Genomic DNA, 144,179 nt, shown 5'->3' on the forward strand with positions numbered 1-144,179 from the left:
TCCTCTTTTTCAACAGGGATTATGTTGTGTTACGAAGGCTATCCACACAGTACATTACGTTTTGGAATTAAAAATAAATAAAGTATTGGAAATTTTTTTTTATTATATACAGATGACAGCCACACTTAAATACTACTTTTCTACATAGTTGCCATTCAAATTAAGGCACTTGTCGTGGCGATGGACGAGCTCAGAAGTTCCTTCGTCGTAAAATTCGGCCGCCTGCGCCTTCAAACACGTGGTTACCTCTTCTTTTGGGACAGAAAAGGTGTGATTTTTGTGGATTTCCTGGAAAGAGGCACTACAATAAACTCTCGAAGGTATTGCCAAACTCTGCACAACCTCAGAAGAGCAATACAAAACAAGCGCAGTGGAAAGTTGGGCTCAAAGATCTTGCTGATTCACGACAACGCCCGGGTCCACACGGCAAATGCCACTCTTGAAGTTCTCGAATCTTTTAAGTGGGAGTTGTTTCCTCATCCGCCGTACAGTCACGACCTGGCACCGAGCGACTTCCACTTATTCCCAGCAATGAAGAAGTGGTTGGCTGTGCAGCGTTTCGATGACGGCGCACAGCTTCAAGAAGAGGTAACCACATGGTTGAAGGCGCAGGCGGCCGAATTTTACGACGAAGGAATTTCCAAGCTCGTCCTTCGCTACGATAAGTGCCTTAATTTAAATGGCAACTATGTTGAAAAGTATTATTTAAGTGTGGCTTTCATCTGTATATAATAAAAAAATTTCCAATACTTTATTTATTTTTAATTCTAAAACGTAATGTACTTTGTGGATAGCCCTCTTACAAGTATTACTTTGTAGGATTTCATCAATTGTAATATTACGCTGTAATAACAAACCTATTTTTCTATTGCAACATGAGTTATGTTGTGTTATATGTATGATTTTGTCTGTTGCCTTAATGGCCTAACGACAGTAAAATTATTCTATTCTATGAAGTTTGCGGCTCTTCCTGGCCTGGAAAAGTACTGACTAAACCACAGGACTAGGCATTATCCACCTCGAAATTTGCGAACATACACAACACTTCCTATCTTAAACAAGCAACAGTACGACCAATGTAGCTGGAAACATTATGCGACTCGCTTCCTACCTATTACGAACTTCAGACAGCGACAAGAGTCGAGGGTATCGGCAGGCGGTGAGTCGAGCTGACATCTGTTGGCGACGCCAAGCACCATTGGTGCTTTGTGTATCATTTATTTTATTACAGAATAAGGCGTGTAAAAGCAAAATGGTGTTAACAACAACATTTCCTTCGCTACCTCAATAACTTATTTATACTTTGTTAAAAGAATAGCTATAAGCATCCATATTTCTTGATATTTTATAAAGAGAGAACACACAGCGACAAGAGTCGAGGGTATCGCTGGGCGACGAGTCGAGCTGACATCTGTTGGCGGCGCCAACCAACACTGGTGCTTTGGGTATTGTTGATTTTATTACACAACAAGATGTGTAGAAGCAAATTGCTGTTAACAACAATATTTCCTTTACTACCTCAATTACTTAATTCTACTTCGTTAATACAATAGCTATAAGCGTCCATATTTCTTGATCTTTCATGAAGAGAATATTTCATACCCAGTAATTCTTGTGGTATATGTACTGCTTATTCTGAGCACCAGCACAAATAGTAAACGTTTGTTTTAAATGGGTTTTAATAGACTGTAAAATTTTTGTAGGACGTGGATCATGTGATCCACGTCATTTATACAGGTAAACAGGATATTAGCGAGCGCATGTAGCATAATAATACTTTGTGATAATGGTCCTGTAAGTTACGAATTTATTGTCTTGTGTTTTCGAACTTAAGAATGAAGTTCCTTTATCAACGTACTTGCTATCCATTCTCCTACATACATGTAACGACCACATCCAATTCATTTCACGCAAAGCTGTAATTACGCCCACCACTCCAGTTTGCCCCCTGACCCATGTATATTGTCCTGTCCTCCTCAGTAATTTGCAACACGCATGTCCACATAGCTCTCAAACCAACCCTCAGACTTCGAATAGTTCTCTCGCATTGAAACTCACGGGATTGACTCATTGCTAATAGTCCAAACTGCTAATTGCTGTACTTCTAAACATACCGTTCGCACAGATTGGCGGTTTGGTTTTGAAAACATTCATGAGTTTACAGTATAGCATCCCAGTCATCATCTCCAGTTACCATAAATAAAAAAAGCTTTATCCTCTATGACTTCACCCATTTGGCAAATTGTATGTTGCTTTTAATCTTGGTGAACTACATTTCAAGCATACTTTCAAACTTACTACCTTAGGTTCATACCTCGATTTCATACCTCGATTTGTGCTCTCGGTTGCAAACAACAAAGTGGAAAGGAAGGTGCTTGGCATAAAATTATTTCACCGTTTCGTCTCACTGAATGAAACTCGCTGTCAGCCAATGAGCTAATGATGTAAAGTGGTGGTTAAATGAAATGAATTTCTATTTTCACTCCAACTGGTTTGGAGTCAGTCTTCTCTCGCTCCAGTTACGATGACAAGAAGGTAATTTTTATATTATTATTATTATTCACAGACATAGCAGTGCGTCCATTGCATTTAGTAGTGAAGGCCCGGACCCAAAGAACAGCACAGGAGGTGTAATGGTGGGGACACTCTGCGTAGTGAAAAGGAGTGACGCGAGAGGCCAGGAGTTGCTAACAGTGGCGAGCACCATTCCCCCACGTAGTACGGACAGGTGCTGACAGAGGGCAAGCGCGAGGTGCAGAGCAGACTCATCTCCAAGTCCTGCAAGTTCCTGCTAGTCTGGTCCTCCACTGCACAGCACAACATCCCAACGTACCAGGAGAGAAAAGCAAGTGACTGGACAACGAATGAACGCAATGGTTCTTTGTTGTGTTCCCTCCACGACTGCAAGCATTTCACAGAAATCTGACAGGGATTTTATCCCGTTAATAAATAAAACATGTAAAGGTCTGGAACAACAAGGCGACATTTGAGGGTTGGATTCCCTCACTTCCTGATCGAGGACTCACACTGCCTGGGCTACACTCAGGGTGTATCTTCGACGTGGAAGAGCCCTAACCATGCCTGTTGTGTAGTCACCCGTCTGAACACATTCACTGCTGCCCGCCGTCCCCGCCCAGTGCTCGTCACCGCCCCCCGTTTTAGTTCCTTTTCTACTTCGGCGACTCGTGTCGCCCTTGGGCACTGCCTGCAATCATGGACACCCCAACTACCACCATCATCTACACCTCCCGTTCACCTGCCCCCACTGCCACATCATGGAGTGCTTCCTCTGGGATTCACCCGTCTCATCCACCTCCCCTACTCACAGTCTCCTCCCCATCTATCTCCTCCTCATCACTGTATCCCCACCTGTATGTCACTCTTGCTCTTACCCCTGCTCCTGCACCTGCTGCTGCCCCTGCCCCTGCTCCCACCCCCCCCTTCCGCTCCTGTCGCTCGCCGAGACGACTTTCCCCCCCTCCCCCCTGCACACCCACACCCCTACAACTACGCATGCTTCCCTCGCCCGAGTCACTGCCCACCGCGCCACAGTCGCCGCCACAGAGCACCCTACCCTCTCACCCGGTGCTACTGCCTCACAGGAGGGCCCTGCTTCACACCACCTCCCCATCCATCCAATACTTCATCCCTCCTCCCAGGCAACACCCGCAAAAAATCTTCCAAACTGCCCAGTGGCGACCTCTCCTCTACTCCCTTATCCAAAAAGCCACTGCCCGCCCCACCTCCCTCTGACCCCACCATGGATACCACCCCACCTCCCTCCTCTCCAGCCCCCTTCATGTATACCATTGTTCTAGCCAACCCTGATCCAAAATTCCTGGATGCCTGGATGCCCTCACCCTTGAAATCCGGAAGTACATCCCCAGTGCACCCATCACCCAAATTATCCCTCGCAGAGACTCTGTTGTATCAAGTCTCCCTCTCCCTCTTTCCACACTGATCTTCTCTGGCATCTTCCCTGCATCACCTTAGGGCCCCATGCATACCTCACCCCATTCCTTACATCCTCCTCTCCTCGTCAGCCCCAACCCCCTCGTCGTCCGCTGACCATCACCGCCATCATCACAAAACTTGGCCCTGTGGTTTCGGAGGCTGGGGTGTTGGCAGAACTGGATGCCTACCCCGCCCTCGAAGTCCGTTCGGCCCGCTGTATTTACAACTCCTCTGGCCCTACTTTCCTCATGCGTATATTTATAGAGTCCGCCTCCTCCATCGACCACCTCCTCACACAGGGCACCCTGATTTTCAACCGCCGCCACCCTGTTGACCTGTCCCGTTCCCCTCCTCAATCCTACTGCTGCCAGCGCTGTCTCCTGTACAACGACCACCTCACCCAAAACTGCAAGAACCCCCTTCACCTGCCCTGATTGTAAAGCCTCTCACTTCCTTAAACAGTGTCCCAACCTCGCCTCCCCCCTTCCTGCAACACCTGCAACAAACCTCACCCCAGCTATTCCTCCAAATGCAAAGCCAAACCCCCTCCCACCAACCCTGAACTCACTGTCCCCGTTCGCCCCACCAACCCATCCATCCCCCCTAACAATTCCCTCTGCCCTCCCCCTATGGTAGAAGATATCATCCGGTTCCTCACCATCGTCCTGCAGAACATCCACCCCTTCCAGTGCCCCCATACTCCAGCAGATTTCCCTTGCTGCCCACTCTCTTTTCCACTTAAACATTTATGCCACCTATTCCCACAACCAGGCCCACTTTACCTCCACCTGCCTCGACACCCTCGTTTAAGCCCCTCTCTCCCCTTCCCAGTACCTCAACATTCACTGCCTCCCTGCAAACAAATACCTCTTCATGCATACCCTCTCCCAGCACCAGGTTGACTCCTTCATCCTTAACGAAACCTTCCCCCAATCCCACCATGTTGTCCGCACCTCCCCCTATCTCCTTCACCATACTGACAATCCCCTTCCCCTAGCCCGAGGTGGGGTTGCTATAGGCCACCTCAAGCATCTCCTGTCCGGCCACAACCCCTCCTCAATGACCTGACCGAACACCTTCTCCTCAGCTTATTCCTTGTTCCTCTCCCACAGCACACCCATCCTGAAAGTAACTCCACCCCCCATGTTATCCTCGCTTCCCCCAACCTCCTTGGTCGCATTGCCATTGATGTCCTCAATCCCGTTGGTAGTGACCATCTCCCTCTCCTTCTCACCATCTCTTCTACCCGTCCCACCCCTGCAGCCACCCGTCCAGCTGCCCCCCCAAAGTCTGTCCATGACTGCTGCCGTGCCACTTGGGATGCCTACCGGGAATCCATTGCCTTACAGGTCGAAAGCCACCCCCTCACCTTCCACCACCCAGCTGACATCACCCATGCCCCTTCCTTCCTTCAGAAGACCATCACTGACGCTGTGGAGGCTCATGCCCTACCAAACTCATCCACTCTCACTGCCCTATGCTTCCTCCACAGCCTGTCCTTCTTCTGCGTGAATCCCGCAGGCTATACCACTCCTTCCTCCGCACCCGTGACTGCGATACACTCACCTGCCACTGGCAATTACAGCAACACATCTGGAACCTCCTTACAGCAAAGAAACGCCACGACTGGCGCCAGACATGCACATGCCTCAACTCCACCCTCCCTGTCAATTCCCCCAAGTACTGGTCAGCCTTCCACTGCCTTACTGGTAGCCATCCCACCCTGCATTACCCCATCCTCCATGATGATTGACCCTTTCCTGACAACCTCAGTAAGGCTAACTATTTTGCTTCCCACCTATCTGAGGTCTTCTCCATTCCCACATTCCTGACAATCCCCATTTTGATTACTCCCTCATCCCCACTGTTCTTGATCGCACTGACCTGTGTCCCCCCGCTCACCCCTAGCTTCCAGTACTTGGATCGGTTACCCCCCTCAGACATCAACTCTCCCATCACCACACATGACATCACACTCGTCCTCAGCTACAAATGCAACACCACCCCTGGTCATAATGGCGTCACCTACCACCACCTCAACGAATCCCCCCTCCCATCCTTCTTGGCTGTCCTTGCTACCCTGTACAATGTCCTCCTCTCCACTGGCTTTTACCCCAACCTATGGAAGATATCCCATGTCCTACTGTTCCGTAAGCCCAGTAAATACGCTCTGATACCGCTTCCTATCGTCGCATGTGCCTCATCTCCATGTTCAGTAAGGTTTTCGAAACTATCCTCTCCCATCATATTCACCGCCATGTTAAACAGGATCACCTCCTTACCCTTCCCCAGTGTGGCTTCTGGTCTACCTTCTCAGTCAAACGACCAGCTCCTTAACCTTACCAATCTTCTTTCCCTGCAACTTAACTCCCGTCGCTCTGCTATCTTTGTTTCCCTTGACCTCCAGAATGCCTACTATCATGCCTGGCATCCCGGGCTCCTCTTCCAACTCCAGACCTATGGTCTCCCTATCAATTTCGTCCATCTCGTTGCTTCCTTCCTCTCCCGTCATCCCTCCTATGTCACTATCCACAATTCTATCTCCTGTACCTTCTATCCCTCCGCCATCATAACCCGAAGCTCCATTCTTTCCCCTCTCCTCTATCTCCTGTACACTGCTGATATGCCCAAACCTCCCCACATGTTCATCTCCTCCAATTTGCTGATGACACCTCCTTCCTGGTCCTTTATCTTACTCTTCAATGGTCCCAATGTACTCTCTAAACCCACCTTGACCAATTCACAACTTGGTGCAACCAGCGATTCCTCCGTATCAACCCCTCCGAGAACCAGGCAATCATCATAGGTCACATCACCCGCTCGTTCTGTCTCCATGATTTTTACCTCACCATTTATGGCCGTCCTATCCACCTCACTCCTACCTCAAATACCTTAGCCTCACCCGTGACTGCCACCTCATCTGGACTCCCCATCTCCTTACCATCCAACACAAAGCTCACAACAGACTCTGCCTCCTAAAACTCCTGTCCAGCTGGACATGGGGACTGCATTCTTCCACCGTCCTTTACACCTACAAATCCTTGATCTGCCCCATCCTCTGTTATGCCAGTGTCAGTTGGATTTCTGCCCTGCCAGCTTCTACAAAGCCCTCCAAATCCTAGAACGCCATGCACTCCTCCTCACCTTCCGTATCCGCCTTCCGTCCCTCATGCGCATCCTCTATGACCTCATACTCTTCCCCCACCTTCTCCTTTTCTTGATCACATCTGCATCATGTATATTGTCTGCTGACTTGATCTCCCAAAACCCCCTCGTGTCCCACTTCCTCTCCACCCCCAGCCTGTTGCCGCACCTTTACCATTGTGTCCCACCGTCTCTCCATCTCCATCCACCTCCTTTCCCAATGCAACTTCCCACACCTAACCCCCTCGGATGATGCGCTTCACCCTAACATTTACCCCCTACCAACTCTAATCCCACCTTCGTCCTTCCTCCTCCTCAGGGCTTCCTCTACACCCCCCACCCTTCCTCTGAGCAGTTTTCCCCCTCCAACAGCACCTCCCAATCCCGTGCTCCCCTTCTGTGTCTTGCACATCATCCTGCCTTGTCTTCCCTCTTCATCTCCCGCCCTGCCCGTCTCCAACCTCTTGGTGTGCCCCCTGACCACCTTTTCCTCATCCTCCCACCCCCACCCCACTTCCCCTCTTTTTCCCTCCTCTCCGACCTCCAGTCCCTCGGCAGGTCCCTACCAGTTGATTTTATTCTTTGTGAGTGTGCCGAGCAGGATTAGCCGAGCAGTCTAAGGTACTGCAGTCATGGACTGTGCAGCTGGTCCCGGCGGAGGTTCGAGTCCTCCCTCGGGCATGGGCGTGTGTTTGTCCTTAGGATAATTTAGGTTAAGTAGTGTGTAAGCTTAGGGACTGATGACCTTAGCAGTTAAGTCCCATAAGATTTCACACACATTTGAACATTTTTTTTGTGAGTGTTCTGTTGTTCCAGTGGTCTTATTTTTTTTTTAAGTGTCTCACGCTGTGTGATTTTTATACTGTGGACAACTTTTAACTTGTGTTTGACTACTGTGATTGTAAGTGCACAACAAATTGCCAGCTGTGTTCTTTTAACTTTATGTCGACTTTTTAACTGTCCCCCAGTGCATTGCCCCCTATTGGTGTATATTTTAACTCCCATCATGCCCATCTAATGTGTCTTTATGGCCACCTTATATCCCCTTTCTTTGTAAGCGTTCCCCTTTCATGTTTCTTGTAAAACCGTTTGGCTGAAGAGCAGTGGACTGTGCTGCTGCTAGCCCTCTCCTGACTATGGGGCAGAAGGATGTAATTTCAATACAGAAAAAAAAATTGTTATATTTCACAGGCAGACACGAGAAAAAGATAGTAAAGAAAACTCAACCCCTACCCCCATACATCACTCTCTTCTCGGAATCGTGATACAAACGCTCCCACTCATGTTCTCCAGGAATGTGAAACTCTTACCGCACGTAAGAAGCGCACCACTGTAATAAGTGTTTTTTTTCTGTTTCCCTAGCATTTCATTTGATACAATATGTTATGAATTATGGAATTATTAACAGAAATTTCCTAATACTTTTGGTGCTAACGAACGAAGCTTTGTTTTTCGCCACCAATCGAATGCTCCAGTGGCTGCCACTGCGACACAGTTACGTAAAATGAAATAAAACTATTTTACACTAAACATATGCGGCGAAACACCTATACAAACAACGTCCGCCATTCTGTCACACACTCCGTCAAGCAAAATTTCTCGGAAAACACTTCAAACGCTATCTTTGACGAAAACGTCAAATGACTCAGTATACTGTCAAATGTTTGACGTATTTAGTAAAGATTGACAAATTACTTGATCACATTCGGAAGTCTCAAAAGTTAACACACTGCGTACGATCACTGTGGCTGCCAATAGTATGTGACTCGATTTCGGGTAGTGACGAACTAGAGACGGTGATAGGAGACCGGGTTAAGATGATCGCCATGTTTTCCCGGCAGCGTATAGAGCTGACATCTGTCGGCGACGCCGAGCAACAGTGCAGCACGCATCAGCTGTGTGGATCTCGCAAGAAGAAGTTCAGCAGGAAAATACCGAAAGTAAGAGATACATTCTTATCGATATCAATTAATTATTTTTGTTGCTTATCATAATTGGATTAAGTTCCATTATCTGTTAACAGCTTGTGAAGAGAATAATTCACACCCAGCAACGTACTTGCTAATGTGTTCGTTATATAGCGAAAACGAATTGAAGAAGGTTATTCTTGTTACAACTATTGTGCATAGAGAAATTTTTGTAGGACGCAGACTATGTGATCTGCGTCGTAGAAATGGTCAATGTGAAGCGCGTAACTGTACTTTAGGAAACGTAATAGTTAAGTTTTGTAAACTTACAGGCCTTGACATTATATTAGTGATGGGTTAAACTGCGATTTTCCGATATCAGTGATTACTGTGAATGCTACTTTTCAGTAACTGTTATTCTTAACTGTGATTTGTCGCAGTTAAGAGTCGCAGTTAAGGAACCTAGGTCGTGTATCCCTCCGCCACTGCTATTTCCGCGATTTCTGCGACTTCTGCGACTTCTGCTACTTCTGCGATTTCTGTGACTCCTGCGATTTCTGCGACTTACCACCGTATGAAAAAGTTGCATCTGTCCACACAGAAAATTGCATCTCAACAAACCTGTCATTGGTAAGTATGTTTTACGTTTGTTCTTTCGTTGGCTTTAATTTTCTATTGGAGAAGCAACTGTGAGAATATTAATAGTGTAATTAATATGTAAGTAGCCATACAGTAGCATAATAGTTCGTGTTTATAAAATGAATTCTAACATATTGTTACGTTCACAGGTACGCGGACTACATTTTAGTCACTCAGTAAAGTGATAACTCAAAATATCATTGTCAACAGATCTGGACGAATTGCCACTGCGTCTTTAGACCGTTTTCGTCAGACGAGAGGTTAGTTTCTAAGTGTTTCGATGGACTTAATTACTTCAGTGAGATCGTTCTTCCAAATGTGAAATATACCCCATTGAGTAGCTTTCATTACAGCAAATTTTAGCAATCTACTCTGTCAATTATATTACTTGTAATTAGTGACAGCAAAAATTGTTTAATAATCCTTCTGATTTTGCAGACACAGTTCTGACTCTGATTACTGGTTGCTGTACGTATCTATCCACATCAAGGCTGTTAACACAGACTTGTGAAGATTCAAGACAGCTCTTAGAAGATTTTGCAGTTTAAAAGTGACATAATTGTGAAATAAGTGTGCAGATGAGTGATTAAACTGTGTTTTATTGAAGTTGTTGTGCGATTTTAAAGGAATAATAAATGTTAAATACAGTGAGTGAATAATGATAATCTCATTTTCCACATGTTTAACCCGTCCTATACCCGTAATTTTCCGCCGCTTATTTACTGGTAAACACTAGTTGGAGAGTGACATGCCACCCCCCCCCCCCCCTTTCTCCCCAATCTTGGTGTGACACTGACCTGTAACATATCCCAAAGTCTACAATATGCATTTTGAGGCTGTTGATATGAAAGTGGGAAGTACAGATCTTACATTTAAATCAGGAATAGCTTAAGTGCATTACTTGAAAGTAACACAGGAAAAGCTTACTTATGTAGGTGGTAGTAGTGTCGGCAAAAAGTTCTTGTGTGTGAAGTTGCCACGTAGAATACCAGGTGTAAAACTTTTATCCCGAGTCTTGAACTGTGTCGGAACAAAAGTGAGGCATTCATATGACCCAATAATACTGTTTTCATTTCACTACACTTATACAGATGTCTGAGTTCCTCTGTGTTAACATTGCAAAGTCCTGTAGGTATGTGGAGTATTAAGCAAAACTGTCATATTGGAAGCAGAATCAAACACATTTGTTACGTTACTTGATATTTTCAGGAGAAAAAGGCAATGTTGCTTCTTATTAATATAATACTTTCAGAGTCACAGCTGTGTTTGACCAACCATAACTGATGCTGAATGTGCATGTCATCATATAATGTGAAGGGCTTATTTCAATAGTGGTACAAGTCCATTACCTCCACTTTTCTGTCTATAATGCTTTTGAAATTAATGATCCAAACAAACGTAAATAAAGGTTCATCTCTAGCAAGAAGCCATATTTCTGGTATCTCAACTGCAGATTTTTCAGCGCTCATTTAACTTTACGACTCTGTATCTCAAAATGAACAAAAATGGACTTGTACCACTAATGAAATAAGTCCTTCACATGCACACACCGCACACCGATCTCATGAGGCACAAGGCTCTCATAACTAAGTACGTACGTCGGTCAACAGATGGCACTAGTAAAAGAATGTTAACTGCGCTCTTTAGTTGCTACTTGCGACTCTTAGTTGTGATTTGTCACAGAAATCGCAGTTTCTCGGTAGCGAATAGCGCAGTATGAACTTTGCTCAACAGATGGCACTGCTAACTGCGCTTTTTGGTTGCTACTTGCGACTCTTAGTTGCGACTTGTCACAGAAATCGCAGTTCGACTCGATATCGTATCGCAGAGATGGACGTAGTACGAACTTTCGCCAACAGATGGCACTGTTAATTGCGCTTTTTAGTTGCTACTTGCGTCTCTTAGTTGCGACTTGTCACGGAAATCGCAGTTGGACTCTATAGCGTACCGTAGAGATGGACGTAGGACGAACTTTGGCCAACAGATCGCACTGTTAACTGCGCTTTTTAGTTGCTACTTGCGACTTTTAGTCGCTACTTGTCACGGAAATCGCAGTTGGACTCGACTGCGAATCGCAGAGACGAGCGCAGTACAAACTATGGCCAACAGATGCCACTGTTAACTGCGCTTTTTAGTTGCTACTTGCGACTCTTAGTTGCGACTTGTCACTGAAATCGCAGAAAGCGGTGCTAAATTCGACCAATAGATGGCTCACGTCTTTGAATGTGAAATACTACTTGCGACTGCTAACTGTGACTGAAATCGCAGTTAGATTCTGTAAAGTTGTTATTGTGATATCTGCGACTTCTCAGTCACTGTGATTTCTAACAGATACGCGATTTCCTGCCCACCACTACATTATATCATCTTGAGTGTATGTTGCATAAATATGGTCATAAAAACACAATGAGGTGGGAGAGCATCGCTCATATTGCAGAAAGCATGAAACTTTCACTTAGGCGTCTTGGCAGTTACGTATTGCAGCAAATGCACTGCTTTCGTGTCATGACTTAGATACTTTCCAATTGGCTGAGGACACACTTTTGTATGTTCGACGTAACAGATTTTGGCAAACTCGTTTCCCTGTATTCTAGTGCCAAATTTTGATAGGTTTTGTGAGGGATAATTTGTATGTGCTCTAGTAAAGCATATCTTCAGATATAATTTATTGAGATTGCATTCTGGGAATCGAGGTACTGAATTACCATTTATGAGTGTGCATTCTGGGAACTGAGGTACTGAATTACCATTTATGAGTGTGCCACTCACACTTTTCTTACTCGCAGTTAAATTTTCCATTGTTTGTCACACAGAGCAGGATGCAAAGTGACTGATCAAAAATTTACCATAACAGACTGGACCATATAGCACAATGGTCAAGTATGGCAGTTTTTCATCAAACATTCACATACACTTCATAATATGTACACTTGATAGAACTGGAAAACATGTTAAAACATTTCAAGGTAACTGAAATGCAGAGTTCGATATGTTTCCTTGAAGTATAAAATCCATACTGAAATGTAAAACAATTCATACAGTGTAATGCCTTTGTGGTACTCATATCATGGCAGACTACGCGACTAACCGATCTTGCCAATGAAGTTTGTATGAGGTACAGGCATATGGAGTTCCCTCAAGCACGCACAGGAAGCATATATATTATCATTTTATTATAAACTTCCCCAGGAAATCAGAGATGAAGTTAAGTTGCTGTTGAAATGCAATTTTTATCACAGCATATGAACACCAAAACCAAAAGTATCAAATTATATTGTAGATTTGCCTGAGAATTATTTATGATACACAAGTATTTAGATGCCTATAGTGTAATAAACAAACATAGCACCTGTACACAATTAAACACATAAACATATACATACATAAATCGGATAATTGTTCTCTAACACACAAATAAATAACATGCTCAAAAAAATTATACTCACTGAATGCTGAGCAAAAACGTTAAGTGTTTTCTGTGTACAAAAAATTTGAGAAAAATGTTCTTGTAAGATTTTGTGGACTAAACAAAATACAGTCAAATACAAATTCAGTGCACATTGTCCAGAAGAGAACAACATCAACTGAAATTATACCGTTTCATTTCTGAGTAGGTCTACTGTATCTATTCTGAGTTGTAGTTTAGAAATATCATTTTCGGTACGGGATTGTCGGACTGTTATTGTTTGCCCCTGCTTCGAAAATATGCGCTTACTTGAAACAGAGGTGGCCATAATACAAAGACGTTGTTTCATTATTTCAAACAATGTAGGAAACAACACAAGATTTTCTTTCCACCACAACAATAGATCTTTTGATCTGTGTATCAGTGGCATTTTCGTATACTTATAAAGAGCGACCATACTTGCAGCAAGTGGGTTGTCCACAAGTTGGATCAAGCCTCCTACAGCTTGGTCCAAATCTTGCCAAATGTTGCCACTGCTAGAGCTGAATGTGCTCACCACAATTGGTTTGGCTGGTGGTGGATTGTCTGTAGGACACCGAGTGGGTTTCTATTGTGTTGCACCGCACTTGTTATTTATAGCCTCTTTTTTTATCGATGCTCGATTTTGGAAATATTGTCTCCCTGAAACGAGAATCCAATAATGTTGCTTCACAAGCAATTGCTTTATCTGCAAACTTTTGCATGAGGCGGGCACAGATACCATCCTCAAGTTTAGCAATTAATGTATTAAGGGCTTCATTGCTGTAATCTGAGTTTTTCAGTCCCAGACAATGACTTTGCAAACTTTTACTCAATAAGACAAGTTTACATTCCTTTTGCTGCTAGTTTCTGCTGTGACTTACTCGAAAGGAGATAGTATTTCACAAGATTTTTCAATAACTGGCCAGTCTTCCTTGGACAGTTTTGTTCGTGAATCGACACCGAGGATGGCGAGGGTGCTTTGCAAAGGCTCTTTGATTTTCAAAAGCCTGTCAAACATTTCATATGTGGAATTCTATCTTGTAGGGCAATCTTGTTTCGGTGTTAAAATAGGGAAGCGCATTTGCTTCTGAATATTGTGTAATTCAGGACTTCTGAAAAATTCCACTGTTGACTTCACTTTTGCCCTTGTGTCTGTAATTGGTTGAAGGATTGCTTGCACCATTAAATTTAGTGTATGTGCAAAACAAAATACATACTACCATTTGCACATCATCACTGCCTACACCATATTAGGTGCATTATCTGTAGTGTAAGCTACAATTTTATTGGTAATACCCCGAGTTGAAGTCGTATTTTGTAAGTCACTGGAAATGTTGTCATGGAATTTAAGACTAGATAACAAATATGGCATCAGATTGCAGTTTTCATCTATGAAGTGATCAGTCACAGTGGTAATGCAGACGTAGGACGCAGCTTGCACTGCAGATCTTACTCGCACTGGTGTGTTGTCCAACACCTGAGAGGGTAAACTGTTGGAGAGTGTTTTTCTATTGGGAGGTACATAGTTTTCGTTTAATAAATAAGTAATTTTTCTAAACTCTACACTCTCAACTACATTAAATGGAAAATATTCTTTAAAAACAAATCTTAAAATCTGTTAGTCTATTTTGGCTCGTTTGGATGAAGTCTTGATGCAAATCCAGTAATCTTTGTTTCTCTGCCACACCTACCCAGAACTGAATCTTGCACAGATTGTTCATCTTGACGAGCAGGCACTGAAATGGCAGATTTCTGAACAGTTTCTGTGGTAACTGAACTGTATTGTATTGTATTGTATTTATTGTATTTTTTTTTTGCATGGAGACACCAACTGGTATCTTTTGCAAACGTCATAGCATTTTTTTACAAGTTTAGTACAATATATACATATATATATATATATATATATATATATATATATATATATATATATATATATATATATATATATACAATAATTTATTTTAGTTTAATATTAATATTCACTTAAAGAGTATAAACACATGTCAATCAAGAAATGTTTCAGTTTCACTTTGAATAAGTTCCCTTTGTGGCACCTTATAGAGCTCGGTAATCTGTTGTACCATATTTGATCACTAATGCATGGACTATGGTCTGTTGTTTTTAATTTTGTTCTTTGTCTGTAGTAGCAGTCTTTATTTCTTGTATTTTAGGCATGCATATCAGAGCACTTTGTTTCTTTGTTTTGATGTGTCACAAAAAATATAATTAATTTGTAAAGATACAGTGAGTAGACTGTGAGGTATTTATGATGAACAAAGATTTCCCTGCATGAATCTCTATACCCTAATCCATGGATAATTCTGATTGCTCTTTTCTGTAGGGTTAATATTCTGTTCATATGTATGTTGGCAGCACAACCCCATATCTCTATCCCATAATTAATCTGTGGAAAAATGGTTCCATAATAAATTGTTTTTAATGTCTGATGTGGAACTACTTTTGATAACTGGCTGATTAGATGTAATGAACTGCTGATTTTATTGCATAAAAATTTGATATGGTTTACCCATCTTAGATTTTCATCTAGGTGAATACCTAGAAATCTGCAGCCTTCTGTGTCCACTACTTCAATTCCACCTATGTTACTGGCTTCGTCACTGCCCAGATTCATAAAAACTGATTTCGAACGAGTGTCACTTAAATTAACTGTTTGCTCCTTATGTCGCAAATGTCTGTTTAAGCAACTTTTAAACGACAACTCTGCCGAGCATAAGTTACATTTAACTTTCTCAGGACTCATCTTCATAAAACAATCCCACACTGGGCTTCGTAATGCCATAGCCGAAAACAGAAGAACCAACATTAACGGAACTGGAGGTAGGAGCAAACCGCAGAAACAACGTGATCATTATGGAGAATAGGCATATTGACTATAGCATCAAAAATTGCGCCACGTAATTCGAATAAATAACAAAATACAAGAGAAAAAGTTTGTCCCCCAATGCATTTCGAACCATTACTATAAATCCAACATGCTTCCCAGCGCTTCCCGTTCACCATTACACCATCAATGATTCATCAATCAGATGCTTGGAAGTATATGTACATCCAGTTCATGTATATGTCTAAAAACTGTCACTGTACACCTTTTTTTATTCAGAATATTGTAGGTTTACTTCCATTTTCTAATATGATTACTATACATGAACAGACAAGCATACGATGTAAGAGATGTCTAATTTAACTGGATGTTTTTCACACATTTATTACACACATCAAAAAATGTTTTGCATCACCCCGGTTCCCAGAACTCCTGGAGATAGACATTGACTGTGAATATTGAATACCAGATACAGTCCCTTTGACTGTTCAGAGGTGTCACTAAACACGCCCCAAAGATGTAAACAACCATGCACGAGCAGCACCTATTAGACAGATGGGGTCCGACAGCCGATCAGTTCCAGTCATTCCAACAGGAAGGAGGTACACGGCTCGTGTTGTCTGTAGTTCAACCATGCCTAGATGGTCAATACCGCGGTTTGATCACCTCCGCATTGTTACTTTGTGCCAGGAAGGGCTCTCAACAAAGGAAGTGTCCAGGCGTCTCAGCGTGAACCAAAGTGTTGTTATTCGGACTTGGAGGAGATACAGAGAGACAGGAACTGTCGATGACATGCCACGCTCAGGTCGCCCAAGGGCTGCTACTGCAGTGGATGACCGCTACCTACGGATTATGGCTCCGAGGAACCCTGACAGCAACGCCACCATGTTGAGTAATGGTTTTTGTGCAGCCACAGGATGTCGTGTTATGACTCAAACTGTGCACGATAGGCTGCATGATGTACAACTTCACTGCCAACGTCCATGACGAGGTCCATCTTTGCAACCACGACACAATGCAGCACAATACGCATGTGCTCAACAACATGCCGAATGGACCGCTTAGGATTGGCATCATGTTCTCTTCACCGATGGGTATCGTATATGTCTTCAACCAGACAATCGTCGGAGACGTGTTTGGAGGCAACCCGGTCAGGCTGATCGCCTTAGACACACTGTCCAGCGAGTGCAGAAAGGTAGAGGTTCCCTGATGTTTTGGGGTAGCATTATGTGGGGCCGTAATGACCGTATGATATGTGAATGCCATCCTCAGACCGATAGTGCAACGATATCGACAGTATATTGGGGAGGCATTCGTCTTCATGGATGACAATTCACGTCCCCACAGAGCACATCTTGTGAATGAGTTCCTTCAGGATAACGACATCGCTCGACTAGAGTGGCCAGCATGTTCTCCAGACATGAACCCTATCCAACACGCCTGGGATAGATTAAAAAGGACTGTTTATGGACGACGTGACCCACAAGCCACTCTGCTTAGTGTTACAGTGAGCCTGTCTTCTGAAGATGGGTAGTTATTAAGTGAAATTGTGCTTTGTGATATGAGGATACACTTCACTGAGCACATACAGAAATGTATGCTCATCCATTCTTAAGTAATTGATGTATGACTTGATGTCATCCACTGTAAGCTCACGTAACAAGTTTTGTTGAATGCTTTTATCGTGTCGTCGTAAAACCCACGGCTTCACCCAGATTAGATTAGTTTTTCGTTCCATAGATCTGTGCTGAGGAGATCCTCGTGGATGTGGAACATGTCAATTTTTTAAAGCTGAAATAACAATACTAATAGTATGAATAAATACATCATTTGTTTCTATTAAAAATGGAGTAGAATGAGTTGGCCACTAGTAAGTCTTTCAGGCTCCTTTTAAACTGATCTTTATTTGTAACTAAATTTTTTATGTTTGCTGGCAAATTATTTAAGATGAGTGTTCCTGAGTAGTGGACCCATTTTTGAACTAAAGTAAGTGCTTTTAAGTCCTTGTTCAGATTATTTTTGTTCCTGGTATTGTATGTATGAACTGAGTTGTTTGTTGGAAAAAGAGATATGTTATTTAGGACAAATTTCATTAAGGAGTAAATATACTGAGAGGCAGTAGTTAGTATACCCAGTTCTTTGAAGAGGTTTCTGCAGGACGCCCATGAATTTACTCTACAAATAATACGTATTACATGCTTTTGGACTCTGAAAACTTTTATTTGACTTGAAGATTTACCCCAAAATATTATCCCATATGACATTATGGAATGAAAGTAGGCAAAGTATGCAAGCTTTTTCATTTTTATGCTGCCTATGTCCGCTATGCAAATACAGATTTGTTAAGGCGTTTCCGCAGTTCTGTGGTGTGCTCCTCCCAACTGAATTTATTATCAAGTTGTAATCCGAGGAATTTAAGACTGTCAACCTCGTAGGTATGGTTCCATTTTTTCCCCCACATCTTTTCCGCGTGTGCACACAATGCAATTGCGGTACGTGCAACTGCTGCGGTTAATAACAAGTTGTTGTCAGCCATCTTGAACTTTGACGAAAAATTTGATGACAGTGTAATACCCCTTCTAGCGCTACGTCAAAGATCTTTGTGAAATATATTTGACGGAATATTTGATCACATCTTTGATCAAATCTTTGACAAAGAAATTTGATAGTGTAATACCGGCCTTAACACAAGAAGCAGCCAAGCCGGACGGTCGGGGCAGCTGATCGCTGAAGCACAATACAGCGGCGGCTGGCTAGTGTTGTAGAGGGGCTGGAAGGGGAACCGAATAATACTTCGGAAACTCCGAAAATCTGGGACGCAGCAGAGAGGAACGAGGAAGCGTTACCTCGGAAATCACACAGTCTGGAATATTTCCGAGTAATTTTATTCTGAGAAGTGTACAATTGTATGTATTCCTAATTAACGGGGATAGGTATTTCCTCACAAACTTTCCGCGCTGGTCGGCGTTCGGAATAATCTGTAGAGAGGGAGAATATTGCGTGGTTTCGAGAATATGGTTCGCTTTCTGCAGTTATGAGGGAGGGGAGCCGAGTTTTGGTGGGAAGCCAGTGGTGGAGAGAAAGTGGGTTTCCCGTTTTGAGCACTCATGTTTGACGGTCGCTGAGCATCAACTTTGTTGATACAGACGGACTTGCTGTCTTTGCTCTCAGGAGATTTTATAATTAGGCTGTTACGCACTGTACTGTTGCGAACTTATACGGTTCTGGACTTCGTCTCCGAGTAGGGAGTTGTCGTTGAGTACAGACGTTCAGTGACTGAGGGCACTTCTTCTGTCTATGCTCATGTAAAGACGTTATCTGAATTCCACCCTTGTGGCTGGAGTTCGCGTTTCTTGTCTGTAGAACACAGAAAGGAGAAGACAGTATTAGATCATACTAGTCAGAGGACCGCCTTCTGCCGTTCTAGTATTTGAAAGAGTTTTTATTTTGTGGCTGGAGTTCTTCCATCGTCGCAGACGTGTACGACAACCATCACTCCGACGTGCCGGATGCAGTACATACGGTGATTTTGCTAACTGCTTCAGCATATTAGGGCTATAAAGCTAAACAGCTGTGATCACAAAAGTTGTATTTCCACTGAGGTTCCACACCATTGTAGATCATTTTTGAAAGTATTGTCTTGGTATGTAAATGATGTCAGTCATCTCCCATTATTTATATTAGATCGCGTAGCCATAAAAAGGGACAGATTTGAACAATTTGTTAGGAAATTCATTTGTATCTCTTATGTCCATTGGACATTGATATATTAAGATTTGTAATATACACTCCTGGAAATTGAAATAAGAACACCGTGAATTCATTGTTCCAGGAAGGGGAAACTTTATTGACACATTCCTGGGGTCAGATACATCACATGATCACACTGACAGAACCACAGGCACATAAACACAGGCAACAGAGCATGCACAATGTCGGCACTAGTACAGTGTATATCCACCTTTCGCAGCAATGCAGGCTGCTATTCTCCCATGGAGACGATCGTAGAGATGCTGGATGTAGTCCTGTGGAACGGCTTGCCATGCCATTTCCACCTGGCGCCTCAGTTGGACCAGCGTTCGTGCTGGACGTGCAGACCGCGTGAGACGACGCTTCATCCAGTCCCAAACACGCTCAATGGGGGACAGATCCGGAGATCTTGCTGGCCAGGGTAGTTGACTTACACCTTCTAGAGCACGTTGGGTGGCACGGGATACATGCGGACGTGCATTGTCCTGTTGGAACAGCAAGTTCCCTTGCCGGTCTAGGAATGGTAGAACGATGGGTTCGATGACGGTTTGGATGTACCGTGCACTATTCAGTGTCCCCTCGACGATCACCAGTGGTGTACGGCCAGTGTAGGAGATCGCTCCCCACACCATGATGTCGGGTGTTGGCCCTGTGTCCCTCGGTCGTATGCAGTCCTGATTGTGGCACTCACCTGCACGGCGCCAAACACGCATACGACCATCATTGGCACCAAGGCAGAAGCGACTCTCATCGCTGAAGACGACACGTCTCCATTCGTCCCTCCATTCACGCCTGTCGCGACACCACTGGAGGCGGGCTGCACGATGTTGGGGCGTGAGCGGAAGACGGCCTAACGGTGTGCGGGACCATAGCCCAGCTTCGTGGAGACGGTTGCGAATGGTCCTCGCCGATACCCCAGGAGCAACAGTGTCCCTAATTTGCTGGGAAGTGGCGGTGCGGTCCCCTACGGCACTGCGTAGGATCCTACGGACGCTGCGGTCCGGTCCCAGGTCGATGGGCACGTGCACCTTCCGCCGGCCACTGGCGACAACATCGATGTACTGTGGAGACCTCACGCCCCACGTGTTGAGCAATTCGGTGGTACGTCCACCCGGCCTCCCGCATGCCCACTATACGCCCTCGCTCAAAGTCCGTCAACTGCACATACGGTTCACGTCCACGCTGTCGCGGCATGCTACCAGTGTTAAAGACTGCGATGGAGCTCCGTATGCCACGGCAAACTGGCTGACACTGACGGCGGCGGTGCACAAATGCTTCGCAGCTAGTGCCATTCGACGGCCAACACCGCGGTTCCTGGTGTGTCCGCTGTGCCGTGCGTGTGATCATTGCTTGTACAGCCCTCTCGCAGTGTCCAGAGCAAGTATGGTGGGTCTGACACACCGGTGTCAATGTGTTCTTTCTTCCATTTCCAGGAGTGTATAAAGGGGTTTTAATCTACAATAAATGAATAAGAAGAAACAGCATTTTTCATTTTGTAGTTACTACACTCATGCTCATAAATTAAGGATAATGCTGATACATGGTGAAAAAACGCTCTGGTGGGTGGTTGTGGGTTTAAATCACCTCGGGGTATGAATATGCGGTGATTTACCTGCGGTCGTTGCACGGTGGCGCTGGCAGCAGTCCACATGCACAGAGGTGTGTTGGTGCATGTCAGAGTATGATGGAGCGAGTAAGTGTGCAGACGTTTTCCGACGTGCTAATGGTGACTGTGTGTTGAAAATGGCTCAAAGAACACATAGTGATGACGTTATGAGGGGTAGAATACTAGGGCGACTGGAGGCTGGCCAAACACAGCAGGTCGTAGCACGGGCCCTCCGTGTGCCACAAAGTGTGATCTCAAGATTATGGCAACGATTCCAGCAGGCAGGAAACGTGTCCAGGCGCTACAGTATGCGGCGTCCACAGAGTACAGCACCACAAGAAGACCGATATCTCACCATCAGTACCCGCAGACGGCCACGGAGTACTGCAGATAACTTTCCTTGGGATCTTACTGCAGCCACTGGAACAGTTGTCTTCAGACACACTGTCTACAGACGACTGAACAGGCGTGGTTTATTCACCCAAAGACCTGCAATGTGCATTCCACTGACCCCTGGTCACAGGAGAGCACGGAAAGGCTGGTGTCAACAACACAGTACATGGTCATTGAAACAATGGTCCCAGGTTACGTTCACGGACGACTCCAGGTATAGTCTGAACAGTGATTCTCGCCGGGTTTTCATCTGGTGAGAACCAGGAACCAGATACCAACCCCTTAATCTTCTTGAAAGGGACCTGTATGAAGGTCGTGGTTTGATGGTGTGAGATGGGATTATGATTGGTGCACGTACACCCCTGCATGTGTTTGACAGAGGAACTGTAACAGGTCAGGTGTATCGGGACGTCATTTTGCAGCAGTATGTCCGCCTTTTCAAGGGTGCAGTGGGTCCCACCTTCCTCTTGATGGATGATAACGCACGGCCCCACCGAGCTGCCATCGTGGAGGAGTACCTCGAAACAGAAGATATCAGGCGAATGGAGTGGCCTGCCTGTTCTCCAGACCTAAACCCCATCGAGCACGTCTGGGATGCTCTCGGTGGACGTATCGCTGCACGTCTTCAAACCCCTACGACACTTCAGGAGCTCCGACAGGCTCTGGTGCAAGAATGGGAGGCTATACCCCAGCAGCTGCTCGACCACCTGATCCAGAGTGTGCCAACCTGTTGTGCGGCTTGTTTACGTGTGCACGGTGATCATATCCCATGTCGGGGTACATGTGCAGGAAACATTGGCGTTTTGTAGGACATGTGTTTCGGGACGGTTTTCTCAACTTATCACCAATACTGTGTACTTAAAGATCTGTGTCTCGTGTGTTCCCTATGTGCCTACGCTATTAGCGGCAGTTTTGTGTAGTGCCACGTTATGTGGCGCTACATTCTGCGATTATCCTTAATTTATGAGCATGAGTGTAGTTTCATTAATTATTCGTTTATTTTTATGTTTTAATTTATATGTTAAAGAGCAAGAAGGAGGAGAAAATATCCCCATTAACAGATCTGCTTCAGGGGGTAGTCAGACAGGGCCAAATCTTCATTTTCGCATTCAGTATTTTCTGTTGTGCACATTCATTTTACACCCACCTGGAGTAGCATCTTGGATATGGCTTACCCTACCAGGATCCTTCTTAGAGTCTTCTGATAGTAGTCATAAAGTGGCTTGAAACCACGGAAATTTTCAAAAAAAATTTTCCCATTTATAATGTTTAGGTGTTATTGATTGTGATCACCAGCCTGCGTGTATAGTCTGCAGTGGTAAAGTCACGCAATAACATTAAAAATAATATTTGTGTTTTTTATAGTATTTTTGCAGAGGCGTTGCATATCAGCCCGCTGGCTGCAATATATTGATATTTCTGTTGCCAAATGGCTCAAATGGCTCTAAGCACTATGGGACTTAACATCTGAGGTCATCAGTCCCCTAGACTTAGAACTAACTAACCTAAGGACATCACACAAATCCATGCCCGAGGCAGGATTCGAACCTGCGACCGTAGCGGTCTCGCGGTTCCAGACTGCAGCGCCTAGAACCGCTCGGTCACAGCGGCCGGCTAAGAAGGAGTGAAGAAGCGATAATGTAAGAGCTATTGTAACCATACAGGCACAAGATAGCTTGTAATAGACACCAAACCACATACAGTTACAGATGGTGCGACACTAACATGACAACAAGTAGAGACCTGAAACATTCCGACACTTATCAAGCAACTATACGCAAGTGTCGGAAAGTCCTCCCATATTCATGCGCCAAATACACATAAAAACACCGAAAACAGTGAGTCTTTCATTCGACCGGTGGAAGACAATTGGAAAATGAACCGAACAGTAAAATACTGAAATCTAGAATTTCGAATCTGACCAATGCGGCATATGGAGTCTCTCTCAAAGGAAAATTCTGAAGTCGACTTATAGAGGTAAATAAACGTGTGAAAATCGACGGTCTGAAGCGCCTAAAACCGCTCGGCCACAGCGGCCGGCGTTTCTGTTGGCATTTGCCATTGTATTTTGTTTGTATTGTAACGACACCGCTCGTCCACGACGTTGCCATTAGTTTAGCTTGTTTGTGGTAGATATTTTATGTTACATGCCCATTACATAATTAATGTGGGTAGGGTAAATTGTGTGTACTTTTAAGAGTGAACCCTTATCAGGAATCACTCCATGATAACTAGGGCGAAAGCGCGCTTAGTAGCAAAACAGATCACTAGTTGTAAGAATATAGAAATGGCAGATACACGAGGCAATCAAGAAAGCAAATGGGATGAGAAAGCTTTGTTGGCAGCACAATGCAAAGGTGAGGAGAATACCGGTCGAAGGGAACTTTTTGACGATGATAGACACAGTCAAGTCCGTGGTAGGCAATCTGATAGCGAAGATGAGGAACAGAGACACACTGAGGCAATCGTGAAGATATGTGTCCATGATGTAGGAATTACTCAACGACGACTCCCTACCCAGAGGCGAAGTCCAGAATACTATAAGTTTGCAGTAGTACAGTGCCAATCCGTCTAACGCTGAACGCGGGACAATCGTGGTAGATCGCCGTCAGTGACATCGACACGAGGCAGCATATCAGGGGCATGCGATGATGACTTTCTTGAATACTAAGAAATGGGAGGGGAAAAAGGCAGAAGATCGCCTAAGAGTAGAGGAAGAGAAAGTCACAATAGGAGAGAAGAGCTAGATAGCACAGGTGTGGTGGACATCATTGCATACCTAAAAGCAATGAGAAGTGAAATGGGGAATAAAATTCAAGTCAAATAAAAAAATGGGAAATAAAATTCATAACGTTAGTGCTGAAATGGGTAATAAAATTCAAAACGTTAGTGCCGAAATAGGAAGTAAAATTCAAAACGTTAGTGCTGAAATGGGATGTAAAATTCAAAACGTTAGTGTCGAAATTCAGTCGATAAAACTTGAAACGAGGGAAGTGAAAAATGAGGTGGTGACGCTCCGAACAAAACTACACTACTGGCCATTAAAATTGCTACACCAAGAAGAAATACAGATGATAAACGGGTATTCATTGGACTAATATTTTATACTATAACTGACATGTGATTACATTTTCACGCAGTTTGGCTGCATAGATCCTAAGAAATCAGTACCCAGAACAACCACCTCTGGCCGTAATAACAGCCTTGATACGCCTGGGCATTGAGTCAAACAGAGCTTGGATGGCATGTACAGGTACAGCTGCCCATGCAGCTTCAACACGATACCACAGTTCATCAAGAGTAGTGACTGGCGTATTGTGACGAGCCAGTTGCTCGGCCACCATTGACCAGACGTTTTCAATTTGTGAGAGATCTGGAGAATGTGCTGGCCAGGGTAGCAGTCGAACATTTTCTGTATCCAGAAAAGCCCGTACAGGACCTGCAACATGCGGTCGTGCATTATCCTGCTGAAATGTAGGGTTTCGCAGGGATCGAATGAAGGGTAGAGCCACGGGTCGTAACACATCTGAAATGTAACGTCCACTGTTCAAAATGCCGTCAATGTGAACAAGAGGTGACCGAGACGTGTAATCAATGGCACCCCATACCATCACGCCGGATGATACGCCAGTATGACGATGATGGATACACGCTTCCAATGTGCGTTCACCGCGATGTCACCAAACATGGATGAGACCATCGTGATGCTGTAAACAGAACCTGGATTCGTCCGAGAAAATGACGTTTTGCCATTCGTGCACCCAGGTTCGTCGTCGAGTACACCATCGTAGGCGCTCCTGTCTGTGATGCAGCGTCAAGGCTAACCGCAGCCACGGTCTCCGAGCTGATAGTCCGTGCTGCTGCAAACGCCGTCAAACTGTTTGTGCTGATGGTTGTTGTCTTGCAAACGTCCCCATCTGTTGACTCAGGGATCGAGACGTGGCTGCACGATCCGTTGCAGCCTTGCGGATAAGATGCCTGTCATCTCGACTGCTAGTGATACGAGGCCGTTGGGATCCAGCACGGCGTAACCTCCTGAAACCACCGATTCCGTATTCTGCTAACGGTCATTGGATCTCGACCAACGGGAACAGCAATGTCGTGATACGATAAACCGCAATCGCGATAGGCTACAATCTGTCCTTTATCAAAGTTGGAAATGTGATGGTCTGCATTTCTCCTCATTACACAAGGCATCATGACAACTTTTCACCAGGCAACGCCGGTCAGCTGCTGTTTGAGTATGAGAAATCGGTTGGAAACTTTCTTCATGTCAGCACGTTGTAGGCGTCGCCACAGGCGCCAACCTTGTGTGAATGCTCTGAAAAGCTAATCATTTGCATATCACATCATCTTCTTCCAGTCGGTTAAATTTCGCGTCTGTAGCACGTCATGTTCGTGGTGTAGCAATTTTAATGGCCAGTAGTGTATATAGTTAGCAATTAAGTTATTGCACTGAAGGGATATGTAGATTTATCAATATTTTCTGTGCAATTATCATGTTAAAAGACGTACTATAGTGCATAAAAGGGCAGGATGTTGAGAGTGAGAAAACTAGGGTATGTTTCTGTGTGTAGGCTAAAACTATACGCACAGCAGGCTGAGCATACAATTTGAATGGTGTCTGGCGTTTAAGATGTGCTATCTGTCCATGAAGGGATAAAGTAGAAATGAGAAACGTGTGCAACTGTAAATTAAAAACAAAAAAATATAAAGTTTTAAAGATGTGTGAATAGATAAATTTATTACTCAATTGATGAGGAACATGTTATGAGAGAATTTCTGCATTTTGAAAAGATTTTAGAACTACTTCATGAAATGAGTGTCTATTTTACATGTTTAGCAATGAGGCAACAAATGAGTGACTTGCTAGTAGTGGTTTGCGGAGACACGCAGGTGTGTCGTCCAAGTATGATTTGTCTCCATCCAGAGAAACGAGAGTTCACTAGGTGGCCTGCTCCACGTGGCTACACGAGAGCGCACCGTTATTTATATAAGGAAGTGTTGTATTTATGCTGTTCAGAGAGACAGAAGGGGCTGGAAAGATAACCGGGTAATACTTCGGAAGCTCTGAAAATCTTGGACGCAGCAGAGACGGACGAGGAAGTGTTACCTCGGAAATCACGCAGGCTGGGTTATTTCCAAGGATTTTCACTCTGAGAAGCGTACCATTGTATGTATTCCTAATTAACGGGGATAGGTATTTCCTTGCAAACTTTCCGCGCTGGACGACAAAAGACTAAAATTGGTTGGTCGGCGTTTGGAAGAATTTGTAGAGACGGAGAATATTCCGTGGTTTCGAGAATATGATTCGCTTTCTGCAGTTACGAGGGAGGGGAGCCAAGCTTTGCTGGGAAGCCAGCGGTGGAGAGAAAGTGGCTCTTCCGTTTTGAGCGAACGTGTTTGACGGTCGTTCATTATCAGCTTTATTGGTACAGACGGACTTGCAGTCTTTGCTCTAAGGAGACTTTATAATTAGGCGGTTAGGCATTGTACTAATGCAAACTTACAGGATTCTGGACTTCGCCTCCGGGTAGGTAGTTGTCGCTGAGTACCCACGTTCAGTGATTGAGAGCACTTCTTCTGTCTGTGCTCATGTAGAGACGTTATCTGAATTCCGCCCTTGTGGCTGGGAGATCGCGTTTCTTGTCTGTAGAACACAGAAAGGAGAAGACAGTATTAGATTACACTAGTCAGAGGACCGCCTTCTGCCGTCCTAATGTTTGAAAGAGTCTTTTTTTTTTTTTAGCTGGAGTTCTTCCACCATCGCAGACGTGTACGAGAACCATCACTCCGACATACCAGACGCAGTACATACGGTGATTTTGCTAATTGCTTCGGCATATTAGGGCTATAAAGCTAAACAGCTGTGATCACGTGAATTTTATTGCCACTGAGGTTGCACACCATTGTAGATCATCTTTGAAAGTATTGTCTTGGTACACAGATGATGTCAGTCATCTCGCGTTATTTATATTAGATCGCGTAGCGATAAAAAGGAGCAGGTTTGGGTAATTTGTTAGGAAATTCATTTGTATCTCTCATGTCTATTGGACACTGATAAATAAATATTTTTAATATATAAAGGGGTTTTAATCTACCACAAATGTATAAGAAAATACAGCATTTATCATTTTGTAGTTACTAATTCCCTTAATCATTCATCTATGTTTGTGTTGTAATTTTTATGTTGAAGAGCAAGAAGGAGCAGATCTTAAGATCTGCTGCAGGGGGTAGACAGACAGGGCCAAATCTTCATTTTTGCTTTCAGTATTTTCTGTTCTACACACTCATTTTACACCTGCATGGGGTAGCATCTTACACAGTTACCACAGCAACTGTTCAGGAATCTGCCACTCCAGTGCTTGTGCGTCAAGATGAACCATTTGTGCAAGATCCAGGTTTGGGTAAGTGTGGCAGACAAACAGAGATTACTGGATTTGTATCAAGACTTCATCCAAACGAACCAAAATAGACGAACAGATTTTAAGTTTTGTCGTTAAAGAATATCTTCCATTTAATGTAGTTGAGAGTGTGGAATTTAGAAAAATGACTCATCTATTAACTGAAAACTATGTTCCTCCCAGCATAAAAACACTCTCCAACAGTTTACACTCTCAGGTGTTCGACAACACACTTGTGCAAGGAAGATCTGCAGGGCAAGCTGCATCCTACATCTGCATTATCTCTATGACTGATAACTTCATTGATGAAAACTACAATCTGAAGTCACATTTGTTATCTAGTTTTAAATTCCATGACAACATTTCCAGTGACTTACAAAATGCGACTTCAACTTGGGATATTACCAATAAAATGGTAGTTTAAACTATGGATAATGCACCTCATATGGTGTAGGCAGTGATGATGTGCAAATGGTACATGTACTTTGTTTTGCACATACACTAAATTTAATTGTGCAAGCAAGCCTTCAACCAATTACAGACACAAGGACAAAAGCGAAGTCAATAGTGGAATTTTTTAAAAGAAGTCCTCAGGCACCTGAGAAATTACACAATATTCAGAAGTAAATGGGCTTCCATATTGTAACACCGAAACAAGATTGCCCTACGAGATGGAATTCCGTGCAATCATCAGTGTGGGTTCACAAACAAAACTGTCCAATGAAGACTTGTCAGTTATTGAAAAATGTTGTGAAATACTATCTCCTTTCGAGTAAGTCACAACAGAAATGTAAGCTTATCTTATTAATCAAAAGTTTACAAAGTCATTTTCTGAGACTGAAAATCTCAGATTACAGCAATGAAGTCATTAATACAGTAACTGCTAAACTTGAGGATGGAATCTGTACCAACCAAAAGTTTGCAGATGAATCAATTGCTTGTGAAGCAACATTATTGGGTCCTCGCTTCGGGTAGGAAATATTTCCAAAAACTGGGCATTGATTAAAAGAAGCAAAAGAGGTCACAATTAACAAGTGGAGTGCAATACAATAGAAACCCACTCAGTGTTCTGCAGACAATCCACCACCAGCCAAACCAGTTGTGGTGAGCACATTCAGTTCTAGCAGTGGCAGCATTTGGCAAGATTTTGACCAAGCTGTATGAGGCTTGATCCAAAGAGTAGACAATCCACGTGCTGCAAGTATAGTTGAGCTTTATAAATATATGAAGATGCCACTGAGACATGGATCACAAGATTTATTACTGTGGTGGAAAGAAAATCATGTGTTGTTTATTGTGTTGTTTCAAATAATGAAATGACATCTTTGTTTTATGGCCACCTCTGTTCCAAGTAAGCACATATTTTCAAAGCAGGTTAAACGATAACAGGCAGACGATCCCATCTTCAAAGTGAAAAAGTATCGAAAATAATATTTCTAAACTATAACTCAGAACAGATACAGTATATCTACTCAGAAATGAAACAGTAAAATTTCTGTTGATATTGTTCTCTTCTGGACAATGTGCACTGAATTTGTATCTGACTGTATCTTGTTTACTCCACAAAATCTTACATGTAGCTACCTTACAAGAACATTTTTCTCAAATTTGTTGTCTCAGAAGACACTTACGTTTTTGCTCACCATTCCATGAGTTTAATTTTTTTGAGTATGTTATTTATTTAAGTGTTTGAGAATAATTATCTGATTTGTATATGTTTATGTGTTTAATTTTGTACATGTGCTATGTTTGGTTATTACGCTATAGGCATCTTGATACTTGTGTATTATAAATAATCCTCAGCAATATAATTTAATACTTTTGGTTTTGGTGTTCAGATTCTGTTATAGAAATTGCATTTCAACAGCAACTTAACTTCATCGTGATTTCCAGTGGAATTTTATAGTAAAATGATAATATATCTGGTTCCTGTGAGTACATGAGGAAACTCCTTATACCTGTACCTCATACAAACTTCTTTAGCAAGAACAGTAAGTGGTGTAGAGCCAGATATGTCATGATATAAGAACCACAAGGACCTTACACTGTATGAATTGTTTTAGATTTTAGTCTGGATTTTATACTTCAATGAAACATACCAAACTCTGCATTTCAGTTACCTTGAAATGTTTAACACGTTTTCCAGTTCCTTTAAATGTACATATTATGAGCTTTATCGAGCTGACTTGTGAATGTTAGATGAAAAACTGCCATACTTGACCATTGTGTTATATGCTCCAGTCTGTTATGGTAATTTTATGATCAGCCACTTTGCAGTCCTGCTCTCTGTGAGAAAAAATGGAAAATTTAACTATGAGTAAGAAAAGTGAGAGTGGCACACGCATAAATGTGAATCATTGACAATGAGTGCTATACTTCAAGGACCACAAGCGGACAGCTGAAGAAAGTTAAATGATAGTTATTCAGCTTTTGACTTTCCCGTAGGTCCATTACATGTCTTTAATATGTTCATTGTGGTGTGACTGGTTGGTGTACATAGTCCAACAGACAACATACTTGTTTATCTTCTAACCAATGTCTAGAGTTGTATTGAAAAAACAGAATAGTTGTGAATAAAATGTAGATCACAATTAGAGCACTTGGAAGGTTCTGCAGTTGTATGTTCAAAACTAATAAAATATAAGCTTCATAAAAAATCTACAAGTTTGTAATCAATGGTATAAATAAAAATATTACTCAAACTGGTTTAGAGCCACAATTATTGTTCTAGTTCTTTTGGACTGAACTCCAAATATTTCTCCACAATGAGGAAAACTGCTGTGTTCAAGTACTCTCTAAGTTTTCTTTTGAAGTCTGGTAATGCTTTCACATGCTTCAAACTCTCAGTTAGACTATTTAATAATAAGCATAATACTTTTGTGAAATCTTTATCAGCAAGTTTGTGTCTTGAAATAATGATCCTAATAGTTACTTTTTGCCCTTGTGTGATAATTGTGCCCTTCTTTGTTTAACATAAACACAGTTTATTTTTAAAAACATGATTTTTCTATATAGATACACTCAGGAAACTGTTAGTATTCAGAATTCGTTGAAATGATTCCAGCTGGCCCTTGTGACCGAGCGGTTCTAGGCGCTTTAGTCTGGAACCGCACTACTGCTACAGTCGCAGGTTCGAATCCTGCCTGGGGCATGGATGTGTATAATGTCCTTAGGTTAGTTAGGTTTAAGTAGTTCTAAGCTCTAGGGGGCTGATAACCTCAGATGTTAAGTCCCATAGTGCTCAGAGCCATTTGAAATTATTCCTGCAAGAAGTCTGAGTAATATATGTTACTGATTTCTTCTGATGCTTTTATAGGACGTTTATATACACTCCTGGAAATTGAAATAAGAACACCATGAATTCATTGTCCCAGGAGGGGGAAACTTTATTGACACATTCCTGGGGTCAGATACATCACATGATCACACTGACAGAACCACAGGCACATAGACACAGGCAACAGAGCATGCACAATGTTGGCACTAGTACAGTGTATATCCACCTTTCGCAGCAATGCAGGCTGCTATTCTCCCATGGAGACGATCGTAGAGATGCTGGATGTAGTCCTGTGGAACGGCTTGCCATGCCATTTCCACCTGGCGCCTCAGTTGGACCAGCGTTCGTGCTGGACGTGCAGACCGCGTGAGACAACGCTTCATCCAGTCCCAAACATGCTCAATGGGGGACAGATCCGGAGATCTTGCTGGCCAGGGTAGTTGACTTACACCTTCTAGAGCACGTTGGGTGGCACAGGATACATGCGACACCTTCTAGAGCACGTTGGGTGGCACGGGATACATGCGGAAGTGCATTTTCCTGTTGGAACAGCAAGTTCCCTTGCCGGTCTAGGAATGGTAGAACGATGGGTTCGATGACGGTTTGGATGTACCGTGCACTATTCAGTGTCCCCTCGACGATCACCAGTGGTGTACGGCCAGTCTAGGAGATCGCTCCCCACACCATGATGCCGGGTGTTGGCCCTGTGTGCCTCGGTCGTATGCAGTCCTGATTGTGGCGCTCACCTGCACGGCGCCAAACACGCATACGACCATCATTGGCACCAAGACAGAAGCAACTCTCATCGCTGAAGACGACAGGTCTCCATTCGTCCCTCCATTCACGCCTGTCGCGACACCACTGGAGGCGGGCTGCACGATGTTGGGGCGTTAGCGGAAGACGGCCTAACGGTGTGCGGGACCATAGCCCAGCTTCATGGAGACGGTTGCGACTGGTCCTCGCCGATACCCCAGGAGCAACAGTGTCCCTAATTTGCTGGGAAGTGGCGGTGCGGTCCCTTACGGCACTGCGTAGGATCCTACGGTCTTGGCGTGCATCCGTGCGTCGCTGCGGTCCGGTCCCAGGTCGACGGGCACGTGCACCTTGCGCCGACCACTGGCGACAACATCGATGTACTGTGGAGACCTCACACCTCACGTGTTGAGCAATTCGGCGGTACGTCCACCCGGCCTCCCGCATGCCCACTATACGCCCTCGCTCAAAGTCCGTCAACTGCACATACGGTTCACGTCCACGCTGTCGCGGCATGCTACTAGTGTTAAAGACTGCGATGGAGCTCCGTATGCCACGGCAAACTGGCTGACACTGACGGCGGCGGTGCACAAATGCTGCGCAGCTAGCGCCATTCGACGGCCAACACCGCGGTTCCTAGTGTGTCCGCTGTGCCGTGCGTGTGATCATTGCTTGTATAGCCCTCTCGCAGTGTCCGGAGCAAGTATGGTGGGTCTGACACACTGGTGCCAATGTGTTCTTTTTTCCATTTCCAGGAGTGTATTTGCTGCTCTGGTCCTTATTATTACGCAGTATAATAAATGTGACTGAATTAAGAACACTGGACTGATACCAAAATTTGGTAATTTCCAAGAATGATTGCCTATCGAAGTCGCAGGGTCCAAAGGATACATATCGAGCGTGCGATTGTGAATCGATTATGTGACTCTGTTGGTGGGCGTTATGTTCAATTATTTGCGATGTTCATTTTTATCTGTTTTCCGTCGTTCCCTTAGTTCCTCTAAGTTACATATCTCCGCAAATTAATGGCACAAAGGGAATTGTTCCCGTAGCGCACACATCACATGACGACAACACTGCCGACGAGTAAGGTAAGTCATCTCCTTTGTAATTACAAGTACTTTTGTAACGGTCTTCTTTTGTCTTTTCTGCAGTGACCACCGTAAACACCCATAACGCCCGCCATCATAGTAGCGTGATCGATTTACTGTCGCACGCTCGATATGTATCGTTTGGACCCGCGACTTCGATAGGCTATCATTCTTGGAAATTACCCACCATTTTTTCAGTTTAGTGCCACTTAATTCCAAATTTACAAGAATTGATAATTCCTAGCTGCTGGCAATAGGAAGAATTTCTTAAAGCAAATTATTAGCTATAATTCATGCTGGCAAAATGGTGCAAACAGATAAGTGTCCCTATTGTTGTTACCATCCAGTAGCTAAATAAATGATGGATGAAGTAGTGTATAACTTATGGGCATAATTTCTTAATTCAGTACCTCGATTCCCAGAATGCTACCTCAATAAATTATATCTCATGATATGCCTCTTCAAGATGACAATTCCTGTATTATGTATATGATAAAATGGATGATAATTGAATTGAATTGAATGGTCACTATCAAAATTAGGCACTAGAATACAGGAAAACAAATTCGGCAAAATCTGTTATGTCAAAGATATAAACATCTGTCCGCAGACGATTAGAAAGTATGAAAGTCACATAACACGAAAGCAGCGCATTTGATGCAGGAAATACAAAACTGCCAAGACACCTGACAAAGTTTCATACTTTCTGCGATATGAATGGCGCTCTCGCACCTCATTTGCGTTTATATGGCAATATTTACGCAGTAGACACTCAAGATGATATAATGTATAGGCCTATACGACTACAAAACACAAACTGTTTCATTGTATCGAAACATTACAGTGTACTGTTTTATTTGTTTCGAAAACGTTAGCTGTTTCAGTTTGCCTATCTCTAACCATTACCGACTACTATGACAACCAAAGACATTTATTCTAACCTGCTTGATACTATCTCCCTTGTCAAAATAATATTGTAGTTTTAAAACTAATTATGAAATGCTTTGATAAATTCAAAATCGTTATGCAAACCTCTAAAACACTGACAGATGGCTATACAGTCTTCTGGCCAAAAGTCATAATTATCAATAAATAAATATGGACAGAATGGCAGGAGGTAGAATAGAATCTTCGTATTACACCTCTAAAACACTGACAGATGGCTATACGGTCTTCCGGCCGAAAGTCATAATTATCAATAAATAAATATGGACAGAATGGCAGGAGGTAGAATAGAATCTTCGTATTACTATCTTAGTACAGAATGCTCTTCTGTTATTGGCTGATTCTTAAGCGCTAGGCAACTGTCCTTGTTGTGTCGTCTATTTGTGCTGTTTCAAAATAATTGATTTGATTCTATAGGTAATAAATTAGCAACAACAGATTTTGTACGCGAAAGAAATCAGGATGAACGTGTATAATGGAAGAGTATTTTTTGGTGGATATTGTCAATTCCTTAAGTTAACGAGGAATTACACAATATCTTTAGTAACTTAACAAGAAGTGTGCCCGATGTTTACTCGACTTTCGTGAAACCCTTTGAGCACATTTGCCAAACGATGTTGATTTTTGAGATAGCGAAGTAAGTGATTAAATAGTCGGTCACAAAACTCAACTGTAAATCTTAACTCGAAGTTGTAGCAGCAAGTAAACAACTCTGTGTCCCTTCTTGTTACTGTTAAAGAGTCAGCAGTTAAATTATCTTTCAGTGACACGTTTCAACTTGGCGTTTCCTTTATTGCTGGGTAAAATGTTAACTATCTGCTTCCAAACAGAAATTACTTTCAGAAATAGAGATCAACTGGACAAGGCACCACGCGTAAAGTTCGTATGTGTCCAGGTAGATGATAAGCAGAAGTGGCACTAGCACGTGGATAAGTTAATCGAAACGCTCTGTTCTGCCTTTTTTGTAATCAGAAATCAACTCACGGTTTAGTGTAGGCAAGAGACACTTTCTTTCAGCTCTTCCCCGTGGCTTAATATTTCCTGACATTGCAGCTAAGATGAAAAAAGTATATATTCTACTGAAGTGTGCAATGACAATTTTATTTAAACTTGATAATCTTGCATAAGCCTCTTCAGGGATGTATGGATCCTTATATGACAACACGCATACTCTCTATCCATAATTGTGGTTAATCATAAGGGTGAATGGGTCGACAGAAGCGTCCGATCTCACGCGTCGGCTTTGACCCGTGACGTAAGGGTGTTGTTGTGTGTGATGTCATTACGGCGCGGAGTTTGGTTTGTGAGTGTGGCGTGTTTGTAGATGTCGTCGTGTTGTGGTTTGTTGTGCCCTCTGGTGGTATGTTCAGGGTTTTCGTTTGTTTGGTGTATTGGGCTCAGATTGATGTTGCTCTGTGGCGAGTGCTGCTTGCGTATTTTTGAAGCGGAATTTGTATCAGTGAGTTAACGGTTTTGTGTGAAGGTTAATGTAGTGATAATTGCTGTACGTCGGGTGGTTTTGTTATTAAGTTTAATCGGTTGTGGCTTTTTGTTCAGGAATGGATATGAAAGACAAGATCAATAGTTCTCGGTTGAGGACTATGATGAGGGACACAGCTTTAGAGCTGGTTAAGTTCCTACAGCTTTTCGGCTTAATTGCCGAGGTGGTGAAGTGTGGTGTGTGCCGTGAACCAATGAAATTGGTTAAAGTTCCGGCCTCTCGGACCAGGGACGGTTATATGTGGCGCTGTCGCAAAGACGATATATGGCGTTCCATACGCCGCGGTACCTGGTTCGAGAAGTCTAGATTGGGCATGCGCGAGATTGTGCTTGTTACATATTATTTTTGTTATCGATCCCCACAGTGTTTTTACGCGCATGAGACTGGTGTGAGTGAGAGGAGCGTTTTAGATTGGTATTCCTTTTGTCGTTAAGTGTGTTCGGAATTTATTAAGTACAGGGGTAAGTTGGGGGGGGGGGGGCATGGGGTTGTTGTGGAGGTGGACGAGTAACAGTTTGGTAAAAGGAAGTATGGGAGGGGGAAGTCTGTGGCTGGTCTTTGGGTGTGGGGGGGCTGTTGTTCCAGGGGGGTTCGGAATGTGTTTTTAGGGTTGTGGAAGGGAGGTCCAAGGCTGAATTAGTGTGGTTAATTGAGGAATATATAGAGCCAGGGTCCACAATAGTTTCTGATGCTTTTTCTTCTTATAGGGGGTAGGGTGAGAGGGGATTTGATCATTTAGTAGTGAACCATAGTTTAGAGTTTAAGAATTATGAGACCGGGGCTTGTACTAATACAATAGAGGGGATGTGGGGGGCGGTTAAGTCAGTTCTTGGGAGGGGGAAGAGGTGCTCTTCCAACCTTCAGTCTCATTTAGATGAGTACTGTTGGCGGAAGTGTGTCCCAGAGGGCTACTATACTCTTCGGGTTTTCTTAAGGGCTGTGGGTAAAATGTATAAATGTATAGGCCGAAAGTTGTTAGTTAGGGTGGTCTGGGTAGGTGGGTGGATGGCTGTGGCTCAGGGTGGGGTGGGTGGTTTATTTTGTTGTATAGTATTTGTTAAGGGGGAGAGGGGGAGTGAGTTTGTTTTTTGTTTTAGTTGTGGAGGATCTACTTTGTTGAAGTTTTTGTTCAGTTGTAGTGTGTGATTGAGATTTTTTTATGTTGCATTTGGTTTTTGTTGGTGTGTTTTTTATTTTGGGGGTGGGGTGTGGGTGGGTTGGGTTTTTCTTTTGGTTTAGTATTTTTTCGTTGGTTTGCGTGTGTGTGTGTGTGTGTGTGTGTGTGTGTGTGTGTGTGTGTGTGTGTGTGTGTGTGTGTGAGAGATTGTGGTGGCCAATCTAGTTTGTGGGGCTGGAACTTTCTTGTGGTAAGTTCTCATTTTTTTGTTTTTGGCGTACATGTTGTGTATTGGGGTATAGGGAAGTGTTTTTATTGGGAGATGTTTTTGAGTTACATAGGTCAAAGGTAGTGGTCGATCCTAATTTATGGGATCGGGAGCTGCTGTAGATCTGTGTAGGTCAAGGGAAGTGTTTGTTTGTAATGTTTGGCGGTGCATTTTGATTTTTGTATTGGGAGATGGGATCGGGAGTTGCTGTTGAGCTATATATGTCAAGGGAAGTGTTCGATCCCAATTTATGGGATTGGGAGCTGCTGTAGAGCTATAGCCTATAGGTTCCAGGTGAATTTAAGATGTACTCAACAATTCACGACCAAAATAGTAGAGCTAATTTCCATATAGACTAGGCATCCCTCTCTAGAGTTCAAATGGAGTTTAATATTACTGTCTGATGCAATCTTGAAGTAATTATCGTAGTTTTCAGTTTGAGTAGATTAGTGCTGAACATAATTTGCTGTCGGTGTACTTTATACCATAGTGGTTGCTTCTGCCTGTTAATGTATAATTGACTTCTTCCACATCCACACACATGGACTGACAAAAAAATAATGTATGAATAAATAAACAAATGTGTCCCATGTCCAGCTATGCTTGTAAAAGTGATATTACTACTACTACTACGAACAACCACCCTCCCCTCCCCTCCCCTCGCATTCTGGAGTGCAGAGTTTTGTTTGTATATAGAGTGAATAACCACCAATTCTCTGGAATATAATAAGCCTTCTGTGTCACCTATAAAATTTAGCTCTTAGGGTGAGACACATCTAAAAATTGATAAACTCACTCATATCAAAGATGGCAATTTTAGAGCTTTGTCTCCCTCCTCACGTGGAAAAGTATCTGCGAACACCCCTGCTACCTAAACACTCTCCACAGGCTCTGGCAAGCCCAGTGGTACCAACTGACTGCTGTGTCATCCACTGTTAGTGGTGTCATTGTATGTGCTATAGAGGGGTGGAGTCTGAACACCACCCTTCCAGACACTGTCAGGATTAACATGCAGTTATGGGATACCAATTCTTCCATTGGATGCTTCAGTTTATTACTGGTTGATGAATGATGGGGAGTGTAAGCGATAAATGGTGAGTCAGTTTTCAATATGGAAAGACGTCCGAGACCTAGGTTAGCTTAGAATGTGAAAATTTTGTTGAGAGTTGGCAAAGCCAACATATCGCATTACAAAAATACTATTGCCGTAATAGATTGATATGTAGTATAGCCCATGATACACATTCACTTGAGTGTCTTATTTCCAATATTGTTGAAAATTCTGATGATGTGGTTAAATTCTAATGTAATAGGATAAAATAATAGTTAACTCTGTTTACAAAGTATAGGAAATGATGAACAAGCAAGCTACTAAGAACCGTTCTGTATGGACTTATCAAGTGTAGCATGCAATGGCAGACTAAGGTACACTGTAAGTGCACTTTCAAGTTTTTAGTGACGATCAGCCGCTAGTACTCGATTGAGTAACCCTCAGTTCATTACCAGCACACACCCTTTTTTCCTGTGCTTGTATTGAAGAATACGATACAATCTGTCATGTTTGATTAGTCATTACATTAATCAGTATGGCAGCTATATCGTACAGTCATGTGAGCATTACAAAAGCGTCCAATTCCACCCATCTGCTTTGACCCATGACATTATCCATAGGGCAAAAATGGGTACTTCCAGCATGTACAGAATGACGACAATGATGCCACTACAGACACATGCGAACAAAAATAAAAATGACACAATAACGTCTCATTCCAAAAACAAAATAAAACTAATGGGACAGCTGCGGAAAATTGAGGGTGTAGGGCAGGGGCAAGCTAAATATACAACAATAAAAAAAACACCACACCATCCCAAAACAAATTATAGCATTCCACTACAGCAATAAAAATCACAGGAATCGGACATTTCACTTGACATGTATAGCTCAGCAGTAGCAGCTGATGCCAAAAGACCAACACTTACAACTCAGAAAAGTGGAACCAAACACCCAAATATTCAAGAACAATGAAACTGCAGTAAAATTAAATAAATAAATTAGACTTATGTCTGCACTACAAACACCTAAGCAATCAGACCTAACAAACACCCAAACACATAAACAAAAAAGAACCTTAATCACTCACTGAAAACACTTCCACAGTCCATATTACCGCACCAACAGCCTAAACACAAAACAACATTAGCTTGGTGACAACCAAAACTGAAACTCACCACGTGCACATCCACCTCCAGAGGGCACCAACAAGTACAGTAACACTACATCCACAAACACAATCAACTCAAAGGCTGTGCACCATAATGACGTCACACGCCACACTGTTACTTCATGGGTCTAAGCAGACGGGTGGAATCGGATGCTTCCGTTGATTTGTCACATACAGTTCAACTATAAAATATCGAGACTTAGCTAGAATATGGGAGTTTTTGCTGATGATATCCTTTTGGAAGTGCTGCTTATGAACTGTACCTCACAGCAAGAATATAATTTGGACATGATTGTTTTTGATTCCTTATTTATCAGTGTCTTGGATTTGGAATAATGGACTACTCAACTATCTGGATCAAAAAAGAGGGGCCATGTGAGACATCTACTGTGCCAGAGTCGATGGTAAGTAACTGTCTTGTGTTTCTTGCTATTACTTTGTTAATCTGTAAGTGCAGTAAGCAAATGAGATTTTAGCCATGTTTAGAAGTATGAGTAGTGCAGAGTAATAAAAATTCCAGTAAGCTTTTTATCTTTATTTGTTTACATGTTTTTCATGTAGACTTCAAGCTAATGACTTTTGCAGACATACTTAGACTGAATCATAAATAAATATCAGTAACAATTACATAAACTAGTGATGCATATATTCATCTTAATATTCTTAATACTGTATATTACGTGTTACAACAGAAGTCCTGTAGCTTAGAATACACTGAGTGAATACAAACACTTATTTCTAGAAAGATTCCAATTTCTGGAACAGCTGTGCTACAAAAGTTTTAATAGCATGTGGTAGCTTGTTGAACCACAACGGTCCATTAATATAAGGCCAATTGTCAACTATTTTTAATTTTGCCGTCAGCCTGTAGTAGTTCTCTTTACTTGTGGCTTCGGATAAAAGTGCAGTTTCAATGGGTTTTCTGTTTTGTGTTGCTGTTGGTGACTGTATTTGTGGTGAAAGATGGGAAGTGAACATGACAAATAATGAGTTGGATGATTAGACAGGAAGACAGAACCAGTGTCAAAATAGTGTTTGACAAACGTCATCATGATGTATCAAATTACATGTTGTCATAATGTATTGTGCAGAATGTTGTCGTATCAAGCATAATATTTCATAAAATATGAACTGTACTTTTAGGTTCCTGCAATACCACAACCTTGGAAATCTGGCATTTCAAAAATATCCCTCAAAGTTTTTAAAATGATCATTAGGTTACGCTGCAGCTCAGTCAGTCATCACAGCCAGGTTACCGCCAGTCCCATTTGTTGGCTTCACCAACTCTCAACAAAACTATTATGTTGCAATATGAAACAATATCCCAAGAAATCCTGTCATATTCTGAGAAACATACAATACAAGAAATACATATGAAAACCAGTAACCATCTTCATGATAGCCAGATTAATAATCATCCCACATGCGATCCATGTTGAAAACAAAAGTAATGAATTTGCATCTTCTGCTGAAACATATCATTAGATTAAGTGATTCTCATTGGCTACTGTTTACTATCGTCCAGTTGGTTACAAGCAAAGGAAGCAAATTGCCAACAGCAGCACGGAGCGGAAGAGCCACCGTCACCATAAGTGCACTTAACTCTGGCATCATAATTATGTGTATTACTGCACTTGTTTAGTTTGTTCCGATTAATGGCAAGGCAGCTAAAGTAACATATTGGACCACCCTTGATATCTTGGTTGTAGCGACAGACTGATCTGTAGTGCAGCCCAAGGTCCAGGTTAGGTTGGAAGGTGACAATGAGATCGTGAATTGGCGAAGCCAATGAATGTGAAAGCAGAAAATCTGGTTGTGGTAACAAACTGACCTGTGGCAAATCCTAATCTGCACCATAGTCCAATACGTAACTTTCACCAGCAAGGCTCCCTGGACATTAATTGATGCATTAACCAAACTGCTCTTTTCTGTGCTACCAGCATTCTGTTCAGGTGTAGGCCTGCCACGCAGTTCCACATTTTAACACAATAATTAAGAAATTGATAAATTGTTTTATAGCACACAATTTTAAAAGTTTGGCATGGAACTGTTTTTGCCATCTGGCTTATCAGATAAAAGCCACTGCTGATTTTCCTCATATACAGAATTAATGAGGTTTACCCTATGAATATTTTTGTCCAGGTGTGCACCAAGAAATTTAATATTATCTGTCTCTGCTGCTGATATACCAGGTATATTGTTTACTTCTATCTGATTCAAGCTGGTTGTTTTAAATGTTTGCAGCTGGGATTTATTGATGTCAAGAGGTTAGGCCTTGGTGTAGAAAATACATGGTTACTTCCATTGCGTGCTTAGTAGCAACTGACTGTAAAGCCTCAAACTTTTTTCTTATAACATAAAAGGGAGGAATCATACACATAGTTTACTAGATGGTGGAGGATTCTATCACACTATTGACAAAAACCAACAATAGGAAAGGATCAAGAATTGACCCCTGCAACACCCCTGAATCTCTAGGAGGCTCGAATTCTATTGACTTTATTATCTGTTTAGTATGCAAGTTTGGTGTACTGCTTGCAATTTGTTAAGTGTTTGGACAGTAACAGCATGGGTGAATCTTTGGTGTTTTATGCTTTCAATTTTCTTATAAGCAAGCATGCCAAGGTTGACTGAGTCAGAGGCTTTGGAAAGATATAAGAAAATGTCTGTTGCCATGATGCATTGGTCTATACGTTCACTCAACATGCCATGGTGCGTGACTATAGTATGTGTTGCATTTCCTGTCGGTGATATGTAATGTTTATTCAAAAGGTTATACAGTGATTTTAGATCTTTTATGATATTACTATTCTCTATAATGTTAATGGTTTGCTGTTTCTAGTTTTGGAAGTGTTTCTTGACTAGTTTTCAGGAGGCTTTGCCTACATTAGTGGAGTGTGATATTGCATTACTGCAGATCTGTTTTCAAAGCTTTGAAAGCTCTACCATAAAGTTGACTTTTTTCAAAAAACTGTGTTATATTTTTGTTTGCAGTTTTGTTCATTTTTGCAGGACATCTAGGTCTCTGCCTTGAAGTTTAGTAAGTTTCATTTGGATGTTTAATTTTTATTTCTTCCACTCTGAGTGTGTTGGCCCTATCTGCATCTCTCTAATGGAGCAGCAGTAGTTAAAATGTCACAATAGAACAGTGTGAAACTCATCCCATTTGTGTCTGACCCTTCCATGTGGTAGACTATATCCCCTCTGTCCTCAACTAGATTAGTTCCTATGATTTTTATCTTTTCAAAGGTGTGTGTTACTTTTCTAGGAGCTGATTCTCTGTTTGCTATCTGTTGCACAAGCTGCCCTGGGTAAAGAAAATTTGTATTGTGATACTAAGTGTCTTCAGCAATTTTTGTTGATCATTGCGTAACATTCCTCGAAGAAATGAGTAATTGTGATGTGTGTTCAGAATACAAGTCGTGGGTGGATGGGGTTTAAATTTAATGTTCAATGAATTTATAGCTTTAACTGTAGGCTAACACTGGCCTGATTTTTTTTTTTTTTTTTAATGGACTGTAGTTGCCACATGAAGATTACTTTGCAGTGGCAGAAAGAACAGGCCTTTTGGTCAGGTGAACACCGGGTTGTCAACACAAAATCTAATATAGGTAACAAAGGAGTATGTCTAATAATAACCAAGAATATTGAAAAGTTGGTCAACTATTATGAGAAGTGTAGTGCATGCATTATTATAGACAAGATAGATACAAATCTGCAACGCATCGTGGTAGAAGTATAGATACCTACTAGCTCCACAAGTGACGAAGTGATTGTAAAACTGTATGATGTGATAAAAGGAATTTTTCAATATGATAAGAGAGAAAATTTTTTATCATTAATGGTACTGGAACTCTATAACAGGAGAAGGAAGAGAGGTGATAATAGCAGAACATGGACTAGGCAAAAAGAAGTTAAAGGGTAAGGTGTCATGTAGAATTTTGTACCGAGTGTAGTTCAACAATTGCGAAGATAATCTGAACAAATGAGAAACAATTTATTGAAAAAAAAGCTGTTTCATTCTTACTGGAGATTACACTCTTCTTGAGAAATTGTCAAGGTATTTTTCCTTTCTGATTAACCATATCTGATCAAAAGTATCGGACACCTATTAGTGGACATTAATATGGAGTATGTCCACCTTTCACCTCTGTGACAGTTTGAACTTTGTGGGGAGACATTCAATGCAGTGTCTGAATGTCTGTTGAGGAATGACCGCCCATTCTTCCTCGAGAGCCAAAACCAGGAAAGGTATTGATGTTGAATGCTGGGGTTAGAAATGAAATTGACATTCTAACTCATCCCGAACATGTTCCATTGTGTTAACAGGGTGTATGCGCCCAAGGACAACTGGGAAAAATGCGGGAATTTTTTCATCCTAGAGAAAAACGGGAAAAACATGGCAATCTTTTAGAATTCTGGGAATTATTCATTGTTTTAGTTTTCATTAAAATTTTTGTGATGTTGACTGGTAAGAACTGATACTCTGACAAAGAATTTTACTGTATCCTGCCACACGGCAGAAAAATACTGCGGCCATAAAACATAAACGAGGCAAAAAAAAATCAAAATGGAACTTTAACAAGAGGAAAAAACCAAAATAAAACTTGAGTTGGTAAGAAAATGAGCCATTTACAACAGCAAAACACAGTGCACACACAAGCGTCTGCCAACATCAGAATGGGTCAAAGGCTTTAGGACAAAGACTAAGCAATTCTTCATAACAACAAACTGTTTCCGATGAGTGTGACATCACAACTGTTCACATTAGGTTCATTTCAACAGTTGCCAATGGGCAGGATGTTCTTCAAGAAGGACTGGGAGGCAACACTGGATGTGAAGAATTCCTGAAATGTCTGCAAGGGGGAGGGGAGGAGGATCCCTTTGAGAAGGCGGTGGGAACTGTTCTAGACAGGGTTCAACACAGGGTCTAGTATTTGGGGGCTGTGTTTGGGTGGTGAAGTGATATTCCCAGTCGAGGTTCCAGGTGAATGAGAGGAGATCTTTAACCAGGCAGTGTGGTTTAATTTAGGCGTGGGGATTGAACAGATGTCTCTGGAGGAGAGAGGGATCTGGATGAGAGGTTTAGAACTGAATTGGGACTGGTGATATGTGGCATTTGACTGTGGTTATAGTCAACCACCTACTCCAGCCCTGCTACTGGTAAAACATACACAATTCAAGGCAGGGCCACATGTGAAACAACACGTCATTTATCAGCTGACGTGCCTGCTCTGCACAACCTTTTACATTGTATGACGACAACTAAACTGGTTATCGCATGAACGGGCACAGATGAACTGTCCGCCTAGGAGATGTCCAATACCCAGTAGCAGAGCATGCCCTCCAGCATTATTCTAGGGACCTAGGAACCTGCTACACTGTACGTGCCATTTGGCTTCTCCCACCCGACACCAGTCCCTCGGAACTGTGGAGATGGGAACTTGCACTCCAACACATCCTTTCATCCCGCCATCTCCCTGGACTGAACCTACGTTAACCATCCTCACTCCCATTTACTGTTCAGTCTTCTCCTCTTTCCCTCTCCTCTTTAGCCATTCACGCATCTTTTCATCCTACATAGTTGTGTTTATCTTTATACTATATACCTCTTTACTTCTGTATGCATATGCATCCTCTTTGGTTTGAAGCTGGCACAGTACTTACAGTAGAATATCTTTGGCTTCCCTCTGACACCCATGCCTCCATCTTTGCTATTCTCCCTGTTTACCTTTCCCTTGTTGCTTCATAGCCTGGGTTGTGAGTAACTGAATCCAATTTCCCTTCTTCCCCTTTTTCCCCCTCTCTCCTCCCTGACGAAGAAACAAAGTTCCGAAAGCTAGGAAATGTAAATTTTCTGTTCTGTTTTGTGTATCTATTGGCTGTACTGAGCTGAGATAAGTACTGGTCAGCCCCTCTATCTCCTTGTTAGCATTTGTAAACCATTAACTTTTCCTATTTGTGTGTTCGCGCTTCGTAACAGTGATGTTGCTATTGGCCGAATGCATCACGTGTCCTATGCTCTGAAAATCTGCAATCACCGTCTGGCGAGGTCATGTGACATGCGCTATGACTGGCTTGTAAGACAGCATTGCAATCTCAATTTCAAGGTTTCGGAAGCTAATGTGCTGTGTTTGATGGAACTCCAATATATACTTTCATAATACACAAATATGCAGCATACATGTTGCTGCACATCGAAGAGATCTTTCTAAAACGGATTTTTTTTTTTTTTTTTTTTTTTTCCTTCAGGGAGGAGTACGGGGGAGAGGGGGGGGGGGGGTGTTTGTTTTCTACAGTGCCTGGTTGCTTTACGCTGGTGTATAAAACCTTAACCATTCAAAGGACTGATAAGTTTTACAGTTACAAGGAAAAGTTTACTGTCACTTAAACATGGAGAAAGCGTATTTTCACATGGAAAAAAATGTATTTTTAACCATGAAATCAGGGAATAAGCTGAAGTCACTGAGCTTTCCTGATCAAACGTTTCTGCTGTTAAAATCAAACAATGGAAAATACAGGATGTAATGTAACAATATTATGAAAAGGAAAGCACTTTGCACACACAACTGCAGTCTCAGGCAACTGAAACTACACTCCAAGCAACAGCACTAGTGCATAATGGAATCCTTCCTAAAAACCCAGAATCCTAAATCCCTCACCTGGTTCAGATTCATTAATGACATTTTTGCTATCTGGATCGAAGGTGAGGACACCTTATCCACATTCCTACAGGACCTCAACAACTTCTCCCACATTTGCTTCACCTGGTCCTACTCAACCCAACAAGCCGCCTTCCTAGATGTCGACCTCCACCTCAAAGATGGCTACATCAGTACCTCTGTCCATATCAAACCTACTAACCACCAGCAATACCTGCACTTCGACAGCTGCCATCCATTCCATACCGAGAAGTCCCTTCTGTACAAGCCTAGTCACCCACGGTCGTTGCATCTCTCAAAATGTAAGGGGCACTCAAGAAGAAATGAGCCGGAGGCATAATTACAGAAACCAGTACCTTTATTTTAGAAGCATTGACTCTGGCTGTTGAGACACTTGTTCCACTGTGACACAAGGCGGTGAATGGCTGTCTCGTAAATTCCCCGGGGCTGCAATGTTAACCAGTTCACCACGTACAGCTGGACATCGCTGTCCACACGAATGCAGGAAAAGCTATGTTGACATTCTTCTTTGACCAAGATGGCCCCCTTCTGATTCCCTTCCTGCAGCACGGGACAACAGTGAATGACTAGCGTTACTCGCAAACCTTGACCACCCTTCACCAAGCGATCAAATCAAAACGACCAGGCAGTCTCACGCATGGGGTCACTCTGCTCCATGACAATGCAAAGCCTCATATGGCCAACACAATCGCAGCACTCCTGCAGAAATTCTAATAGGAGGCCCTTGACTACTCTCCATACAGTCCAGACCTTTCTCCCTGTGATTACACCATTTTTGGTCCTATTAAAAAGGCTCTGAGGGGGCAAACGATTCACCTCGGATATTGACGTCCAGCTGTACGTGCGAAACTGGTTAACATTGCAGCCCCGGGAAATTTATGAGACAGCCATTCACCACATTGTGTCACATTGGGACAAGTGTCTCAACAGCCAGGGTCAATACTTCTAACATACAGGTATTGGTTTCTGTAATTATACCTCCGGCTCATTTCTTTTTGAACTCCCCTTATACACGGAGGGTCTCACTGAAGCCTTCACTGACTGTAATAATCCTCCCAACCTCGTACAAAAACAAATCCCCCATGCCTTATCTTTCCAGACTCCCACCACCTCCCAAAGTCCCACCGTCCGGCCACAGAGGAGCATTCCCCTCGTAACTCAGTACCACTCAGGACTGGAGCAACTGAATTACATTCTCTGCCAGGGGTTCGATTATCTCTCATCGTGCCCTGAAATGAGAAATGTCCTGCCCACTATTCTTCCCACCCCTCCCACAGTGGTATTTCGCCATCCTTACACAACCCCTGCTCCCAATCCCTTACCTCATGGCTCGTACACCTTCCATAGACATAGATGCAACACTTGTCCCATACATGCTCCCATCACCACCTACTCCAGTCCGGTCACAAACATCAACTATCCCATTAAAGGTAGGGCTACCTGTAAAACCAGACATGTGATCTACAAGCTAAGCAGCAACCACTGTGCTGCATTCTATGTAGGCATGACAACCAACAAGCTGCCTGCATGAATGGCCAACGACAGACTGTGGCCAAGAAACGACTGGGCTACGCTGTTGCTGAATAAGCCAAACATGATATCCTTCATTTCAATGATTTTTTTTATACTGTCGCGTCTGAATGTAGACTGGCAATAGCAAGGAAAGCGTTTCTGAAGAAGAGAAATTTGTTAACATTGAGTGTAGGTTTAAGCGTCAGGAAGTCATTTCTGAAAGTATTTGTATGGAGTGTAGCCATGTATGGAAGTGAAACATGGATGATAAATAGTTTGGACGAGAAGAGAATAGGAGCTTTTGAAATGTGGTGCTACAGAAGAATGCTGAAGATTAGATGGGTAGATCACATAACTAATGAGGAAGTATTGAATAGGATTGGGGAGAACAGAAGTTTGTGGCACAACTTGACCAGAAGAAGGGATCGGTTGGTAGGACATGTTCTGAGGCATCAAGGGATCACCAATTTAGTATTGGAGGGCAGCGTGGAGGGTAAAAATCGTAGAGGGAGACCAAGAGATGAATACATTAAGCAGATTCAGAAGGATATAGGTTGCAGAAGGTACTGGGAGATGAAGAAGCTTGCACAGGATAGGGTAGCATGGAGAGCTGCATCAAACCAGTCTCAGGACTGAAGACCACAACAACAACAACAACAATGTGCTTGTGACATGTTTCACTCGGTCTGAGAACAGTACATTTAACTGTAATATTCTCTCTTTTTGAAACCTGCAGCATTGAAAATGATTCGAAGAGGTAACTTTACTGAGTAAAACGCTTGTAACTTGCTTCACTTGGTGTGTTATCAGTCACAACTCACACCCTCAATTTATTATGAGAAACACATACAGATTGGAAATGTAAGAGTGTCAGTGAAAATGAACCTACAGTTGTGGTCCGTAAGAATTTGGAGAGTGAAGCGAAAAACATTTTTCCATTCTAATACCAGCTTTCAGTATTAGAATAATATTATATCGTAACGAACTTCCTGGCCGAAGTCCACTTATGGTGTTCCAGGCTCTTCCACCACATCCTGCTGTTGGCAGTTTGTCTGTCGACCATAACTAATTAGCTTATAGTATAAAATAACCTATCAGAATCGCTGACGCCAATGATTTTTTTCAGCGTAAATTGTGAACTGGTGTATTTTCGATATGGCGAGTGGGAAGAAAACTTGATGTGCTGACATACTGACTTCTAGTGTAGCCTGAGGCTAGGTTGGAATGTGACAGTTCCAATGTGAGTTGATGAGGCCAACGAATCTCAACATGAAAATACGATTGCCATTATAGATTAATGTGTAATGTAGCCCAACCTGTATGTTTGTCATTACAGTGACCTACTTGTATCACTTATTTCCGATTCTACCAAAAATTTTGATTGTGTACTTAATTTCTTCTACAGCTACATCCACATTGATATTCTGCAAGCTACCATATGGTGTGTGACAGAGGGTACCTTGTACAACTACTAGTCATTTCCTTTCCTGTTCCACTCGCAAATAGAGTGAGGAAAAAAGACTATCTATATGCCTATGTATGAGCCCTAATTTCTTGTATCTTATCTTTGTGTACCTTAGGCGCAATATATGTTGGTGGCAGTTGACTCATTTGGCAGTCAGCTTCAAATGCTGGTACTATAAATTTTCTCAATAGTGTTTCTGGAAAAGAACATAGTCTTCCCTCCAGAGATTCCCATTTGAGTTCCTGAAGCATTTACATGTTGATCAAACCTAACTGTAACAAATCTAGCAGCTCGCCTCTGAATTGTTTCACTGTCCTCCTTCATTCAAGTCTGGTATGGATTCCAAACACTGGAGTGGTATTCAAGAATGCGTCCCATCAGTGTCCTGTACACAGTTTCCTTTACAGATGAACTACACTTCTCTAAAATTCTCCCAATAAACCAAACGAAGTTGATCACCACCTTCTGTGCGTACCTCAGCAATACAGATAGCCGTACAGTAGGTGCAACCACAATGTAGGGATGTCTGTTGGGAGGCCATACAAACGTGTGGTTCCTGAAGAGGGGCAGCAGCCTTTTCAGTAGTTGCAGGGGCAACAGTCTGGATAATTGTCTGATATGGCCTTGTAACATTAACAAAAATGGCCTTGCTGTGCTGGTACTGCGAACGGCTGAATGCGAGGGGAAACTACAGCCGTAATTTTTCCCGAGGGCATGCAGCTTTACTGTATGATTACATGATGATGGCGTCCTCTTGGGTAAAATATTCCGGCGGTAAAACAGCCCCCCATTCGGATCTCCGGGCGGGGACTACTCGAGAGGATGTCGTTATCAGGAGAAAGAAAACTGGCGTTCTATGGATTGGAGCTTGGAATGTCCGATCCCTTAATCGGTTAGTTAGGTTAGAGAAAAAAAAAAGAGGGAAATGGATAGGTTAAAGTTAGATATAATGGGAATTAGTGAAGTTCGGTGGCAGGAGGAACAAGACTTCTGGTCAGGTGAATACAGGGTTATAAATACAAAATCAGATAGGGGTAATGCAGGAGTAGGTTTAATAATGAATAAAAGCTAGGAGCGCGGGTAACCTACTAGGAACAGCATAGTGAATGCATTATTGTTGCCAAGATAGACACAACGCCTGCAGCTACAACAGTAATACTAGTTTATATGCCAGCTAGCTCCGCAGATGATGAAGAGATTGAAGAAATGTATGATGAGATAAAAGAAATTATTCAGGTAGTGAAGGGAGACGAAAATTTAATAGCCATGGGGTACTGGAATTCGATAGTAGTAAAAGGAAGAGAAGGAAAAGTAGTAGGTAAATATGGAATGGGGGTAAGGAATAAAAGAGGAAGCTGTCTGGTAGAATTTTGCACAGAGAATAACTTAATCATAGCTAACACTTGGTTTAAAAATCATGAGAGAAGGTAGTGTACTTGGAAGAGGCTTGGAGACACTGTAAGGTTTCAGATAGATTATATAATGATAAGACAGAGATTTAGGAACAAGGTTTTAAAATGTAAGACATTTCCAGGGGCAGATGTGGACTCTGACCACAATCTATTGATTAGGCCAGTATTACACTATCAAATTTCTTTCTCAAAGATGTGATCCAATATTCCGTCCAATATATTTGACAAAGATCTTTGACGTAGCGCTAGAAGGGGTATTACACTGTCATCAAATTTTTCGTCAAAGTTCAAGATGGCTGACAACAACTTGTTATTTAACCACAGCAGTTCAATGTACTCAGATTGCATTGTGTGCACATGCGAGAAAAGAAGTGGGGGGAAAAAATGGAACCATACATACGAGGTTGACAGTCTTAAAAGTCCTGGGATTACAACTTGATAATAAATTCAGTTGGGAGGAGCACACCACAGAACTACAGAAACGCCTTAACTAATCTGTATTTGCAATTCGAGTGTTAGCAGACATAGGCAACATAAAAATGAAAAAGCTTGCATACTTTCATTCCATAATGTCATATGGGATAATATTTTGGGGGTAAATCTTGAAGTCAAACGAAAGTTTTCAAGGTCTAAAAGCGTGTAATGCTTATTATTTGTGGAGTAAATTCACGGACCTCCTGCAGAAACCTCTTCAAAGAACTGGGTATACTAACTACTGCCTCTCAGTATATTTACTTCTTAATGAAATTTGTCGTAAATAATATATCTCTTTTTTCAACAAACAACTCAGTTAATACATACAATACCAGGAACAAAAATGATCTGCACAAGGACTTAAAAGCACTTACTTTAGTTCAAAAAGGGGTCCACTACTCAGGAACACTCATTCCAATAATTTGCCAGCAAACATAAAAAATTTAGTTACAAATAAAGATCAGTTTAAAAGGAGCCTGAAAGACTTACTACTGGCCAACTCCTTCTACTCCATTGGCGAAATTTTTATAGAAACAAATGATGTATTGTATTTATTCATACTATTAGTATTGTTATTTCAGCTTTAAAAAAATTGACATGTTCCACATCCATAAGGATCTCCTCAGCACGGATCTATGGAACGAAAAACTTATCTAATCTGGGTGAAGCTGTGGGTTTTACGACGACACGATAAAAGCATTCAACAAAACTTGTTACGTGAGCTTACAGTGGAAGACGTCAAGTCGTACATCAATTACTTAAGAATGGATGAGCATACATTTCTGTATGTGCTCAATGAAGTGTATCCTCATATCACAAAGCACAATATTCACTTAAGAACTGCTAGATCTGCAGAACACAGGCTCACTGTAACACTGCGACTCCTTGCTACAGGAGAGCGTAATGTTAGGTTAGGTCAGGTTAGGTCTCCAATCTTCTTAATCTATTTTTGTACTCAGGGTGCCTCACGTTGTAAAGCGCCTCATCAGCTTCAGACATCTCTATCAATTTTGTAGTTGATGGCACACACCGATTGTATTTACCGGCAATGGTTATAAAAACACTACAGACGACAGAACGCTGCAGCGATGTTAGCGCTCCATGTGGTAACATGTCACATTGCAATGAACAGAAGACAAGCGGTTTCTTTGATCAAATATACAGCGAGGCCCTAGATTTGATCAAATATTGGACGACATTTGACAAAGTCCCTATTACACTATCAAATATCTTTAACAAAGATATTGGACAAAGAGATTCGACAAAGAAATTTGATAGTGTAATACCGGCCTTATGAACTGTAGGTTAAAGCTGAAGAAACTGCAAAAAGGTGGGAATTTAAGGAGATAGGTCCTGGATAAACTGAAAGAACCAGACACTGTAGACAGTTTTAGAGGGAGCATTAGGGAATGACTGACAAGAACCGGCAAAGAAATACAGTAGAAGAAAGATGGACAGCTTTGAGAGATGAAATAGTGAAGGCAGCAGAGGATCAAATAGGCAATGACAAGGGCTAGTAGATATCCTTGGGGTAACAGAAGAAATGTTGAATTTAACTGATGAGAGGAGAAGATATAAAAATGCAGTAAATGATGTAGGCAAAAAGGAATACAAACGTCTCAGAAATGAGATCGTCAGGAAGTGCAAAATGGCTAAGCAGGGATGGCTAGAGGACAAATTTAAGGGTGTAGAGACTTATCTCACTAGGGGTAAGATAGATACTGCCTACAGGAAAATTAAAGAGACCTTTGGAGATAAGAGAACCACTTGTATGAACATCAAGAGCTCAGATGGAAACCCAGTTCTAAGCAAACAAGGGAAAGCAGAAAGGTGGAAGGAGTATATAGAGGGTCTATACAAGGGCAATGTACTTGAGGACAATATTATGGAAATGGAAGAGGATGTAGATGAAGATGAAATGGGAGATATGATACTGCGTGAAGAGTTTGACAGAGCATTGAAAGACCCAAGTCGAAACAAGGCCCCGGGAGTAGACAACATTCCATTAAAATTGCTGATAGCCTTGGGAGAGCCAACCCTGACAAAACTCTTATCATCTGTTGAGCATGGTGTATGAGACAGGTGAAAAACTCTTGGACTTCAAGAAGAATGTAATAATTCCAATCCCAAAGAAAGCAGGTGTTGACAGATATGAAAATTACCCTTTACAGATGAATGAAAAAACTAGTAGAAGCCGACCTCGGTGGAAGATCAGTTTGGATTCCGTAGGAATGATGGAACATGTGAGGCAATACTGAACCTACGAACTATCTTAGAAGATAGATTAATTAAAGGCAAACCTACATTTCAAACGCTTGTAGACTTTTGACAGTGTTGACTGGAATTAGATTAAGAAATGAAACACTTAAAGTGGGACTGATGACCTCCGGTGTTAAGTCCCATAGTGCTCAGAGCCGTTTGAACTTAAAGTAGTAGATGAGTTTTGCCATTTGGGGAGCAAAATAACTGATGATGGTCGAAGTAGAGAAGACATAAAATGTAGACTGTGAATGGCAAGGAAAGCGTTTCTGAAGAAGAGAAATTTGTTAACATCGAGTATAGATTTAAGTGTCGGGAAGTTTTTTCTGAAAGTATTTGTATGGAGTGTAGCTATGTATGGAAGTGAAACATGGACGATAAATAGTTTAAATAAGAAGAGAATAGAAGCTTTCGAAATGTGGTGCTACAGAAGAATGCTGAAGATTAGATGAATAGATTACATAACTAATGAGAAGGTATTGAACAGAACTGGGGAGAAGAGGAATTTCTGACACAACTTGACTTGTAGAAAGGATCGGTTGGTAGGACATTTTCTGAGTCATCAGGGATCACCAGTTTAGTATTGGAGGGCATCATGGAGGGTAAAAATCATAGAGGGAGACCAAGAGATGAATACAGCAAGCGGATTCAGAAGGATGTAGGTTGCAGTAGTTACTTGGAGATGGAGAAGCTTGCACAGGATAGAGTAGCATGGATAGCTGCATCAAACCGGTTTTTGGACTAAAGACCACAAAAACAACACGGCTGTGTTAACCAGTACACTACTTCTAATGTTCTATTTGAACATTACAGGTTTGTTCTTCCTACTCATCCACATTAACTAGAATTTTTCCACATTTAGTGCTAGCTGCCATTCATCACACCAACTAGAAATTTTGTCTAATTCGTCTTATATCTTCCTACAGTCACTCAACTTCAACACCTTACCATACACCACAGTGTCATCAGCAAACAACCACAGAGTCTTGTCCACCAAATGATGTATGTGTATAGAAAACAATGGTGATTCTCTCACACTTTCCTGGGGCACTCCTGATGACACCCTGGTTACTGATGAACACTCACTATCAAGGACAACATACTGGATTTTATTACTAAAGAAGTCTTTGAGCCACTCACATATCTGTAAACTAATTCCATATGCTCATACTTTCGTTGACAGCCTGCAATGGGGCACTGTGTCGAATGCTTTCTGGAAATGTAGAAATATGGAATCTGTATGTTAACCATCATCCATAGTTCACAGTACATCATGTGAGAAAAGGGCAAGCTGCGTTTTGTACAAGTGATGCTTTCTAAAACCATGTTGATTTGTTGGCATAAGCTTCTCAATCTCAAGAAAATTTATTATATTCAAACTGAGAATATGGCTAAGGATTCTGCAGCAAACCGTAGTTAGGGATATTGATCTGTAATTTTGTGGATCCATTCTTTTACCCTTCGTATATACAGGAGGCACCTGCACTTTTTCCTAGTTGCTTGGGATTTTGTGCTGGGCAAGAGACTTGCGATAAATACAAGCTAGGTAAGGGGCTGATGCAGTAGAGTACATTTGTAAAACCAAATTGGGATTCCATCCGGACTTGGTGAGTTATTTGCTTTCAAATCTTTCAGTTTTTTCTCCACACCAGGGATGCTTATTTCTGTGTTGTCCATATGGCAGTCAGTCCGATGGTTAAATGACTATGTTTGTATAATTCCCCTGTGTGAACAATTTCTTGAACATGAAATTTAAAACTTTGGCTTTCGTTTTGCCATCTTCAACTGCCACATCAGACTGGTCAACAAGGGACTGATTGGAAGCCTGAGACCCACTTAATGATTTTGCATAGGGCCAGAATTTTCTTGGGTTTTCTGCCAAATCTTTTGCTAAGGTATAACAGTGTCAGTTGTGCTTTGCACATAGATTTTTCACAGATGCCTGAATCTCTACTAAGCTTTGCTTGTCATCATTTGTGCATTCTATTTGGAACTGCAACTGTTACAGCCTCTGTTTCCTCAACATGTTTCAAATTTTGTTATTAAACCATAATGGGTCTTTCCCATCCTTTTTCCACTTACTAGGCACATAACTTTCCAGATCACAATTTACAATCTGCATGAACTCTGCCAGTAATGCCTCTAAGTGCATCTTATTGGAACTGAGTGACATCAATTCACTCTCCAAGTGACATGTTAACAAGTGCTTACCTGCTTTTTCTAGTAGAAACACTCTCCTAACTTTCTTGACTGATTTATTAATTTTCATGACCAGAGTTGCTACAATTACATCATGATCATTAATCCCTGTTTCTATACTGACATTGTCGATAAGATCTGGCCTGTTTATGGTTACATGATCTAAAATATTTCCGTTGTGTGGTGGCTCCTGAGCTACCTGCTCAAGACAGTTTTCAAAAAACATGTTCAGTAGTATTCCGCACGACTGTTCATCTCTACCCCCTGCAATGACTCCATAGACATCCCAGTTTGTACTTTGTAGGTTGAAGTCACCTCCAACTAGTACTGCATGATCTGGGTATTTATGCACTACAGACTGTAAACTTTCTTTGAATGGCTCTAGAACTGTCACAGTGGAATTTGGTGACTGGTAAAAACATCCAACAATTAACTTGGTTTCACCTACGCCTGTTACATATGACCAGATAACCTCACTGTCACACTCCACCTCGGACTCAATAGGGACAATATTTTTGTCAACCGCATGAACACCCTCCCCCCTCCCATAGCCTATAATTTGTCTTTCTGATACACATTCCATGACTCACTACGTATCTCAGAGCTTTCCACTTTGGGGTTTAGACAGCTCTCACTCCCAAGAATAATTTGATCACAAGAGCTTTCCTGGACAGCAGTAAATTCAAGAACTTTGTTATGAATATTTTGACAGTTTCCTTGTAAAATTTGGCAGTCAAAGTGTCTTTAATCTGAACGCGGTCTGACTTCCTTTGCTGCACATCGACTGGCAAGTGTTTATCAGAGTACCTCAAACTATCATCTAGCCTAAAAAATCCTCACATGCACTCCACAAGTACTCTACTACCCGAATAGCTGCATCCTTTGTGTAGTGCACCCGTGATCTATTCAAGGAGTGCTACAAATCCCCAACTGATAATGCAGGTCTAGAAATCTGCAGCCAAGACCACCACAGAGGCCTTTGGCTGAGGCCCTCAACTCGGCTCCAAATTAAAGGACCCCATCAGCTCTGGGAACAATGCTGCATATGGCGAGCTCCGCTTGCACCCTATGTGCGAGGCCAGCAGTCTTTACCACCTCCGCCACCCACCTGTATGAACTGGGGAGAGATGTGGTTGATGCTGACGTGGGCCACAACTTGCAGACGACTACCGTATTTACCTGAATCGAAGCCGCACTTTTTTCCGGTTTTTGTAATCCAAAGAACTGCCTGTGGCTTAGAATCGAGTGCAAAGTAAGCGGAAGTTCTGGAAAATGTTGGTAGGTTCCGCCACAACTAACTTCTGCCGTCGAATATATGTAGCACTACACATGCATGTTTTGCAGGCACAACGATAAATACTGGCGCCAAAACCTCTGCGTCAGTAAATAAGTTAAAAAAAAAAAAAGGTGGAAGACGAGCTTTTTTCTACGCCCCGAGTTTCCACCACTGCATTTTCATACATTATCCAACGAAGTAAATACAAATTCTGTATTGTTCATCTTCGAATGTAGCAGCATTTCAGTGTACTACGAAAATCCGACTGGCAAGACTGTTTAGGATGTTTGTCAATATGGCCAACTCTACGTTCTGAATTTTTTCCTACCTGTGAGAAGATATGGTTGCTAATAAGAACTTTTTGAATTGTGAATCACATGCAGTATTCTCTTCACCATAAGATTAATACGAATATAAACATGTTGCCATGTATTCTTTCGTGTTTGCTGCTATCTCATTTAAGTCCTGTCTGCCTAATAAACTACGAAACTAGAGTGAGACAACAGCAAACGCGGAAGAATATACATATCAAGTCATGTTTATATCCATATTATTCTTATGCCTAATAGTGATAGTCAGAAATGAAGCATGGCAATTGACTAGATTTTTAAATCTAAGAAGACCCTAATTTCTGTGCAGAATGTAATATACTAAAGAGGCGTCTGCAAAGATTTTCAAACGGAGAAAAATTTTCGCTAAACTCTTGTTCAGAACATCTATCATACGCAGTCTATTATTTAGTTCTTGTTGATCATTATCAAAGAAAGCAGCAGTGTAAGTAACAACAAATAGCAGTCTCTTGCCATTGTTTAGTTAATGAGACGATTTCTCTCTCTCTTTTTTTTTTTTAATTGTAAGCGGCGGTAGTGCGCACAAAAGCAAGCCATGCCATGAGCGGCGGCAGGCCGTAAACACTCATTATCAGAATGTGACAAACAATGCATGACACAGTACAGTAATGCATTTTCAGGTTAGAGTGACGTAAGCACCTATAACAAAGAAAGCAGTGCTTATCAGATCAAAGAAAAATGAGCAATCAATTCAAACCAGACGAAGCACGAGAAAAAGGAAGGGTACCCGTATAAATACGGACGGAGCGCCTGACGCATAGCAATGGCTACCTGGAAAAGCTTAACTGCTAAGCTTACGACTCGAACCAAACTACTGTAGCTGTATCTCCATTCATTTGACCTAAATTGTGTCTCGTATTACAATGGACCAACTTTGTTTCTATTTGGAGGTGCGGCCTAAAACTTTTCTCTCCCCTTGAATTTCGAGTCTCAAATTTCAGGTGCGGCTTAGATTCGGGATTTCCCCCCCCCCCCCCCCCCCTCCCCCCTCCCTTGATTTCGAGTCTCATTTCTGATGTGCGGCTTAGATTCGAGTAAATACGGTACATGCTGCATGCTCAATAGCCGCAGTCAGTGCTGCCTCTATATCTCGGATGAGACCCCTGGCAGACACACCAGGTGCACATTGGTTTTCTTTCCAGACCTGAACGCTATCTGCCTTACTTCATCATCATTTCCTTGGGCCTTTGTCCCACCGCAATGTGGGGTCAGCCTCGTTACTATGGATTTGGCAATGTTAGTGTCAGAGGGTGGGCAGACGTCCTTCCTCTTGCCACCCCGTACCCCTCAGGACAAAATTAGTGTACCCCAGCTGTCGGTGTCTAGTGTAAGCCATGAAATAATGCAAACGTTTTTTCAAATATCTGCGAGTCGTGTAACTGAGGCGGGACATGGGGACCAGATACCACATCCAGGCTGGCCGGCACTCCAGGCCTCATCGTTAATCCGCCAGGCGGACTCGATCTGGGGCCAGCGCACCTACCCGAGTCCAGGAAGCAACGCATTAGTGCTCTCAGCTGACCTGGCAGGTGTATCTGTCTTACTTAGTAGAACAAAATACAAGCTAACTTTATTTACAAATCGTAGGAAATTATGAACTAACATTCTGATTGGCTACCAACAGCTTCAACAACTGACTTATGATTCACTATGTTCACTTCCCATCATTCATCATGTGAGCAATTACCAACAGCAGCATGTAGTGGAAGAGCCATGATACACCATAACTGCATTTTTATCAACTTCCCTTTTGAAATGGCCATTGGTTTTAGAAATGCCATTTTGCTTATAATTATATGCAGAGTTGATCCAATTTTTATCATGAGTTACCAATAAATACTTTAGGTCCACCTGTCCCTGCCTTTTGGGTAAGTGTTAGCTTTTGCTTTAATTTAACTTCCAATAATACCTCACCAGCTGAATTTTGAGTGTTAACTCCTACAAAGACTGCACTGCTGATTGTGCGGTTACAGACTTCTTTTTGATGTTTGCAATACATTCTGCTTCAGCAATGGGAACTTACTTCTCTGTGAGAAATGGTACATTGTGTACGTGAATGTTGATTTATCAACTTACTTCATCAGCTTGATTTGAACTTGGAGACTGACTCCAATATTTAGGAGCATTATGAGTCCTTTTTGTGTGGAATGAACTGTTAGCTGGTTGGTAATATTTAGGAGGCTATCTGGGTGCAAATATGCAGCAGCCCAAAACCATTGCACATTGTCTGTTGCCGGGCACACATGTTACCTGCTTCATTGGTTTCATGCTGTCACCTCTCTAACATCCAGAGGACTCTGAAACACACAACAAACCACAAGAAGTACCATTATTGTACCATATCTAATGTTAATGCATTACGAGCCACACTTGAAAACATTGCCTCTGAAATGCACACCAAACAATAAGGTGCACAGTTTTTATACCATACCTCTATGTTAATCTATTACATCAATCCAATCTCGCTTATTTTCCAGTATGACATCATAAATGGTGATCCTGCTAATCTATTTAGTACATCCAATTTTCGTACTGGTACATTACTTAACAGAAAGCTTCTTTCAAATGATGTTCTTAGCCTGGTCTTTTACATTTCCTATAGTTTGCAAGACTCCTGTAGGTATATTTGTCTTTTTTTATGTCATAATAACAGGAGGTATTGAAACTTCCTGGCAGATTAAAACTGTGTGCCAGACCAAGACTTGAACTCGGGACCTTTGCCTTTCGCGGGCAAGTGCTCTTCCATCTGGTAGAGCACTTGACCACGGAAGGCAAAGGTCCCGAGTTCGAGTCTCAGTTCGGCAGACAGTTTTAATCTGCCAGGAAGTTTCATATCAGCGCACACTCCACTGCACAGTGAAAATCTCATTCTGATTACAGGAGTTATTGTCACTGTTACTAAAAAAAGAATTCTGTGACCATGCTGACCAATATTAACTGATTCCTGAAGGTCTGAGTGATGATTACTAAACATCTCTACTTGAGTGCTGAATACAGTTTTAGATTAATTATGGCAATTTATTAAATAACTAACTTCAAAACTTAGTACGACAAAAAGAGGAATGAGAATAGTGTGTTTCATTCCTTTTGCTGAGTAATATGTACACTCCTGGAAATTGAAATAAGAACACCGTGAATTCATTGTCCCAGGAAGGGGAAACTTTATTGACACATTCCTGGGGTCAGATACATCACATGATCACACTGACAGAACCACAGGCACATAGACACAGGCAACAGAGCATGCACAATGTCGGCACTAGTACAGTGTATATCCACCTTTCGCAGCAATGCAGGCTGCTATTCTCCCATGGAGACGATCGTAGAGATGCTGGATGTAGTCCTGTGGAACGGCTTGCCATGCCATTTCCACCTGGCGCCTCAGTTGGACCAGCGTTCATGCTGGACGTGCAGACCGCGTGAGACGACGCTTCATCCAGTCCCAAACATGCTCAATGGGGGACAGATCCGGAGATCTTGCTGGCCAGGGTAGTTGACTTACACCTTCTAGAGCACGTTGGGTGGCACGGGATACATGCGGACGTGCATTGTCCTGTTGGAACAGCAAGTTCCCTTGCCGGTCTAGGAATGGTAGAACGATGGGTTCGATGACGGTTTGGATGTACCGTGCACTATTCAGTGTCCCCTCGACGATCACCAGTGGTGTACGGCCACTGTAGGAGATCGCTCCCCACACCATGATGCCGGGTGTTGGCCCTGTGTGCCTCGGTCGTATGCAGTCCTGATTGTGGCGCTCACCTGCACGGCGCCAAACACGCATACGACCATCATTGGCACCAAGGCAGAAGCGACTCTCATCGCTGAAGACGACACGTCTCCATTCGTCCCTCCATTCACGCCTGTCGCAACACCACCGGAGGCGGGCTGCACGATGTTGGGGCGTGAGCGGAAGATGGCCTAACGGTGTGCGGGACCGTAGCCCAGCTTCACGGAGACGGTTGCGAATGGTCCTCGCCGATACCCCAGGAGCAACAGTGTCCCTAATTTGCTGGGAAGTGGCGGTGCGGTCCCCTACGGCACTGCGTAGGATCCTACGGTCTTGGCGTGCATCCGTGCGTCGCTGTGGTCCGGTCCCAGGTCTACGGGCACGTGCACCTTCTGCCGACCACTGGCGACAACATCGATGTACTGTGGAGACCTCACGCCCCACGTGTTGAGCAATTCGGCGGTACGTCCACCCGGCCTCCCGCATGCCCACTATACGCCCTCGCTCAAAGTCCGTCAACTGCACATACGGTTCACATCCACGCTGTCGCGGCATGCTACCAGTGTTAAAGACTGCGATGGAGCTCCGTATGCCACGGCAAACTGGCTGACACTGACGGCGGCGGTGCACAAATGCTGCGCAGCTAGCGCCATTCGACGGCCAACACCGCGGTTCCTGGTGTGTCTGCTGTGCCGTGCGTGTGATCATTGCTTGTACAGCGCTCTCGCAGTGTCCGGAGCAAGTATGGTGGGTCTGACACACCGGTGTCAATGTGTTCTTTTTTCCATTTCCAGGAGTGTAGTATGAAACACATCGAACATTATTTCAAGTGTGCGTGAGTGATGTTAACAGGACAAAAGCAAGCCACCAGCAAATACTGTCATGCTCTGTGAGAGAAGGGCTGTGCAGCCAGAATTGTTAGTTGAAAGTATGTATCATATTGTTAGCAGTAATTACTGGCTTTTGCGGATACTGTGCGTTATGATGAGCTTAGCCTAAGAATGATGTGTCCATACTAATTATGTACAGTGAAAGTATATTACAATTTTCCTTATGAAATGTCTTCAGTGTCTTATAGTCAACCCATTTTTACATATCCACAGTACAATTAATGGTATCATACAAATAATTTATTGTTTACATACCTAGTGTCCATTGTAAGCTTGTTCTAAGAAGAACATGAAACTATAGATCAGGGATAGTCAACCTTTTTTCCTGCTGCCCACTTTTGCGTGTCTGTTAATAACAAAATTTTGTAACCACTTGCGGGTTCCACAGTATGATGATTAACAAAATAGGGAAGTAACTTCACTTTACAAAATTTACAAAGCAGAGTTACAGCAAGATAAAACACACAAAAGTATTTACTTACCAAATACTTTGTCATCGAGGTTTCTACAGCTGCTGCCATCTCTCTCATCCCAGTCTCCATCGTTCACAGTCATACTAGTCTCCTTCATTAAGACCTCTTGCCGCCATTGCTTTGTTGGCGTCATCTTTCCAGCATCTCGCAGGTCTACCACACTTTCTTCTTTGATGTGGAGTCCATTGCCATACACGTTTTGGCCATCTTGTGTCTGGCATATGCTGTAAGTGACCATACTAGAGTCGGCGCTTCCTTTCTGTGTAGTCTAGGATTGTGCTTCCGACATTAATAACCTCTCTGATCCTATCATTTCTAATATGATCAAGCCTGGAATATCCACAAATCCGTCTCCAGAAATCCATCTTGACAGCCAGCAGGAAATCTTTCTGCCTTTGAGTTAGTTCCCATAACTCTGCACCATATGTTGTGGTACTTTCAATAATTGTGTGGTAGATGGTATGTTATTTTTCTGTGCATTATGTTTTTGTTCCAGAGAATACCATTTAGTTGTTTTATGGCTCGCTTGCCCTGGCCAATTTTATTGTTTATATCATCCATATCATCTATCTTAGAAGCTGAATTAAGGAAAGGCAAACCTACGTTCCTAGCATTTGTAGACTTAGAGAAAGCTATTGACAATGTTGACTGGAATACTCTCTTTCAAATTCTGAAGGTGGCAGGGGTAAAACATAGGGAGCGAAAAGCTATTTACAATTTGTACAGAAACCAGATGGCAGTTATAAGAGTCGAGGGACATCAAAGGGAAGCAGTGGTTGGGAAGGGAGTGAGACAGGGTTGTAGCCTCTCCCTGATGTTATTCAATATGTATATTGAGCAAGCAGTAAAGGAAACAAAAGAAAAATTTGGAGTAGGTATTAAAATTCATGGAGAAGAAATAAAAACTTTGAGGTTCGCCGATGACATTGTAATTCTGTCAGAGACCACAAAGGACCTGGAACAACAGCTGAACGGAATGGGCAGTGTCTTGAGAGGAGGATATGAGATGAACATCAACAAAAGCAAAATGAAGATAATGGAATGAAGTCGAGTTAAATCAGGTGATGCTGAGGGGATTAGATTAGGAAATGAGACACTTAAAGTAGATGAATTTTGCTATTTGGGGAGCAAAATAACTGATGATGGTTGAAGTAGAGAGGATATAAAATGTGGACTGGCTGTGGCTAGGAAAGCATTTCTGAAGAAGAGAAATTTGTTAACATGGAGTATAGATTTAAGTGTCAGGAAGTCATTTCTGAAAGTATTTGTATGGAGTGTAGCCATGTATGGAAGTGAAACGTGGACAATAAATAGTTTAGAAAAGAAGAGAATAGAAACTTTCGAAATGTGGTGCTACAGAAAAATGCTAAAGATTAGATGGGTAGATCACATAACTAATGAGGAAGTATTGAATAGGATTGGGGAGGAAAGAAGTTTGTGGCACAACTTGACTAGAAGAAGGGATCGGTTGGTAGGACATGTTCTGAGGCATCAAGGGATCACCAGTTTAGTATTGGAGGACAGCGTGGAGGGTAAAAATCGTAGAGGGAGACCAAGAGATGAATACACTAAGCAGATTCAGAAGGATGTAGGCTGCAGTAGGTACTGGGAGATGAAGAAGCTTGCACAGGATAGAGTAGCATGGAGAGCTGCATCAAACCAGTCTCAGGACTGTAGGTCGCAACAACAACATCATCCACACTTCTACCATTGGACGAGTGTCACTCCCAGATACTTAAAATTATGACACCCTTTAACAGTATCAGCACTGAGTTGTAAGTCGTTAACAGCATTTTCTCACACTTTCAGATATTCTGTTTTAGATACATTTATGACAAGACCCCATTTTTCATATTCTTCTTTTAGTCTGTTGAGCATGTAATTTGCATCTTCCTCATCTACAGCTACTAGCACTAGGTCATCAGCAAAAAAATAAAGTGAAAAAGATCTCGTTGTCTATGGGGATACCCATTCCTCTTCATTTCCTTTTCCAGGATTTCAGTGCCTCCTCTAGGTAGATCTTGAAGAGTGTAGGGGCGAGTGTTCATCCCTGGTGTAGTCTCTTTGTCACCTCAAACTCTTGAGATAGTTGATTTCTCATTTTTACCATTGCCATACGACCTTGGTAGAGGAGTCTGACAGCTATCACATAGCTTGGTGACACGCCATTATCAATTAGACCTGTCCATAGCTTGTTCTGTGGAACTATGTCGTAAGCTTTCTGGAGGTCTACAAAGACAAGGTGGTTCATAAGGGCCCTTGCTGTCCTTTTCTCCACTAGATTTTTGAGGGTAAATACTCCATCAGTACAGGAGCAACCAGGTCTGAATCCATTTTTCTCTTCAGATTCAGTTATTTCTTCCTCTATCCTCCTTTTTAGGATACGGCCATAGACTCCACCATCGATAGCATCACACTAATACCACGATAGTTTGCACAATTTCTCCTGTTGCCTTTCTTAAATATTGATGTAATTGTTGCCTTTTTCCACTCCTTTGGGGCTTCAACACCTCTAAACCATTTATCAAATAAACCTATCAGAGTTTTGATGGTGCTGCTTTAACCAGTTCTATATAAATTAATCCTGGACCTGGTGACTTTCTGTTTTTCACGGCATTAATTGCATTTTGGACTTCCATGAAGTCCAAAATGAAGTGAAACCTAATAAAAATGTTTTAAATGCCCTTACAACCAACTGCCCACTAAAAAATCTCACATCTTTATGGTTTTGTGAATACTGGCTGACAATTGCTCCACCATAGCTGTGAATTTAATTTTTTAATGTTGTTTGTCTCAAGTTCAATCCACTGGTAAAAGATGTTAGCTTACGCCTGTGACATGATTGCATTGTGGCATTCGACGTCATCTGTGTGCCACCAGAGGTAGAATGCAATACAAAAATATTTATTTTACTTTCGGAAGTGGGTCTCATTTGCACTGATCTGTGTCCTAGCTCAAGGTCTAGGATAGAAGAAGACAACAGTTTGGTTGTGAGCTGTCAAAATTAACAAATCTACTGGCCATTAGAATTGCTACACCACGAAGATGACGTGCTACAGACACAAAATTTAACCCACAGGGTGTTGTGATATGCAAATTATTAGCTTTTCAGAGAATTCACACAAGGTTGGCGCCAGTGGCGACACCTACAACGTGCTGACATGAGAAAAGTTTCCAACCGATTTCTCAGACACAAACAGCAGTTGACCGGCGTTGCCTGGTGAAACAATGTTGTGATGCCTCATGTAGGGAGGAGAAATGCATACCATCATGTTTCCGACTTTGATAAAGGTGGGATTGTAGCCTATCGCGATTGCGGTTTATTGTATTGTGACAGTGCTGCTCGCGTTGCTCAAGATCCAATGACTGTTAGTAGAATATGGAATCAGTGGGTTCAGGAGGGTAATACGGAACACCGTGCTGGACCCCAATGGCCTTGTATCACTAGCAGTTGAGATGTCAGGCATCTTATCTGCATGGCTGTAACGGATCGTGCAGCCACGTCTCGATTCCTGAGTCAATAGATGGGGACATTTGCAAGACAACAGTCATCTACACGAACAGTTCAACGATGTTTACAGCAGCATGGACTATCAGCTTGGAGACCGTGGCTGCGGTTACCCTTGACGCTGCATCACAGACAGGAGCGCCTGCGATGGTGTACTCGACGACGAACCTGGGTGCACGAATGGCAAAACATTATTTTTTTGGACGAATCCAGATTTTGTTTACAGCATCACGATGGTCGCGTCCGTGTTTGGCGACATCACGGTGAATGCACATTGGAAGCGTATATTCGTCATCGCCGTACTGGCGTATCACCTGGCGTGACGGTATGGGGTGCCACTGGTTACACGTGTCGGTCACCTCTTGTTCGAATTGACGGCACTTTGAACAGTGAATGTTACCTTTCAGTTGTGTTACGACCCATATTTCTACCCTTCATTAGATCCCTGCAAAACCCTACATTTCAGCGGGATAATGCATGACCACATGTAGCAGGTCCTGTACGGGCCTTTCTGGATACAGAAAATGTTCGACTACTGCCCTGGCCAGCACATTCTCCAGATCTCTCACCAGTTGAAAACGTCTGGTCAATGGTGGCCGAGCAACTGGCTCGTCACAATACACCAGTCACTACTCTTGATGAACTGTGGTATTGTGTTGAAGCTGCATGGGCGGCTGTATCTGTACTCACCATCCGAGCTCAGTTTGACTCAATGCCCAGGCGTATGAAGGCCGTTATTACGACCAGAGGTGGTTGTTCTGGGTACTGATTTCTCAGGATCTATGCACCCAAACTGCGTGAAAATGTAATCACATGTCAGTTCTAGTATAATATATTTGTCCAATGAATACCCGTTTATCATCTGCATTAAATGTGTTATAGTAGAGGCCCCCTGTCAGTTACAGGTCCCGCTCAGCAGACAAGCAAGGTGGGCTGCGAACCTCCCTTCAAGAGCTCATATCAAAACATCACCAGTGAATGTAAACATCAACAGACTTTCCACATAAACCTGGTACTACTTTGTGAAAAGCCATGTGACAGAGATCCACCAATTGTAAGTAATTTGACTAAGTGTAGCACTCCACAGAATCAGTGTTATAAGCATGTCAACAGAGTCGAACCACCAGTGTGAACCTACAACTACGACAGCTCCAGCCGATACCTAGGCTGGCTCTAGCCCAGTAGACAGCCGTGGTCGTCTTCTGTAGAAATGTGTATCTTGTTGGACATAACGCCACTTTGGAATTGCGTAGCATAGTATTTCCTTTCACTGTCTTGTAACTTTTATCTGGCTTTTGCCACCACAAGAATTATTGTGTTACTAGTTGTTCTTGTGTTTGTAAATTATTGCATGTCAAGAAGGCGTTTTGCTAAATAAAGTGTGTTCACACATAATCGTTAGTTCTTTCCTGCCGACTGCAGGACACTACATGAGTGGTACTGAAGGGTTCAATATTTCTGGATGCTATAGCTTTTCACTTTTGTTTCAAATAACTATGGAAATGAGGAAAAAGTATGTGTTTTCAAGAAGGGTCATCAAACAGATGCACAAAACTGTAGGTGTACAGCTCTAACATCGGTCTGTTGTAGTATTTAGGAACATGTTGTAGGCTTTCATGTTATGACATTTCTGAAGACCAGAAATCTCCTTTGTCAGAACCAACATGGGTTCCAAAAACAAAGATGGTGTGAAACCCAGCTCATTCTGTTCATCTACAAGATCCAGAAACTAGTAGGTACAGGCGCCCAAATTTATGTCACGTTCCGTGACTTCTGGAAGGCATTCATTACAGTTCTGCACTGCCGCCTAACAAACAGAATATGAATGTAAGGGATATCAGACCAACTCTTTGATTCAATTGTAGAGTTTCTAGCAAACAGAACACAGCATGTCATTGTGCACAAAAAGAAGTCTTCAATCATAAAAGTAATTTCAGGCATACCTCAGGGTAGTGTTATAGGACCATTTCTTTTTACAATGTATGTAAGTAACCAAGTAGATAACTTCAGAAGATCCGTGATGGTTTTCGCAGATGATGCTGCTGTGTGCAGGGAAGCCATGACACTAGAAAAGTATAACTGAATGCAGAGGATCAGCACTTGGTGCAGGGAATGGTAGTTGACTCTCAACATAAACAAGTGTAATGTATTGTGAATACACAGACAGAAAGTCCCTTTATTGTTAGATTACATAATTGCAGAACAATGTCTCGAAGCAGTTACTTCCATGAAATGTCAAGGAGTACACATATGGAGCAATTTGAAGTGGAACAACATAAAATTAATCAAAAGTAAGACAGATGCCAGACTAAGATTCATTGGAAGAATCCTCGAGAGATGTAGACCATCAACAAAGGAAGTAGCTAATTGCAAACAGCATTCAAAATGTTTTGCACAGTTGTTTCTAATTTTTTTATTTTTTGCAGGAGGAGAATGAAATTCTTTTGTGAATGTACTTGGAACATTTAGCTATACATTGAGCCCACCTACTCGATGTAGCCTCCATCAGCTGTGACGCACCTGGCCCAACGTTCTTTCCATGATGTAAATGCACTTTGGTAAAATTCTGGGGATTGACTTTTACACCATCGCTTGACTCAGGAAATAAGGTCTTTCTCACTAGCAAATGTTTTACTGTGCAGTTGGGCCTTCAGCCGACCAAAGAGGTAAAAATCAAACAGAGTCAAGTCCGGACTTTAGGGAGGATGAGGAATGATTTTCCAACCTATTTTCCTGATTTTCTCCTGCGTCATAAGGACTGTATGGGGTTTGGAATTGTCATGGTGTAGTCTGATGAGCTGACATTGAAGCTGTGGTCTGTGGGCCTTGATGGCACGTCGCAGCTTGTCCAGTGACAAATAGTAATGGTCCTGGTTAATTGTGGAGCCAGGTTCCAAAAAATCATTGAAAATGACACCACACTGATCCCAGAAGAAGGGAAGTGAACGTCTTGGTTTCTTCTTCTGAGGGGAACTCGGATGATGCCTCTCCACAGATTGGGTTTTGCTCTCAGGATCAGACAAAAGCAAGCATGTTTCATCCTGGGTAATGATGCCCTCGAAACACTGTTTCCACTCTTCATGAGACCCTCACACACATTCTTCCTCATCATTTTCATTTCCCTTGTCAATAATTTAGGCACCCAATGTGCACAGATTTTTCTGTACCGTAGTGACAGTACCAGCGATACCACACTACCCCATGACAAACAAGTCATTTCAGCAAGCTGTCGTGTCATCACACATCAGTCATTTTGGTTGATTTGATCAATGGTCTCCCTATTGACATCACTCACTGCCGTTGATGATCTACCTACTGCTGCGTTTCACTGTGTCCTCCTCATAAACAGGAAGCAACTTCCTGTGAATCAATGTGTCAGAGTCATAGCCGGTCTTGAAGAGGAATTCCATCACTGACAATTGCACAACCTGACATCTACTTCATGGTCCATTATGGCTCACAAAAAAAAAAAAATACTTTTATATACCAACTTATAGCTAAATGTTCCAAGTTTGTTAAAAAAAAATTTCATTCTCCTCCAGCAAAAAATAAAAAAATTAGAGATGACTGTGCAAAACTTACTGAACGCACATTGTACAAAACAATCATTTGACCAATACTTGAACATGACTTGTCAGCCTGGGATCTATACCAGGTGGGATTGGTAGAGGAAATAGTGAAGATCCAAAGAGCAACAGCACTTTTTAACAGATTCATTTAATAAGCACAGAGATATCTCCAGATGCCCAGTCAGATCCAGAGCAGACACTGCAATAGAGGCTTTCTGCATCACAGTATGATCTACTATTAAAATTCTGAGATCATGCATTTGTAGAAGATTCAAGCAGTAATTGCTTCTTCCAGTGTTTATCTCACAAAAAGACCACCGAGGTAAAACCAGGGAGATTCTAGCCCACACGGAGGCTTACCAGCCGTCATTCTTCCCAGGAACCATTCATGACTGGAACAGGGAAAGAGGTATGTGACACTGGTTCACAAAGCATCCTCCGCCACACACCGTAAGGAGGCTTGCGGAGCATAGACGCAGATGTCTTGCACACTAGTTTTGTTGTGAGACTTGTAAGGTACCATTATCAATTCAGTATTAAGAATGTGGATATCAGATGCTAATGCTCTTACATTGTAATTGGTGTTGTAGAATTCCAGGAAGTTGTAGGCCAGTGGTAGTTGTGGTGGGGGAACTCTTGGGAAACTGGGCATGCATTTGTATTGTAAGAGATAGTCAGCCAGCAAATGTGGCAGGGCTGAGGCCCAGAGATGCAGAATAAAGGTTTAATTCCAAGGTATATTGAGTCTGAAAGTGAAAAGATGAGATACAAGAGTAGTGTTTGGGATGAAATATTCAACGAAAGTAATATATACATCAAAAAAAGTTTTGCATCATCCTGGTTCCCAGAACTCCTGTAGATAGATGTTGACTGTGGATATTGTATCAGAGACACAGTCTCTTGACTGTTCAGAGATGTCACTGAACCTGCCCAAAGATGTAAACAACCATGCATGAGCAAGGGTTATTAGACAAAGGGGGTCCGACAGCCGATCAGTTCCAGTCATTCCACCAGGAAGGAGGTACACGCCTCGTGTTGTCTGTGGTTCAACCGTGGCTAGACAGTCAACACTGTAGTTAAATCGCATCCACAATGTTACTTTGTGTCAGAAAGGGCTCTCAACAAGGGAAGTGTCCAGGGGTCTCGGACTGAACCAAAGCGATGTTATTCTGACATGGAGGAGATACAGAGAGACAGGAACTGTCGATGACATGCCTCGCTCAGGCCACCCGAGGGCTACTACTGCCGTGGATGACCGCTACCTACAGATTATGGCTCTGAGGAACCCTGACAGCAACACCACTGTGTTGAATAATGCTTTTCATGCAGCCACAGGATGTCAAGTTACGACTCAAACTGTGCGCAATAGACTGCATAATGCACAATGCACAACTTCATTCCCGGCATCCATGGCGAGGTCCATCTTTGAAACAATGATACTGTGCAGTGTGGTACATATGGGCCCAGCAACATGCCGAATGGACTGCTCAGGATTAGCACCACGTTCCCTTCACCGTTGAATGTCGCATATGCCTTCAACCAGAAAATCATCAGAGACATGTTTGGGGGCAACCCGGGCAGGCTGAACGCATTACACACACTGTCCAGTGAGTGCAGAAAGGTGGAGGTTTCCTGCTGTTTTGGAGTGGCGTTATGCAGGACCAATGTACGCCACTGGTGGTCACAGAAGGCGCTGTAATGGCTATACAATACGTGAATGCCATCCTCCGACTGATAGAGCAACTAGATCGGCAGCATATTGGTGAGACATTCATCTTCATGGACGACAATTCATGCCACCATCGTGCACATCTTGTGAATGAATGACTTCCTTCAGGATAATGACATTGAGTAGAGTCGCCAGCATGTTCTCCAGATATGAACCCTGTCGAACATGCCTGCGATAGATTGAAAAGGGCTGTTTATGTACGATGTGAGCCACGAACCACTCTGAGGGATCTACGTCAAGTCGCCCTTCAGGAGTGGAACAATCTGGACCAACAGTGCCTTGATGAACTTGTGGATAGTATGCTGTGACAAATACAGGGATGCATCAATGCAAGAGGATGTGCTGATTGGTATTAGAGGTACCAGTGTGTACAGCAATCTGGACCACCACCTCCGAAGGTCTCGCTGTATCGTGTTACAACATGCAATGTATGGTTTTCGTGGGCAATAAAAAGGGTGGAAATTATTTTTAGGTTGATCTCTATTCAACTTTTCTGCACAGGTTCCGGAACTCTCGGATCCGAGGTGATGCAAATTTATTTATTTATTTATTTTTTATTTATTTTTATTTTTTTATTTTTTTTATGTGTGTATGTGAGGTAAGTATGATAATGGAAAGTAACAAACATCTGTTGTCAAGCAAACTGAATTTTTTCCAATCGAGAGAATCTGATGAGGGACCATTACCTGTATGCAGGTGAATTAGTAAACTGAATTTAATTGAGAGACTATTAGCATTTCGTCTGTCCCTAGTGCATCCCTGCCTCCAACCCTTCCCTCGTGGCTGATATCCTTCTACTAGACCTAGGTGCAAGACCTGCCCCATACATCCACCCACCACCACCACCACCATTCTGCATGCACATCACAACTAGCAGACTGTCTCTCCACATGAATGGTCACCCTCAGACTGTAGCCTAGAGACAGCTGGACCACCTACCGTATTTACTCGAACCTAAGCCACACTTTTTTTCCGGTTTTTGTAATCCAAAAAACCGCCTACGGCTTAGAATCAAGTGCAAAGCAAGCAGAAGTTCTGAAAAATTTTGGTGGGTACCGCTACAACTAACTTCTGCCATCGAACATATGTAGCGCTACACAGGCATGCTTTGTAAGCACAAAGATAAATACTGGCACCGAAACCTCTGCGTCAGTAAATAAATTTAAAAAAAAGGTAAAAGACGAGCTTTTTTCTCCACCCTGACTTTTGACTACTGCATTTTCATACATTATTCAACGAAGTAAATACAAATTCCGTATTGTTCATCTTCGAATGTAGCAGCATTTCAATGTACTTCGAAAATCCGACTGGCAAGACTGTTTGTCAATATGGCCAACTCTACATTCTGAATTTTTTCCTACCTGTGAGAAGAGATAGTTGCTAATAGGAACTTTTATGAATTGTGAATCACATGTAGTATTCTCTTCGCCATAAGAGTAATAAGAAGATAAACATTTTGCCATGTATTGTTTCGTGTTTGCTGCTATCTCATTTAAATCCTGTCTGCCTAATAAACTACGAATCTAGAGTGAGACAACAGCAAATGCGGAAGAATATACATATCATGTCATGTTTATATTCTTATGCCTAGTAGTGATACAGTCAGAAATGAAGCATGGCAATTGACTAGATTTTTATATCTAAGATGACTCTAATTTCAGTGCAGAATGCAATGTACTAAAGAGGCACCTGCAAAGATTTTCAAACGGAGAAAATTTTTTGCTAAACTCTCGTTCAGAACATCTTCTTTCATACGCAGTCAATTATTTGGTTCTTGTTAATCATTATCAAAGAAAGCAGCAGTGTAAGTGACAACAAATAGCAGTCTCTTGCCATTGTTTCACTAATGAGACGATTTCGCTTTTTCTTTTTTAATTGTAAGCGGCGGTAGCGCGCACAAAAGCAAGCCATGCTGCGAGCGGCGACAGGCCGTAAACACTCATTATCAGAATGTGACAAACAATGCATGACACAGTACAATAATGCATTTTCAGGTTAGAGTGACGTAAACACCTATAACAAAGAAAACGGCGCTTATCAGATCAAAGAAAAATAAGCAATCAATTCAAACCAGATGAAGCACGTGAAAAAGGAAGGGTACCCATATAAATACGGATGGGGCACCTGACGCATAGCAATGGCTACCTGGTAAAGCTTAACTGCTAAGGTTATGACTCGAACCAAACTACTGTAGCTCTATTGTCATTCATTCGACCTAAATTGTGTCTCATATTACAATGGACCAGCTTTGTTTCGATTTGGAGATGCGGCCTAAAACTTTTCTTTCCCCTTGAATTTCGAGTCTAAATTTCAAGTGCGGCTTAGATTCGAGAAATTTTTTTTTTCCTCGATTTCGAGTCTCATTTTTCAGGTGCGGCTTAGATTCGAGTGCGGCTTGGATTTGACTAAATACGGTAGTTGTTGAACATGCTGCCAATACAGTATGCTTCATTTTTAATTACTGTTTCACAGCCTGTGCTATGTGGTTTCTCCCTTCCAATACCAGCTTTTCTGAATTGCACAGCTGCAAACGCTGTGCAGTGTGTATATTGTTCCCATAATCACTCGTGGCCTTGACCTCCATTAGTCCCCGTCCTCCTCCCGCCCATCCCTATCCACAATCCCTTTCCAGTACTACACATGCCTCTTGTTTTCCCCCTTCCCCCTTTCCCCGCTCCCCTCCAACATAGCCTTCCGATGCTGCACCCAGCAGCCCTATCCATCGTCACTGTATTCTTGCACGTTCCCACAGGTACACAGCTGCTCTCAACCATGTACAGTGAGACACCTTTTACTTCAGTGCCCCTGTTGTCATCCGCTACACACCCGTTTACTGCTCTCGCGTGATATATCATCCCTTTCTAAATGATTAATGGAAAATCTCGTATTAAGATGTGAAACAAATACTAACAAAGAGATAGAGGGGCTGGCCAGTACTTACCTCAGCTCAGTACAGCCGATAGATTCACAAAACAGAACAGAAAATTTACATTCCTAGCTTTCGGAACTTTGTTCCTTCGTCAGGGAGGAGAGAGGAGAGAAAAGGAAAGAAGGGAAAGTGGATTCAGTTACTCACAACCCACGTTATGAAGCAACAGGGAAAGGTAAACAGGGAGGGTAGCAAGGATGGAGGCATGGTTGTCAGAGGGAAGCCAAAGATATTCTACTGTAAGTACTGTGCCAGCTTCAAACCAAAGAGGATGCATACAGAAGTAAAGATGTATATAGTATAAAGATAAACACAACTATGTAGGATGGAAAGACGTGTGAATGGCTAAAGAGGAGAGGGAAAAAGGAGAAGACTGAAGAGTAAATGGGAGTGAAGTCGGTTAATGTAGGTTCAGCCCAGGGGGATGGTGGGATGAAAGGATGTGTCGGAGTGCAAGTTCCCATCTCCGCAGTCCGACAGACTGATGTTGGGTGGGAGAAGCCAAATGGCACGTACGTTGTAGCAGTTTCCTTGGTCCCTAGAATTATGCTGGACAGCATGCTCTGCTACTGGGTATCAGACATCTCCTAGGCGGACAGTTTGTCTGTGCCCGTTCATGCGCTCAGTCAGTTTAGTTGTCGTCATACCGATGTAAAAGGCTGTGCAGTGCAGGCATGTGATGTCCAATACCCAGTAGCAGAGCATGCTGTCCAGCATAATTCTAGGGACCTAGGAACCTGCTACACCGTATGTGCCACTTGGCTTCTCCCACCCAACACCAGTCCCTCGGAACTGCGGAGATGGGAACTTGCACTCCGACACATCCTTTCATCCCGCCATCCCCCTGGACTGAACGTACGTTAACCGACCTCACTTCCATCTACTCTTCAGTCTTCTCCTTTTTCCCTCTCCGCTTTAGCCATTCACATGTCTTTTCATCCTACATAGTTTTGTTTATCTTTATACTATATACATCTTTACTTCTGTATGCATCCTCTTTGGTTTGAAGCTGGCACAGTACTTAACAGTAGAATATCTTTGGCTTCCCTCTGACAACCGTGTCTCCATCCTTGCTAGCCTCCCTGTTTACCTTTCCCTGTTGCTTCATAACCTGGGTTGTGAGTAACTGAATCCACTTTCTCTTCTTCCCTTTTTTCCCCTCTCTCCTCCCTGATGAAGGAACGAAGTTCCAAAAGCTAGGAATGTAAATTTTCTGTTCTGTTTTGTGAATCTATCAGCTGTACTGAGGTGAGGTAAGTACTGGCCAGCCCCTCTATCTCTTTGTTAATATCATCCCTTTCAGCAGATGATGCGCTCAGCTGATCGCGTCCTTGAGTTTATCAGTGTCAGTAAGATGACATTGGTCATTCGAAGCCCTTCTTATGGGAAAGCAACCCCCCTTCATTAGTAGTTTTCTAAGATTTCCTTGTGTTTTTATTTTCCCTCCTCCTTGAGTTTCGCTCCCTTTGCTGCTGATTTAACATTCGGCTTTTTACCCTCCCCTAAACCACAAAATGGGCACTTATGACAATAGCAGTTTTGTGCCCTAAAACCATAACAAAAAAATGAGCATCTTCCCTGCCCCTCTCATGTTCCCTACCTCCGTTATCCGCTCCACCTAGATTGCTGTTCACATCAGTTGGATCCCGTGTGTGTGTGTGTGTGTGTGTGTGTGTGTGTGTGTGTGTGTGTCGCAACTCCTGACATGCCTCTGTGTGTGTGTGTGTGTGTGTGTGTGTGTGTGTGTGTGTGTGTGTCGCAACTCCTGACATGCCTCTGTGTGTGTGTGTGTGTGTGTGTGTGTGTGTGTGTGTGTGTGTGTCGCAACTCCTGACATGCCTCTGTGTGTGTGTGTGTGTGTGTGTGTGTCGCAACTCCTGACATGCCTCTGTGTGTGTGTGTGTGTGTGTGTGTGTGTGTGTGTGTGTGTGTGTCGCAACTCCTGACATGCTTCTGTGTGTGTGTGTGTGTGTGTGTGTGTGTGTGTGTGTGTGTGTGTGTGTGTGTGTGTCGCAACTCCTGACATGCCTCTGTGTGTGTGTGTGTGTGTGTGTGTGTGTGTGTGTGTGTGTGTGTGTGTGTGTGTCGCAACTCCTGACATGCCTCTGTGTGTGTGTGTGTGTGTGTGTGTGTGTGTGTGTGTGTGTCGCAACTCCTGACATGCCTCTGTGTGTGTGTGTGTGTGTGTGTGTCGCAACTCCTGACATGCCTCTGTGTGTGTGTGTGTGTGTGTGTGTGTGTGTGTGTGTGTGTGTGTGTGTGTGTGTGTGTGTCGCAACTCCTGACATGCTTCTGTGTGTGTGTGTGTGTGTGTGTGTGTGTGTGTGTGTGTGTCGCAACTCCTGACGTGCCTCACTCATCAGATGATACCATTTGCATTGGTATTGTCACAGTGTGCTGTTTCCATTGTCACTTCAAAATGTTAAAAGCATTTTATCAATCCACCAACTATGAAATGTGGTCAGTGATTTGGTTTTTGACAGTAAGGAACGTTGCAAGAGCAAAAACTTGTGGATAGATAATTGAGGTGTATGACCTCACTGTGATGAGTAACGGCAAAGCGCATAAGTGGGTGAGAGGTTTCAAGGGAGGGTGGGAAAATGTGCAGTCGGGCCAACTGTTGGTGATATCTGAAGATTTGGTCAAAGCTGTGCACAAAAAGATTTGTGAAGACCAGCGATTCACTTTGTCAGATTTAGTACTGGAATTTCTAAATGTGGGTAGAACAACATTGCACAAAATTATCTAAAAGGTTCCAATTTTGCAAACTGAGTGCACATGAAGTTCCTAGGCTGCTTACTGAGAAACACAAAATGAAAAGAATGGCTTGTGCATTTGATTTTTTTGGACTGATATCATAAGGAAGGTAATCAGTTATAAAGATCATTGTCTCGGTATGAGGCATGGGTTTCTCATGTGACCCCTAGAGTCTAAATGTCAATCAATAGAATAGTGTCACACATTATCACCAATAACAGTCGAGGCCAAGCAGACAATTTCAATAAGCAAAATTATGGCAACTGTGTTTTGGGATGGGAATTGAGTATTGTTAGTCAGGTTTATGCAGTAAGGGACAACAGTAAATGCAGCCATTTACTACACTACCCTGACTACACTTCAGTATGCAGTACAGAACAAGCAACGTGCCATTCAAGCATCTGGAGTTTTGTTCTGCACGATGACACCAGATCCCAGATCTTTTGGATCAGATCTTTTGGATTGGAACATATATTTTGGACTGGAACACACCTTTTGGACTGGAACACACCTTTTGGACTGGAACACACCTTTTGGACTGGAACACACCTTTTGGACTGGAACACACCTTTTGGACTGGAACACACCTTTTGGACTGGAACACACCTTTTGGACTGGAACACACCTTTTGGACTGGAACACACCTTTTGGACTGGAACACACCTTTTGGACTGGAACACACCTTTTGGACTGGAACACACCTTTTGGACTGGAACACACCTTTTGGACTGGAACACACCTTTTGGACTGGAACACACCTTTTGGACTGGAACACACCTTTTGGACTGGAACACACCTTTTGGACTGGAACACACCTTTTGGACTGGAACACACCTTTTGGACTGGAACACACCTTTTGGACTGGAACACACCTTTTGGACTGGAACACACCTTTTGGACTGGAACACACCTTTTGGACTGGAACACACCTTTTGAATGGGAATAGACTGTCAACCCACTCTATACACTCCAGACTTGGCACCGAGTGATTTTCACTTGCTCTGCTACCTAAAGGAGTTTCTTGGCAGTAAGTGATTTGCAGCAGATGATGAGGGCAAAGAAGCAATTAAAGACTTGTTATCCACACAGGTGGCTGATGTCTATGACTTGGGGATACCTAAGCTTGTAGAACATTATGACAAATGTTTAAACAACTGTGTAGAGAAACCTGTAATTAATTCTATGAAAACAGTTTTTTGAAAAAATCTCTGATGTTTTGTAAGAAAATGGACATTACTCTCCAGATAACCTTTGCACTTTGGAAGGAGGACTTTCTCCGAAAGCCTGGAATAACCACTTGTGTAACTCATGTGCTGTATCCTGTTTACACTCATCTGATAGCCACAAAATTGAGAAAATCTTTCTGTTTAAACAAATAAGGTACCAGTTATAAATGCTATCTGCTCTTCATTAACTTGAAGCGGTATTGGCAGGTATTAAAGAGCAATGGTTATTGCAGCAATTTATAAAATTGTGGAGGTGGCTGTATAGAGCCACACTACAACTTGAAAATATGGTGATAATGGTTATAGAGGTAGAAGGTTGAATTGCAAGATCCTGATAAATGTTGCACATATGTTGTGTTTAACGTCATTAACACAATTTTATGTCAGCTGTCTGAAATAAATCTTACGGACTTAGTATCACTCATAATATATTTTTCAGAGTGAAAACTAGTACAGAACTAATTTTAAAAAGATTTTTCTTTTAATTTATTCTTAAGAAGTACTGTATTTCAAGTGGAAGATAATGAGACTATTTTGTGGTGATCATGACCATTAAATACACCCATTACAGTTTGTTTTATTTTTACCACAGGTCCAGGTTTACCCATCCAATGTGAAAGTAGAAGAGGATATGCAAGGGGGTATGAATCCGGAGGTAATTCTACGTTTTATATGGCTGTATAGAATTAAGTGCTGTTATGCTTTGGTAATACTGGGCGTTTCAAAATGAATATCGGAGTTTTACGGCTTTGTGGCATTTATTTCATTCAACTTACAATTATAAATAATACATCAAATGAAAGAGCAACTCACAGTTTTGTCTGTATACCTGGGCACACACACACACACTGTTTCCTGTGTTTTCTGTTAGAAGGTGCTAGTAGCAAAAATGGCGACTATTGAACTGGAAGCTTTTTGTGTTTTACAATTTGCAAGGTCTGCATCCTTTGTTACAGTGCGTTGTGCATTCCGTATTAAGTTCCATTGTAATCTTCTGAGTGATAACAACATGTGTAGATGGTATCGTCAGCTTGAAGACACCGGTTGTCTTTGCATAGGGAAGAGTACGGGATAACTGAGAGTTACTGTAGAACACACTGAACAGCTGAGAGAGTCTTTCATGCATAGCCCCAAGAAAACAGTTTGGAAGGCTAGTCGTGAATTAGCAATTCCAGTGATGTTTGTGGAGACTTTTAAGGAAATGTTTACAACTATGTACTTGTCATTTGGAGTTGGTACAAGCTCTGAAGCAAACAACTATGGTTTATGTGCTATCTTTGCAAATGAAATGTTGCTGAATGACAGTGAAAATTTTCTGGATCGTGTTGTCTTCAGTAGAGGTGGTACAGTAGTAGTGTGACTTCCCTGATTTTTTTTTGGTGCCATATCCTGTTGGAAACTTTATTGTCCTGTCTTTTTTGGTATAGCAACTATAACATGTATCTTATCTTGGTGCACTAGAACTGTTGCTGTTTCCTCAATTGGAGGAAGCTGAACCACAGAACTTTATTTGGCTGCAAGATGGTGCCCTGCCTCACTGACACATCTCAGTATGTGATTTGTTAAACGAATGTTGTACCTGACCACTGGATTGGTCAGAAGTGGCCAGATGACAGAGCTTGTTTGGCACAACTTCCATGTTAACTTTATACCACGTGATTTTTGCCTATGGGGTTCATAAAGGATCATGTGTATGTGCCTCTGCTACCACGTGATGTACCTGACTGAAGCAATTGTTGCAACAGTTATTCCAGATACACCAATCAAGGTTAAGTACAGAACTCGCCTATTGATGCAATATGTGCTGTACAACAAATGGTGCTTACATTGGACACTTGTAAGAAAAACTATTTCAGTTACTCTTTCATTTGGTGTATTATTTATAATTGTAAGTTGGATGTAATAAATGCTACAAACAAATTGCCTGTCTGCTTTGTTTGATCATTTTTTCTGACATTTTGCCAGCATGAGTGGGTGGCTTTGTCAAAGTGTTGCTGTCTTGTCACCAGCAATGCCAGCCACTTCTGTTGGTGAAATGTCAGAAAAATCATCAAACAAATGTCGGCTGAAGAACCCTGAGACTGAAGCCGACAAGCAATTTGTCAACAAGAAGCCACAAAAGCCTTAACCATTTTGAAAATGCTACAAAGCCTTAAAACCCTGTCAATTTTGAAACACTTGGTATTATGGAGAATGTAATGGAGTGGATAACCAATTTACTTCTGATATTTGTGTACTCAAAATGTTATCTAGGCTTTTGCAGTTGTGCTTGCTAGCTCTGCAGACAATGAGGAGATTGAGATAGTGTTAAGATGAAATAGAAGAAATTATTTAGGCGCAGTTATGGAACATCTGGTAGAACATATATAGCTTACAAATAAAGATAACAGTTTAAGTGGCCATAGTAATGTAGTGGGTAAAGTACGAGACTCCAGCCGTGGTGGTCCTGGGTTCATTCGGTAGTAGGGGCAGGAAGTTTTCCTTGTTCCAGTTTTCATGAACCCACTCTACTGTGCAGGCTGTGCAGGAAAAGTTATCTCCATAAGGACACCGTTACAGTGTGGCTAATGGCTGTATAGTACTTTAGTAGAGCTGGCCATGATGTCTCCCCCGATTCTGCATTTCCCATGTGGCTTCTCATTCTATGGGCGATGATTCCTTTGCTACTCTGGGTCCAAGAAAAGTTGCGGGTTTTTTAATTATCACTGGACTATCAAAATCATGATGCAGTATTCCACGGTTTATTTGCAGCAAAAACACATATTTATTGCCATAACTACATAAACAACTACACTCAACCGTGGCCAACACTAAAGTGGAAGTGGCCGAAAACCCATTGTAGACCAAAGATCACAGTCATAAGCTACAAAAAACACACAATTCCAATATCGATTATTTATCGCAACACCTAACTTAGTATTATCTTAAGCAAAAGCTTTTTTAACACGGCTTTAGTGTATAATATAATAAAATGATTTATATTTGTCAGTTCCATTACAATAGCCCCCCAAGAATTTTGTAAGTATGAAAATGCGAACAAAATTCTGACACCAGAATAATGGGACTGCCAAGAATCTGATTATAAATATATTGAAATTTTTAATAGTACTGTTTCCTTTGAATTATGCTAACACTGAAATTGTTATACAAAGTGAAGGAAAACATACAATTGTTGATATTAAGGTAAATGAAATACCAAAGAAGTTTTACAATTTTCACTTAGAGTCCATAATGCTGTAGCACTTCACATTAAGCCATTGAAAGATTGTAACTTTTAACTACTGGTTTGTTTTATTTTCTTTTGTTGCCCACTTTTCACACCTCTCACAGTAATGTCCCATATTGTCCATCTGCATATAGGTGACTTCCGTTAATAGGTCTGATTTCTGCTTGTCCTGCAGCACGTCTGTTCCCAAAGCTTAACTGTCTGTATCACTTCATTGACTATAATGCCATGTTATCTAAAAATCACACACAGAGATCACCTTTTGGTTAAGTAATGTTTATATGTAAGTACATGGTTAGGATACATAGTTATCCTTCTGGTAATGTTTATCTAGTGGGAGTAGTTTACAGAATATGTCTGAGTAATACTACACAGGTATGAACTGGACCAAAAAAGATCCTTTAAATAATAATAAATTCAATAAACATGTAATACAAATGCATTAACATATTGGGTGTAAAATGTATCACAGACTATAACACTTACTTCAAGGACAAACAAAAAATTAACTTGTTTTCAAGAGTAAAGTTACAGGCAGTTTGTTACAAGGGTTCATATTCACAGTAAAAGTGCAAAGGTAGAATCATGGATGGAAGTTTTGGAATGGTATGTATCTATCAAAATTAAAAAATATTACTGCCTATGCTTTTGCAGTGGTTGAGAAAGAAATATACAGTAATTCACGTGGTTTACTAAAAATGATTCTCTCCTTGTAGAGTTGGACATTTCAAGCACTTAAGTGTGTAGTAATTAGGACTCTGCCTTTAAGAGCAAAAAAAATTAAAAAACTTAATTGTTGCAGGACAGATTTAGTGCTGATTAGTGGCTTGCATTTTAAATGATGTCTCAACAAGTGTGGTGTGAGAAAGTTACACAAGCTAAAATTACACAAATTATCAAATATCAATGAAATTGCATAAACATACAGAAATATCAAGAACTAACATGGCAAGCTTATTACACAGAAAATTCATTGCAAACACTTCATACAGTGAATACATATTGAACAAATAATAAACATTTTCAAGAGCCCAAATCTGTATCAAAATCAGACAATTTTTGTATATAAAATTTCATAATTTCCAGTGAAAAACTTTTGTTGAGTCACCTTTTAACTTTCTCAGAAAAGTCTTACCCCTTTTGTTTATACAATTTCAACGAAATAATATTCCTTAGCCCGAGAACTTTCCTGGATTAAGATACACCAACCGGTATGCATTAGGGTGTGGATGCTATACAATCTCGAATGGACCCATGTATATAGCAAAGAATTTCTTTATTTCAGAAGTTAGAATTTTTGATTTCTCATGTGATTTTACTAAAACATAATCTCCTACTTTAAACTTGGTTGCTTTGCTCTTGCCATCATGTTATCTTTTTCTAATTTCGCCCTGTTTCATCATGGTTTCTTTGACTATGGCTTTACATTCATACATAGTCATCATCGTACATGGTGGAAATTCTATGAGTTCAGTGATAACGTTGTCTGGTTTTAGATGAAACATAATTTCATAAGGCGAAAATCCTGTGGAAGTGTGTTGCAAGCTGTTCACAACATCTTCAAAGTCTCGTACTTGGTCGTACTATGTAGGATGTTTATGACTGCAATATGTACGACATAAACAACCAATCTCGCGCATATACCTCTCAGCTGGGTTTGACAACGGATTATATACAGATATTTGAACATGTTTGATTCCAGATTTATCAACAAAGGCTTTCCAAACTTTTGACAAAAACTGAGAACCGTTATCCGACAAGATTGCTTTTGGTTTCCCAACGTTTAAGAAATAAGTCTTTTTCAACTTTTGCAACTATCTCCTTACCTGTGGCTTTTCTGACGTGATACAACTTGATTAGTTTAGAAAATACATCCACCATGACAAAGATGTAGCAGTGGCCACTCCAACTCCTTGGAAGAGGCCCATAGAAATCAACAGCAACTAAGTCTAGAGGTTGTGCAGGAATAATGTTTTGCATTTCACCTTGACATTTTCTGTTACTTACTTTGACTCGTTGGCACTTATCACAAGTTCACAATTCTTTTCTAACTTTCTTGGCCATATTGTAGAAGTATATGTTTTCTTGTAATTTCTGCACACACTTCTGTATGCCACAATGACCATAGCTCTCATGAGTATACCTAATTAACCCCTCAGCTTCCTCCTCAGGCCAGCATAGTTTCCAATTGTCCGAGTCTTCATCAGTTCTCCTAAACAGAGTACCTTTAAACACCTTATAGTACTTGTCTAAGTTTTCATAGTTCCTTTTCCCTAAACTGCTCTTTACTAATTTCCAATTTGCATCACAGTTCTGGCTCCTCCTGATTTTATCACACAATGATCTAAAACCTTTTTCATCTGTGACCCCTTTAATATACCTCACTTTAAACTGTTTTTCTTCATTCTGATCAAAAATTTCTGTTTCCCCTCCTCCTGGTATCCTGGTAGCCTTGATAGAGCATCTGCAACTATGTTGCAGTGCCTTTAATATACTTAATTTCAAAGTTGTATTGTTGTAAATACAATACCCATCTTGTAAGCCTATCATGATAGAGCTTGCATTCCTGTATATAGCTTAAGGCTTTGTGATCAGAGTACACTATTACCTTATGTTCAAGTAAATAAGCCCTGAATTTTGAAAATGACCACTGTATGGTTAATAACTCTTTTTCCGTGACTGTATAGTTCTTTTCATGCTTCAGTAACATTCTGCTTGCAAATGCAATTGTAGCATGAACTGTCTCCCCATTGACTTCTTTTACTTGAAATAATTCAGCACCTAGCCCATAATCACTGTTGTCAGCATGTAAACAGAAAGGTAACTTGAAATCAGGTCTGCGTAACAGGTTATGGCTATTCAGTTCCTTTTTTATTCTGTCGAAAGCCTCTTGACAATCTTTACGCCATATCCAAACAGTGTCCTTCTTTAACAAGTTACTTAGACAGGGTGTGTTTAAGCTTTGTTTACTTATAAATGTTTTGTAGAAGCCACATAGCCCATAAAATGATTTCAATTGTTTTCTGTTACGGGGTATACGAAACTCTGCAATAGCTTTAATTTTGTCTGGATCAGCCAAAATTCCTTTTGCTGTTATGACATGTCCCAAAAATTTAACTCGGGTACTGTAAATTTGCACTTTTCTAGTTTTAGTGTCATTCCCCCTCTTCTAAGTTTCTCATATGCCTGTCTTAAAATCCCAACATGCTCGTTCCAATATTGTCCAGTTACTAAAATGTCATCTACATAAATCACTAATTTGGATACAAGTTCCTGCCCAAGCACATGGTCTAAAGCTCTAATGAATTCTGCTACCAATGAGTTCAAGCCAAAAGGGACTACACAATACTGATAGCAATGGCCATTGTAAAGAAAAGCAGTGTATTTCCTAGATTTGGGTGCCAGGGGTACTTGGTGAAAGCCTGAGGTTAAGTCTAGACTTGACATTAATTTTATGTCCTTGAACTTGTGCAACAGCTCATCAGTGTTTTCAGGGGGGTCTTTTTCCCTGTATAAGATCTTGTTTAAAGGCCTGGAGTCAAGAACTATTCTCACTCCCCATCCCTCTTTGACACAACTACCAGTGGGTTATTATAAGCACTGATACTCCTTTCAATAATGCCACACACTTCCATCTTATGTAATTCTTTCTCAACTGTTGTACATTTTGCTATGGGCACACCATATGGTTTTATGAAAAATGGGTCATGTGGTCTTACTAGCAAAGTACATTCATAACCCCTAACTTTCCCTGGAAGGTTGCTAAAGACATCACTGTATTCCCATAACAAAGACTCTAGTTCCTGTTTTTGCTCATCGTTTAGATTGCTAGCTTCTGAAATCTTAGTGTTTACCAGTGTGTTGAAATCTACTTCACTTAAATCTAGCTTTGTTATGTGTTTGTCAACATATCTTTTCTCCTTTACAAGATTTGTAGTGTTAAATTTATCATTACACAAAACTGTATTTGATCTGACAAACTTGGTGGAGATACACCCCCTATTTGGTGTTGTTATGATAAGTTTTTGTCATCCCCAGTCAAATCTTGCATCTACACTCCGAATCCATGACATCCCGAGAATACAGTCCTCACTGAGGCCTGGTATAATTAGGCATCCATATGTAAATGTGACTCCCTCAATTGTAAAAGATAACAAAGTTTGACTTTTCACAGTTTTACTATGTTTTCCTGTAGCCCCTCTTATTTTCACCCCAGTGACTGGCATTTCAATGTAATCTTTCTCGCACTTGAGCTTTTTGCTTAGTATTTCAGATATTCCTTACACCTGACTCACTGTGTCTATATGGCACTTGCCTTCCCAGGTACCAACTTTTGCTCTAATGAATGGACTACCTTTGTCATCACTTTTTTCAGGCTGAAGAGATTCATACAATAAATCATTTTGAATTTCACTAAAACAATGACTTCCTGACTTACAAGTACCTATATTACTGTCACCTTTATTATCTATGGTCATTACATTAACACACACATCATTAGCATTGTCACTTGCATTGATAATTTCATTAATCCAAATATTTTCACCCATATAACATTGTTCATCACTAAGATATTTATCCTTCAGTTGTTCAACAATAATATATTTAGTATTTTTCCACCAGTCAGGATATAAAATTTGAGACATATTAAGAATCACTTTTCTAAAATTGCTATCATCTCTAATTGCATCACTCTTTAGCCACATATTATAAAGAAATAATTCACCTTTGTTCATTGCAAATGGTAGCCCACTTGCACAGTCAGTTCTACTGTTCAGGGTATCTTTATCATCTGCCCAGGTTCCTTCATAGTATGTTGGATTACAGAGCCTATTGGTTGTGACACTGGCATTAACACCACTTAAACTGTTAATAACATCCTTGGGTACATCTACAACATGCATATCAGTTTCTCCAACAACACCTAATGCCTCCATTTCCTCTTTCAAGCAAACAAAATATTTTCCACCATCCTCATGTATAATTAAATCTTCATTTTCCCAAATACTACAGTCATCAACCTCTCTCTCCCGAAAACTTAAAACGTTGCTTTCACACCCAAGTGTATTTAATTCTTGGCTCGTTAAATCAGTGTCAACAATTTGCTCACCTGGTTCCCTCGTCAGTGCATCAATTCCTAAATCATTTAAATTGTTAACCTGCTGGTCCTCTGACAGACTACAAGCTTCTGCCCATTCATAAAATTCAACTAAGTCAATTATTTTCTCTGGCTCTTTATTACAACCAATGTGTTCATTCTTAACAAGTACTGTGTTTAGAGGGTAGTACACATTCATAAAATAACTACTCATTACTTGAGACGTATCTCTTGGTGCAACATAGTCACTGTTATTCATCCATCTATTATCTATGCTTTTCGCCCCTACCTTGTGGACCGACAATGGAGCGCATGCTAGTTTTTTACTTCATGACTTCCCATAGCATTTTGACTCCTGGTGTCACTACGTTCATGCCAATTCCTGTTTTCAGACTCCCTGTTATTACTTCTGTTCCAATTGTTCCCAGATTGTCCTCTTGAATGGAAATTATAGTTTTCCCTTGAATGGAAATTATTATTAATATTGTGACTTTCTTGTTCCCTATGATGAAAACTATGGTTGTTGGGCCTAATGTTTTCGCTCCTGTTAAAATTAGTGTTTCCCCAACTATGATCCCCACCTCTTTGTGTGTGATTGAAATAGTTTTTTGGTTTCCCCACTTTGTCTATAATCCTGTCAAGTTTGTCCATGTAGTTAAGAAATTGTTCAATGTTGTCATCTGGTACATACATTAGGGCCCATTGCACATCTGTTGGAAACCTTCTCTTTAAAGCATCTATCTGTGTGAGCTCATCAGAGGGTTTACTCAAATGTATAAGCTTCTTCAATTGATTTTTACAAAACTGTTTCATAGTCTCCTGTGTTTCTCTATAAATTGGTCCATTCAGGAACTCGCTCTTTATCCTGGCTTGTTCAGTTTCAGACCAGAACTGTTTTAAGAACTCAATTTCAAATTCTGCATAAGACATGTCCATAGAAATTTTTTTTAACTTCACTCATATTGGACAAAAAATTGTGTCTACAACTCTGCAGAAAGTCAACAGGATGCAAACTACACTCATTAGAAAAGTTTTTAATTGGAATATTGGATAATAAGGTACATGTGTTCATAGAAAAATTTTTGTTAGGTACATCATTGCTAAATATTTCAAACTTCTGGTTTAACTTTGATACTGTATCAGAGGTCCCATTGCACATCTCGTGCAATCTCGTGGAGTTTTGCTGTGTTACTGACTGATTCCACATTATCATTCACAACATTTAGTTTCGAATCTACTCTACTTTCAAGATCTACTGCCATAGCTTTTACATTTACACAAACTGTATCTATTTGACTATTAATATTAAGAAAACACTTTGCATTTTTCTCTCTGTCTGTGACCAGCTCATTTTTTACAGACTGAATTTTGTTACTCAGACTAGATTTTACTTCTCCCACTTTAGATTCCACCACCAAAATCTTTATTTCTGCCCTGCTAAGTTTCTTGTCTATCTTTGATATATTGTTGCGAAGTTTATTACCCCAAAGTAAGACATTATCAATTTTTTTGTTCATAGCTCCCTCTAGACGCGACACTTTCTTATTTATAACCCGAAAATTGTCTGCGACCGTCTGATTCATGTTTTGCAATTGTTCTTCATTAGCTTGTAAGCGGGCTGCAACTGTTTGATTTGAAGCTAACGATTGTTCCATCATTTGTAACAGTGATTTAATGTCCAACGTCTCATGTTCTGATGAATTAAGACTTTGATCCGCTTCTTTGACTGACTGATCTTCCGTTTTTATCAGCATGTCTACGTCCCCAAAGACTAACAAATTTTCACAATCCTGCTCGGATTCAGCACCACTTTCCTTTTTCACAATAGTCATTTTCGTGAAATTTCACACACAAAATAATAAAAGGAACAAACAGCACTACACAAATGTACTTATCTTTTCAGTCTGGGTCCTCACTCGTGTGGTCAGTCCACTTTACTGTTTTGTTTCATCCTCCTTGACTTCCATGTATAGCACTTCTTCGTACTACGTGGCCATTAGACTTCTGAAAAACAGTTTTTGTCAATCCAGTACATATAAATGTCTTAATCCCGGCAAAGAGCCCCCAGTTGTCATGCACCCGCTCTCCTGTGCAGGAAAAGTTATCTCCATAAGGACACCGTTACGGTGTGGCTAATGGCTGTATAGTGCTTTAGTAGAGCTGGCCATGATGTCTCCTTTGTTGATGCTGCCGAGTCTGTGTTGTCCATGTGGCTTCTCTTTGTCTTGGCAATAATTCCTTTGCTGCTCTGGGTCCAAGAAAAGGTGCGGGTTTTTTAATTATCACTGGACTATTGAAAAATAATGCAGTATTCCACAGTTTCTTTGTATCAAAAACACACATTTATTGCCAAAACTAGATACAGAAGTACACTCAACCGTGGCCAACATTCAAGCGGCTGAAAACCTGTTGTAGACCAAAGATCATGGTCTTAAGCTACAAAGAACATACAATTCCAATATCGATTATTGATCGCAACACCTAATTTAGTATTATCTTAAACAAAAGCTTTTTTAACATGACTTTAGTGTATAATATAACAAAATGTCTATTTGTCAGTTCCATTACAGGTTCTTGTAACAGGGCCACGTCCACTTCCTGCCTTCTCTGGCAGTGACTCAGGGCAGAAGAGGCCCCTTTTACTGTGCTGCAGATTAATCTGCAGCACCTCCAGTCTCCATCATGCTTCCATCTTTGAGGTCTTTGAGAGGCCTGACAGTGACCTGCGAGAACACTAAAAACAATTTCAGGTCCTGCTCCCACATCACCTTCAGGGACTTCTCTCCGACCACCTTCACCAGGGTTCGCCCTTCCAGCGCAGCCTTCTGGTCGACCAGTCTTCTGTCGATACTTTTGGGTTTTGGGCCCCTATTTTCCCAAACTAAGTCTTAGAAGAGACTTTCTTAAGGATCTTTGGTTCCCATATTGGTATCTTTGCAGTCTTAAGAAGCTCCACTGCCATCTTAACCAGCACCTTTGCATCTTTCCATGGGGACATCATGAGCACCTTGTCCTTAAGCCATTCCACCGTGTGTACCCCTTCACAGACAAAAATGAGGGCACCATGATCTAGATAGACCCTCCTGAAGTTGGGTCTTGGGCCAGCACAACCACCCCCCCCCCCCCCACCCCCCGTCCCCCCTGCCCCTGCCCCCGCCCCCGGCCCGACCCAGCCTTTTCAAAGAGGGCCATCTGTACCAATTCCTCCTGCTGTGAAGTGATGGCCACCAGTGGATATCCTTCCTGGATAACTGCCACCCTAAAAAGCGAGAGTGCAGTACTATAGGTCTGTTTCCCTATTTCTTGCCTCGGTTTTTTCTGGACTCTCTTATCCAGGAAGGAGGGAGTCTTTGATTCCTCCTTATGCACTGGCTACCTGTCTTTGACGTAGTGGGGGTCTTATTTCACCTTTAACCTGAGACAGTTTTTTCCTGGGTGTCTTAGGTTCAAGTCTCTTTAATTCCCTCCACTTGTCTTTAGGAAGCTATTCTCTTCCTTCTTTTTTCCTCTGTTCCCTGAGTAGTTTCCTCCTCTGAGCTCCAGACAAGCCTTTGATCTGGTCTAGCTTCTCTGTTACAGTTCCTATTTCTGGCTCAGGTCTAGACCATGATTCAATAATGGGAATGCCTTCCATCGGCACTGACCCCGATGTTTGGATATCTGAGGTCTCAGTTTGCCACTCAGTTTGTTTTTCTATATTTTCTTTAATTGTGCCCATATTGGTCCCACGAGATTTGGGGATCTACGAGGTCCACACCACATATACCCCCCCATGGTGTAAGGCTACTTACTCAGGGACGTCGCCCGGTATCCCTGAGGCTACTTTTGCGACACACCTTCCCATGTGCCATGCACCCCTCGGCACCGATCGCATTACACCTTGTGTTGGGTGAGGGAGTTGAGTAGGACTAGAAGTGGATAGGGAAGATGGGATGTTGTGGGACACTCTTAGTCTGATCCATCGGCTGAGGCCTTACCAGCAGTAGGTCCTCAACCTTCGGCATAGCCCTCAGCTTCATGCAGATAGTTAAGCCTCTCCATCCGCACGGACAGTGCTTCGTCAAGGTGGTGTCCCCCGGACAGGACGCTAATACATGCATCATTCGTCTTTTCAACAGTATGAGTATTAAACTGGTGCAATCCTCCTGGGTTTTCCTTTGTAAAGGAACATTTGAAAACAGAGTTAATAATTTTAGTTTTTGCTTTGTTACCCTCAGTTTTGTTTCTGTCTCAGTTGCTAGTTTCTGTACCCTAAGTATGGTGACACTAACATTCTTTACGTACGACCAGAATTTCTTTGGGTTTTCTGAAAGAACGTTTTACAACATTCTGCTGTAGTAGTTACTTAAGGCTTCACACATTGCTCTCTTGAAGGCCAAACGTGTTTAATTTGGCACCTGTCTATCTATGATCATTTGCTTTGTTTTACACCTATTATGCAGCGATCTCTGTTTCTTTAGAAGTTTCTCTGCTGTACCTGTATACCATGGGTTCCTCTCATTAGGAATAGTTCTACTGGGTACATATTTATCCATTACTTGGTCAACTATCCTTTTATAATTGAATATCCTCATTTATTCAGTTGAGAAGTTATTGTAATTATTATCTGTAGAAATGTGTTTCCTAATCGACCACATGGTGATCTTAGTGTTATAATTACCTCCACATTTTCCTGGCTGAAGTTCGTACATATTTTTCTTGAGCACTCTGAATTTAGTTTTGATAGTGATATAGTTATTTTATATAACAATGTTTCAAATTTCTCTAAGAATACCAAGCTTGTGTGGTACCCAGGGATGTGATGCATACTGACCATTAATATATTATATGTTTGCAACTTCCGTGCAACTACTTTCAAATGTAATTCCTCCACTTATATGGCTAAAACTCTCTCTGATTTCATAGTCTACCAAGGACTGAACTAGTACGCAAGAGCTTCCACACCCATGAACTGGTAGCCAGTTCATAGCCTGTAAGTTTATTGAGGAAGTGGATATTTTTAATTTTAAGTCGCTGTTCATTTAGACATATTACCTTTACTGATAGTTTCATAGTTTCTAAATGAACTTCCATATCATAAAGCTTGTTAGTCATTCCTTACAACCTACCTTCAATCATCAAATACATAATAAAATTATGACTCCATACACTGTCAGGTAAAGCATATTTAAAACTACAAGAAGTTCCATTTATCTAATGATCGCACACACATGGCTGACTTTGCCGGCCACTGGAGCCACGCAGGCCTGTCGAATGCGTCCTGTCTCTCCCTGTTAGTGCCACAGTAAGTGCCTTTCCAGCCAGTGCCATTTGATCAGTAAAACAAATGTCATGAGTCTAACAGTGAAGTCTGGAAATGCAGCAATGGCTATGCTGAATTACTCCAGTGCACAATGAGTGATCATTTATAATTTGTATGTGCGTCCAGAGCCCACTCATATTGTCCAGAAGTTTTTAAATGCTTAAATTCCAAGTTATGATGCAACTCACAAGTTAGTGAAAACATTTCGGAAATGGGAAGTGCTCATGACAAGAAGTGCAGAATCTCATCTTGATGACATTGCATATCACTTGGACAATATCCTTAAAACGTCTTTTGGACATCTTTCACATTGAACACAAATTTCATGCACCTCTGTACAAAGAACTGCTAAGTTATATGGGCTAAAGTCATATAAAGAAACAGTAGTGGAAGAATTTAAACATGGTGATGAGGCTGTCCATGTTAATATTTGCAAGTGGGTTTTGAAACATGTGCCTGACTGTGAAGTGGGTTGATACCTCATTCTGTTTTCAGATGAGGTACGATTCAATTTATGCGAGTGTGTTAATTCTCAAAACTGTCAATGTTGGAACACTGTCAGAGCTATTCTGCTTCACGAGGAACCCATTCATAGCCAGAAAATAGTGTGGTGTATAGTAAGAGGTGACAGAATAATGGGCCCAATAATTTTAATGACACAGTTAACAGTGAAAGGAATGTGCAAGACTTTTGTAACCAATTTTAATGAATAGAGTTATAGAGAATGAAGCATTGTATTTTTTCAAGAAGGTCCAGTAGAGGCTCATCTGGCAAATTTTTCTTTGCATACAATTCACAAAGTATTTAAACAACAATATCTGGCACAGTTGAAGTCCCAATTTAACCCTATGACATTTTTATTTGTAGGGAGCACTAAAGGCCAAAGTAGCACAACAAATCCACACACATTACAGGAACTCAAGGATAATATCCATGAGTCAGTTCATTCACTTTCTCAAAGAGAAGTACATTGTGTGACAAATAATTTCTTCAGTAGATGTGAGGAATGCGTGGAAAAAAATGGCAAGTAGTTCCAGCATCTCAATGCATGACGTAGGTGAGTACAAAATTTATTTACATATACACTGGCGAGAAAAAAATCACAACACCAAAAATAATTAATGTAGAGTAATTAAAAATTGTAGGAATAGATTTGGCTAGATAATGTTTTAAGTAGGTAATGTTGTAAGGTTACAGGTTACGTAAGTGTGAGATACAATCGCAAATATGAAATGCTGGTGAATTAATAAGTGGTGTAACCACCAGAACTTTGATTGCAAGCATGCAAACGTGTATGCACTGTGTTTTACTGGTGGTGGATGTCAAGTTGTGGGACGGAGTTCTATGCCTGACACACCTGGTCGATACAGGGATGTGTGGATGAGGCTCAAGTTGTCATCCAGTGATGTCCCACTTGTGCTCAATTGGAGGCTGACTCAGGTAACACATAGACACTGTGTAGAGCACGTTCGGTTACAACAGCGATATGTGGGTGAGCATTATGCTGTTGGGAAAAACCCTGGAATTCTGTTCACGAATGGCAGCATAACAGGTCGAATCACAAAACTTATCCATTATAATTATCCGAGCTGTTATGCCGTGGTCGGTTGATGAATTCTGTGTCGATTCCCAACGTTTCGTCTCCGACTGCGGGAGACATCTTCAAGGGGGTCCGTAGCTGGATGGAAGGTCCAACACACACACTGGCTCGCCACTGACTGCCGCTAAATTCCGTGTCCGCGCCGCGGCGTGACATCACGTGTTTTGAAAACGTCAGAGCAATTGGCCGCTGTCCGTCGCCGTCGATCGCCGTTGCCATCACCCAGTAGTGGACGAGTGGTACACATATTCTTTAACACCGGCATCCATATATCGTTTAATTTGACGCCCTCCTCCTTTCGGTTGAAATTATTTGGGTGTTTAGCGATTTCGATTGCCTCCCTGTACCGCCTTTCGTAGTATCCGCTTGTGGCCGCTAGTACTTGCGTCTCCTCGAAACGAATATGGTGGTTCCCTGGCTGGAAAGCATGCTCCGCAACAGCTGATCGTTCCGTTTCTCCTCTTCTACAATTTCCCTTGTGCTCTTCCAAACGTTTAGAAACAGTTCTTTTAGTTGTACCCACATAAACATCACCACAGCTGCATGGGATCCTATACACTCCAGATTTTTCCAATGGTTTGCGAGTGTCCTTGGCAGGCCTAAGGTATTCCTGTATCTTCCTGGTGGGCTTGTAAATTATGGTAATATTCCACTTCGTCAAGATCCTCCCTATTCTTTCCGTTACATTTTTAACAAATGGCAGGAAAACCTTAGATTTTGCAGTAGCCTGTACGTCAGTATGATTTCTGCGTGGCTGCCTCAACGCACGTTTTATTTCGGCGGACGAATATCCGTTCTTCGTTAGTGCATTGTGGAGATGTTCCATCTCAGCGTCGAGCAACTCAGGTTCACAAATATTTCTAGCTCTGTCCGCTAACGTCTTGATAACACCCCGCTTCTGTTGTGGGTGGTGGTTCGAATCCCGGTGCAAATAACGGTCCGTGTGCGTGTGTTTCCGGTACACTGAGTGGCCCAAACTACCATTTTCGTTTCTAAACACAAGCACATCGAGGAAATGTAGTTTGTCGTCTACCTCCTACTCCATAGTAAACTGAATTCATGAGTTTATACTGTTCCGATGTTCGTGGAACCGGCTTAGTTCCTCCCTACCATGTCTCCACAACACAAACGTGTCATCCACATATCGGAACCATATATTTGGTTTCTTGCTGGCAGTACCTAAGGCCTGTTCTTCGAATTTCTCCATAAAGAAGTTTGCAATTACGGGACATAGGGGGCTCCCCATAGCTACGCCATCCGTTTGCTCATAAAACTGTTCATTCCACTTGAAGTATGCGGTCGTCAAACAACACTTAAACAGCTCTAAAATATCGGCAGGAAAAATTCGATCCAGCTGTTCCAATACATCATTAAGTGGAACCATGGTAAACAGCGATACCACATCGAAGCTGACCAATATGTCCTCCGGCTGGACCACTAAGCCATTCAATCTGCTGATGAAATGTGTCGAATTCTGTATATACGAGTCCGATCGACCCACATGTGGTTTTAACAGCGTAGTCAAAAACGTTGGGAATCACCTCAGAATTCATCAACCGACCACGGCATAACAGCCCGAATAATTATAATGGATATGATATTTCCGGGCTTGAAAGTTTACATTTTAGAATCACAAAACTGACATACAGATTTGCAGTTAGGGTGCATGGGATAAACAGGACAGTGCTCCTGCTGTCATAGAAAATCACACCCCAGACCGTAACTCCAAGTGTAGGTCCAGTGTGTCTAATACACAGACAGGCTGGTTGCAGGCCCTCGACTGCCCTCCTCCTAACCGACACACAGCTGTCACGGCACCGAGGCAGAGTCAGCTTTCATCAGAAGACACAACATACCTCAACCCTCCCTTCTCACTTTACACCACTGCAGTCATAAATGGTGTCAGTTTGGGATCAGTGGAAACCGTGCTACAGGACGTGTGGCTCGGAGATGTCCTCAAAGTAACTGATTTGTAACAATTCACTGTGTCACTGTGGTGCCAACTGCTGCTCACATTGCTATTGCAAATGCAATACAATGCTCTAGAGCTGTACGCCGAACGTGACGGTCTCCCCTCTCGGTAGTGCTGTGTGTCCACCAGGAGCCCGTCGTCTTGCGACTGTACGTTCTCGTGGCCACTGCTGCCAGCAATAATGTACAGTGGCTGCATTCCTGTCAAGTCTTTCTGCAACAATGTAGAATACCATCTAGCTCCCCATAACCCTATTAAATGACCTTGTTCAGACACAGTGAGGTGTCGATGGTGGCATCTTTGTCACCTTAGAGGCATTCTTGACTAACATCATTTCACCATGTTCAATCTCAAAGGTAATTAATGCTCAGGACCATTATAGCGTGTACAGGGTGTTTCAAAAATGACCGGTATATTTGAAACGGCAATAAAAACTAAACGAGCAGCGATAGAAATACACCGTTTGTTGCAATATGCTTGGGACAACAGTACATTTTCAGGTGGACAAACTTTTGAAATTACAGTAGTTACAATTTTCAACAACAGATGGCACTGCAAGTGATGTGAAAGATATAGAAGACAATGCAGTCTGTGGGTGCGCCATTCTGTACGTCGTCTTTCTGCTGTAAGCGTGTGCTGTTCACAATGTGCAAGTGTGCTGTGGACAACATGGTTTATTCCTTAGAACAGAGGATTTTTCTGGTGTTGTAATTCCACTGCCTAGAACACAGTGTTGTTGCAACAAGACGAAGTTTTCAACGGAGGTTTAATGTAACCAAAGGACCGAAATGCGATACAATAAAGGATCTGTTTGAAAAATTTCAACGGACGGATGAACGTGCTGGAAAGGTAGGGCGACCGCGTACGGCAACCACAGAGGGCAACGCGCAGCTAGTGCAGCAGGTGATCCGACAGCGGCCTTGGGTTTTCGTTCGCCGTGTTGCAGCTGCGGTCCAAATGACGCCAACGTCCATGTATCGTCTCATGCGCCAGAGTTTACACCTCTATCCCTACAAAATTCAAACGCGGCAACCCCTCGGCGCCGCTACCATTGCTGCACGAGAGACATTCGCTAACGATATAGTGCACAGGATTGATGACGGCGATATGCATGTGGGCAGCATTTGGTTTACTGACGAAGCTTATTTTTACCTGGACGGCTTCGTCAATAAACAGAACTGGCGCATATGGGGAACCGAAAAGCCCCATGTTGCAGTCCCATCGTCCCTGCATCCTCAAAAAGTACTGGTCTGTGCCGCCATTTCTTCCAAAGGAATCATTGGCCCATTTTTCAGATCCGAAACGATTACTGCATCACGCTATCTGGACATTCTTTGTGAATTTGTGGCGGTACAAACTGCCTTAGACGACACTGCGAACACCTCGTGGTTTATGCAAGATGGTGCCCGGCCACATCGCACGGCCGACGTCTTTAATTTCCTGAATGAATATTTCGATGATCGTGTGATTGCTTTGGGCTATCCGAAACATACAGGAGGCGGCGTGGATTGGCCTCCCTATTCGCCAGACATGAACCCCTGTGACTTCTTTCTGTGGGGACACTTGAAAGACCAGGTGTACCGCCAGAATCCAGAAACAATTGAACAGCTGAAGCAGTACATCTCATCTGCATGTGAAGCCATTCCGCCAGACACGTTGTCAAAGGTTTCGGGTAATTTCATTCAGAGACTATGCCATATTATTGCTACGCATGGTGGATATGTGGAAAATATCATACTATAGTGTTTCCCAGACCGCAGCGCCACCTGTTGTTGAAAATTGTAACTACTGTAATTTCGAAAGTTTGTCTGCCTGAAAATGTACTGTTGTCCCAAGCATATTGCAACAAACGGTGTATTTCTATCGCTGCTCGTTTAGTTTTTATTGCCGTTTCAAATATACCGGTCATTTTTGAAACACCCTGTATTTAAAGCAAGCTGGTGCTACTGGCATCACTCCTATGTGACTGTCCCAAAATCTGAACAGACATCATCTTTCTGATGTAGCAACAAGCCCACCTACTTTCGTTTATGTTGCAAAACTCCTCCTTGCTGTTGCTCACCGTCTGCTGCACCATGTGTGCAATGGTCAGATAAATGGAAGATCCTGTAGTTTGGTTGCAAGGTAAAGGTGTGTCGAATACTTGCTCTGTGTGTTAATATTGGGCCAGATGAACTTTGGAAAATTAGCCCATTTCTCTAGTTTCTCTGCATTTGAGCATTTAAGGTAATGGCTTGTTTGTTTTTACAGCTGCTCTAGCACGCTATTTCATCAACAGCTTTGTTTATATCTGATGTGATTCTGTTCTTACTAGATCCAATCAGTTGTTGCCTGTGCATTGCAAAACTATCCCTTTCATAACTGTTGTCATCAAGAAGGTTTACAACAGAATTGACACATTCTTTTTCTGCAGTGCTATTCACATTTCTGAATTTTACCCCATGCTTAACAACACCTGATGTCTCTTTAGCAGACGTTGATACAAAGTTTGAAACATTGCATGATTGTCTCTGAATATTTTGACTTGAATATTTTGACCTGATGTATTCATTTTTGGGTGACTGCAGAATTGTTCTTTGCAGATTGTGTATTTGTTTTTGAAGGCTCACTTTTACAGGAGTCTTTTAACACATTGGTGCTATCTTCTACATTCCCAAGTACAAACTTTTTATTGGATTCATTTCGGATATGTGTAAAGTATCGTTCCTCAGCTACTATTGTTAGGCAATTTCTTTCTAAATTGTACTTTTTATTTTTTTCAATGTAGAGTATTTCTCTGTTACACATGAGCTAAATGTTTCAAAACTATTACTTTTGTCCACTTTTAAACTATTTTGCATTTCATTTGTGACACTTCATCATTTTTGCAGCACTCGAATTACTGAGGCCTTGTCTCTGATAATAATGGTGTTCTTTTTTTCATGTTTTTGTTACACAAGCAGCATACAATTACGAGTAGGCCACCGTTCCCAATATAATATTTGTTCTGCAACAGTTTTTGTGAAACCTATTGCCTATTACAACTATTGCCCTGGATACTTTTCCAAAATTTTTGTAATGCACATTACAATTCTTACATTTTACTTAACTTTTATCGGAGCAGTTTACACCTAGTCCAATCGTTGCCATCTTGTAAAATTCAACAATCAAACTTAAATATTAAATGGCATTAACAGCATCCCCCTTACACAGAGGCAATCTTACCTCCTTAACGGTAAGTTGAGAGTCGCACTAATAGGCTCTGCCTCAGGCATGAAAATAGCTTCAGAATGGAGGATCATAACATGTGGATTGTCGCAAGGATCATTACATGACCCACTCTTTTTTGTAATCTACATAAATGATCTTGCGTTGACTATAAGGGTCAGTTCAAAAACTGTAATATTTGCTGATGACACAAGCATACTAACTGAGAGTCCAAACTCAGTCCTGGCAGTCATATCTCAGATGAGAGCTTAATATGCATACAAGTGTTTCGCGGCTAACGGTTTAAGTCCTAACCTCACACAAACTCATATTATGGAATTTCCAGCTAACAGTAATTACTTTTTAACAACACGAGTAGACATTAATGGTCTTACACTGAAAATCCTTTGGGTCCTGATGGATAGTAAGTTAAAATGGTGCCAAAACATACATAAATTAATGAAGAAGCTCTGTTCGAATATGCTATGCCAGTAGATGCATCTCCTATTGTGTTGATCTTAAGACGAGAGCATTGGTTTGTTTTGCATGATTTCTGACCCTGCTGCCTTATGGGATTTCTTCTGTGGCAGTGCACCTAAAGTAAATAAAGTTCAGCAGAACCGACCAGTAAGAATATTGTGTAAAGCAGATAACTGTATATCTTAGACAGGTATTTTTAAGGAGCTTGAAATTCTTACACATTTACTTCTTAATATTTTTTGTTGTTGATAAAGAAAATCAGGTTCAACGGAGCTGTGATATTCACATTAAGAATACAAGACATGAAAATAATTCTCAACCAGACATTGCATTGTTGTCCAGGGTGGAGAATAGAGCTATGTATGCTGGTGATAAGATACTCAGCAGGCTCCCATCTAACATAAAGCCAAAATTTTGGGATCTCTACCAATTCAAAAAATAATTAAAAACACATCTCATTACTCACTCTTTCTACAAATTATCTGGGCTTTGATAATTAGGGGACCTAAATTTCTGTAGATAATAGTGTTTCTTATGAAACTCTATAACAAGTAACAATGCACTTTAAACAGGGCTCAGTATTTATAGATGTAAAAATATTTTCTTTGAAAGAGAGAACAGTAATTAAGTGAATACTACACTACTAATAGTGGATAAACAAGTCATGTAATATAACTAGGTATGTAAATGACATAAAGTGGAATAGCATTGAGCAGTGGAGTGATAGTTCTCAATATGTAACAGAGATGGAATGTCTATGCTTTGTTTGTCTCATATTAATGTACACTATCATTCATTCCACATCCCTGAGGGTTCTCATTGGTGGAGTCTAGGGGACATTAGAAATGAATGAATGAATGAATGAATGTGTAATGCTCTTTACCTTATGAATAACTATTTTTGTTTTTGTTTGTGTGAGTGTTGCAAGCTTGGGGAGTAAGCAACAGATTACAGGTGCAAAAGGCCTTAGGGTCAAACACCAGTATTTGCAATTCTTTTTACTTCTTTTTCTATTATTGCTTGCTTCATCTCTGCTACTGATTTAAAAAGTGAAAAATTCCAAGCTGCTCCCACTGTCAGACTACATTAAACTGAAATTACTGCCTGTGTACATTGTTAGAGAGCTTGCAATTTTTTTTAAAAAAATATAATAATAAAAAAAGCAAAGGGTATATTGTGTGGTGTAAGACCATTAATTAATTAATTTATTTATTGGTGCTGTGTATCTATCTGCAGAGTATAAAAATATATTGGTCCATTTCTTAAGTACTATAAACATTTCTTGAACTTTTACAAGTCATTCTTAGCAAGAAATGATACTACACAATATTTTGTTTATTTGTACACTCTACTAATGCAATCCAAACTGGCACTACAGTTCTGTGTTTCTACATACTCAAGTGAAGCTGTGCTTGACCGGTAATCTTTCAGAATCAATTTGAAACTGTTTACATCCATTTGTTTACTTGTTTTATGTAATTCTTTATAAAATTCAATGCCATGACATAATATGCTGCTCTGTAATAGTGGTGTATTTCTCTGTTATACATGTACAGTATATGTGGTGTGAAAATTTATAACAAAGAAAAGTGGAAAAGATTTCCTCAGTATTAATTTAGAATGCTTGATAAGCATTTGTATGACAAACAGATGCAGAATAGTTGTTATTAAGGTGAATAGTTACCAAAGGACAATATGCAAATTTGAGTGGGAGAGAATGCATACTTAAACTACTGTCACACAGAGCAGGAATTCGGATGTCAACATTGGCTGAGCTGAGTTTTTGATATCAGAGTGAGAAAAAAGCATGTCGAAGAGTACTTCCAAACGTGCAGACCAATACTGAGCATGTCAGATGTTCTAAACACACATTGGAATGTGGACAAATGAGATGGAAGAACGCCAACTAAGTTACTGACAGGTCATCTCTTCTTTTGGTAGTGCTAGAAAGAGCATCAAGGCCACTTAAGATACGAGATGAATTACATGTTTTGACAGATGTGATGAAAGGAAAGGAATGTTTGTACAACAGGCAAACTATTATAAAAACTCTCCAAGGTAGATTGTAACTGGGGTGTTTTGAAAAGTGAAAATCTTTCAGCCACAGCTATGCAGTCCAAAGGAGTGTCATGTAGAATTTTTAAATGAGCAAAATGTGTTCAACATTCATATCAACAAGAAAAGAGAAGGCATGCAAAGTTCTTAGATTTGTCTGTTAATGATGCAGTATGTAGGATGGAATATTTGGTTGAGCACTATGTTCACAAAAAGCTAAAACAACTCCATTGACATTCATGGCACTTGGCCACAATTTTCAGGTTTGATTTCTGTTTGCATGTGTAACTGTTGCTGTATGGATTGAAGCTGAGAAAACTGCAGGCAGAGAGAGAGAGAGAGAGAGAGAGAGAGAGAGAGAGAGAGAGAGAGAGAGAGAGAGTGAGTGTGTGTGTGTGTTAGGCCAATAAGTGCAAACATGTGAATGGGAATAAAAACTTATCAAGTAGTTTCACACAGTCAGTTGTGAAGTGCACCTGCACAAACTGTACCAGTTCACATTTGTCAAAACCATCTTTGTCTAGCCAAGGAAAACTTTATGTTCAGCACAACAGTTTTTTACATCTAGACGTGCAATATGAGATTTTTACTCTGCGGTGGACTGTGCACTGATATGAAACTTCCTGGCAGATTAAAACTCTGCGCCAGGCCGAGATTCAAACTCGGGACCTTTGTCTTTCGCAGGCAAGTGCTCCACCAAATGAGCTACTGAAGGACGACTTACGCCTCATCCTCACAGCTTTAGTTCTGCCAGTACCTCATCTCCTACCTGACAAACTTTACAGAAGCTCGCCTGTGAACCTTACAGAACTAGCACTCCTGGAAGAAGGGATACTGTGAAGACATGGCTTAGCCACAGCCTGGGGATGTTTCCAGAATGAGATTTTCACTCTACAATGGAGTGTGTACTGATGTGAAACTTGCCCATGAAAGGCAAAGGTCCCAAGTTCAAGTTTCGGTCGGTCACACAGTTTTAATATGCCAGGAAGTTTTAGAAATGAGTGTGTGTCATATTATGCATCAGCAGCTAGGTAGTAAAGTGCTACTGCTCAGTCATGCTGCACTAATACAGCAAACTGGTGTTTATGTAGGGGCCTTATTTCAGTTCTCCTTAATTGTTTTGAAACGTTTCAGATAGCATAAATGTGTCTATGCCCATTTTCCACTTATTGCTTGCGGTACTATTGTTGTAATGTACTAACAGTTGTGATTAACCAAATAGTCAGCTTTGACTAGCTGAAGTTTACTGTTGTATGGTTTTATTTTCTGTCCATTGAAATTTTAAGTGAATAATTTGAGTATACACCTCCCATAGTCAGGCCTGTATGCTTTATCAAAATCTTTGTTTTATGTTTCAGGCAGAAGATAGGAATGAAGTGCCAACCTATTTCTAAACTGGAAGTGCAGTCTGTAGCAAATTATGTGGAGAGTTTGCATAGCAATAGCAGTAATACAAGGTGTCCAACAAAGGACTTCCTAACATTAGAATTAAATAACATGAAAATAGTAGAATAGACATTATGTTTACTGTGGAAGCAGTAAGAACTTTATATAGAAGCTTTGAAATAATAGTTACAAAACATGGAACTGTCATAGCATAACAATGTACTTATAAATAATACTCCAAAGTACAGAGCAATCAGTTCCACAAATCAGTTCATCAAATTCAAATGGACAGGCAGCATGTAAATGTTGGGCCGGTGGCAGCTGTAGTTACTCTTGAAGATGTCAGCACACTTTCTGGAAGCATTCAGCAGAATATGAGGAAATTTGTCCAAAAAATTTCTATAGAGGCTGGTTTGAAGTGTTCAAGCATGCATATACTACTGAGAAAAGGTCCACACATGTTCCTATTGAAAATCCACAGCCACCAGGTCATATCCGTAACCACTGTGAAATAAAGGGCTTACTGCAGACCGAATTCTCACAATAACTGAAGGATTTGGTGCTGGCTGCATCTGGTTTTCTGGTTAAGGATACATCCATCTGAATGTGTTGGAGAATAAGAAAACTGTCAGTTTTGGGGTACCAAAAAAGCCCCTTTTGTATGAAGAAAAACCATTGCATTCTCCTAAAGCTATTGTTTAGGCTTGTGATATGCAGCAGGCATACAATCAGCCCTTATGTCATGCAAGAATCAGTAGCTAGTAAACATTACTTTATAATTTTTGAAAAGTTTGTCATCAAACAATAAGCTTTAGAGCCTCAATGTGCACTGAGTGATTCATGCAAGATGGGGCCTGATCGCATGCCACCAAACAGGTGTTCCACTTTCTTGAGGAATACTTCAAGAATAGGGTCGTTGTGTGCATTATCCCATTTTTATGGACACAGGCATGGAAAGCCTCCATATTCACTCAGTCTGACTTTTGGGACTACTTTTCAGGGGCACGTTGAAATACATCATCAACTGGGACCATCCCACCACACTGGATGAATGTGAACTGTTGATCTGCATTGCAACTGAATCCATTTCTGTACACTTCAAGATGTGATAAATATGATGAGCAGTGAGCATTTTGAAAAGATTATGATGTGATTGCCAAGGCTGTTTGCAAAAGATAAAATTTATTTATGCATGCTGATAAAAGCGTAAATTGTACAGTGCCATTAGCAGTTTTTCTAAGTATTATACAAAACAACTGTACAAAATTCTGTGTGTTCAAAATTAATCTACCATTCATTCAATTCTTTTCTTTTCTGTGTTAGTTAATTATAAACCAGGGAGTCCTTGGTTGGCTACCCTTTATATTTATAGTTAATGAAAACCCAGCAACTACACACACAATTCTTCAGTCAGCAGATCTTCAAACTTCCACTCCTAGGTACTCCACAATGAAAGAAAGGGAGCAGAATGATGAATATGGTTCTGCAATTGAGTCAATCACTAATACACTGCAAGAAGTTGGTGATGAAACAGATATTTTTGCTAAATTTTTGGGAGCAGAAATCAGAAAAATCGTGTCAAGGAGAAAAGGGATGTAAACCTAATATTAATTAAAGAGTTATGGAAATCATTAGATGAATAAATTTTATGTTGGAATGTAATTTGCTTCAGGACTATGGAATTGTAATCTGCACCTGTCCCACTATCTGTACGCTAATATTAGCTTATGGGAGAGAGAAATAGGGGAGCATCCATACACTTCTAGGCAGTGTTCATTCATATAATCAAGCAGAGTGCATTTATTCACAGGCTGCTGCAAATAATTACCCGTTTGCAGCAAACCTCTGTGGATGTGATCAAGTGGGGGACAGACTTGTTGAATGAGAGTTTTATTTACATTCTTGTGCATCAAGATCAGAACTTATTTGGAAAATTTATTCTTGTATTCAACCATCCAGTGTGAATCATGTAACAAGGAGCATATTAAGTATTGTTTGATAACATATTCTTCAGGACTGTATATTACTTTATATTTCACACAGTACAACCTACTAAATTCAAAGTTAGTAAATATCATACAATATGCTCATTATTAATTCCCCCACTGTGCTTTGGTTTTGTATGGCAGTATCCTTTCAGTGAGGTGAAATTTATTGCCTGTGTAACTCAAAGGCACTGTGAAATGTAGGTAAGTTCAGTCACCTATGAAATTAAAGGGTCACATATGATGTATTACTATTTGAAAACACCACTGTCTGTGTGAAGCCAGTATGCTGTGTAAATTATTTTGACAGAAATATGGCCTCAGCTTTGCACACAGTTAAATAACAGGAAATGGCAGTGACCTCTGCATAGCATCACTCTGTTGTAAACCAATAAGTAAGTTCACCTACTGGTGCATATTTATTTCACCATTGTGCATTTCCATAATCCTTGGTATGTCACTAATTTTCTGATAAACTTTTCTTTCATATGTTTAGTTTTGCTTTACTCTGTTACTACCTTCATTCTAATTTGAGGCCAATGCACTGCATAGTCTTATCACCTTCTTTCTCACTGATCACGCATCCTATGACTTTTTACTGTGAATTCTGTTCAATATTGCTGTAGAGCTTCATGCTACATTCAGTGATGTGGTTATTTAATGCCAAGAGTTTGGAAAAGGTAAATATAATGTTCAAGACAGCAATTTATTCTGGTACGTGTTGTGTTTGCTAAGACTTACTAAATGTTTCACATATAAATATAGTGTGTAAAGTTTTGGCAGAATGGAAATAATTTAGGAGTAGAGGAAACAGCCTACAAAACAGGAGAATCATTGAGTTGTCAACAGATACACAAAAAAAGAATGGAAATTTTGCTAGATTTTGGATAGGCCTATCATACATTGAAGACTAGCCCCAGCCAGCCTTTTTTGTGCTGTCTGGGGTTTGAGAATTTTTTGACTGGTGAGTACTTTTTTTTTTTAATTTGGGCCTATATGTGCAAAAATAATTTTTAAACATTCTCTTGCATGCTTCTCTCATCCAGTCTTGGAACAAATGCATACAACAATAGGGAGTTATGGCTACAGGTTGTGCCACAACTTTTCACTTTGTAATTTGGAAAAACAACAAGGGCTATATGTCTGTGCTGTTTTCATGTGTGCATTTTTTATCATTTTATCTCGGTTGTTTTATATCTCATCATTGAGGAATAGGCAAAAAAGTGTGTTTTAATATTAATCTACAAAAGGAATAAAAATTTGTGAAATTGTGTAATGACAGCAACGATGAATATATTTATTGCACCATATGTGTTGGAGAACTTATTGCTGCATATAAATGGAAAGGTGATATTAAAGACAATGCAAAAACAGCAGTATGTAATCTAGCAAATGTATACCGAACAAAGTAATGTAAAATGCCTCTATGTAAGTAATTAATCACTGGGACATCAGGCAGGAATTGGTGTCAAGAGAAAGGCAAGCAACAACATTTATGACACACATCAAACAGGACAGATTATAGATGTGGTATGTCTTCTTGTAAAACTGCAGGACTGTAGACAGGAAAATAGCATATAGTAAACAGATTATGGTAGTGGGCCAGCTCTTGTCACGGGAGTACAATCCTGATGCAAATAGAACCCGGTTGCTGGTGTTTTCATTGTACTCTACAGAGCATCCAGTTGCTATCAGATTCTCGTGACTGTGTGCATGAAAATCCAAGATTACATCTCAGGAATTTCAAGTGAGGAGGAGGTGGATGTACTGGAAAAGGTCATGTGATGTTGTGGTACTATTACTGACCCTAGGAACTATATGTGCGTTAACTACATGCCAGAGTTTGTGTGCTTGGTGCACACACAAAAGCTAGATTCTCAATACAACTGCAAACTGAAAGCAGTCCACAAAAAAGTCACATTAATAGGTAGTTGCTGTTGTGTCAAAAAGTTATTTACATGTCTTGGTCTCCCTCTTTAATGTTTGCCGTCATACTACCCTCCAGTGACCAGATTGATAATTCCTTAGTATGTCTCATATCAGCAGATCCCTTCATCTTTTCTCCCCAATTCTATTTAGTACCCCATCATCAATAGTTAAGCCACTGGTGAAGTATCAGTGCAGCAGCAGTGCAGTAGCGAGTCACATATTTAGCTTTCATATTTGTTTTTAGTTTGATTCTTAATTTCTTTCTGAGTGTTTGTGCGCTTACATATTTAATTACAAAAAATCCTTGCGTATTCTTGTATTTGAAAGGAGTAATATTGCTTATTGATAGCTGTAGAGTATAAATTCATGGAGTCGTTAGTCAGTTGTTTGTTTTGGACAGCCAGTGCACTTTTGACACAGCTCAGTGAGCCTTGAGCAGCCTCTGGTGAAGTATCAGTGCAGCAGCAGTGCAGTGGCGAGTCGCATATTTAGCTTTCATATTTGTTTTGTAGTTTGATTCTTAATTTCTTTCCAAGTGTTTGTGTGCTTGCATATTTAATTACTTAAAATCCTTGTATATTCTCAAATTTGAGAGGAGTAATATTGCTTATTGATAGCCGTAGAGTATAAATTCGCGGAGTCATTAGATATTAGCAGTAGGATGGATAGGGTGTGTGCGTGCTGTGTACGGGCGCAGGAGGAACTGGCTGCGGTTCACGAGCAGCTGAGCGTGCTGTTGGCCACGGTCAGCCGCCTTCAGGCTGCTGCCTCGAGGTGCAGCAACGGCGGAGGGTCTGGCGCGTCGCTTGAGACACCCCCGGTGTCGCTTTCTGCATCCGCTGACTCAGCCACCGAGTGTACCCGGCGCGTTGGGGCTGCCCTCACCTCAGGGTGAGTGGCGGACTGCAACGTGTTCGCGTCGCTCGAGGTGGAGGGTCAATGTGGAGGCTGGCCGACTGGCCTCGCCCTTTCATCCTCTCAGTGGGCAGGTGGCCGCTCCTTCAGCAGGGCCCGAGTGGGCACACGGGGGCAAAGGCTTGCCGGTTATTGGGAGCTCCAACGTTAGGCGAGTGGTGGAGCCCCTGAGGGAAATAGCGTACAGGGCTGGAAAGAAATCCAATGTGCACTCGGTTTGTCTGCCGGGGGGCCTCATCCGAGATGTGGAAGCGGCCTTGCCTGCGGCTATCGAGTGTACAGGGTGCAGTCATCTGCAAGTATTTGCTCACATTGGCACCAGTGATGCCTGTCGCTTGGGTTCTGAGGCGATCCTCAGTTCGTACAGGCGGCTGGCGGATTTGGTGAAAACCGCTGGTCTCGCACGCGGGGTGCAAGCAGAGCTCTCTATTTGCAGCATCGTTCCCAGAGTGGATTGGGGTCCTTTGGTTTGGAGCCGAGTGGAGGGCCTCAACCAGAGGCTTCGTCGACTCTGTGACGGTCTTGGCTGCAGATTTCTAGACTTGCGCTATTGGGTGGGGAATTGTAGGATGCCCTAGATAGGTCAGGGGTGCACTACACAAAGGAAGCGGCTACTCGTGTAGCAGAGTACTTGTGGTGTGCACATGGGGGTTTTTTAGGCTAGGCAGTAGTGCGAGGTGTCCTGATGAACAATCACCAGTCAACGTGCAGGCAGGGAAATCAGGATACGCTCAGTGTAAAGGCACTTCAGCTATGAAGATATTAGCAGTAAATTTTCAGGGTGGTCGGAATAAAGTTCCTGAATGTACTGCCCTCCAGGAAGTGTGTGGCACTGCAAATTATTCTCGGGACTGAGACCTGGCTGAACCCTGAGATAGGAATTTCTGAAATGTTAGGGTTGGAACATGTATCAGAAAGACAGATTAGACACCGTAGGAGGTGGTGTCTTCATTGCAGTTGACAAAAATATTGCATCTACTGAGGTCGAAGTAGTGTGTGATCGTGAAGTTATCTGGACACGTTTAACAGGGCTAGCGGAAATAAAGTTAATTGTTGGGTGTTATTACCGGGCACCAGATTCCACCGTGGCAGTTCTAGAATCATTCAAAGGGAGTCTACATTCTGTTTCGCGGAAGTACCCGGATCGTGCTATATTAGCCGGAGGCGACTTCAACCTACCTAGTTTAGCCTGGGATGTCTATGGATTCATTACAGGTGGTACAGACAAGCCGTCACGTGAATTACTTTTGAACACATTATCCGTAAACTGTCTTTAGCAGCTAAATCGACAGCCAACACGTAATGGAAATATTTTAGATCTGGTAGCCACGAACAGACCAGACCTTATCGACGGTGTCAGTGTTGAGACAGGGATTAGTGCTCATGATGTTGTCATTATGACTATGGTTACAAAAGTTAAAAAGTTGGTCAAGAAGGCTAGGAGAGTATTCTTATTAGAAAGAGCAGATAAGCAGTTGTTAACATCCCACTTAGTAAATGAATCGACTTCATTTACTTCCGGTACGATGGACGTGGATGAATTATGGGGAAATTTTAAACACATTGTAAGTCACGCATTGGACAAGTATATGCCGAAAAAGTGGGTTACAGACAGAAAATACCCACTGTGGTTTAACAGCGCAACTCGGAGAATGCTCAGGAAGAAAAGGCAGTTGCACTCGCATTACAAGAAAGATTGGGAGAATGAGGACAGGCAAAAATTAGTAGAGGTTCATGGTGCTGTAAAAAGAGCGATGCGTGAAGCATTCAACCACTACCACCGTCACACCTTAGCAAAAGATCTTGCTGAAAACCCAAGAAAATTTTGGTCTTACGTAAAATCAGTAAACATGTCGAAGGCTTCCATCCAGTCGCTCACTGATCAGTCTGGCCTGGCAATGGAAGACAGCAAAACGAAAGCTGAAATTTTAAATTTAGCATTTGAGAAATCTTTCAAGCAGGAGGATCGTACAAACATACCGCCATTTGAGTCTCGTACAGATTAGTGTATGGAGGACATAGTGATAGACATCCCTGGGGTTGTGAAGCAGCTGAATGGGTTGAAAATATATAAATCGCTAGGTCCTGATGGGATTCCAATTCGGTTTTACAGAGAGTACTCTTCTGCATTGGCTCCTTACTTAGCTTGCATTTATCGCGAATCTCTTGCCCAATGTAAAGTCCCGAGCGACTGGAAAAAAGCGCAGGTGATGCCTGTATATAAGAAGGGTAAAAGGATGGATCCTCAAAATTACAGACCAATATCCTTAACATCAGTTTCTTGCAGGATTCTCGAACATATTCTCAATTCGATTATAATGAATTTCCGTGAGACAGAGAAGTTGTTGTCCATGCATCAGCATGGCTTTAGAAAGCATCGCTCCTGCAAAACGCAACTTGCCCTTTTTTCACATGATATCTTTCGAACCATGGATGAAGGGTATCAGACGGATGCCATATTCCTTGACTTCCGGAAAGCATTTGACTCGGTGCCCCACTGCAGACTCCTAACTAAGGTACGAGGATATGGGATTGGTTCCGAAGTATGTGAGTGGCTCGAAGACTTCTTTAGTAATAGAACCCAGTACGTTGTCCTCGATGGTGAGTGTTCATCGGAGGTGAGGGTATCATCTGGAGTGCCCCAGGGAAGTGTGGTAGGTCCACTGTTGTTTTCTATCTACATAAATGATCTTTTGGATTGAGTGGATAGCAATGTGCGGCCGTTTGCTGATGATGCTGTGGTGTACGGGAAGGTGTTGTCGTTGAGTGACTCTAGGAGGATACAAGATGACTTGGACAGGATTTGTGATTGGTGTAAAGAATGGCACCTAACTCTAAATATAGATAAATGTAAATTAATCCAGATGAATAGGAAAAAGAATCCCGTTATTTTTGGATACTCCATTAGTAGTGTAGCGCTTGCCACAGTCACATCGATTAAATGTTTGGGCGTAACATTGCAGAGCGATGTGAAGTGGGACAAGCATGTGATGGCAGTTGCAGGGAAGGCGGATAGTCGTCTTCGGTTCATTGGTAGAATTTTGGGAAGATGTGGTTCATCTGTAAAGAAGACTGCTTATAAAACACTAATATGACCTATTCTCGAGTACTGCTCGAGCGTTTGGGATCCTTATCAAGTCGGATTGAGGGAGGACATAGAAGTAATTCAGAGGCGGGCTGCTAGATTTGTTACTGGTAGGTTTGATCATCACATGAGTGTTACAGAAATGCTTCAGGAAATCGGGTGGGAGTCTCTAGAGGACGGATTAATGAGCAGAGAGATGGAAAAGGCGAGGGGTAATAATGTCTGGGTGGAGGGAGAGAGGAATGTTGTCTGGTGAACTATACAGGGACTAGAATGCCAACAGCCACAGCATCAGGAGGTCATGGGGTAGGCAGATAGGGAAAACAGAGCAAAAAAGGAGTGGGGAATGGGTAAGATGGGAAAGTGATTTGGCAGAGGGCAGCAAACAAAGTGGGTGGGAGGAAAGAATGAGGAGGAGATGATAGCACAGAGGCAGTGGAAATGGTTGGGTGGAGGGAGTGGGGACAGTACGTTATTGTAGGTTGAGGCTGGAATAATTCATGAGAAGAAAATGTGTAGCAAGAATAACTATGACCTGTCCCATTCAGGAAAGCTGGTGGTGGAGGGGAGGGTCCACCTGACTCATGCAGTGAAGAAGCCGCTGAAATAGAGCAAGTTATGTTTACTTTCATGTTGTGCCACATGTTGGTGTACTTTGCTCTAAGCCATAGTTTGGCAGTGGCTACTCATACTGGTGGACAGCTAGTTGGTAGTCATACAAAATATAAAATAGCTGTGCAATGATTGCAACAGAGCTGGGAACTGAAATGGCTGCTTTCACAGGTGGCTCTCACACCCTCAGAATCTCATGATTTGATTTTTTTTTATATTCCATGACCCTTGTGTTGCCTTTTTTGATGTCCATGTTACACCCTTCTTTCATGACATAGTTCACACCATTCAACTACTCTTTCAAGTACTTTGCTGCCACTGACACAATTACATTGTCATCAGCAATCCTCAAAGTTTTCATTTCATTTTGCTGATCTTTATTTGTTTCTCCTAATTTTTCTTTTGTTTCCTTTATTAGATGCTCACTGTACAGACTGAATGAAGTTGGGGTTAAGCCACAAGTCTGCCTCACTTCTTCACAAGCACTGGTTCCCTTCCAACTTTTATCACTACCGTGTGGTTCCTGTACAAGTTGTAAATAACCTTTTGCTCTCTGTATTTCATCCCTGACACCTTCAGAATCTCGAAGAGTGTATTTCAGTCAACATTCGCAAAGGCTTTCTCTAAATATGCAAGTGCTATAAACATCCCTGAAATCAGCTCCTACCAGCTTCCCCATTGTTTTGTAAATAATTACTGTCAGTAGTTTGCAATCATGACTTACTAAACTGACGCTACACTGTCCAGTCACATTAATGTGACCTCGCCTCAGAAGCTGAATAATCAGCTTTTGCTGCACAGACTGCTGCAAGACGTGCAGGAAGAGTGTTGGTGAGGTCGGGAAGGCACTAACAGTGATGTGGAGACATGCCGTGGCCAGATGTACTATGTTTCTCAGTTGTGAATCTGTGACAAGAGCAGCCCGATTGGAGGAGTCCCGAAGATTCTCGATTAGCTTTAAAACTGGGGAGTTTTTCTGGCCAGGGAAGTATGGTTAACTCATCCTGTTGCTCTTCAAACTACGCATTCATGTACTCTGCAAGCTGTATCACACGTTGCATTGTCCTGCCAGTAAATGCCGTCGTACTGAGAAAAAACAAACTGCATCCGTGGTTGGACAAGGTCCCCATAGATAGACGCATACTTTTTTTGATTCACTGTGCCTTCAGGAATGGCAAGATCACCCAGGGAATGCCAAAATAACATTTCCCAGACCATAATGCTCCCTCCTCTGGACTGGGGCCCTCCCGTGATTGTTGCAGGGTATTTGTGTGCATGTTTCACACTGTACATGCCAACAGCAACCTGTCCGATGGGGCATAAAATGTGATTCATCTCTAAAGGTCACATGTTGCCACGCACTGGACATCCAGTTATAGTAACGATTTGCAAATTCCAGCCTTTGGCGATGGCGGATAGCATTCAGCACAGGTGTATAAAGCAGGAACTTGATGCAGTGATCCACATGCAGCACGCTTGCTAAACGGTAATTGAGGAGACACCGTTGGTAGCCCCATGATTCATCTGAGTAATGAGCAGCTCAACATGTGCATATCTATTCACCCATACACATCTCACCGAACGAGGTGGCGCAGTGGTTAGCACACTGGACTCGCATTCGGGAGGACGATGGTTCAATCCCGTCTCCGGCCATCCTGATTTAGGTTTTCCGTGATTTCCCTAAACCGTTTCAGGCGAATGCCGAGATGGTTCCTTTGAAAGGGCACGGCCGATTTCCTTCCCAATCCTTCCCTAACCCGAGCTTGCGCTCCGTCTCTAATGACCTCGTTGTCGACGGGACGTTAAACACTAACCACAACCACCACCATACACATCTCTGCAGCTATTGCTCACCCTGTCATATATGGTGTGTGTTGCACCACTGTTGGCTCAGTGCTGATTATAAATAGCACCATTTTACCATACACGGAAGCTTTAACTGTGGAGACACAGTTAGCCATTTTGGAAGTGCTTTCATGCTTTGTGTGAAAGCCAATGATCGTACCATTTTGGATGCCAGATAATTCACTCAATTTCTACATTACAACAATTACTACACTGTTTTCCACATCCTCCACATGCTTTATAGGACCCTCCACTGCTAGTGATACCACCTGCCACCTATATGCGATCATTGCACATTGACACTTATCGTAAGTGGTGGTCACATTAATGTGACTGGACTATGGATTTACGACCTGTCAGCACCTGCTTTCTTGAGACTGGAATTATTACATTCTTCCTGAAGTCTGGCAGTATTTTGCTCATTTCATAAATCTTGCACATCATGTGTAATAATCATATTATGGCTGTCTATCCCAAGCATCTCAATAATTCTGATGGAGTGTTGTCTACCCCAGAGACTTTGTTTGAACTTAGATCTTTCAGTGACATGTCAAATTCTTCTTTCACGATCATATGTCCCATCTTGTCTTCATCTACTTTCTCTTTCTTTTCTGTAATTTTGTCTTCAAGTTCATATCCCTTGTGGAGCACCGCCTTCCAACTTTTCAGTTTTCCATTCTTTGCTTCTCGCCTCAGCCCTTGATATTCATACAGCTGCTTTCCTTTTTAGTAATGCAAACTTCTACTGCCTTGCATTTGTCCTTCGGCCATTCCTGCTTAGCCGTTTTACCCTTTCTACCAGTCTCATTCTTGAGACATCCATATTTGCTATTCCGTGCTTCATTTGTGGCATCTTTATATTCCACCAAATCTATTGTGGAAGTGCAAGATGCTGTCTGTGCCATGTACTCTATTGTGAAGTGCAGGATCCTCCACAGCCATCTTCATCTGACGAAATTTTTCAGATTTTGATAAATAGTGACAACAAACATAAAGTGCAGCTGATGGGGCTAGAAGATTTTGCTAAGAAGGAACCAAAATAGAAATCAGTTTTGAGAAGGAAAGTAAGTTGTTTGAAACTACAGAACTCACACTATAAACAGAATGTGCAAACTACTCATATCTCTGTCATAGCTGAAATTTGTATGTGGTTACAAAGGCTGTGACTGGTTAGTTAATCACAGTTTTTCACTGACTCCTCAACAAACACTGAGCAGGCAGCTCCATAATCTCAATTCTGTTCTTATATTTTACTCCAAATGTTGGCTCTTACCAACAACAAAAGCAAAATCAACTATTCTGTGTTTCACGAGATGGCTATAATCCCAAATAAATAATTTGATGCCACAAAAGGTTAATTCTTTGGAAATGTGACACTTCCATGTCTTGCAGGCATTGCAATATATGTCTGTGTTTCATGCTAGGGGCTGTAATTACACATTGGAAGCAGGCCATTGTGTATCATTTCACTCGGTGAGGTTCCAATGGACAAGTTTTATACGATACAATATTGAATATAAATATGTGCACTGAAAATGTTGGGTTAGGCATATGCTGCATTATTTCAGACGTATGTGGAAATCATTTATAGTCTTGACCAGTCAAAATTCAGTAATGCATAAATACATTTTTAACCCCAAACAGCCACCAGCAATACTTATTTTATTGCAGACATTTCACACCTGCTTAAAGATATCAAAGCATCTCAGTTGTCAAATGTTATCATAACAACACCAGAAAAAAATTAATCAAAAACATTCTCTTCTCACAGCAATTTTGAACTGTCATCATATGAATTATCTTTACAATTTTCAGAAGGACAGTGACTTAAAGCTAGCTCCTAAGCTTGCTACATATACAATAAGACAATGTTGATTTAGTAAGAAGAATGTGTCAGCAGCTAGTACATTTCTGAGCCGTAACACTACTTGTGGGCTGAAGTTAACAGCTACTGACAACAAAAGCTGTAAAAAACACCATGGTTTCTTGAAATGCTGAGCAACTGGCTCTCATTAGTGATATCAAGGAATGCCAGGAAGTTTCATATCAGTGCACACTCCGCTGCAGGGTGGAAATTTCATTCTGGAAACATCCACCAGACTGTGGTTAAGCCATGTCTCTGCAATATCCTTTCTTCCTGGTGTGCTAGTTCTGCGAGGTATGCTGGTGAGCTTCTGTGAAGTTTGGAAGGTAGGAGATGAGATCATTTGAAACAGCAATAAACAAGACTCAAGATCAGACAGAAGGGGTTGGGGTGATGGGGGTTGTGGGTGGTGGAAGTGAATGAAAGTTTGTGCAGGAAGGAAGGAAAGAAATGGACATTGAGACTGGGAAGTAGGCAGAGGAGATGGACAGAGGGAAGATTAGATCTGTATCAGTTCCATTACATATCTAGCAATTTTAGTAAGAGCAGGCATTGCACTTAAAAGAATTTGTGATTTTATAACCCTGACTTATTAATTACTGATAGTTGAGTGATATTCAGACCTATCAGCACCTGCTTTTTTTGAAACTGAAATTATTACATTTTGCTTGAAGTCAGAGGACATTTCGCCACTCTCATAATGCTTGCATACCAGATGGAATAATTTCATCATGGCTGGCTCTCCCAAGGCTTTCAGTCTGACAGAATATAGTCTAGCTCAGGGGCCTTGTTTCTTCTGTCTTTCAGTCCTCTGTCAAATTCCTCTCCCAATAGCATATCTCTTGTCTCATCTTCATCTACGACATCTTCACATTCAATAACATTACCTTCATCTCCATTGTATAGACTCTCTATATACTTCTTCCACCTTGACCTGCAGGACTAGTTTTTTGTCTGAGCTCTTGACAAACATCACCTGCTTCTGGTTTATCCAAAGTTTTCTTTACTTTCTGTAGGATAAATCCTTCAAAATTTCTATATTCCTTTATTTGCAACATTACTTCATTATACAGAACGCTCAAGAAGCATACACCAATCGCACACTTTGCAATGTAGTTATTTAATGATGTTTATCAAATGTTTGTGGTTTTGTTTTTTCTTTCATTGGTTTTCTATTCCCCCCCAATGGAGTGGACTGGCAGAAGCTTAGTATGCCACTCTTCAGCCTACAGAATATTAAAAATAACATAAGAAGATTATAATGATAAAAGCAGGTGAGAAAGCAGTGACTTTTAAATTTTAAAAATGGTGGAAATTTGTGGGAGTTAAGATATAATACGAGAGTTGGTGAAGATAGTTGAAAAACACAGTAAGCAGACAGGTACAGTAGTAGACAGACACTTAAAAAACACCGCGACAGTCTCGTTCCTGTTAGCAAGAGATAAAAAAGTCACACCTAGTAACAGTGTGGTTTCTGTTTGCTACACTTCGGAAAAGACCCACAACTATGAACACTCACTTAACCCTACATAATGTCTGGAGCCTTTTCAGACCCCGAGGCTCTTTTAACCACAAATAAACAGTTTCAGTGTGGGTGTAGACTACTCATCCTCCAGATATGCTGTTCACGGACTTTTTATTATAACTGGGTAAAATATTTATGATTATATCACAGTTTGTAGTACAACAATTTCAAATTTTTGCAGTGGGGTCAGAAAATACCCCAGGTATACAATATGTGATTTTCAGCATTATATGTTAGTTTTGTTACGAAAATAAATCTTAGCAACAGTGCACCTCATCAACCAACATTCTTTTGTACATTGTTCAAAACAGTGAATAGAAAACACATTCACATGCATTGTTACAACAAATTCACAGTTTGTAATTGAATTTGATGGAAGGAAGACATGGTGTTATAGTTTATTCATCATGGTGATATACTTTTTGCAAGGAGCTGCAGTCTCAAGCAGCATTTGGCAGACTTGACGGAAGAGTGATAGAGATAATGAATCAATTTTTGGAAACAAGGCTGACAGTGATGCTGATGGAGCTATGATAGGGACAGATATACAAGTCAGAGATTAAGTGGATATGAGTGATTGTGAAGAAGATGATGACGGTATTCTGGTAACGTTTGTGTCTAGAAGTGGACAGATAACATATAACATAGTACCACTTTATGCGTGCATGCTAGATTTCAAGGAATGTAATATGTGAAACTGTGCATATTCCACGGCCCCTTAGACCACAGTTACAGTTAAGGACAGATAGTTTCAAACTTTTTATCACATGCAGAGTGCAATAGTAATGTGTACCAATAATCATGCAAAATATAGTAAAATTCTCTACCCAACTCTTGAATGCTGCATTGAACTTGATTCTACAGAGCTGCAGGCATTCTTTGGTCTGCTTATAACAGCTGGTTTGCATAAGGCATGTGGAAGCCTTTGTGTGAATTTTGGAGTACATTCGTTCGAAACCTGGAAAGAATGGGATAAAACTGTGGGCTGCTATAGATTGTGAGACCAGTTATGTCATTAATGCATGAGTGTATATGGAGAAATCTGCTGAAGGAAGGGAAATAAATCAAGGGAAACGAGTGGTACATGATTTAGTTGATCACCTGAAGCGATCTGGTAGGAACATTACCACTGATAACTTTTTCACAAGTTTTGATTTGGGACAAGAACTTCTTGCTTAAAAAAACTGACACTTGTGGGAACTCTTTGGGCCAACTGAAAAGAGATGTCAAAAGAAATGTTGCCATCAGAACAGAGGCAACCATTATCAACCACAACAGAATACTGTTGTAGCTTCATATATTCCTACACAAATAAATTACTCATTTTGTTTTCTACTCTGCACCAAACATTTCATGTAAGTGATAAACCTGAAATAATAATGCTCTACAACTCAAGAAAGTCAGGAGTTCATACAATTGATAAGATAACTTGACATTATTCAGTGAAACGTGGAACAAGAAGGTGACCACTTGCTGTATTATGTTGTTGTTGATATATTAGATTTAGCTTGTCTCAATGCTTACATTCTGTATTCCAATTTATTACATGATATGAGAAGTAAAAATGAGAGGAAAGAACTCCTCTCAGAACTAGGAAATCAACTAGTCATACCTCACATTGAACGACAAATCCTGTCACCCCTGTGCAGAACACAACTCATTCGTTCAGCAGTAATATCTTCAGGCTTCAAGGACCTTCTGAAGGAAAAGCAGCATGATAACCAGGAAGCCGATGTTCCAGTTCTGAAAAGAAAATGGTGTGATTCCTGCCCAAGGTCAAAGGACACGAAAGTGAATCAACAATGTGATGGATGTCACAAGTTTGTCTGGAAAGAACATGCTACGATAAGTGTGTTGTGTAATGATTGATTGTCATATGACCTAGAAAGCAAATAGTAGTGTACTTCTAATAAAATTCCATATTAGTGATATTACACATAATATAATAAATTACAGTATTGTTACATATTCTATAGGTTATGAATATTTTGTGTTAAAATAACTTTTGGAACTAAACAAATGTGTTTTCATATTTGAAACAAATGCAGTAAATAATTACAACTTATATGTAACTTAACATCGTGCATATGTTTCTCAATAAATTATTTTTATTTTTGTGGACATATTTCAAATTTTATCACCATAAAGTTGCTTGAATCACTCAGGGGGTCGAAAAAGACCCCAGGCATACAATATGCTTGTCCAGAGCTGATGACGTGTGAGGGTTAATAGTGACATATTTTCAGAAAGTCTCTCATCCCCTCAGGAGAGGAATTTCGAAAATCACTTCTTAAGTGAAGATTACAGTGTGAGATTCACACACTCTACACATCTAAAGTTTCTAACCTTAGTGGTTTAGGTTGGACAATCTGTCAGTTCGTACATTGTCTTTATATATATATATATATATATATATATATATATATATATATATATATATATATATATATATATATATATATATATATATATATATATATATATATATATATATATATATATATATATATATAGAGAGAGAGAGAGAGAGAGAGAGGGAAACAATCCACATGGGAGAAATATATCTAAAAACAAAGATGATGTGACTTACCAAACAAAAGTGCTGGCAGGTCGATAGACACACAAACATACACACAAAATTCAAGTTTTCGCAACCAACGTTTGCTTCATCAGGAAAGAGGGAAGGAGAGGGAAAGACGAAAGGATGTGGGCTTTAAGGGAGTGGGTAAGGAGTCATTCCAATCCCAGGAGCGGAAAGACTTACCTTAGGGGGAAAAAAGGACAGGTATACACTCGCGCACACACACCCATATCCAACCGCACATACACAGACACAAGCAGACATTTGTAAAGGCTAATAGTTTGATGCCTTTGCCTTTACAAATGCCTGCTTGTGTCTGTGTTTGTGCGGTTGGATATGGGTGTGTGTGCGATTGCATACCTGTCCTTTTTTCCCCCAAAGGTAAGTCTTTCCGCTCCCGGGATTGGAATGACTCCTTATCCTCTCCCTTAAAGCCCACATCCTTTTGTCTTTCCCTCTCCTTCCCTCTTTCCTGATAAAGCAACCGTTGGTTGCGAAAGCTTGAATTTTGTGTGTATGTTTGTGTTTGTTTGTGTGTTTATCGACCTGCCAGCGCTTTCGTTTGGTAAGTCACATCATCTTTGTTTGTATATATATGCATAAAAAAGTTTTGCATCACCTCATTTCCAAGAGTTCCGGAACCTGTACAGAAAATTGGAATAGAGATCAACATAAACATGATTTCCACCCTTTTTATTCCTCATGAAAGCCACACATTGCATGTTGTACCACCATACATTGAGACCTTAAGAAGTGGTGGTCCAGATTGCTGTACACATTGGTACCTCTAATACCCAGTAGCACATCCTCTTGCACTTAAGCATTCCTGTATTCATCGTGGCATACATCCACAAGTTGATCAAGGCACTGTTGTTCCAGATTGTCCCATTCCTCAATGGCGATTCAGCATAGATCCTTCAGAGTGGTTGGTGGGCCACGTCGTCCATAAATAACCCTTTCCAATCTATCCCAGCCATGTTCGATAGGGTTCGTATCTGGAGAACATGCTGGCGACTTTGGTCGAGCGATGACGTTATCCTGAAGGAAGTCACTTATAAGATGTGCATGATGGGGACACGTATCTTCGTCCATGAACTCAAACGCCCCGCCAATATCCAGTGGATATGGTTTCACTATCCGTTGAAGGAGGGCATTCACTTATTGTACAGCAGTTATGGCGCCTTCAATGACCACCAGCAGTGTACATCGGCCCCACGTAATGCCACCCCAAAACAGAAGGGAACTTCCACCTTGCTGCCCTCACTGGACAGTGTGTCTAAGGCGTTCAGCCTGACTGGGTTGCCTCCAAACACGCCTCCGATGACTGTCTCGTTGAAGGTATATGCGACACTCATCAGTGATGGGAACGTGATTCCAATCCTGAGCAGTGGATCTGGCATGTTGTTGGGCCCATCTGTACTGTGCTGCATGGTGTCGTGGTTGCAAACATGGATCTCACTATGGACATCATGAATGAAGTTGGGCATCATGCAGCCTACTACACACGGTTTGAGTCATAACACGACGTCCTGTGCCTGCACAAAAAGCTCTGTTCAACATGGTGGCGTTGCGGTAAGGGTTTCTCTGAGCCATAATCCATAGGTAGCAGTCATCCACTGCAGTAGTAGTACTTGAGGGGCCTGAGCGAGGCATGTCATCGACAGTTCCTGTCTCTTCGTATCTCCTACATGACTGACCAACATCACTTTGGTTATTCCAAGATGCCAGCACACTTCCCTTGTTGAGAGCATTTCCTGGCACAAAGTAACAATGCGGATGTGATCGAACCACGGTATTGACCGTCTAGACGTGGTTGAATTACAGATTACACGAGCCGTGTACCTCCTCTCCGGTGGAAGGGCTGTAACTGATTGTCTGTCAAACCACCTCCATCTAACAGGTGCTGCTCATGCATGGTTGTTTACGTCTTTGGGTGGGTTTAGTGACATCTCCGAACAGTGAAAAGGACTGTGTCTGTGATACAGTACCCACAGTCAACTTTTGTCTTCAGGAATTCTGGGCACCGGGGTGAATCAGAAAAAGATTTGCATCACCCCTGTTCCCAGAATTCCTGAAGACAAAAGTTGACTGTGGGTACTGTGTCACAGACACAGTCCTTTTGACTGTTCTACATATATACACAAACACTATTGGCCATTAAAATTGCTACACCACGAAGATGATCTACTAGAGATGCAAAATTTAACCGACAGGAAGAAGATGCTGTGATATGCAAATGATTAGCTTTTCAGAGTATTCACACAAGGATGGCGCCAGTGGCGACATCTACAATGTGCTGACATGAGGAAAGTTTCCAATCGATTTCTCATACACAACCAACAGTTGACCGGTGTTGCCTGGTGGAACAATGCTGTGATGCCTCGTGTAAGGAGAAGAAATGCATTCCATCACATTGGAAGCGTGTATTCATCACCACCATACCGGTGTATCATCTGGTGTGATGGTATGGCGTGCCATTGGTAACATGTCTCGGTCACCTCTTGTTCGCATTGACGGCAGTTTGAACAGTGGACGTTACATTTCAGATGTGTTACAACCCGTGGCTCTACCCTTAATTCAATCGCTGAGAAACCCTACATTTCAGCAGGATAATGCACGACTGCAAGTTGCAGGTTCTGAACGGCCCTTTCTGGATACAAAAAATGTTCGACTCCTGCCCTGGCCAGCACATTCTCCAGATCTCTCACCAATTGAAAACGTCTGGTCAATGGTGGCCGAGCAACTGGCTCTTCACAATACCCCAGTCGCTACTCTTGATAAACTGTGGTACCGTGTTGAAGCTGCATGGGCAGCTGTGCCTGTACACGCCATCCGAGCTCTGTTTGACTCAATGCCCAGCCGTATCAAGGCCGTTATTACGGCTAGAGATGGTTGTTATGGGTACTGATTTCTCAGGATCTATGCACCCAAATTGTGTGAAATGTAATCACATGTCAGTTCTAGTATAATATATTTGTCCAATGAATACCCGTTTATCATCTGCATTCCAGTCGACACGGGAATAATGGTGGACGTATTTCAGGCAAGGGTCGCTGCAAAGATCAGGACGGGGGCGACGACCGTCTGAAATGGTGAGGAACACAGGGACATGGTCACTACCAATAGGGTCAAGGACATCCACCGCTATACGGCGAAGGAGGTCAGGGTAGGTGAGAACGACATCTGGAGTGGTGTTGGATTCAGTGCGTATGTGCTGGGGAATGGGAATGAGGTTTCCATGGAGGGTGTGGTCTGAAGAAAGGTTTCATTGAGGAGGAAGGCATCCACGTGGTGGGTTGTGAGGGTGTGCAGGAGGAGGTTCTTATTGGTGGGAAGGGAACGGGTGATACTGAACAAGATACGGTGCTGTCACGCTATGACGGGGGAGAAGGTAAAGTGGGATTGGTTATGGGAATACATGGCATAAATGTTAAGGTGGAAGATGGATTGGGCGGTGAGGGATATCTGCCTGAGGGTGTGGGGGTGCTGGAACCTGTGGACATTCTGGAGGACAATGGTGATGAATCTGATGATGTCCTCAGCAGAGGGAGGGGCGGCGGGAGGGTGAAGGGAATTGCCAGGAGGGGTGGGGGCTTCCAGAGATCGGATGGGGATGATGAGTTCAGGAGTATAGGGGTGGAAGGGCCTTGGACTTCTGGGAGCAGGTAGGGTGCGGAAGGTTGCAGGTGCAGGAAGGAGTGGACCGGAGGTTGGGACACTTCCAGAGGAAGTGCTCCTGTTTACAGTGCAGGCAGACATGGGCCTCCCGGCACTCAGATGCAGGGTGTGCATTATAATGCAGGCACCTCTGGCAGTGGAGTGATTGAGGAGGGCAACAGGAGTCGACTTTGTACTGTTGATGAAATACGAGGCTACCCTCCTTCAGGAGAAGGTCGATGGAAGGGGCACGTTCGGAGAAGACCCGCATAAGATGGGTGAGCCCAGCTGGGTTGAAAAATCCGGCGTACCGCCTATATTTCTAAGTACGGGTGCAGGGAGGAAGAAGAGGCTGGGATTTTTTGAGAGCGGAGGAAGCGGGGGTGCCACTGAGACGCTAAATCACGACCGAAGGGTGAGAAGGGGCGTGGGGGACAGGAGCAACCGGAAGATGGTGGGAGGTAGCAGGTCCAGGTGTGGGCACCAGAGCTGGTGTGCACAATGATGACGGGGAAGGCGATGGTGATGGCGACGGCGACAGTTGTGTGTGGGCCGTTGCAACAAGGTGAGGGAGGGGAGGGAAGGGATCAGAGGAGGAGGCAAGGGGAGAAGGAGCCGGGGACAGGGCGACAAAGAGTGTTGGAGAGGGGAGGGTGAGAAGGGGGGATGCAATGGTGGTGGGGCGGCGGCTGGGCACACCACGTAATCGTGGTGGCAGCGGTGGACGACGAAGTAAAGATGATAGTGCTGGTGGTGGTAGTAGTTGTGGGTGTAGTCGTGATTACAAGAATAAGAAAAGGACAGGACTGTAAAAAACAAAAGAAGAAAAGGAACTCACGAAGACGGACGGACGAATGAAGACGTACGGAAGACAATACACGGACGGACGAGGGCTGATGGACGAAGACGCTGACTGGAGCCAAAGCCACACTCCGCTGCTGCCGGTGGGAGGGTGACCGCAGGGGCTGCTGGGAGGCTGGGCTGCAGGGTTGGCTGGGCTGCTGCTGCTGCTCAGGGACGGCTGTTACTGCTCCTGCCGACTGGCTGGCTGGCCGGATCTGGAACACCTAACACTTCGATAAATGCCTATGCACTGATCGAAGGGCGGTATTCTTTCAAGGAACCTCCAGATATGTTCAAACGTACCTGCGTTCTCTATTTTAATTTTAAAAAACCTACCTGTTACTAACTGTTCATCTAAAATTATGAGCCATATGTTTGTGACTATTACAGCGCCATCTATCACAAAGCAAAAAAAGTGGTCCAACTAAAACATTCATATTTCTTTACATACTACACGAATATGTAATAAAAAATGGGGGTTCCTATTTTGAAAAACGCAGTTGATATCTGTATGACCCATGGCAGCGCCATCTAGCAGGCCAACCATAGCGCCACCGGGTATCCTCCTTCAAGCTAGACAAGTTTTTTTCTATGTAGTGTTTTCGTTTGACGCTTATTTCGTGAAATACAAAAGCTAAATGGCTTTTTCTTTATTGTTATTTCAATACCTTGTACAAAAGGTGGGCTGGTTGTGAAAATAGTATGCCGCTCATTGGCAACAGACAGTACAAATAGAAAACATGAAGACACAGAAAAACATATCATAACGCTGGACAAAAAACAATAGACACATGAGCAAAAACATTGAGCTGTTCACAGGTGTAGCAAAAAGATTTTAAGAAAATGGTCAGCACTGTACACGACCACTGAAGACTTAGATAACATACGTGAATGAGGGAGCATAGTGTGGAGAAAACACTGATGCACTAACACTATAGCATACACACAGAACTGATGGCGATGATCTCCGGCATGCGAATGTTAACTTGCCGAGTGCGAGTCTGGGGACCTGCCAAAAGGGCAAAAGGTGGGGGAGGAGGGAGGAGGGCGAGTGTAGGTGCCAGTGGCAGAGGAGATGGGAGGGAGAGGAAAGAAGGTACGGGGGGTAGGTGGAAGCCCAGGGGGGAGGAGGGAGGGAGGTTGGGAGGAGGGAGAGAGGGTGCCTTAAGGAACCACAGGGAGGATCAAAGTTGATGGGAGGGGTAGATGGAGGGGATGAGGGCATCATCAGGGAGGGGGAGTTGGTGGAAGCCACCTTGGGAGAGGATATGGAGAGTAGAGAGAAGGAGAGCAGGTGGGACGTGGGAACACAGGTGCGGCAGCGGACGAGGGTCGGAGACAATGGGAGAGAGAAGCGGGTGAGGGGGATCAAGTTTACGGGAGGTGCTGAGGATCCGTATCCATTCGAGGAAAAGGAGGAGGTGTGGGAACGGAATAAGGTCATACAGGATCCGCATGGGGGAGGGGAGACGGATGCGATAGGCAAAACGGAGTGCATGGCTTTCTAGGATTTGAAGGGCTTTGTAAAAGGTAGGAGGGGCAGAGGTACAGGCAGGGTGGGCATAGCAGTGGATAGAGCGGATGAGGGATTTATAGGTATCAAGGATGGTGGAGGGGTCCAGACCCCACGTGCAGCGAGAAAGGAGCTTGAGGAGATGGAATCAGGAGTGTGCCTTGGCTTGGATTGTCCGGAGAAAGGGGGTCTAGGAGGGGTGACAGTCAAGGGTGATGCCAAGGTACTTGAGGTTGGGGGTGAGTGCGATAAGACAGCCATAAATGGTGATATAGAAATCAAGGAGATGGAAGGAAGGGGTGGTTTTGCCTACAATGATCACCTGGGTTTTAGAAAGATTCACCTTGAGCAACCACTGGTTACACCAAGTGGTGAACCGGCCAAGATGGGATTGGAGAAGTTGTTGAAAGCTTTGTAGGGTGGGGGCGAGGGCGAGGAAGGTGGTGTAATCTGCATACTGGAGAAGGTGGAAAGTTGATGTAGGCAGCGGCATGTCCGCCGTGTACAGAAGGTAGAGAAGAGGGCAGAACCTTGGGGTACACTGGCGGAGGGTAGAAGGTGTAGGAATCCATGTTATGGATGGTGACCGAGGAAGGACGTTGGGAAAGAAAGGACCCAACCAGACGGACATAACTGAAAGGAAGGTCGAAGGTTTAGAGCTTCAAGAGGAGACCGGAAACCAATAGACGGTTGTAAGCATGGGCGAGGGAGAGGAAGATGGCAAATCAACGGTAGTTGAGATGTTCAGAGAGGAGATGAGTAAGGGGAAGGATAAGGTCATCAGTAGAGAGGGATGGTCGAAAGACACACTGGGTATGGGAAGGAGGCGGTGCTGGCAGAGATGCAGGTGGATGTGTTGGGTAAGGATGGATTCCAGGAAATCGCTGAAGACCAGGGTAAGACTGATTGGGTGGTAGGAGGAGACAGTGAATGGCGGTTTATCGGGTTTGAAGAACATGAGGATACGGGAGGTTTTACACAGGTCGAAGTAGTAGCTGGTGTACAAGACGACATTATAGAGCCAGGCCAGTGTGGAGAGGAATCAGGCAGGAGCTTCATGGCAGTGGTGATAGGTAATATGATCATGACCGGGAGCGGTGTTGCGTTTCATGTGGATTGTAGTGATGATATCCTGAGTAGTAATGGGGGCATTGAGTTCATTGTGTGTAGTGTTGCCCAAGTACTGGAGGCCAGGAGCGAGTGGAGGGACTGAGGTGTCAGCTCGATGGTGGACATCTGGTTTGAGGGAGTAATCGAACTGGGGATCGTCAGGGAGGGCAAAGATATCGGATAGGTAGGAGGCAAAGTGATTGGCAAAGTGACCTCCAAAGTGTCACGGAAGGGTTGGTCATCATGAAGATGTTAGTAAGAGGGGGCAGGGGGTGTTTAGATCCAGTAAGCTGGTGGAAGTCGGACCAGTACTTGGCCACGTTGATAGGAAGTGTAGCATTAAGACAGGTGCATGTCTGTCACCAGGCCCGGTGTTTCTTACCCGCGAGGAAGATCCTGATGTGTCATTGTAGTTGCCAGTGGCGTCATAGTGTGTCCGGGTCATGCGTGTGAAGGAAGGCATGTTAGACACAGCGGGATTCACGGAGGAGGAGGACGGCCTGTGGCAGTAAAGTAGGATGGTGCACGTGGATAGCGATGGTAGGGACATTCTCCGCCATGGCCTCAGACAAGGTCTGCTGGAGAAAGGAGGTGGCTTGGGTAACATCATCAGGGTGGTGTTAGGTAAGGGGGTGGCTATCCACCTGGGTAGAGAGGGTATCCCAGTAGGCATCCCAGTCGACACGGGAATAATCATGGACGTATTTCGGGGGAGGGTCGATGCGAGAATTGGGACAGGGGCAAAGACCATCTGAAATGGTGAGGAGGGCAGGGAGATGGTCACTACCAATAGGGTCAAGGACATCCACCGCTATACGGCCAAAGAGGTTAGGGGAGGAGAGGATGACATCTGGAGTGGTATTGGATTCAGGGTGGGTGTGCTGGGGAATGGGAATGAAGTCGCTTTGGAGGGAGGAGAGGAAATTATGCCACCGCCTTATCTTGGCAGCGAACATCTATGGATATTGAGATCAGCGGCAATCACGTAGCTGGAGAAGGTATGGTTGATGTGGCTAAGGAAGTCAAAAGGAAAAGGGGCGTTAGGGCGGACATAGATGGTGGTGCAGGTTACGGTAAGGCTGGGAATGAAGAGACTAAGGATCAGGTGTTCTGTGGGGTCAGGAAGGAGGTGTTGGAGCCGAACTGGGATCTGGCAGTGGTGGCCGATGGCTACCCCACCTCACGCTATCGTGAGGGGATTATCGGAGCAGTGGAGGAGGTAGGGCATCATGTGTACGGTATAATGCGGCTGAAGAAAGGTTTCATTGAGGATGAAGCCATCCACACGGTGGGTTGTGAGGGTGTGGAGGAGGAGGTTCTTATTGGCGGGAATGGAACGGATGTCATTGAACAAGATACGGTGCTGTCAGAGCATGACAGGGATTTAGACAAGGGTGACGAGACAGGAGAAGGTGAAGAGGGCTTGGTTATTGGAATAGGTGGCATAAGTGTTAAGGTAGAAGATAGATCGGGTGGTGAGGGATATCTGCCAGAGTGTGGGTGGCGCTGGAATGGGTGGACTTTCTCGAGGACAATGGTGACGAACCTGATGATGTCGTGAGCAGGGGGGGGGGGACACGAAGGGAATTGCCAGGAGGGGTGGGGGCATCCAGAGGGCGGACAGGGACAATGAGTTCAGGAGTGGTGGAGGGAGTCAGGGCTTGCACTTCTGGGAGTAAGTAGGCTGCGGGAGGTTGCAGATGTAGCAGGAAGGAGTGGACTGGAGATTGGGACACTGCCGAAAGAAGTGCGTCTGTTTACAGTGCGGGCAGACAGGGGCTTCGCGGCACTCAGATGTACAGTGTGCGTTAGAATGCAGGCACCACAGGCAGTGGAGGGATTGAGGAGGGGAACGGGAGGGGTCGACTTTGTACCATCGATGGAATAGGAGGGCACCCACCTTCAGCAGAAGGTTGATGGAAGGGACGTGTTCGGAGAACTCCCGCATAAGGTGAGGGCGCTGGCTGGGTTGAAAAATCTGGTGTACCACATGTATTTCTAAGTACAGGTGCGCCTTAAGCTCCACCAACACCTTCTCCTCATTGATCATCGGACTAAGCTGAGTGATCACAGTGGTCGGTGTAGACGGTTGACGTGGGGATAGGGGTTAGCAGGAGGGGGACAGGAAGGAGCAGGGGTGAGAGAGGTATTGGGGCCAAAGCAGATAATGGAGATTCTGGAGAGGATGTCTGTGTGAAGGGTGGGACTAAGGGATGTGATGAGAATGGTGTCTCGGCAGGGAGTGAGAAGGGAGATGGGGGCTATGGGAAAGTGCTGGCGGAAGAGCAGGGTGACGTTCTGGGCTTTGAGGAGTGTGGGATCTGGACGGGATAGGAGGTATTTGTAGGAGGAGGGGGAGGAGGAAGAGGAGGTGGTAGAAGGAACAGGTGGGCAATCATCCTTGGCATCTACGGGGGTGGGAGGAGGAAGAGGCTGGAATTTTTTGGGAGCAGGGGAGGCGAGGGTGCCGCTGGGATGCTTAACCATGACAGAAGTGTGAGAAGGTGCATGGGGGACAGGAGCAACCGGAAAATGGCAGGAGGTGGCAGGTCCCGGTGTGGCCACCGGAGCTGGTGTGCGCGACGATGATGGAGATGGCGATGGTGACAGTTGTTTGTGGACCGCAGGAACGCTGGCAACAGGGTGAGGGAGGTGAGGGAAGGGATCAGAGGAGGAGGCAAGGGGAGAAGGAGCTGGCGACAGGGCGACAAAGAGCGCAGTACAGGGGAGGGTGAGAAGTGGGGGATGCAATTGGGGGGGGGGGGGGGTAATCGTGGTGGCAGCGATGGGTGTCTAAGTAAATGATAATGGTGGTGGTGGCAGTAGTGGTGGGCATAGTCATGATTAGAAGGGAATAAGAAAAGGACAGGACTGGACAAATTGAAAGAAGAAAAGGAATTCACGAAGATGGACAGACGAACAAAGATGGACAGACGAAGATGGGCATACAAAGACGGACAGAGGAGGACGGACGGACGAAGATGCTGACTGCGGCCGAAGCCCCACTCGGCTGCCGCTGGCAGGAGGGCGACCGCAGGGGCTGCTGGGAGGCTGGGCTGCAGGGATGGCTGGGTTGCTGCTGCTGCTGCTGCTCAGGGTCGGCTGCTACTGCTCCTGCTGGCTGGCTGGCTGGCCAGACCTGGAACACCTAACACTTCGATAAATGCCTATGCACTCATCGAAGAGTTGTACTCTTTCAAGGTACCGCCGGAGATGTTCAAACGTATTTTTTTTTTTTTTACTTTATTGTTATTTTAAAACCTGTACAACTCAGGTAGGCTGGCAGCGGCACACTACGCCGCTCTTCAGCCATAGCGTTTTACAAGAGTATAAAACATGGTGAATGACAAAGAACAAAGTGACGGGCAAAAGAGAGAGGTCACAGAGACATAAAAAACACGGAGTCGTTCACATGTGACGATAACAACACGGAAAACACGTCGGCACGGCGCACAAAACACTGATGAGTCCGACGGCACAAGTGAACGTAGGAGTGGGACGGCGGACACCAAAAACACTATACGACGTCACACACACGAGACACAAAAGGCGACGATCTCCGGCGCGCGAATGTTCACTATACGTGTGCGAGTCCGGGGACCTGCCAAGAGAGGAGGAGGAGGAAGGGGAGTGGGAGAGCGAGAGGGGAGAGCAGAGATGCCACGGGCAGGGGAGATAGGGGGGAGGGAGGAAGGGGAAGAGGAAGCCCGGGGGAAGAGGGGGAAGGGAGGGGACGGGGAGACGGAAAAAGAAGGGAAGAGAAGAGAAGGGAGGGAGGGAGGGTGCCGAAAGGAAAGGACACGGGAAGTGGGGGGCGGGGCAGGGTCAAAGTTGATAGGAGGGGTAGATGGAGGGGATGAGGACATCATCAGGGAGAGGGAGCTGGCGGAAGCCACCTTGGGAGAGGGTATGGAGGGTGGAGAGATGGAGACCGGGTGGGACGTGAGAATACAGGCGCGGCAGCGGGTGGGGGTGGGAGAGGATCGGGGAAATGAGCGGGTGAGGAGGATCAAGTTTACGTGAGGTGTACAGGATACGTATCCTTTCAAGGAAAAGGAGGAGGTGGGGGAAGGGGATGAGATCATACAGGATCCGCGTGGGGGAGGGGAGACGGATGTGATAGGCAAGGCGGAGAGCATGGCGTTCAAGGATTTGGAGGGATTTATAGAAGGTAGGGGGGGCGGAGAGCCAGGCTGGATGGGCGTAACAAAGGATAGGGCGGATGAGGGATTTATAGGTGTGGAGAATTGTGGAGGGGTCCAGACCCCACGTGCGGCCGGAAAGGAGCTTGAGGAGACGGAGTCGGGAACGTGCCTTGGCTTGGATTGTCTGGAGATGGGGAGTCCAGGAGAGGCGACGGTCGAGGGTGACGCCAAGGTACTTGAGGGTGGGAGTGAGGGCGATAGGACGGCCATAGATGGTGAGATAGAAATCAAGGAGGCGGAAGGAAGGGGTGGTTTTGCCTACAATGATCGCCTGGGTTTTGGAGGGATTGACCTTGAGCAACCACTGGTTGCACCAAGCGGTGAACCGGTCAAGATGGGATTGGAGAAAGCGTTGGGAGCGTTGCAGGGTGGGGGCAAGGGCGAGGAAGGCGGTGTCATCGGCAAACTGGAGGAGGTGGACGGGGGGCGACGGCGGCGGCATGTCCGCCGTGTACAAAAGGTACAGAAGGGGGGAGAGGACGGAGCCTTGGGGCACACCGGCGGAGGGGAAAAAGGTGTAGGAATCGGTGTTATGGATGGTGACATAGGAAGGACGGCGGGAGAGAAAGGAACCGATCAGACGGACGTAGTTAATGGGAAGGGCAAAGGTTTGGAGCTTGAAGAGGAGACCGGAATGCCAGACGCGGTCATAAGCGCGTTCGAGGTCAAGTGAGAGGAAGATGGCGGAGCGACGGGAATTAAGCTGTTCTTTCAAACGTAACTACTTCCTGTATTTTAATTTAAAAAAACCTACCTGTTAGCAACTGTTCATCTAAAATTATTAGCCATATGTTTGTGACTATTACAGCGCCATCTATCACAAAGCGGAAAAAGTGGTCCAACTAAAACATTCATATTTCTTTACATACTACACGAATATGCAAAAAGGAGGATCCTATAAAAAAAAAGAAAAAAACGCAGTTGATGTTCGTTTGACCCATGGCAGCGCCATCTAGTGGGCCAACCATAGCGCAACATGGTTTCGTCCATCAACCTAGACAACTTTTGTTCTATGTGTTTTCATTTGACACTTATTTCGTGAGATATTTGGCCCGGTCACGATCAATGGACAATGCTGTATACTTTATCTTAACCTATACGAAAAGGAAGCTACCCAGCTAAACACAGAGAATATATACATTGCTACAACACTAGGATGAATAGATGTATTTATACTCCATTTCATTGACTCTCAAAATCACTGAACAGTTATGAACTAATGGGGCACAAATTATTTAATAAACTACCACTAGTTATACAAGATTTACCAGAGCAACCATTCAAACAAGCACTATATAACTGGTTAGTTGCTCACCCATTCTACGACATAAAGGATTTCATCAATTGTAATATTATCCTGCAATAACAAACCGATTACTCTTTTGCAACAGAAATTATACAGTAATATAAGGATGACTTTGTAGTATTTCACCAATCGTAATATTACACTGTCATAAAAAACCTATTGTTCTTTTGCAACATGAATTATATTGTATTATATGTTTGACCTTGTCAATTGTAATATCATACTGTAATAACAAATCTATTGCTCTTTTGAACTGGAATTATATTGTGTTATGACTTCGTAAGATTTCATCAACTGTAATGTTATAGGGTAATAACAAACCTATTGCTCTATTGCAACGTGAATTATATTGTGTTACATGTAAGACTTTGTATATTACCTTAATGGCCTAACGACAATAAAATTATTCTATTCTATTCCTGCACTACACTGTTCTTACTGCAACTGACTATTGAGAGTGCACCGTTTTCTGACCCTATGCCGATGTTCTAACTGTTTGCGTTCCACTATCTTTTTGCCACTGAACTATCAAATATTTTAGTGGACACAGCACAAGCTGTAAATGTTATTTTAATTTTTACCATCGTAGTTATATGACCTGGAAACTTTAATTTTCAGCCGTTATAGGGTCTGGTTTTGAAAAACCATTTCAACATACAAGACGCAAGTTACAAGTGTGAAATGCGTAACAAATAACAATAACACAACCAGTTAACCACTTCAATACTTATCACACTTTCTGTAACAAAGTTCAGTTAACCCACTAGTCAACCGAACTTCTCCAAAAATTAACAACGCTCAAAAGCGTTACAAAAGACATATATAGAATCCACCATCATATACGTGAAGCGAGTAGGAGATACATGGACTATAAATATTTCGGATCCAAGTTCGTTTATAGCCACTCCATAAACGATCAAAATAGGTTTATATGTGATATGAGTCTTACTTCATGTACGGCAACAAAAAATCTTCAAAATGGGAAACAAATTACGTACAGCATTTGGTACACTTGAGCGGCGTGACAAAACATTAGTTGCTCGGTGTGGTCAACAGATGGCAGAGTAGCAGCGCCGTTTGAATTCTTTCGGCAGTACGAGAAAGCGTTGTTAAAAGTTAACAGCACTAACTGTGGCATAATCATTTGCATACAGAATTCGTGATGCACTTCTCTCTTTGCTCTGTCCGTTCGTTCATGTGATTTAACAGCGACAATTACATCAAATTAGATTTACCAACCAGCATTTGTAGACTAAATGTAAAGTGACAATACTTCTGATAGCCGAAACTGACACCAATTTTAATACCTGCGAACTATCTGGAATGCAACGATGCTCTGTGATTGTTATCTATTACTACCTCTTAAACGAAAAGAAAAGCAGGCACCAAAAGAAATATAATACAGATAATATAAAACATAGGCACATGCACAATCACGCCGTTTGAGCCTGTCCTGGGGTATGGTCTAATTTACTGGGGAAATAGCTCTGAGACTCTCATTATTTTCTAGTTACAAAAACATGTGGTACGAATAATGAAATGTAAAAACAGCACTGAACACTGTAAACCACTGTTTCAACAGTTCAAAATATTGCCACTGCCATGCCTCTATAGAATGGAACTGCCTTGTTTTACAGTACGGCACTTGGAATCCCACAGAAATGAAGACTGCCTCACACGACACCACAAACAAAACCCAATTACAAATTACAGCTCACAACACAAAATTATATGCCAATGGGGTTAAGTGTATGAGCATTAAAATATACAACCACCTCCCAACAGACATAAAAACTAGGAAAAACCCAAAAATAACGGGAATTACATTAAAGGAATTACTACTACATCATTGTTTCTATTCCACACATCAATTTCTTGAAACAAAGTTCTAATTACTTCGAATAACTTTTTATTCACTTGTAGTTATCTCTACTTAGTAAGATAATTTAATCATTGCATCTTATTTATATTCTGTCTGTATCTCATATATGTAGATTTTTCATATGTGCTCTTGTACACAGAATGCTTTTAAAAATATACAGTGATGGTATTGTGAGTATTTGCAGTTCTTTGAAAAGAGGCCTACAATGAGTTCTTGCAGAGTTATGTGACATGATTCGTATAGGTCTTTTCTTACATTTGAAGATATCTGTTAAGCTTGATTTAGTTTTGCCCCAGAACACTATGCCGTAAGACACGATGGACTGAAAGTAAGCAAAATACACTGGTCTAGTACAGTCTGTGCTGCATACTCTAGATAATATCGTCAATGCAAAACATGCCGAATTGAGCCTGTGGGATAAGTACTTGAGATGGTCTTTCCAGCTTAAATTTTGATCAATGTGCATGCCCAAAAATTTTGTGGATTGTACACTCTCTATCTTCTTATCCACTAGTTTTAACTGGAGGTCCATATCTTGAGCTGCTTTGCCATACTGCATATAATTTGTTTTACTTAGATTAAGTGTTAACTCATTAGCATTAAACCAATGTTGAATATATTTCAGGACCATATCAGTTGTGGTGGTTAATGATTTTTTATCATCACTTATAATTATACTAGCGTCATCTGCAAACAACATTATTTTGGTAGAAATATTAGGATTTTTTATGTCATTTATATGAAGCAAGAATAATAAGGGAGCAAGAACACTGCCCAGTGGGACATCTATTTCCAATTTCTGTGCATCTGAGACCCACTTGATTTTTATGTTCTGCGATGATTTCTACCACCTGAGTTCTATCTTGAAGGTAAGATTCAAACCACTGCTTCACAACTCCACTTACACCTATTGCCTCCATCTTGTTTAACAGAATTTTGTGATTTACTGTATCAAAAGTTTTAGATAAATCTAAGTTGATTCCCACTACACATTTTTTAGTGTCGAGACTCCTGACAATCTCTTTGGTATAGGCATGGATAGCTGATTCTGTGCTGTGGAACGAGCGAAAGCCATGTTGATTGCAGTTTAGAAGTTTGTGAGCATCTAAGTAATTTATGAGTCTGGTTTTCATTAATTTCTCTAGAATTTTTGAAAATGATTGGAGAAGGGATATTTGTCTATCATTTTCTACCTTGTACGGATCTCCTTTTTTAAACAGATGTCTAACCTTAGAGATTTTCAACCTCTCAGGAAACACACCTTCGCTGAAAGACAAATTGGCAATATGTACCAGGGGCTTTACAATTTGTTGGGCAACTTTTTTTATTATTGATGCAGGCACTTCATCCACACCTGCAGACGTTTTTGATTTTAGGCTCTTTATCACCTTTAATATTTCATTATCATTTGTGGGAGTTAACAACATACTACTGTCTACTTTTGGGGCTGTTAATTTCTCATGTTTAGGAAAGTTTTTACTTAATGACACTGGTACACTTAAAAAGTAATTATTAATGTAATTTGCCAGAGTTTCATCTTTTAATTCAATATTTTCACTATTTTTGAGTACTATTTCCTGATCCTTGAGGCCCTTACCTGTTTCAATTTTCACAATTTCCCAAACAGTTTTTGATTTATTGCCTGATTTTCTTATTAATTTATCATTACTTAGTAATTTTGATTTTGAAATTACTTTTCTATTTTTTTTTTCCTTTTTTTTTGTAATTTGTTACATGTTCTTTAAACTTGGGGTCAGTCCAACTTTTCAGACTATAGTTAAACATTTTCATGGTTCTGGAGGGATTTCTAATACCTGTTGTGATCCAGGAGTTAGCATGTGTATGCCCGTATGTGTTTGTTTTGACAAGTTTCTTAGGAAGACACATTTCAAAATTCAACATAAACAGGGAAGAAAAAACTTTATATGCAGTGTTTGTGCTAGTTTGTAACAGTACTTCTGCCCATGATTGGTTAGTCAGTGTATTTATGAAGTGACTGCAACTATTTGTGGAGGTTCTTTTGTACATTTGGTATGAACTATTTTTGGTTACAGGGGCTATGAGAAATGTAAGGATGAGTGCATTGTGATCAGATATTCCTAGGTCAACATTTATTACATTTATATCTATGGCATCTATATTTGTGAAGATATTATCTATGAGACTTTTTGAAGAGTTTGTTATTCTTGTAGGGTTAGTTATATGTGGATACAAATTGAAGCTCTGTAAAACATTCAGGATGCACCTTCAGTCAATAAGTTGACATTAATATCTCCACTTATAATTATTGTTGATTTTTTATGATGTAATATTTTGAGCTATTCCTCCAACTTATTTATAAAAATTTCAGGATCACCACATGGTGATCTGTACACTGACATTATTATTAATTTACTCTTTTGCATATTCAACTGTATTGCTGCAGCCTCAAAATGTTTTTCTTCACTCAAGGATTCAGTTACAGTCATATTTTTAACATTTACTCCAGGTTTTACATAAATGAAAACACCACCATGTCTTGTTTCCTTCCTGCAATAATGACTTACTAATTTGTATGGGGAAATGCAAATATTTTTAGTTCATAACTCATGCACCAATGTTCTTGAATGCAAATACAATCTATACTAGCTTCACTGGCTGCAATCTCAAGTTCTAATATTTTATTTTTAATGCATTGTATGTTAAGGCTCATTATTTTTAAATTATTGAAATTAGATTGAGAGGAGTTTGTACTTATGTTTCCCAATGTTACCTGCTGTTCTTTGCTGAGGCTGGGTACCAAAAATACTTAAGAATTACACGGTTCCTGCTCCTTGTATTTCTTATCCCTGGACGTGCCACCATACTTGTTGTATCTGTAGTTGTAGCTGCTGTTTCAGTGGATGCTGGAGGTTTTTCTGAAGCTGATGATTCAGTGGATGTTGGAGATGCTGCCAGTTTTGATGCTGAGTCCGTTTTTGTAACTGATGTTCCAATTGATACTGGAACTTTTCCTGAAACTGTATTTTCGTTTAACTCTTGAACTACAGTTGGCACTGACGTTACTGTGGACGTTGAAGCTGCGTATGAAGCTGATAAATGATGCTTCGATTGTGTTGATTTTTCTTCTGTTGATGATATCTGAGTGGCATTTTGTACCACTGGTCTTGCCTCTGTTCTTCTGATTGATGGACTAGTCACAGATTCTGGACTTGATTTTGAACCTGCTTGGGAAGGTGGTACATCTGCTGCTGATGATAATGGTTCAGCTGTTTTTGATGATTTCGACACTACTGACAATTTGGCTGATGTGGCTGCTGTGCTGGACGCCACTTCAGATTTTTTTACTTCTTCTAACGTCAAAGAATCTTCTGTTGCTACCAATGATTGTGGGACATGAGCTCTTCCTATTTCCACTAATGTTGATACTTTAATTTGGCCTTTTTCAGACAGTGTAACGGTGTTTCGTTCTACTTTAGAGTCTTTAATAACATTCGATATTTCAGCACTCATGGCTTCTTTCCATTTCATGTTTCTGTGAAGTCCATGCTCTGTAAAATACTCTGTGCAATCACTATTTATCCTAACATATATAGCATTAGGATAACCTCGACATATCTTAGCGAAAAGTCTGATGGCGGTAATAATCTCAGTATTCACGCAAGAGTTTTCATGAGATCATACCTATGAGGGATACTGACAACAAAAAAATTCACTTCAGGCATTTTACAAATTACTTGCCTTAAAACTGTTGTAGCACGTCTAGTTTCATTGTGGTATACGTCGTTGGCGCCTCCAATTATCACACATGTGCTGCCATTCGTCATAGATTGATTACAGCTATTTAAACCTTCACATAGTGGCACTCCTGGTTTGATTACGCCAGTTACCTCGAATCCTGTTTTCTTAGAACTCGTAATTTCGGTTACACCTCTTCCATGACTGTCTGCTAGAATAAGGATTTCATTTTTCATGTCTGTTTTCCAACATGTGTTTTTTGTTTTGTTTACAAATAGTAGGCCGATTTGTTTTGCTTTGTGAGCGCAATGTAGCGTTGATCACTGAACTGTCTGTGTGGATGATGGTACAATTTGGTTGTTCTTTCTCCTCTGTGTTGTTTTCCAGCACACTAAACCTATTACTTAGTTTTAAAGTAAGTTCCGCTGTTTCTGTTTTTGGTCTTGTGCTGCTTATTTGACTGGTATCTGAGAACTCTTGTAGGCTAGATTTTGAGGTATTTCTCACACTTTTTACCAAGTTTTCAAGCGTTTTTGCGTGTTTTATAATATAATCGAGTTCTTTCCTAAGTTCGTTCTCTACATTCACTTGCAAACCTGCCATGTGCATTTCCAATGTATCTCACTGTCTGTTGTCATGCCCAAAAAATTAAGTGAAGCTACTTCTTCCAGTCCTTTTTCATCTAAGAACACATCCACATGTTATTCTTTTTGTTTATTTTTGAAGACCATGTACATAGTTTTTTTTCAGATTAATAATTAACACATTTTCAGGGAGCCATTGTGCCGTACTACTGACTGATAATGTATTTTGCTCAAGTGCCACCAATGACCAACTTGTTGGAAACATCTCATCTGAGTGTAGTTTCAGCTATCTGAGTCTGCAGACGTGTGTGCAAGTTGTGCTTGCATGAGTGTGTGTGTGCATGTGTGTATAATTGTGTGATTCTTTTTATTGTGCCTATCGCGACTCAACATCTCCACTATATGATGAGTAGCATCTTTCCTTATCTCGTATTGTTACATTGCATCCTGGATGTTCCATTGTCTGAGACAGCTAAATCAGTGGTACTATAGAGGACAGTCGTGACAAATGCAAGATGGTTCAGTTGACTCGGTATGCTGCCCACATGATAATTCCACAATATACTTTTAATTGCTAAAGTGCGCGTCATTTATGACGGCGGCCGAGATTAGGTTCGTTCTGCGCATCTGACGTCACAAAACACAGCCAGCCAATGAACAGAGAACGACGTTGCCAGAGCTCCACTGCAGTGCAGAGCACGGACGAGTGTCTTCAGTTTTAGAAACCTTCAGTCATAAATAAAGTAATTGAACAAAAGGAATTTTTTGACAGCAGACTTTCTTTTATAGAAAGTTTGAAAAAAGCATTCTTTATACCAGTTGCTTCATATTCTATTAATTAATTAAACCACACAAGCAATAAGCCTCCTAATTGAGGCAATAGCAAGGAAAGGTGTTTGTATCGTTCTCACCAACCGCTTTTTCGCAATAAAGAACAGTGGCTATAGTTATTTCCTGTTGTACTTCGATGAAACGTGAGTAACTCCTAGTCGTACCAACAGTGTTTGTCGATATTTTGCGTGAAATTTTTAAAGTCCTCTGGGAGAAGCATTGGTTGACGAGCTGCATTAGCGTAATGGTTAAAGTGTATGGCTGCTAAGCGAAAGATTCTGAGTTCGATGCTTAATGTTTTCTTTATTTAAAAACAATATCGAAGTGTCTTACTTCATGAATTTTATTCGTTTGAATGTAATTTTTTGAAATTTCTAGTGGCAATAAAAATCGACTATATGAAAAGTATACGCTATGGACTTTTACCTCTGCAAACTCTTCAAAATTTCGTGCAATGGTTTACTACATCTAATGCTGCACAATAACTGCGCTGAACATAGAAACAAAATTAATTCATTTATGGGGAGAAAGGTATCAGTCAAGAAGATGTGTAAAAATCAAATTTTTGGGCCAAATAGTTTTTATGAAATTGAATGTCAAAGCAGTCGGAACGTCATCTGTCTGCACACGCGAGCAATGCAATGATGACAAAATCGCGGAATGCAGGGAGCACGTCTCTGTAGCAGCGAAAGGGTTAATGCGGCCGTGGTGGCTTTACTTCATAAACTGCGCGCTCCCCCCTAAACGTAAGTTTGCGAACTATACTATGGCGCTGCTTCTCTTGGCGTGTACAACTGACAACGCAGCAATCTCCACGTCTGGGCTGGCATGCGTGAGCCGCCAAAGATAAAAGAATTCAACTATAGTACACCAGGAATTTGACACAATTTGCAGTGTCTAATTTTTTGCCTGTTTTGCCTATTACGCTAATACAACATGCTGTTTGTTTTCTTCAGAGAGAGACTGATTTTGTTTTAGTAAAGTTTTTATTTTTGACCATGTGTTTGCTTCCCCAAATGTTTGCTCAATATAGTAGATTAAGTCTTTACGAGTTTGACACCAGACTATTGCTGTTGAGTCATCTGCTTAGGGGATGACATCAAACTGAACCTTGCATGTCATATTAGTATAATACAAAAATACTGGTAGCCCTAATATGGAAGCTTATGGAAGGCCATATTTTGTGTGTTTCCAACCACAGATGAATTTATCCTCATTGTTATTAACAGGTACTCATTGCTGTCTCTTTTCCATGTAATGTGACACCCATCTAAGAGATTTTCCTTGAAAATCATAGCTTGTCAGTTTTTGGAAAAGGGAGTCACAGTTTGCAGGATTGAAAGCTTTGGTAAGGTCACGTAAGATGGCTGGTACACAGTACTGAGAGTGTAAAATAATACTGTGGGATGAATTGTAATTTTCTATCTGATCACATGCAGATCTTTATGGAAAAAAAGTTGCTTATAATGAGATAGGTCTATAGTTCCCCATTTCCCCATTCCATCTCTTTTTCCAATTTTATGAACAGCATGTTTTAATCAATCTGGAAAATGTTCATCAAAAGACTTATTGTTTATGAAGGAGATTGGATGTGGAGTACCATGTTTGATCATTTTAATTGTGGGAACCTCATCCCAACCCGCTGATTTAAAATGTTCAGTGACATAACATCAGAGATAGAAACATGGGAAAATTTAAAGACTGAGCAATTTCTCTGCCATTGTAGGATATCTACTTGCTGGTGAATAGCCACTGACTTTATCGTGATTTATGAAAAGGTCAGTGAGGGATTCGAATATGGCACTGGATTCTTACTTATCATTAGTTTCATGTGGCATTTTCACTCCATTTCACTGCCAATATCACCACTTGTGAAGACGAAATAGGTTTTGGTTTGTTTTCAGTTTTTGTAATGAATCTATGATTTGCAGCACATTTTGTCAATTTAACTATTTTTTTAAATTTGGTTGCATGTATAAAAAATTCCATGATTTGATTAGCATTTGCCTCCGTATGCAGTTTCCTCATCTTAATTCATTTTGCAACCCATGATCTACTTTTGTGAAAATCAGTCGATACTGGCACAAAATGGAAGCATTTTACTACATCTGCACCCATACTCTGTAAACCACAATCAAGTACATGGCAGAGGGTGCATCCCATTGTAGCAGTTATTAGGATTTCTTCCTGTTCATTTCATATAAGGAGTGCGAGGAGAATTATTGTTTGAATGCCTCTGTGCATGCAGTAAGTACGGTAATCTTGACCTCATGACCCCATGTGAGCGATACTAGTGCGTTGTAGTATATTCCTAGATCATCATTTAACGCCCGTTCTTGGATCTTTGTTAGAAGGCTTTCTCAGCATAGTTAAAATACTTACATGTTCAAGAGTCTGCCAGTTCAGCTTCTTCAGCATATCTGTGATGCTCTCCCACAGGTCAAACAAACTTGTGACCATTCATGCTGCCCTTCTCTGTATATGTCCAATATCCCCTGTCAGTCCCACCTGGTATGGGTCCCACACAGTTGGGCAATATTCTACGTAGAATGGGTTGCGCAAGTGGTTTTTACCCTATCTCGGGCGTAGACTGATTGCACTTTCCCAGTATTCTACCACTAAACTGAAAGCTGCCACCTGCTTTTCCCATAACTGAGCCTGTCTGACCATTTCGTTAGTCATATCTTTACAAAGGGTACCATCCAGGTATATGTATGAGTTGACCAATTCCAGCTGTGACTCATTGAAATTCTAGTCACAGGATAATACACTTTTTCATCATGTGAATTGTACAGTTTTCTATTTCTGAACATCAGAAGCAAGTTGCCAACGTTTGTACCACTGTGAAATCTTATCAAGATCTGACTGAATATTTATGCAGCCTGTTTGAGAGAGTACTTTTTTTTTTTTTTTTTTACAGATTCCTGCATTATCTGCAACAGGTGTGAGGTTACTGTTAATATTGTCTGCAATGTGATTATTTCCAATGTGAACAGCAAGTGTCCCAATATGCTTCCCTGGGGTCATCTAAAGTTACTTCTATATGTAACAATGACTCTATCCGAGAAAACATGCTGTGTCCTCATTACCAAAACGCCCTCAATCCAGTCACAAATTTCACTTGGTACCCCACATGACTGCACTTCTGACAATTAGTGTAGGTGCAGAACTGAGTCAAATGCTTTTCAGAAATCAAGAAATACTGCATCCACCCGACCACCTTGATCAAAAGCTTTCAGTATGTTATGTGAGAAAAGTGTGAACTGGGTTTCACTTGATTGATGTTTTTGGACTCAATGTAAAGTATATTTTATGGTAGTTTCATGGGTTGCTTCTACTACCCTTGTTGTAGATGGCTGTGACATGTGCTTTTTTCCAAGAACCGGACACACTGCTTTTGTTCGAGGGATATATAATAGATTATAGTTAGAAGTGGAGCTAAGTCAGCTGCAATCTTAGTATTGAATCTAATAGAGTTTCCATCATACCCCAACTAGTGCCGTTAAATTGTGCAAGGAGTCCCTTAACAGTACTTTGTTAGACAAAATTTCTTATGGTGTAGTTGTCCTAAAGATTATGTATCTTTTACTCTCCAGTGCCATGCATTTGAAGATTAGGTGTGACACAGATTCTTCACCCTCATCAATCCAGTCATGAGTTCTATCTCTTTCCTGTTCAGTCCCAGGATTACCGAGCATCTTTTAAAACATGGCTTGGGCATTATTAAATTACCATGTTTTTATTTATGGACCTTGCTCCAATATCTTATGTGATGTTTCCTAAGCCAGTTTCATAGTTGTAATTTAATCATAGCCTTGGTGATTGGCAGGACGGATTCCAGTCCAATAAATGGAGTTCTTGCCCCCATCCTAGCCAATCTGTCAGCTTATTCAATTCCACAGATCCCTCAGTGGTCAGCAACCCACACTAGGTTTACCCTATCGCTTCCCCTTATCTTTGCCAGAGCCCTGTGGCATTCTGCAACAATCCCAGATCTTGTTGCAGGAGCTGCCAATGATTTCAGGGCTGCCTGGCTGTCTGAATAGATGTAGATGCTACGGTCCTTGTAGCACCTACGCATATTCTCCTCCACACATGCCCTGATTGCAGTAATTTCAGCTTGGAATACAGGGGCCAGTTTTCCTAGAGATGATGCCCTCCAGTCTCGGCTGAGCACCGTACGCACCTGCCCCAACACCTTTGTCTGTTATCGACCCATCAGTGAAACAAACGGCGTCCCCTGTACGGTGTCAAACTGTTTTTTCCCACTGCTCCCTGCTTCCAATTATTATATTGTAAGGCTTGTCGGAGCAGATGGGAGTTATTATACAGTTGGCAGGCACTTCCCCACCCATTCCCATATTTACCTCACTCACTATGTTAGTGTGTGATTCTGGACATCCAAATTAGACCCAGTGTTTGCCGGTTTAACCCTGTGTGCCCCAGCTGCTGCCTCCATCTTGACCCAAAGGTGTAGCGGAGGCATGTCCAACATGGCTTCCATTCCAGCAGTTGGTATGCTGCTGATTCCGCCAGTTATGGCTGAGCAGGCCAATCTCTGCACCTTAGCAAGCCCCTTAACTGCAACCCCCTGTTGTACCTTTTTTCTCCACACTACAGCCCTGTAAGAAATCCTAGGTCTGACCCAGTGAATATCCCTGGGACTTAGGCCCCAGCTTTTGCCACAAGCCCTTCTAGTACTCACTAGAGCACTTTTGGTCTTGGAACAGATACTGTTAATGTGAGGGGTCTATGTTAGCTTCTCATCTAAGGTGACCCCTACATATTTCACTATCCCTTTCACAGGTGGTGTTTCATTGAAGAGCTTTAGATTCCAACTGAGTGTTGAATATATCTCTTCGTAAATGTCACCTCAAAATTCTTTTAAGGATTAACCTTCAGATTCTGTTTAATGCACTAATTTTTCACAATGCCCAAACTTTCTTGTGCCATATTTCTAACTGTGTCAGTAAATTTGCCAAGTATTACTATGACTAGGTCATCTCGAGATCCTTGGCAGAAGCATTGGCTGGAATTTAATTCCACAATGAGTTCGTTCACCACTATATTCCACAATAGAGGGGACCAAACTCCTCCTCGTGGTCAGCCTCTAGTGGTGTTAATTACCATCTTTTCATTCATCATGGTAGACTCTACCTTCCTTCCACTAAGTATGGCCATGGTCCACCTGCACATAGTAGTCCCCAGGTCATGCATCTCTGCTGCCCTTACCATGGAATTGAAGGTTGTGATACTGAAGGCCCCCTCGATATCCAGGAAGATTCAGAGGGCTTTTTCTTGGAACTGAAGTGCTTTCTCCACCTTCCCAATGAGTTGGTGGAGAGCTGTCTCACATTATTTACCTGGCTGATATGCACACTGGTTTGAATGTAGAGGGGCCCTATTTAGCCTCCTCTCCCCAACACATACATTAAGCAGTTTCTCCAATGTTTTGAGAATGAAGGACAGACTGATTGGTCTCATATCCTTAGTATGATCAATTCTCCATGGCTTTGGAATGAAGACCATCTTCAGTGCCCTCCAAGCACTGGGAATGATTCCTACTGCTAGGCTAACCCTGAATAGCCTGCATAAGACTCATATGAACTTCTCTCCTGCCTGTCACAGGAGAGCAGGAAAAATTCCATCTGGGTCAGGTGACTTGAACGGTTGGAATGTTCCCACCACCCATTGGATTTTATTAAAGTTCACACACTCTCTTTGAGTGCCTGAAATTCGTTGTCTCTCCAGGATCACATGCTGGACTGTGTTGTCTGGCAGAGCATATTAAGGAAAGTGAGTTTTGAGGAGCATTTCCAGCATCTCATGTGTGGTCTTTGTATATTCCCCATCCTCCTTCCTCAATGTTCCTCCTGGATTGGTTGGTATTCTAGTGAGAATCTTGTGAAGTCTGGCTTGTGCAGCCATGCTCTCCACTTCCAGGATCCCTCCTTTGCTTGTCTGATAGCAAGATTGTAGTTGACAAGGGCCTCATGATATTTAGCCCATTGTCCTTTACTTCTCGCAATATTAAACAGTATAAGTATCTGTTTTCTTTGCATTTCTAAGTTGTTATTCCACCAAGGCACACTCCTATTTGTGCACTTCTGGGTGATTGTGAAGTTGTCCTGATATGAGGTCACTATGGCAGAGGTAACAGCATCTGCTACTTTCTCCATTTCTACTGGAATTCCTTATCGAGGA

At 42.1% G+C, this 144,179-nt stretch overlaps 1 long non-coding RNA gene across 2 annotated transcripts; it reads left to right on the forward strand.

Moving 5' to 3' along the window:
• The first annotated feature begins 8,940 nt into the window (after positions 1-8,940).
• Positions 8,941-105,213, forward strand: LOC126427176 (uncharacterized). 2 transcript variants are annotated; one of them, XR_007576546.1, is made up of 5 exons: positions 8,941-9,038; positions 39,561-39,647; positions 78,274-78,336; positions 92,175-92,364; positions 101,959-105,213. It is a non-coding gene; the product is annotated as an uncharacterized LOC126427176 (long non-coding RNA). The 2 variants fall into 2 exon arrangements; XR_007576545.1 differs by lacking the exon at positions 92,175-92,364.
• The last annotated feature ends 38,966 nt before the right edge of the window (positions 105,214-144,179 follow it).

Source organism: Schistocerca serialis, chromosome 11 (genome assembly GCF_023864345.2).
Source record: "Schistocerca serialis cubense isolate TAMUIC-IGC-003099 chromosome 11, iqSchSeri2.2, whole genome shotgun sequence".
NCBI lineage: Eukaryota > Metazoa > Arthropoda > Insecta > Orthoptera > Acrididae > Schistocerca > Schistocerca serialis.